Genomic DNA, 131,464 nt, shown 5'->3' on the forward strand with positions numbered 1-131,464 from the left:
TTTTTACAAGTCAGTACGTCTCTCCCTAACTCCAATTCATTTCTCCTTATATATTTATATGCAATCACACAAAAATATAAATATATATACATAGAATACATCATACATTCTAAGTTTGTTTAATGATTTATTTTTCTTTTTATCGTTTTCTTCTCCCCAACTCCTGCCCATGTCCCGCATCCACCCTCCAGACAACTTGCATTAAAAGCCGTATGTATCCTTCTGAATTTTCCTTTATGCTCATAGATCAATATATAAACTAGCGCAAACACTATTGCTTCAGTAAAGTATACTTTCCCCCACCAAAATGAGCTATAAATTTCTCATATGTTAAATTCTCATATATATTATGATCTATTTCTGAATTTTCTATTCTGTCAATTGACTTATTTGTTTTTATACTGATACTATATTGATTTGATTACAAAAGCTGTGTGGTATGTTCTTATATATAGTAAAGGACCCCTCCAATACACACACACTCTTCTTTTTCATATCTTTCTAAATTATTCTAGGACATTTATTCTTACATATAAATTTAAAAATAATAATAACTATATTTTTAAATTTCTGTTAGGGTCCTAATTGGAAATGTACTTTCTTTTATATTAATTTGAAAGAGTTACCATTTTATCATCTTTGATTTCCTACCCAAGAACATAAAATGCCTTTCCAATTGCTAAGATCTTTTTTTTTTCTCTGCTCTATCTCCCCAAACCCCCACTCCCTGTACACAGTTGTATATCTTAGTTGCCCGTCATTCTAGTTGTGGGATTGCTAAGATCTTGTTTTATGGCTTCAGTAAGATTTTACAGTTTCCTTCACATATTGCTGTGCCTTATGTCAATTTATAGATTAAAAATGGAGTGAGTTTATCATACGAGCCAGTCTGAGGACTATAGCCCAGGAGATCAATCTCCACCAGGGAAGAAAGCACGCTGGAGAAACGAGGGATATAGCATGGTTATATACCATTTTGGAACAAGGAATATACATCAAACATAATAGAAATATATTTTTTCTTCTTTTACTACAGCGACAAGATATTTTGCTGCATACACAGCTGGTCAATCTGACCCTGGTTTTTAGGAAGGAATGCTTATCTTTAAAGAAATGCTGATATGGAAGAATGCTGATATCCCTACCTTTAAAGGCAGCATTCTTTGCTTTGGGATATTGTTTAATGTTTAAAGCAGATGTACAATGCATGCTAGGCATGTTTGACAGGTCACATCAGGCCATTCTGGAAAAACAAGTTCAGGCCGAATCAGTTTTAAACCAAAAGGTCTTTCTCATATATACCTCAATATATTAACTTTCCTTATTACTTTTCATTTATCCCATCAGTTTCTTTGTAATTTTATTCCTAGTTATTTTATAGTTTTTGTCACTGTTGTGAACAAAATACTATTATTTTTCCATTTTTATTTCTAGGTCCATATTGCTAAAATACAGAAAACGTTTATTTTTAACATTTATCTTGTATCCAGCCCCCTTAACAGATCATTTTATTAATTCTATCAGTCAGAATTTAGTCAGAGAAGCAGAACAACTAGTATCATGAAATGGAGTTTAATTATAGGAACAAGACCTTATGTAATTGTGGGAGATGTCAGGAAGTAATGATCCCAAAGGGGAAGTTGAAGGATCAGAGAAAGTCACTACCCAGCTTTCTTAAATGTGTGTTCATGGAAATCTGGAAAACTAGATGCATCCAGGTGCCAGAGAAGGAAGATGAAGAGGAATTGGCAGAATAGTTTCTGGAAAGCTGGTACCTCTGCACAGCTCCAACTCGATGGTTTTCAGTCAAGCATGTGGTGGAGGGTCTGGGGCTACTTTTGTCCACAGGTCTAGCAGCCAGGAAGTAGAGTTGGATGTGGAGTAGGGAAAAACAATGACAAACTGGAATTCACTTGGTACCTCCTCATCTGTCCTTCACCATACCTGACTCAGAAGATCTTCAGAGATAATGGCTACTACTCCACTGCTACCTCCCAAGTCTGATGTGACCTTCGATTTTGGCCAACTCTTGCACAAAATCACAAGGGGAAAGACTTCCGGAAAACATAGTCCCCTTTGTAATCTCATTAACATTAGAACAATCCAGCATACCTGTCTTCCAAAGCCTATGCATATTATGTACTTTTCCTGGCTCCTCCCAGTCTCTAGAATCTCCAAGACAACGTTAAAATCATAATTACTATCAATGGACCTTCCTAAATAGTTCCTGATTTTAATTGAAATGGTTTGAGACTTTTGTTATTTAGAATAACATTTTCTGTTGGTTTCTGGAAAATCACCTTCACAGTAGTTAAGTAGATTCCTTTTACTTATTATTGAATAGGATTGACTTTTGAATTGTATTAAATGCCTTTTCAACATCTACTGATACAATAATTTTGTTTTTCCTTTTGGATTTGGTGATGTAATGAGTTATGTTGATAGGCTTCCTGATATCAATATACTCTTTTATTCCTGGAATAAACCCTTCTTGTCATACCATGATATTATTGTGATACACTGTAGGATCTCTTTTGTTACTACCTTATAAGTTTTGCTTATACATTAAAAAATGAGATTACGTTTTATAGACTCATCTGTGTGAATTGTAGAGTACTTTTCTGGGAGACTTTACAATGAAGACTCGATAATTTGAATAGGTCGTCTGAGGCATTAATAGGTGACCAGCAGGATAAGTAAAGAAGAGGAATTCAATGCTCACTGTCATGACAACTTTCCCATTGGTTGACCTCTGGGTCCTGAGATAAATTACTCACTGCACAACTGATCTGCAGTCTCATATCTTTCTTTTCAGCATGTTTATTATTTCATTACGTACTCATTAATGGGAAGGACCATCTGCTATGACGTTTTCATATAACAGATTTAATTAGTCCTTCATTTGGTGCTGAGAAGATAGAGGAAGGGATTCAATATAAAATGCTCTTCTATTTTCTCTGAATTCAGTAGAAAATAAGCACTATTTTCTAGTCATTCTCTCAACAAAATTAATATTTACACAATGTTAAAAACATAACTTTGATTCCATAAAAACCTCACTAGGAATCCAAGCTTTTTCATATATGTCAACCACAGTGATTTCAATAAGTTTGTATCAAGTTCATTCCATGAGCCTGATGTTGTCATTCAATAAAAAATCCAATCTGCTACTTCACATGTCCTCTGAATATGTAGATTTCTTACTTGAATTACTAAAAGAAAGCAGGGATCTGTGTACATTTATAATTCGTACAGTCTGTTTGCTACGAGGGAAAAAGAAAAGGTTGCCTCAGTACTTCCTACTTGCCTTCCTATAGGAGACAAGCAGATATACACTTATGGGGCTATCACCTCGCTCGTGTTGGAAGAGCTCAGAAACAGAGCAAGGACTTTTAGGGGTCAAAGAATCCATAAAGGCAAATTGGTCTGTGCCTGCCTCAAGCTGTGGCGTTAATATTAGTAGACAGGATGCTGCAGAAATGTGAGGGAGAAAACTATAAAAAGTGATATTTAAATTGCTCTGAAGCTTGAATTTGAGCCCTTTTCCATTATTCCAGAATCATTACTAATATGAGAAAAGCAGAGAGACCCAAGCTCAATGAAAAGCCGTAGGAAACTACAGAACACATGAAATTCCCAGCTGGTGAATAAAATCTATCATGTTGACAAAACAGTGTGAGTGAAAATCTTTTAAACATGCATCAGCTGCAGGGGCTGAATGTTGAGAAATACAAGATTAAGACGATGCTAGGGAGAACTGGGGGTCACTCATGCTCACCCCTCCAAGAAAAGCCTGCCTGGGCTGTATTGAGTCACACACCATTAGGGTGATAAGGCAAGCTCAGCTGCTTGAGACACATCATTCCTATAATGTACAGATCAAAAAATGTGGCAGAGATGTTATGGCTCAGCTCTCTGAATCAAGAAATCTCTAAAATGAAGATTCGATATTAAATAGTTCTATTTCTTTATCATTAGAGTTATAACAATTCTAAGTGTTAAATTTCTTTAAATATATTGTCCTTCATACCAAGCTGGCAACACCATAAAGAGAATAACTGGGGCAGATTATTTAACAAATATTTATTGATCACCTACTATGTGCAAAACTGCAAAGATAAATCAGACATGGTCCTGGACTTCCAGGAGCAAAAGTTCATGTTCTAGTGAGGGAAGTAGACATACATAAATAACTTTAACACCAAGCCAACTGTAACAAAAGTAATAATACAGGAGTAGAATTCTATCAGGGTGTGTGGAGGGAGGAGGAGGAGGAGGAAGGATGAATAAAGACAATAGTTGGGAAAAGATAGCTTATAAAACATTCCAGTGTGGTCCAAGAGTTCTCATTCTGACTGGATTACTAACAAGTTGCACGACCCTCAGCAGGTCTCTGGGCTTTCATTTTCTCATCTGTAAAATGAAGAGGTTATTTTGTAATGATCTCTCAGGTCCCCCTTCAGAACAAAGCCTCTTTAATTTTATTATCCTAGTCACATAGAATGGCAAGAGTAAAACTTTTCTCAAAAAAAGGCTTACAAAAACATTTTGCTATAAGATAGTTTTAGTAGTAGAGCATCTTACATTTACTTTGTACTGTGTGTTTCTTCCTCTCCAAGTCTGTATCAAGGCATTGGGAAGTCAAAAGGGATCCTCTCTCAAAGGAGCATATAGACTCTGTGATAAGAAATGTTAAAATATAGAAAAGTACAAAGAATAATATAACAATCACCTATAGTCCACATTAAAAAATAAAATAAAATATTAATCAAAAAGCCGAAGTCCCCATAACCACCATCCCTCTGTCCAGTTCTCTTCTTCTCACTCTTCAAAGCAACAACTATAATTTGCTTTAAATCTGTGCTCCAAATTCATTTTTCATACCTTAACATACATTTGTATGCACAAATTCATCAGCAATACATAGATTATTCGGTATGTTTAAAAATATTCTGTATATAATATACTCCATTATTTTGCTTCTTTTACTACTCAGTTTTGGTTTTGGACCTACATTTAACAGTTTATTCTTTTTCATTGCAATATAAAGTTCTATCATATAATTTTCCCTTTTTTAATGGATTTTTGGATTATTTTCAAATGTCTAACAATCAATGCTGCAGTGAACATATATACATGTCTCCTTCCGCACGTATATGAAAGTTTCTCTTGGACATATATCCTGAAATAGAATGGACTGTTATGGGGATGTACATTTCCAAATTTTATTAAGTATTGCCTTATGCATTCCAAAGTGGTTGTACCAATTTACACTCCCACCAGAGATGCATGAAGTCTCCACATTCTTACCAACATTTGATGTTGTCTGACATTTAAATTTCTGACAGTCTGGATGAAAATGGTATCACATTATTGTTTTATTAGTGAAACCATTTTTTGGAGTGTGCTTATTGGTGAAGCAGGTTTACTCTTCTGTGTGCTCCTGCTTCACTCCTTTTGCCATTCTGCTATTGGGTTTTTTCCTACTCATTAATGTATAGGAGTTATATATACATCTATATATACTCTAGTACCAAGCCTTTACTTTTTTATTTAGGGTGCAAATATCTTCTTGTCTAGATCTAGTCACAGATGTAGTAACTTTAAAATTTTTTTGTTGTATAGAAGTTTTGATTTTCAAGTGTTATGTTTGACCTTATTTAAGAAAGCCTTCCTTATATTGAAGTTACTCTAGTAGTTTGAGTTTATTTCCCTTTAGGTCTTTAGTCCATCTGGAAAATATTTTGTGTAGGCATTGAGGTAAGGAATCTATTTTTATTTTTTTCCATATGAATAGGCAGTTGTCCCAAACCATTTATTGAATAACCTATTCTTTCACTCAAAGATTTGTGAAGTTACTTCCTTCAAATACCAAGTTTTTCATGTTTGGGTCTGTCTCTGGGCTCTTTATACTGATCTGTTATTCTAGCTGACTCAATTATATTTTTTTGATTCATTAAGTAATTGATTATATTTAGTAAAAGGAAACTAGTTTAATGAATATGTTCATTTCCAATATCTCAGTCCAAGGGTTTTTCCTCCACTCTGCTCTTCTGGGTATCCAAATGGTTCCAGAGACTACCAGGGAGAGATGTCCTCACGAAGTAGGCAAATGATAGCACAGCAAAGACTGTAGCAGAGGTGGGGCATTGGGCTCACTCTCAACATGGCTAGGTGGCCAGTAGGCAAGTTCAAACTGGAGACTGGACAATTTGAGGACAAGATTTCTGATCTAAAGGAATTCTGGGCATTTCCAGTGTGCCACTGTGGGATTCTTCTTGGGCTTTTCCCTGGCAGCTCCTGGTCAGTGGACCAACCTCAAACCGCTCTCCTGGTTAGGCATCTTCGGGATGACCTCTCTTTCTACCTTCTTTTTAGTCTACACTACTTCCTTATCATATTACCCTTTTATCCTCTCTCCACAAGTCCTACTCTCTTGTTCTCGTTTGCAGTAGTCCTCGATGGACAGTTAGAAGGAAAGTCAGAAATAGAGCTTCGAATAACCAAATCTCTACAACAACAAAGCTGTTTTCCTCTTCTTTGAGGACAAGGAAGAACTTTCCAGGAACAAAACTGCCTGATCGCCACTCCCTGGGGAGGAGGCAAGTTTTCCTGGGGAAAATACGTGTGATAGAAAACATAGAGTGGCCATCTTGTTGTCTGGTGGAAATTTTTCTTTGTGATAAATGTGTTCCCGTTGTGCTAGAATTGAGGCAGTATTATAACTTTGTTTCACTCACCATTTCTTACAGCATTGTTGAATCTACCCTATCTTCTACCTTCTTTTTCTCCACATTGTCTTAATTGGCTTTGTAGAAAATTTCTTCTGATGAAGCAATTTGAGCTCAACAGCATACACAAACACATAAAAAGTCACTTCAAACAATTAAAGAAAAAGCACTTTAAGACCTCTTGATAGTTTTTTCAAAACATACTTGTTTTGTTTTGTTTTCCATGTTTGATTTCTAACCCAAATTCAAATTTGTTCATTAATTCAATAAACATTGAATTCTTGTTCAGGACAGTTTGCTAAGCACTGTGGGAGATATTAAATAAACAAGTTGCAGTCTCTACCTTTGTAGAATTTACCACTTATTGGGGAGGTAAAATTCTGGCTTCCATTATTTGTGTATTAGGGACCTAAGAGAAGCACAAACCAAGGAAGTTAAAAAAAAAAATACAAAACTTTGAATTGGAAAAATAAGTGAAAGTTTAATTTAAACTGGATGTTGGGGGATTTCAAAAAGCAGAAATGATGGAGGAAGAAATGGGATGAGCAAAGATATTGGCAGAGTAGAAGTGAAGGTGTTCAGGAAACAGAGAATATGGCAATTTGGAGGGTTGAGTTCTGAAGAGCAATAAAAGTTTAGGCCATTGGGTGGAAACCCTTGAATCCTTGTATTTAATTTGGAGCCAAGTGTAAATCCACAGAAATTGTAAGCAGGGAATGACAGGTTGGAACTGTGTTTTGGGAAGATTGATTGGAAGTGGTGCATTAAATGGTATGGAGGCAATTTGGGAAACTTCTTTTAGGGAAGTTTACAATGTTCTGTGTTTGAGATAATGAGGTTTAGCCAAATGATAACATAAGAACAGGGAAGAGAGGAGACAAGACTGAATGGGGACCTGTGCCATGGTGGCAGAAGTAATAAAGCATGATCCAATTAGCTGGTGGGCAAAAATCTTGGATTATAGTCCCAATTTAGTTATAATCTTTAGTTTATGAGTTTTCCTGGGGTCTACTCTGAACAAAGTGTGGTAGAAGACATAGTAGCCATCTTGTTGTCTGATAGAAATTTTTCTCCATGATGAGACTGAGGAGTGTTAAAGAATCTTTAATAAAAGGAAACATGTTAGAGGGATTGAGAAACTTGGAATAAGAACTGCTTTGGATCCTAATCTAAAGCAAGATACATAACTTCTCTGACTTTTGTTCTCTTGTCTGTGAAACAGGAATAATGATACCTACTTCATAAATTCTTTGCAAGGGTTCAAGGTCTAATGACATCCTGCATATGAAGTATCAACACAGTAAGAGGCATATAGTAAGTGCTGAGTAGTGTTAATCACCCTTTCCTTTCCCTGGCTGCTATTTCCAACCTTTGGCAAAACTGATTTTTATTAGAATAACTTAAAGACTTGTACATGTATTCTCTGAGGTTATGTACATAGATTGGTCTTTTCTACCTTTCTTATTTTCACTCCATACTTCATTAGTTATTTTTATAAAGCATTACTTGGATGATTTAGAAAAGATACTTCAGTTGAAAAAATTTTTTCATTCCAAATAAAAAACTTCAAGTTGATGTGAGTAAAATAAATGTAAGAATGGGCTGCCCTGGTGACACAGTGGTTAAGTTTGCATGCCCCACTTCAGCAGTCTAGGGTTTGTGGGTTCGGATCCCGGGTGTGGACCTACACACCGCTCATCAAGCTGTGCTGTGGTGGCGTCCCACATACAAAATGGAGGAGGATTGGCACAGATGTTAGCACAGGGACAATCTTCTTCAAGCAAAAAGAGAAAGATTGGCAATAGATGTTAGCTCAGGGCCAGACTTCCTTACCACAAAATAAATAAATAAATATAAGAATGATCAAATTTTGAAAATAAAGTACATACCTCACTTTATACAATAAGCAAAATTTCTAAAATTCTAGATTAACTCAAATTTTCTAAGTTTAATTCTCAATTTCATCCTCATATTGATTTAAATCATAATTTCACCTTTATTTAATCAATCTTCTGTTGACCATGTCCCCTAATATATTAATTTCAGTTTAACCTTCCTATTATATAATTAATACTCTGTGTAAACAAATTTGAATGTATTTTAAAGAAAATCTGCTGTTTTATGTGTCTTATGAAACATATTTTACAAAAAATGTAAAAATAATTACAAAAAATTATTTTGTAAATTTTATGATGAAATTTGTATGATGTATTAGGTTCACCCATAGGAATGAAAAAATTAAGATACACAAAGCAACGTGAAGGAAAATCATTTTGAAGCAATAATTGTGTAATCAAGAAAATAAAAATTAACGTGAGTGGGCAAAATAGCCATTTGTCAAAAGACAGATTTTATTACCCAAAGACTCTCTATGAAATAATTATTCAAAGGACATACAGTAGCAAAACAAAATGAATATAAGAATGAGGAAGTCATGGAATACAAGAGACTTGTGGGCAAAAAGTTATTCAGACTCAGCCGTAAGTCCAATTTATTTCCTTATTCACAAGTAATTAATAAATCTTTTATCAGAGTAGGAGATTTTTTTAACACCTCTCTCAGAAGTCTATAGATAACATAGACAAAAACAAGTAAAAATAGAGAGGTTTGAATAACTCGACCCAATAGAATTCTCAAGATGACAGCTTTGTGGCTAGCCCAGATTAGAGCAAAAAGGCCAGATTAGAGCAAAAAGGCCAGAGGGCTCCAGAAGAGATGCCCCCTCAGAATGGAGCAGATTGGTCAGTTGACATATTTGGCCCATTTCAGAGGAGAATTACAGTTCTGACCAAGTTTGAAAGAAGAATAAATTATTGAAAACTAAGCAGGTGAAAAATCATGTAATTAGTCACCCTAGGGAAAACAAAAAGTTATAGAAAGAAGGAAATATAACCAGAGTATCCTATATGACTCAACCATGGATAATATTCCCATAGTTATAATAGTGTAAGCACTGAATAATGTTTTAGCAAGAAATTGTTCCATAACCATATTGAGAGGATGAGTAAAGGGAACTCATATGTATAAGGGGGTGTGTGTGCATGCACAGCATGTAGGACAAGTATAAGAGAACTAAATCCTCGTCTTCTACTCTACAAAGTCGGGATGTCATGCCTAAAATAGAAAACAACCAAGATATTGCAAATACCAGCATGCATTATTTGGAAATACAGATACAAATACCAGAAGAAACAGCTAAAATATTTCAAAGTAATTAATTCTGAGGAGTAGAACTTGGAGGTAAGGGAAGAAGGAATAGGGAGGGTGGTGCTGTTTTCTATTATAATTTATAGAATATTTTGGCTTTCAAAAAGCACCTACTTAAAAATGCTGTTGGCGGGGCGGCCCAGTGGCACATGGTTAAGTTTGCACATTCCACTTCTGTCGGTGGCCCAGTGTTCGCCGGTTTGGATCCCGGGTGTGGACCTATGCACCGCTTGTCAAGCCAGGCTGTGGTAGGCATCCCACGTGTAAAGTAGAGGAAGATGGGCATGGGTGTTAGCTCAGGGCCAGTCTTCCTCAGCAAAAAAGACAAGGATTGGGGGCAGATGTTAGCTCAGGGCTAATCTTCCTCAAAAAAAACACAACAAACAACAAAAAACAAAACAAAACAAAAAAGTGTTGTTAGGAACAAAAATTTAATTAATTAATTAATTAATTAAATCACTTTGAATCTGAAAAAGCAATTGACTAGTGACACCTAATCATCATAGAAAATGGTGTGTGATCAAATTAACTGAAGATCAAGGATGTACAAAGGACTCAGCACACAAAAGTGTAGTGAGGAGCTAAAGATCCATAAAGCAGCAAGTTTGTCTAACTGGACATGCCCATGATGTTTTTCTGTTACACCAAATATTTTTTAAATGTCTTCTTGCTGTGAATTAAAAATTATAAATTGTCAATGAAATGCTATTGCCAGTTAATATATTCTGATTGTATGTTAACTTCTCTAAGTCTTAGTTTCTCATAAAATGAGAATAATGATTTTCCCTTTCTATAAGGTTGTTGTGAGGATTAAATCAGATGATGCATGTGCAGTCTATTACTCTGCCTAGCACTCAGAAAGGGCTTGATGAATATTAGCTATTATCATTGTTTAATTGTAATAATATTGTTTTAATATTATAAGACTGTGTTTTCAATATAAAATACATTTTTATATTTTCAACAAACAAAAGTGATTTTTTGAATTTACGTCGTTACTTTGGACAATGTCTGCAATTGTTTGTTGACTTCACTTGCAGTTACTAATATTGACTAGTATAATTCAATCATTATGGGTGATGTTGGTGCCAAAGTAGTAATTCTAGGTGTTTTGATTAGATAATTGATCTAATCATGTGAGCAACACTGATAAGTGACTTACCATTATGAGTACTGACTGGATATTCTAACCTGTACTTAATCATGGATAAATAATTTCTGCTTCCCTCTTGTATGTGAGGCCTCTTCTCTGTGCTTTCTAGGTTCTAGAAAGGATGCAAAGACTTTGAAGCTGTAGGAGACTCTCATAGACATTCACAATGGCATCTCCCTAAAGGATTTGGAGGCTCTGCATCACCCAAAGAAAAAGCATGAGTGAGACTCAGGATGCAATTCCAGACAGGTGCCTCTCCTTATTCAAAATGTGTCAAGTTCAGGTGCCTATGATATGTTCAGATCTGTGCCAGCAACCAGGAGGACAGGGAGACTGGAAGGAAGAAACACAACAGTTGAGTGAGTACAAGTGTTGTCAGATAAGCCATAACATTTAATCCTGATAGTAATTGTTAGGCAAGGTTTGTTAGGTCCAATAAATGGCAGAAATATGGGTCAAATCCGGGTGCAAAGTTGATATTCTTTCCGCCATGGGTACTGCCTCTCATAACGGGCCTACCAATAAGTACCTTCCTGGAGGGTATTGCTGCTATATACCTATTCTCCTAGGCCTGTCAAATTTTCATCTATATGCATGTTATTCCCACCAAAATAAACATAATTTACCAAAAACTGAGCCTAAGTGATTTTGCTCAGTTACTCTATTGCAAGGGTTGGCAAACTTTTTCTGTAAAGGGACAGACAGTCAATATTTTAAACTCGGGAAACAAATGGACTTACATCAAACTAAAAATCTTCTACATAGCAAAGGAAACCATTGACAAAATGAAAAGACACCCTAACAATTGGGAGAAGATATTTACAAACCATATATCTTATAAGAGGTTAATATCCAAAATATATAAAGAACTCATACATCTCAACAACAAAACTAACGGCCCAATTAAAAAATAGGCGAAAGATCTGAACAGACATTTCTCCAAAGAAGATATACAGATGGCCAACAGGCATATGAAAGGATATTCAACATCATTAACTATCAGGTAAATGCAAATCAAAACTACAATAAGATATCATCTCATTCCCATCAGAATGACTATAATTAACAAGACAGGAGACAAGTGTTGGAGAGGAAATGGAGAGAAGGGAACTCTCATACACTGCTGGTGGGAGTGCAAACTGGTGGAGGCACTACGGAAAACAGTATAGAAATTCCTCAAAAAATTAAGAATAGAATTACCATATGATCCAGCTATTCCACTGCTGGGTATTTATCCAAAGAACATGAAAACATGAATGCATAAAGATACATGCTCCCCTATGTTCATTGCAGCATTATTTACAATAGCCAAGACTTGGAAGCAACCTAGGTGCCCATCAAGGGACAAATGGATAAAGAAGATGTAGTATATATACACGATGAGATACCACTCAGCCATAAGAAATGATGACATATGGCCATTTGTGACAACATGGATGGACCTTGAGGGTCTTAGGCTAAGAGAAATAAGTCAGGAGAAAGTCAAATACCGTATGATCTCACTCGTAAGTAGAAGATAAAAACAACAACAAACAATCACAGAGATTGGATTGCTGGTTACCAGAGGGGAAGGGGGAGGGAAGAGGGTGAAAATGGTGATTAGGTGCATATGTATGGTGATGGATTGTAATTAGTCTTTGAGTGGCGAACATGATGTAATCTACACAGGAATCGAATATAATGATGTACACCTGAAACTTATATAATGTTATAAACCAATGTTACCACAATAAAAAAAAAGACTGATGTCAAAAAATAAAAAAACGAAAATAAACTTGGGGATCATACAATCTCTGTTGCAACCACTCACTGTGACAGCCATAGACAGTATGTAAATGAATGGGTGGGCATGGCTACATTCCAATAAAACTTTATTTACAAAAACTGACAGAGGCCATCCAGTGGCATAGGGGGTAAGTTTGTGTGCTCTGCTTGGGCAGCCCAGGGATTGTGGCTTCAGATACCAGGCACGAACCTACACCCTGCTCATCAAGCCATGTGTACACACCATTCATCAAGCCATGCTGTGGCAGCATCCCACTTACAAAATAGAGGAAGGTTGGCGCAGATGTTAGCTCAGCAACAATCTTCCTCACCAAAAAAACCCCAAGAAACAAAAAAACTAACAGTACACCAGATTTGGCCAACAGGCTGTAGTTTGGCCAAAGATAGTCATTGTTGACATAATTCTGCCTATATAGTTTCAGAGTATTCTATCTCCTGCAATTCTCAAAATCTCCTTAGTTCTGCCTCAATAGTGATTCTCTAGTGTCCTTCACTGTGGAAGCCCTCATGTTTTATTACGATTCAGCCTTGGAGAGAAGAGTTTGTGGCAAGGACGCAAGCCTGTGCCTATTACAGTGAAATATGTGTCCTTAGGAGAATATTTATAAAGGGCCTTAGAGAAGTCAGAGTTGGTGCCCCACTGCCTGTATCAGAGCCAGCCCCATGGTAGGAAATCTCATACAGAGGGTGGGCTCTAATTCCAGAGGATAAGAATCTGGCCTCCCATGGAGGTCTCTGTTGGAACTATTGATTACACAGTAGAACAAAATGAGATTGACAGCACTTGAGCCACCAGAATCCAAATTCTGTACAGGAAATTTTGTGCCAGTCAACTACACTGATATACCCTGCCACGCTAGCATGTTTCTTGGTTTTAAAGCCCCCACAACTCTACCAATTATTCATGTTGGCATGATTTTTCCACCATTCCTTGTTTTCTAGCATTTTTTGTTTTATGTGTATGTGTAGCTGCTTTAGTGATATTCTTCTATGTTTCTGACTTGGCTTGATCAGGGGGAGTAGACAAGTTATGGTTGGAATCTTAATGACCTGTCAAAACAGAGCATTTAAATCCTGTTCATGTTATTTTCTTTCCTTCCCATGGAACACATACAGCCAGAAAGACAAATAGGAGAAGCCCCTTGGTATTTTTCCCTTGTTTGTGTGATCCTAAGGGTTTTGATGAACTGGCCTTTGCAAGTTACGTTGAAGCTGTTCAAGCCAGCTTCAGCTGGATGTGACTTGTTTAATGATTTGGCAAGGATCCAAGCATCGGAAATCAAAACAAAACAAAAAAGAAAAAAACCTCAGATCAGATCAGCATACATCATAACAATATAATCATTCAGCTTCTTATCTGGTTACTTATTATAGGCTGTGCAGTGATAGAAATGGAAATAACTTACTCTGGCTACTCTGTGTTACTGTTAAATCATTTATGTGCTGTGAAAGGAATTGCAAGCTGTTGAGACTCAGAGATCCCCTAACTGCATTCTCCCGAGGAGTTCTCCACGACCATCCCTGGTTCTATTTCATATTCAAACATTTTCTTAGAGTGTGAGCTTCTATTATCCATGTTCAAATTCAGCAAGCCTTACTTGTCCAGATAGATCAGCCACCAAGAAATACAGTAATGTAAAATAAGGGTACTGCTGACATTTTTATGGTATATGATATATTATATAACATACTGTATTAAGCTCTTTATAATAATTTTTAATTTTTGAAATAGCTGATTCTTTGGGGACCATTTAATACATAATTCCATAGATTTTAGTGTTATCAGGTACCTTTCAAGTACCATTTTAACTGAGTTCTGATGCTTTTTGTCTCTGTCAACTGTGAATCAAACAGGAGCCTGTCAAATCCTGTTAGGTGACAAATCATAGGCCAAGGAAAAATTGTTTCACAAGTCATGCACAAAGAAATAAGATTCCATCCCTGTCTTCAGGAAGCATACGGTTTAATAGGGAAAGAGAAAGTATGCAGAAAACTGCAAACAAAGTAAAAATTTTATAATTTAGTAACAGACAAAATGTCATAGGAGTTTGAGAGAGAGAATGGGTAATGATAATTATTACAGCAGCTACGTTTACTGAGCTACATTTACTATGTGCTAAGCACTGTTGTTGTTTTTTTTTATTTCATTGAGGTCGCATTGATTTATAACAAGCACTATTTTTTATACTTATATCTAAAAAAAAAAACCTTTGAGATATAATTCATTGTAGAGATGAGGAAAAGAGGCCCAAAGAAGTTGAATAACTTAGATAAGGTTTATAGCTATTAGGTGGTAAACCTGGGTTCAATAAACAAGACAATGAAATGTTGAAAGTGCATCTCAATCTGGAAAGATTGGACTGGGAAAGATTTAAACAGGAAGTCTAGTTAATGAAATATTGAAACAATCCATGAGAAATTGAGAGAGACTGGACCAGAGTAGTGGCAGTGGGGACAGCAAGGAGTAGAGGATAGAGGAGGGTGGGATTTCTATGAGATTTTTGGAAGAAAGAATCATAAATAGGATTTGGTTACTAATTTCATAATATGGAACATAGGAAAAGTGAGTCAAAGATGACTGTAGTGTTTTAAGCTAAAATGAATAGAAGTAAAGGGGAGGGATCTCAGCACGTTGATCTTAGCACACCCAGGGCACGCTGAGCACATTTCTCTTTTCCCAGCCCTCATCATATTTTATCTGTAACTATTTCTTTATGGGTCTCTCTCCTCCGTTAATTCTGAACTACTTACACCTCATGATTTATATAGGCCCAGCACCCAGGACAGTGCCCTAGACGTAGTTAAGTCTTCCATAAACATTCCTTTTGAATAAACTTCTAACATATTATATAGAAGTCCTCACTGAACAGCCAAATACAACTGTTTAGTGGGCAATTGGAAATACACAATAAACATTTTATAATGTTGTCAGGACTGTAGAAGCAGATTTTGACTATCAGAAAGAAAGAATATTTAAAATCCTGAAAACAGGCTAATACTTTGAAGGAGAATATGAAAGAGAGCAAACTGAGTAGAACTGAAGGTTAAAGAAAACAATAGGCAGCAAGAGGAAGAAAGGAATAGAAACAGGATTCAAAACATGAGATCTTGGGGCTGGCCTGGTGGAGTAATGGTTAAGTCCATATACTCCGTTTGGAAGGCCTGGCATCTGTGGGTTTAGATCCCAGGTATGGACCTACACACCATTCATCAAGCCATGCTGTGGTGGTGTCCCACATGCAAAATAGAGGAAGACTGGCACAAATGTTAGCTCAGGGATAATCTTCCTCAAGCATAAATGAGGAAGATTGGTAGCAAATGTTAGCTCAGGGCCAATCTTCCTCACACACAAAAAAAGAAAAGACAATTTAGACTTCCAGCAATCTTCTCAATAGAAGCAATAAATGCCAGAATATAATGGTGTTGGGGAGTAACAATGATCAGTTTAGAATTTTATACTCAGCTATGCTAACATTCAAGAAGGAGAGCAAAACTACAGATGCTCACTATACACCCAGAAAACGATACAAGAATAGAAGAAACAAACTTAACCCAGAAGGAGGCATGGGATATGTAAAAGTACAGCAAGCATAAAAACTTCTATTATTAATGGCCAATTGCAGAAAAGCTTGGTAATTTTTTGGTTTTAAAAGGGTTAATCCAAAAGTATAGATGATAATAACAAGATAGTTGATGGTATTGTTTAGTGGGTAAAGTACACAAAGATCTATGTTATCTGCAAGAGGAGGAGAAACATATCTAATAACCTAATATATTAGACCTTAAGAAAATTTACTTATAAACTAATAATTTTTAGTTTCCAAACATAAAATGGAAAAAGGAGAAAAAGGAAAAAATTATCAATATTGTATGCAGATAAAAAGAAAAGAAAAGAAAAGTAAATAGAAAACACAAGATAACTATTTAGAAATGAGGCCAGATGTATCAGTAATCATAATAAATGTGTAACAGGTTTTTGAACATATTGGACTTAGTAAAATCCAATCAAGAAATATAGTTGTTTGGGGCCGGCCCAGTAGCGCAGTGGTTAAGTGCATACGTTCTGCTTTGGCAGCCTGGCATTCACCGGTTCAGATCCCGGGTGCAGACATGGCACTGCATGTCAAGCCATGCTGTGGCAGGCGTCCCACATATAAAGTGGAGGAAGATGGGCACGGATGTTAGCTCAGGGCCAGCCTTCCTCAGCAGAAAGAGGAGGATTGGCAGCAGATGTTAGCTCAGGGCTAATCTTCCTCAAAAAAAAAAAAAGAAAGAAATAGTTGTTTCCCCCCCACTAATCCCCTTCAGACTTCTTCTGTATGATCTGCTTTCTCCCAGACAGATCCCATAGCTTTTTGCCACTTTCAAGTATTAATAAACATGCTTCATTTTCAGGTAGTAAAAAGACTATTCCACTCTAAATACAAACTTCAATCTCTCACTCAGTTTAAAGCTTCTACCTTTCCCCTATCCCTCCTGCAGCCCTGGCCAGATCAAGACATGGGAGCTTACAGTGGGGAAGCAGTCTCATGGTTTGTCCTTTTGTGATTCCTCCCCACTCTTGCTCCCCTTCCCTATTATCTGGGCTACCTTAGCTCCTCCAGGGTTGCAGTGGAGAGGTGTGGGGAAAGGTAACAGGGAATTCTATTATAGCTGTCATATGCCCATTGTCATGGGAGATGTCTGAAGACTGGCTGTTTGTCATGGAGTGCAAAACAGAGAACAAATAATAAAATGGCAATAGAAAATAGTTTATCTCTCCATAATTACTTAAAATTTAAATGGATTAAACCCCCCAATCAAAAGGCATGGAGTGATTGAATGGATTAAAAAATAAGATCCAGTGATATACTCTCTACAAGAAACTCACTTTAGATATAAAGACACACATAGCCTGAGAGGGAAGGGATAGAAAAATATGTTCCATTCAAACAGTAACCAAAAGAGAGCAAGGATGGCTATACTCGTATCAGATAAAATAGACTTTAAGTGAAAAATTGTCACTAGAGAAAAAAAAGGTCATTATATAATCATAAAAGGGTCAATTTGACAGGAATATATAATAATTATAAATATATATGCACCCAACATCAGAGCACGTAAATATATAAAACAAATATTGACATATCTGAAGGGAGAAATTGACAGCAAGGCAATAATAGTAGAAGACATTAATAGCTCACTTTCAGCGGTGGATAAAACATCCAAGCAGAAAAATCAGTAAGGAAGTAGCTGATTTGAACAATATTAGAGTCCAAATGGAAGTAATGGACATATACAGAATATCCAACAGCAGCACAGTACACATTCTTCTCAAGCACATATGAAACATTCTCCAGGATAGATCACATGTTAGGTCACAAAACAAGGCTTAACAAATTTTAAAAGATTGAAATCATACCAAGTATCTTCTCAGACCACAGTGTAATGAAGATAGAAATCAGTAACAGAAAGAAAACAGGAAAATTCACAAACATGTAAACTAAACACACTCTTGAACAACCATTAAAAGAAGAAATCAGAAGGGAATTTAAAAAATAGCTTGAGACAGATGAAAATACAACTTACCAGAACTTATGGGACACAGCAAAAGCAGTCCTAAGAGGAAGTCTATAGCAATAAATGCTTGTATTTAAAAAGAAGAAAGATCTCAATTAAACAACCTAAATTTACAACTCAAGGACCTACGAAAAAATGCAAAAATTAGCAGAAGGAAGGAAATAATAGATTAGAGTAGAAATAAATTAGAATAGAAAAAAATTGAAAAAACTAAGAGTTGTATTTTTTGAAAAGACAGACAAAATTGACAAGCCCTTAGCAGACTAATGAAAAAAGAGAAAAGGCTCAAATAAATAAAATGAGAAATGAAAGAGGAGACATTACAATGAACAACAAAGAAATAAAAAGGGTCATATAAGGAGTTATTATGAACAATTACACACAAATAAATTGAGTAATCTAGAAGAAATGTATAAATTCCTAGAGACATACAACCTACCAAGACTGAATCAAGAAAAAATACAAAGCCTGGACAAGTAACAAATAAGTAGATTGACTCAGTAATCAAAAACTTCCAACAAAGAAAAGCCCAGAAGTAGATGGCTTCATAGATGGATTCTACCAAATATTCAAAGAAGAACGAATACCAACCCTTCTTAAACCCTTCCAAAAAATAGAATAAGAAGAAACACTCCCAAACTTATTTTATGAGTCCAGCATCACCCTGATTTGAAAGCCAGACAAAGACAAGAAAAGAAAACTACAGGCCCATGTCTCTGAGGAACATAGATGCAAAAATCCTCAACAAAATACTAGCAAACTGAATTTGACAGCACAGTAAAAGGATCATAAACCACCACCAAGTGGGATTTATCCATGGGATGCAAAGATGGCTCAAAATACAAAAATCAAACAATATAATGCACTGCATTGACAGAATGAAAGACAAAATCCCATATGATCATCTCAATAGATGCAGAAAAAGCATTTGACAAAATTCAACATCCTTTCATGATAAAAACTCTCAACAAAATAGTTATAGAAGGAACATACCTCAACGCAACAATGTCCATATGTGAAAAACTCACAGCTAACATCATAATTAATGGAGAAAAACTGAAAGCTTTTCCTCCAAGATCCAGAACAAGGCAAGGATGCCCACTCTTGCCACTGCTATTCAACATAGTACTGAAAGTCCTAGCCAGAGTAATTAGGCAAGAAAAAGAAATAAAGGTCATTCAAATCAGAAGAGAAAAAGTGAAATTATCTTTGTTTTCAGATGTGACATGATTGTATACACATAATACCCTAAAGACTCCACCAAAAGATTGTTATACGTGGTTAATGAATTCAGTAAAGTTGCAGCATACAAAATCAACATACAAAAATCAGTGGTGTTGTTATACACTAACAACAAACCATCCAAAAGGGAAAATAAGAACAATCCCATTCACATTAGCAACAAAAACAGTAAAATACTTAAGAATTAATTTAACCAAAGAGGTGAAAGACTTGCACTGAAAATTATAAAACATTGATGAAGAAAATTTAAAAAGACACAAACAAATGGAAAGACATCTTATGTTCATAGATTGGAAAAATTAATAATTTGCAATGTCCATCCTACCCAAGGCAATCTACAGATTCAATGCAATCCCTATCAAGATCCCAATGACATTTTTTACAGAAATGGAAAAAACAATTCTAAAATTCATATGAAACCACAAAAGACCCCAAACAACCGAAGCAATCTTGTGAAAGAAGAACAAAGCTGGAAACATCACACTACCTGACTTCAAATTATATTACAAAGCTATAGTAATCAAAACAGTATGCCACTGGTATAAAAACAGACACATAGACCAATGGCACAGAATAGAGAATCCAGAAATGAATGCATGAAGCTGATCTTTGACAATGTTGCCAAGAAAATACAATGGGGAAAGGATAGTCTCTTCAACAAATGGTGCTGGGAAAACTGAATATCTACATACAAAAGAATGAAATTAGACCCTTATATCACACCCAAACACAAAAATCAACTCAAAATGGGTTAAAGACTTAACCATAACAAACCATAAAACTCATAAAAGAAAACATAAGGAAAGGCTCCTTGATAAAGATCATGGCAAAGATTTTTTTGATATGACACCAAAAGCACAGGCAGCAAAAGCAAAAATAGACAAGTAGTACTACATCAAACTTGAAAACTTCTGCACAGCAAAGGAAACAACCAACAAAATGAAAAGGCAAGCTATGTAATGCAAAAAATATTTGCAAACCGTATATCCTATGAGGGGTTAATATCCAAAATATATAAGGAACTCATACAACTCGTTACTCAAAATACAAATAACCCAATTAAATAATGGGCAAAGGACCTTAATAGATACTTCTCAAAAGAAGAAATTCAAATGACTAACAGGTACATGAAAAGGTGCTCAACATCTCTAATTGACAGGGAAGTGCAAATCAAAATCACAATGAGATATTATCTTACACCTGTCAGAATGGCTATTCTCAAAAACACAAAGGATAACAAGTGTTAGCAAGGATGTGGAGGGAAGGCAACCTTTGTACACTGCTGGTGGGAATGTAAATTAGTACAGCCATTATGAAACACAGTATGGAGGTTCCTCAGAAAATTAAAACTAGAACTACCATATGATCCAGCAATCCCACTTCTGGGTATATATCCTAAGGAAGTGAAATCAGTACCTCGAAGAGATATGTGCACTCCCATGTTCATTGCAGCATTATTCACAATAACCAAGATATGGAAACAAACTAAATGTCCTTTGACGGATGAATGCATACAGAAAATGTAACATATACATATATAATGGTGTAAATATTACCCTTAGAAAAGAAGGAAATCCTGCCATTTGCAACCACTTGGATGGGACTAGAGGAAATTATGTTAAGTAAAATAAGCAAGACACAGAAAGAGAAGTTCTGCATGATCTCACTTGTATGTAGAATCTAAAATAGGCAAACTCATAGAAGCAGGGAATGGAATGGTCGCTGCCAGGGGCTGGAGGAAGGAGAAATGGGGTGATATTGGTGAAAGAGTACAAAGTTGCAGTTATGAAAAATGAATAAATTCTGGAGACCTAATGTACAGCGTGGTGATAATAACTAACAATACTGTATTCTAAACTTGAAATTTGCAGAGGATAGATCTTAAATCTTCTCCACGTGCACATACATACAATAGCAACTATATGGAGGTGATGGATATGTTGATTGCGGTGATCTTTTCACAATGTGTACACATATCAAAACATGAAGTTATACACCCTAAATATACATACTTTTTTGTGTCAAAGCTCTTAAAAAAAGAAACTCACAAATAAAATAAAATAGAATGAAACAGAATATCAGACCCATTGACCCAGGAAATCTACTTCTAAAATTTCTCCTTAGAAAATAGATAGGAACAAGAATATTTATTTTAGTCTTATTTCAATAGCAAATTTTAAAAGGAGAGGGAGAGAATAACCCAAATGCCCAATAGCAGGAAACTAATTAAATAAATTACAAGACATTTAATAAAAAAAAAAAAAAAAAGAACTTAACTGGGCAACTTTCAGGAACCAGTCTCTCTGGCCCTGATAACTACAGAAGCCATAGTTCAAATTCTCTAAAAACTGCCTCTTCTCTACTCCTTCTCAAGGCAGCATCAAGCCTGAGAGGGTCTTCACTCAGCAAGCGCACAGGTAAGATGCCTGTGAAATGTCAAGTTCCCCTCCAGCAAGCACCTCACCCTCATTCTTATCTTCACTGGGTTTGAGGGATGGAGTAGGGAGGACACAGTTCTTTCTCCTGCCCGGCCAATCGCTCTCTTCTAACACATTCTTCTCTCTCTCTTTTTCCCCTCACCCTCTCGCTCCCCTTCTCCTCTTCCTCACTCCTTCCCATCTCTCTTTTTCTCTCAAACTTTCTTATAAATATGCTGGAGAAAGATAATGGATAACTGCAGAATGAGTTTTTTGCCTTTCGGTTTTTGTGGGGTTTTGTGTGTGTGCAGAACTAGTTTTGCCATGTCTAAGCAAGTTTTACAGATAAGTCTAGCTTGTTTCTTTATTATGTGGGTACTCTTTACCCACTGCCCCTGGTTGCAATTCTTTTTTTTTTTTTTTTAATTTTTATTTTTTTCGGATGTACATCATATTTCAAATTCTGGATACATTACATCATGTTCACCACCCGAACACTAATTAGAGTGCATCCCCTCACATGTGACCCTAATCACCCCTTTTGCCCTCCCCCATCCCCCTTCCCCAATGGTAACCACCAGTCCAATCTCCAATGCTATGTGGTTTTTTTTTTTTTTGTCGTTTTTATCTTCTACTTATGAGTGAGATCATATGGTATTTGACTTTCTCCCTCTGACTTATTTCACTCAGCATAATACCCTCAAGTTCCATCCATGTTGTCACAAATGGCTGGATTTCGTCATTTCTTATGGCTGAGTAGTAGTCCATTGTGTATAAATACTACATCTTCTTTATCCATTCGTCCCTTGATGGGCACCTAGGTTGCTTCCAAGTCTTGGCTATTGTGTATAATGACGCAATGAACATAGGGGTGCAAGTATCTTTATGCCTTTGTGTTTTCAAGTTCTTTGGATAAATACCCAGCAGTGGAATAGCTGGATCATATGGTAGATCTATCCTTAATTTTCTGAGGATGTTCCAAACTGCTTTCCATAGTGGCTGCACCAGTTTGCACTGCCACCAGCAGTGAACAAGTGTTCCCTTCTCTCCATACCCTCTCCAACATTTGTTGTTTCCTGTCTTGTTAATTATAGCCATTCTGACCAGAGTGAGGTGATACCTCATTGTAGTTTTGATTTGCATTTCCCTGATAGCTAATGATGTTGAGCATCTTTTCATATGCCTGTTGGCCATCTGTATATCTTCTTTGGAGAAATCTCTGTTCAGATCTTTTGCCCATTTTCTAATTGGATTGTTGGGTATTTTTGTTGTTGAGCTGTATGAATTCTTTGTATATCTTGGATATTAACCCCTTATCTGATACGTGGTTTGCAAATATCAAAGTTCAAACAAGATTTTTTACAGAAATAGAACAAAGAATCCTAAAATTTATATGGAACAACAAAAGACCCCGAATAGCCAAAGGATTCCTGAGAAAAAAGAACAAAGCTGGAGGTATCACACTCCCTGATTTCAAATTATACTACAAAGCCATAGTAACCAAAACAGCATGGTACTGGCACAAAAACAGACACACAGGTCAATGGAACAAAACTGAGAGCCCAGAAGTAAACCCACACGTTTATGGACAAGTAATATTAGACAAGGGAGCCAAGAGCATACGATGGAGAAAGGAGAGTCTCTTCAATAAATGGTTTTGGGAAAATTGGACAGCCACATGCAAAAGAATGAAAGTAGACCATTCCCTTACACCATGCACAAAAATCAACTCAAAATGGATTAAAGACTTGAATGTAAGACCCGAAACCATGAGACTTCTAGAAGAAAACATAGGCAGTACGCTCTATGACGTTGGTCTGAGCAGCATATTTTCAAGTCCCATATCTGACCCGGCAAGGGAAACAAAAGAAAAAATGAACAAATGGGACTACATCAAACTAAAAAGTTTCTGCACAACAAAGGAAACCATCAACAAAACTAAAAGACAACCTGGTTGCAATTCTGAGGTGGAAAAACTTTTAGTTAATATCTTACTACAAACGTAAATGAATTTATTCACATTTTTAAGAATAGAGACAATCGGTTCAGATAAAATAGCAAAATCCTGCTATTTACTGATCACAAAGTACATATCTAAGACAAAAATGCATAGAAATATTGAGGATAAAGGAGTAATTAGGATATACTAAGTTAACGTTAAAAATTGGTTTTGAAGCATTAATAGCAAAGGAAATATAATTCTAGGTAAAGGGCCTTAAGGGGGACAAAGCACAATAATGCAAGAAACAATATTCAGAAAAATATAAAAATTATGATTTTGAAATAAGTAAAGAAAAATTGCTAAATAGCAAGGAGAATTTGACAAAACTACAATGATAGTGGGAGATTTCAACAGATCTCTGTCACAAACTAGTACTGCAGAGAGACAAAACATGGAAAAGAAATGGGAAACTTAACAAAATTAATAAGCTTGATCTAGTTGGAAAATGTAGATGCCTGTATCTCCATACAGAGAGTGTACATTCTTTTCAAGTACACATTAAAAAATTATAAAATTTGAGCCTGTATTATTAGGTCACAAAGTAAACCGCAACAAAGTCCATACAATTTTTTTTCTGTCTACATGGACATCAAGTTAGAAATCAACAATTACAAATAATAATGAAAAAGGCTCATATGTTTAGAAATCTAAGGATTTACTCCTTAATAATTTATGATTGAAAGTAAAACCATAAAGAAAATTTAAATATATTTAGAAATGAGTGAAAATTAAAGTACTATAAATTAAAATTTACATACTGTAATCAAACAGTAGTCTACATAAATATATAGCTTTAAATTCATTTGTGAATAACAAGAAAGATTAGAACTAAATGACTTGTGTTCAACTCATGAAGCTAGAAGAATAGAATAAACTGAAAGAAAGTAGAAGGAAATATATAATAGAGATAAGAGCAGAAAATAATAAAATTAAAAACAAAGAAATAATGGAGAGGATCAACAAACCAAAAACAAGTCTTTGAAAAGACTAAAATAGAAAAATCTGTAGCGAGAGTAATCAAGAAACAAATATGAAAAAGCATAGATTAGTAAAATTAGGATAAAAATAGAACAGAAGTATAGACATGTAGAGAATTTTTAAATCACATATGAATTATTTTATGTCAGTAAGTTTGAAAACTTTGAAATGGACATTTTTCTAGAAAATATAAATTATAAAAGTGATCCAAGAAGAAAAAAAATCTGAATGAAGCAATAATCATTAAGGAAATTGAATTAGTAATCAAAGAATCTACCTATAAAGACACCAGATCCTGTCAGTTTTACTAAACTTTAGGAACAGTTAATTCGTATTTTATACAAACTTGTCTAGAAAATAGTCAAAAAGTAAGGTACACCAAATTCATCTGATGAAGCTAGAATAATTTTGGTGCTACTATGAAAGGGCTATGTAAGAAAAGAAACTGTTAGACCAATTGCATTTATGAATATGGATCCAAATCCTAAATAAAACACAAATAAATCAAATTAGGACAGGCAAAGTAGGGTTTATACCAGGGATACAAGAATTGTTTAATATTTGAAAATGGTAGTGTTGTTTCTCATGTAAACAAAATAAAGGATAAAAGCCATCCAGTCATCACAATAGATGCAGACAAAGCGTTAAACAAAAGTAAAACCTACTCAAATTTTTTTAAGTTAGAAACTAGGAATTAAAGGAAATGTCTTTAACCTGATAAAGAGTATCTATCAAAACTGGCAACCAATCACCACATGAAACACATCCCCTCCCCCAAAAAAACTCATCTCAGAAACTTAGGAATAGAGGGAATCTCCTCAAACTAATAAAGGGCATCAACTAAAACCTATAGCTAACATCATACTTAGTGGTGAAAACTGAATGCTTTCCTCTTAAGATCAGTAACAAGGCAAGATTTTCCTTCAACATAGTACAGGAGGTACTAGCCAGTGCAATAAGGCAAGAACAAGAAATAACATGTATACAGATTGTAAAAGAAGAACTAAATTTGTCTTTATTCATAGATAGAATAATAATCTTTAAGGAAAATTCCAAAGAATCTTCACGAAAGCTTCTAAAACTAAGTGAATTTAGCAAGGTCTCATGATACAAGGTCACTATACAAAAATCAATTGCGTTTCCAAATAGCAGCAGTAAACAATTGGAAAATGAAACATAAAAACAATAGCATCAGAAATCATAAAATACTCAGGGGTAATTCTAAAATAATATACATATCATGTGTATGCTGAAAATTATAAAGCATTGCTGAGAGAAATTAAAGAAAATATAACTTCATAGAGAAATATATTCATGGATAAGAAGACTCAATATGATAAAAAGTCAATTCTCAAATTGGTCTATAGACATAATGCAACTCCAACCTTAATCCTAGCAGGTTTTTTACACCTAAAAATTAATAGGTTGTTTCTAAAATTTATATAGAAAAACATAAGACCAAGAGTAAACAAAATACTTTTGAAAAAAATACAATTAGAAGACTCACACTACCTGATTTTAAGACTTAATATACAGCTACAGTAATTAAGACAATACAACATTGAAAAGATGTAAAAGTCAATGGAACCGAATAGAGTCCAAAATGGATCTGCACAGTAATGTCAATTTGATTTTCAACAAAGGTGCTAAGGTCATTCAGTGGAGAAAGGATAGTCTTTTCAACGATTAGTATTGGAACAATTAGATATCATATGCATTAAAAAAAGCCCTTAGTCCTTACTTCATAGATACACAAAAATTCTTGTATTAGGGAAAGATTTTTAGATAAACATAGAAAAATGAGTCATTAAAGAAGAAATTTACACACTGACTTTATCAAAAATTTCAAAATTTTGCTCTTTGAAAGTCATTGTTGAAAAATGAAAAGACAAGCCACAGGCTGGGAGGAAATATTTGAAAAAGTGTATATCTGATAAAGGGCTTATAACCAGAACATATAAAGAACTTTCTAAATTCCGTAATTTAAAAATAAAATAAAAACAGGCAAGATTTGGACAGACACTTCTCCAAAGAAAATATACAGCTAGTGAATAAGCACAGGAAAAGATGCTGAATATCATTAGTCATTAGAGATATGCTAATTAAAACCACAATGAGATACCACTATACGCCTATGGAAATATCTAAAATAAAAAATACTGGTTATACCAAGTGTTGGTGAGGATGTGGGGCAACTGGAACTCTCACAAACTATTGGCAGAAATATCAAATGCAACAACCACTTTGGAAGACAATCTGACAGTTTGTTAAAAGTTAAGCATATACCTACCATATAACCCAAGCATTTTAGTCTTAGGTATTTATCCAAGAAAAATGGAAGCATGTATCAATATAAAGACTTGTACATGAATGTTGATAGCAGCTTTATTCATAATAGCCAAAAACTGGAAACAACTTGAGAGTCCATCAACAAATGAATGGATTAACAGACTGTGTATCTAAAAAATATTGTGTATCTACACAGTAGAATACTACTCAAAAATAAAAAGAAATGAATTATTGAAATGTGAAAACATGGATGAATCTCAAAATAATTATGCTAAATGAAAGAAGCCAGACAATAAAGAGTACACACTATATAATTCTATTTGTACAAAATTCTAAAAATTGAAACTAATCTATAGTGGTAGAAAGCAGAGCAGTGGTTGCCAGGAGTTGGGAGTAGGGAGAAGGAATTCACTACAAAAGGTCTTGAGAGAACTTTTTTGAGTCATGGAAATATTCTATACTTGATTGTAGTGGTGTTTATGCTACCGTATGCACTCGGCAAAATTTGTTGAATTGTACACTTAAAATGGTGAATTTTACTATATTAGAATTCTATCTCAGTGAATCTGATTTAGAAAAAGACTGTTGCAGGCCAGCCCTGTGGCCGAGTGAAGTTCACACGCTCCACTTCGGCAGCCCAGGGTTCGGATCCTGGGCGTGGACGTGGCACTGCTCTCTAGGCCATGTTGAGGAGGCATCCCACATGCCACAACTAGAAGGACCCATAACTAAAATATACAACTATGTACAGGGGGGATTTGGGGAGGAAAAAAAAAGCAGAAAAAAGAAAAAAACTGTTGCAGATATACTGAATGGTTAAAGTTTAGAAGCAATCCTATTGTTTCTTTTAAAGACTGGCCCTGAGCTAACATATGTTGCCAATCTTTTTTCTTCTTCTTCTTTTCCCTAAAGTCTCCAGTACATAGTTGCATATTCTAGTTGTAGATCCTTCTAGTTCTACCGTGTGGGATGCCGCCTCAGCATGGCTTGATGAGTGGTCCTAGGTCTGCACCCAGGATCCAAGCCAGTGAAACCCTGGGCTGCCGAAGTGGAGCACACAAACTTAACCACTCGGCCATGGGGCCAGCCCCAGAAGCAATCCTATTAAAATTAATTTTTCTAAAGAGATACCCACTATCACTTTTCATATTCAAAATTTACTCACACCAGGACTTATAAAGGAATAAGACTACCAATGGGAGAGAGAGAAAGAAAAGAAACAGAACAAAAAAGACAAAAAAAAAAAACCCTCTATTTGAAAATGGTATAATTATTTAAAAGATCTCAGAAAATTTACAGACAAAAATACTGAAACTAAAAATAAAATTCAAGTTGAGTGACATCAGCAACATGGCGGAGTGAGTGATTCCCTTTGTCTCTCCCCCTTTGAACTATAACTAAATGGACATTCATTGATCAATGGAGGATACCCACACAGCACCTCAGGATGCCTGAGAGAACTGTGTGGCTATACATCAGAAGGTGAATGTACTATGCCCAGGGAGGTGGTAGAGATAGGTGAGAACTCTCCAGCCCCGAGACAGCCCAGTACCTGCGAGAAACTGCTATTCTGGCTGAAGCACTCACAGCACTGCCACAGCACCAAGGGTGGCTGTGGACCTCAGCATGACTGTGAAGACAGGTGACAGCTGCCCTGAGCCCCCCGATTGCTCTTTGGTCCAGTGGGAAATCCCACAGTCCCACTACAACCCCAGGGAGTGACTTGGGCTCCTTCCCAGTGGGGAGGCCCCACCCACCAAACACAAATGCTAGTGCAACCTAGGAGCAGACTGTGGCATATCTGCAGCCCAGGTGAAAGTGCCCCCAACTCCCACAAATGTCCACAGTGTCACAGCATCCCCAAAGGGGCAGTATGACTGGCGGGACTGTTAGAGCAGGCAACAGCAGCCCTGAGCCCCTGTATGATCAATCTCTCAATGGATAGGAGAGTCTGCAATTGCACCACGGTCCCAGGGAGCAGCGCTGCCTCAGACCCAGCAGTGAGGCCCCACCCACCAAGCACAACAGCTGGTGCAACCTAGGACTAGACGATAGAGCTGCAAATCTGGGTGAACAAGCTTTCGGCTGCCTCAAAAGCCCATAACACTGCTGCGGTCCTGAAGTGGGGAGCATATCTGGGCAGATCTGTGGGAGCAGGCAGCAGCAGCAAGATCCCCTATGTGATTGTTCCCACAGTTGGTAGGAGACCCCACAGGGCTGCTGCAATCCCAAAGAGTGGTCCAGGATCAGACAGGCACAGTTGATGGGGATCCTGGTGGGCACAGATTACACAGCTCCTGCTCCGTCCCCCCAGTGGCAGCAAGTGGAAGCTGCAACCAAATTCTATCTCTATGTGGAGGCACAAATCCACACTGTCAAGCAGTAAAGAAAAAATATATTAGATCTCCAGGACAGAGGAAAATGACAAGTACCCAGAAATCAATCCTGAAGACATGGAAATCTATAACCTAAAGAACAAAGAATTCAAAATAGCTATCATTAAAAAACTCAATGGGGGCCAGCCCTGTGGCCGAATGGTTAAGTTCACACGCTCCACTTTGGCAGCCCAGGGTTTTGCCAGTTCGGATCCTTGGTGCAGACATGGCACCACTCATCAGGCCACACTGAGAAGGGATCCCACATGCCACAACTAGAAGGACCTGCAACTAAAGATATATAACTATGTACCAGGGGGCTTTGGGGAGAGAAAGGAAAAAAAAATCTTAAAACAAAAACTCAATGAGTTAAACAGAATACAGATAGACAATTCAATGAGTTCAGGAGTTACTTCACAAAAGAGCTTGAAACTATAAAGAAGAACCAATCAGAAATGTTGGAGATGGAAAACACAATGAATGAGATAAAGAAAAATATGGACTCCTCAAACAGTAGAGCTGATATTATGGAGGACAGAATTAGCAGTCTGGAAGGCAGGAATATAGAAATGCTTCAGATAGAGGAGGAGTGAGAACTAAGACTAAAAAGAAAGGAAGAAATTCTCTGAGAAATATCCGACTTAATGAGGAAATGCAACGTAAGTATTATAGGTATCCCAGAGGGAGAAAAGAAGGAAAATGGAGCAGAAAGCTTGTTCAAAGAAATAATAGTTGAGAACTTCCCAAACCCGGGGAGGAGCTGGAAAGCCATGGGACAGGAGCCAATAGAACTCCAAACTTTATCAATGTAAAAAGACCAACTCCAAAGCATATAGTAGTAAAGCTGGCAAAAGTCAATGACAAAGAAAAAAATATTAAGGGCAGGAAGACAGAAGAAAATAACTGACAAAGGAACTCCTATCAGGCTGTCAGCAGATTTCTCAGCAGAAATATTGCAGGCTAGGAGAGAGTGGAATGATATATTCAAAATTCTGACAAAAACTGTCTACCAAGAATATTCTATCCAGTTAAAATATTCTTCAGATATGATGGAGAAATAAAAACCGTATGACCCAGCTACCCCACTACTGGATATCTAGCCAAAGAACTTGAAATCAACAATTCAAAGAGACTTATGCACCCCCATGTTCATTTCAGCATTATTCACAATAGCCAAGAAGTGGAAGTAACCCAAGTGCCCATCAACTGATGATTGGATAAAGAAGATGTGGTATATATATATATACAATGGAATACTACTAAGCCATAAAAAATGACAAAATTCTCCCATTTGCAACAACATGGATGGACCTTGAGGATATTATGTTAAGCAAAACAAGCCAGACAGAGAAAGACAAACACTGTATGATCTCACTCATATGTGGAAGATAAACAAACACATGGAAAGGGAACTATTTAGTGGTTACCAGGGGGAAGGGGAGTGGGCGGTGCGCACAACAGTTCAAGGGGCACACCTATATGGTGACTGACAAATAATAATGTACAACTGAAATTTCACAATGTTGGAAACTATCGTAACCTCAATAAAAGATAAATAAATAATAAAATTCAACAAGGTTGCTGATTACATGTACACACAAAAGTTAATTACATTCTTTCTCCAATATTAGCCAGCTTAAGAAGTTAAATTGAAAATTAAAGTACTATTTTATCAAATAGAATCAAAATAGAAACCCATACTATAAGGTGCCTGTGAACAATCCTAGAAAGAAATCTCAAAACCTTTACTTACAAAAATGGCAAGACATTATTGAAGGACGTGAAAAGACCTGGATACATGAAAGATATATCATATTTATGGATGGAAATTCCCACTATTGTAAAAGTTAAATTGTTCTCCATATTAATGTTTGCATTTGATATAATTCCAAACCAATTCCCAAAAGACCTTTTCGTGAAACTTGACAAGCTGAACTTAAAATCTGTACGGAAGAATACAGAGTCAAGAATAGATAATACTGTTCTGAAGAACAAACTTGAAAGATTCTTGTCCTAACAGATATCAGAAATTATTATAAAGCCATATTAATCAACCCAGTGTAGTATTTGCACAGGATCATGGGAACAGAATAGAAAGTCTTAAAACAGATCTATCCATACATGGAGACTTGCTATACAGGAATAGGGTATTAAAAACCAGTGGGAAAATCATAGACATAAATTAATGGTGCTGGAGTAATTGGTAATTTACGTGGAAAATAAAATTTAATCCCTACCTCATATGACCAAAAAGAAAAATTCCAGAAAGATTAACGACCTACATATGGGAGGTGGAATAAGCAAAAGCATTAAACTTTTTTAAGAAAATATCGAAGAGTGTGGTAAGGAATAACTTATTAACCAAAACACAAAAAGCACAAACGAGAAAAGAAGTTAATAAACTCATTTACATTGAAACTTTTTAAAAGTCCTGTTCAACAAAAGATACCACAAATATTCAAAGAGAAGACACAGATGAGGCAAGATGTCTACAATGTATACCATTGATGTATAGTGACAATATACACAAAAGGATTCGTAACCACAACATATCCAATATGTAATGAACTCATTCTTTTAAACAAATAAGAAAAAGACAAATAACTGAACAGAAAAGTAAACAAAGCATCGGAATAGACGTTTCACAGAAGACTAAACTCAAATGGCCGCATGAAAACACGTTTAGCCCCAAAAAGCAACCCCGGAAATGCAAGTTAAGGCAATAATGAGACTATTTAATTTTTATTTGATTTGCAAAAAAAATCATAAAGTTTGATAATCATAAGTATTGACAAGGATGTGAAATTAACAAGAAATGGTTAGGTTATAAATTGGTTAAACTAAGTGGAAGAGCCATCTGGCAATATCTAACAAAGATGAGGGTTGCATACCCTCTGACACAGTTTTATCACATGTGGGGATATATTTAGAGTAGTGTTTCCAGTAATGGACTTATTTGCATTTGGGATGGAACAATTCTTTATGTGTTACCACCCAACACACTGAAGGACACTGAGCATCTCTGGTCTCCAGCACCAAAGCAGGTAATACTCCTTCCAGTAATTTGACAACCCATAAGGTTCCTACACATTTCCAAGCACTTTCTGGGATGTGAGAGGTACGGTATCCCACTGAAGCTGAGTCACTGCTCCATAGAAACTCTTTCTTACATACAGAAGGGAACATTTACAAGACCGCATTAGCACTGTTTATAATGGTAAAAACTGATGAATCAATTAATTAAATGACAAGAGAATAGATAGAAGGTGTGGTTTATTCATATAATTTAAAACTTTACAGGTATAAGTATCCATATGGATAAATATCAAAAACATCACGATGCATGAAAAAAGCAAGTTGTGAAATTGTCTATCTACTGTTATTCCATTTATTTAAAATTTATAAAATTCATAACAGCCTTGTGTGTCATTTGTGTATATGTACACATACGTGAAATACATATATGAAGTATAAAAACATACATTGAATGATGCACACCAGGGACTTTAGTGGTCACCAGTGGAGAGGGAGGAGGAGATGAATGAGATCATGGAAGGGTACACAGAAGGCTTCAACAGTATCTGTGATGTGTATTTATGTAAAAGAAAAGAAGGAATGAAATATGACAAAATGTTAAGGTTTGTTAAAGCTGACTGCGGAGTGGGCTACAATTTCCCTCCACTGCCCCGTTTCGTTCAGGAGGTCTTTTTCCATAAACACACCTCACTTTTAACCACACCCTTTGTTCTCCCTCAGAAGTGGAGAAAATTACCCGATTGGTGTGTTTGGAGAGGAACGGGGCATTCCCAACTTAGCCACACCCTCCTTTTTCTGGGATCCTCTCATCTGCAGACACCTTGTGCTCTCATCTGCTGTTGGCTACAGGGTTGAAAACATTGAAAACCAGGGAAAACTGTGTCCAGGTTGGTAGAGGTGCCTAAGCCAACTGTTGCTCCTCATCCAAGCCATGTTTTCAAACTTACCAGAAATACACTGCTATTCGAAGCCTGTCTGCCTGTCTTTGTCTCTTATTTGGGTTTTAGAACTTGAGAGGTAAGATGTGTTGTATATTGCTGCTCAGACCTAGGCCATATCCTCCAACAGAGATTTTACTGGTTACACAGCAGATTTTATTTCCATTTGCCTGACTTCTTTGTCTCTGTCAATTGAGTCAGAACTTGGTTAGGGAGGACGAAGGAAGTAATTTATGGGCCGCCTCAGACTTCAACAAAAAGTACAGATGTTTGTTATATTATTCTCTATATTTTTTCATAACGAACAATATTTTAAATATGTGTATATACATCAAAGTTCTAAATAATTGTGGAGATGTATATGTATGTGTGTACACACATGCCTACTCACTCATGCACACACACACCTCTAAATAGTTGACATTTTCCAAATAAATTTCTCAGAAGTAGTAATAGTTAATGAATTGGGAGGACCTGGCTGAACAAGTACCATATTCAAAGCAAAATCAGAAATTATATGTTGGAGAAATAAGCAACTTCTGTTTTTCTACCCACATGAATCAAAGGAAAGGAACGCTGTGGTAGCAAAGGCATCCAAGCAAACAAGGATTTGTTTTGAGCCAACAAGGAGTATCTTTGTACCATCTCTACTGGGAAAATATAAATGATACAGAAGGTGAGTTTTATAGATGATGATTTTAGAGTTTTGCATATCAGAATCACAGAGTGTAAGAAATTAGTAAAACAGGTATCAAAAGAGATGCCTGGTTAGTATAACTTATGCTGGTTAAATTCACCAAACTTGTAATTCCTTCACGTTTCCTAACTCCTTCCTTTCAATTCTCCTACTTTGTTGTTTTCCTTTTGACCACATTTCTATACTGTCAGGGCAAGGGCTTGCTCTGCAGAAAAGAAAAAGCTTAGCTGAAATTAGAAGGTTTAGTCAAAGCTTTTTCAGACGGCATGAACAATCAGCAAACATTGAACTGGGCAAAATGGAATGCCATTCAAATGGAAACAGCTAGAGCTTGCAGATTTCCCCAACAAAGAACGCGATTCCAATACTCACTCCCCTTCCACATACTTTTCTAGTGGTGGTTGTGATAAAATTTGGGTTGTGGTGGGAAGGGGGTTGTAAGGGATGGGGGCTGAGGAGGGAAGAGTGACACAACATTGCTTCCTGGTAGCTGCACAGAATGCAAGTCATTGTTTTTCAGCGGCAGTATCCAGAGACTATTTGAATTTGTACAGGTGCCGCTCTCTGTGTCTTTTTTTTGTTTTTTTTTGGCAAAGGTTTTCAGTTCCTAGAAACTGGCTCATACTTCAGCCTGTAGACACTTCCCAATGTGTCGTTTTTAACCTCTATGGGAGAGACAAAACTTCCTTCTGACTTTAGAAAGGAGGTCAGAGAAGAAAGAGCATATGTCAGAAGGACCTCTACATCTAGATAAAAAAATTAGTGCAAACTGGTTTCTTTCTCAGCAGGCTGCTGTTTTGTGTCATACTCTCAGCACTGTGGATTTATTAATTATGACTCATGGATAGGCATTTTGTCAATTACAAATGCTAACATATGATCAACTAAGCTGGCCCAATTATATTGCTTCCAGAATGGACTACTTTCAAAATAGCTCCCCAAATTTTATAGCCACCAATTGGAAATGCAACAAGAATGTAAGAGATGTCAGATTATTTCAATAGTAAATCCACTAATTCTTCTTTCAGAGCTTAATTCAGAGGAATACATCCAAATCCTTCCTCCTGGCCTATAATGTCCAAATGCTCATGAAAACAGAAAATAACCTTTATCCTAAAAAAGGTAGGAAATTGTGTTTTTGAGGTTTTTTTTTTTTTGCTTAAATGAACTCAACATATTAGCTTATTTCTCAGTCAATATCTTTCACACTTACCATCTTTATCAAGTACAGCAGGACAGGAGTTTATCTAAAAATAATGTAATGAATGGACTAGATATAGAGATGTGGGCAGGGTTAAAGGAAGCAATAAGGAGTGGTGAGGTACTCAGAGACCAGTTATAGTGGAAGCCATTACCACCCACCCCTGAACCAGAAGGGAAAAAGGGGGTGGGGGATGGAGTTTACTGGAGCCCCTTGAGAGCTAAGCATAAAAGGTGGCTGTTAGATGGGAGCTTTAGCCATGAGTGACCTAGCTCCTGCCAGAGCCAGAACAATGGCAAACAGGGATGGAATGGGAGAAATAAATACCCAGATCTCCTCCCATCTCCTGCTGGTGCCTTCACTGCACAAGGAAGTCCAGATGATGTGGTCAGTAGAGGTCAGCTTCTCAGACACAGAGGTAGAGAAGAGCAAAGGATGAATCTGGGAGTAACCAGAATAATCAGTACACCATCCTTAGGCAGTTGTGTTCCATCTATACATTCACACTTCAGTTCGTACCAGAGATCATCTCCAATATTATATAAGAACATAATAAACATACATCTCATTTCTCATTCATTCTAAACATGAGACTTCAGCCACATGGTACATCCCATCATCATACTTTCCAGCCTCAACCTACCCTTCCAATATCACCCCTGCTAACAATTTTGAACTTTATTCTCTAGGTAATAGACAATTGAAGTCTTTGAAGAGATTTAGGGTTGTTTGTTTGGGAAATAAATCTGGAAACAGTTGAAAGATGAACTTGAGTGGAAAGAGTTTGGTGGCAGAGAGAGTGTAGCTGACGCTCAGGCAGGAGAGATGATGAATTCTTAAACTCAAGTGAGGTCAGAGAGGAGGGGTGGATTCAAGAGTTGCTTTTGAAACAGTCTATAGGATTTGGTAACAAATTTGAAATGATGAAGGAGTGAGACGGAAGAATTGAGAGTGATGATGTTTCTAATTGTGGAGGCCAGGTCAATTGTTATGCCATTCAACAAGATAAAATAAATATAGAGGAGCAGATTTTGGTGACAGAAGATAATGAACTTAGTCATAGACATGCAAATTTGAGATGCCTGAAGGAAATCTCTGAAACGAAGTTCAGTGGGGAGAGTTCTTGTCAAGAAGGCTCTACAGGTTTACATTTTGAGCAACTCTCCCACCCCCACTCCACACAAAAGCAACAATTAGACATAAAAAGAAAATTTAAGAAATATGTTTGCATTCATAAATGAGGTAACTACCCCTAAGGCCAAGAAATGAAACAAAAACTCAAATTAGTGAGTGGTGAGAAGAGTTGAATCCATGGATCAACAGCTCTGGGTAAATGAGGACTGGGAGGCCAACCCCTAAGGGTAATGAGGACTACACTAGTTGCTCCTTGTGAGGAAGAGGATGAAAAGCAGGAGCCAACCTGGATTTCTGAAGTCAGGGACTAAGCCACAGCCCACAGGGTGGCTGAAGGAAGAGCTGCGGCCACTTCTTGCCAGGGGCTTCAGGAGAGAGCAATCTCACTCCCAGAAAGGAAAACACCTTCTCACTGGCTCAGCGACTGACATGGTGATGTTCCCTACATCACTGTGGTACAAGGGTCCTCAAATCCAAATTTAAGTCTTGATTTTGGACTTGGGTCCCTGAGGAGTTGCCTGAAGTCAACTGTAAACCTTTAGACAGGAAGGAAGGTGGAGAGAGAGAAGAAAAGAAACAATTAGAAACTCTCACCCTCGGAAGACCTGGCAAACAAAAATTCAAAAACACAAATCTATGCTAAGAGAAATGGAAATAAAAACTTAATCAGGACACAAATTAATTCTAAATAATATTGATTTAAAATAGCCTGGTTGGTTAAAGATTTTAAAATCTCCCTACATGTACTTATGTAGATTTTCCCCTGTGGGAAAATGTCCTTTATTGCATGATATGAAACGTTCAGTCTTTCTCTGCTTAGGAATAAAAGGGTCTCCCTTTCTCAGGGGTCTGAAGTCTGTTCAGCCTAGTGACCTGAGAAGGGGAGAGAGGCACGTCTTGGTGGAAGGGCCCCTTGGAAGGGTATAAGGGGGGTCCTGGACTGTCTTATATGTGTCATAGTCATTGAGCCCCTCAGGAAGAGGAGGCTGCTTGTTCATCTGTTGGTCTTTCCACCTCTGTTTCTGGCAAAGGAGCTCTTGGGTCTCCAGCATCACCCTAGCATTGAAACAATGCTCACCCAGGTAGCCATTGCTGGAAGCTTGGTAGCTAGAGAAACTGGGATTCTCTTTGGCACTCTGGGAAGCCTTCTCCAGGAGAGTAGTTCTGCTCCCCAGAATCTTGGGAGACAGAGCTGGCATTTTTCCTGCATTGCTGAGCAGGAAAATAGGTAAATGGATAAATCCTCTTAGCCATTTATGGACTGTGTGGCCTTGGACAAGTTACTTAATCTCTCTGATAAGCCAGTTTTCTTAACTCTAAAATGAGAATACTACTGCTTAACCATGGCTACTGCCCACTGGCACATGGTAGGTTTTTCATTAGAGCCTGCATCACATTTTTAAATTTCATCAATGTTGAGTTTTTCTTCTTTGAGGGAGAATGTGGTTTTTTTTTTTTTGGTTTTTGGGGGGTTTTTTTGGTAAAATCCATTCATAGAGAAGTCATAGTCTTATAGCATGGTGAATGATTAAAGTGAGTAATACTGTCTAGGATTTTTAAAAATGAGGTGTCAAGAGGCTTGTTTTCTCATATATCTTGTGTACTGACACTGAGAGCAATTCTGTAAGAGAAATTTCAAAAATACTTGAGCAGCGATTAGTGCTGGTGGAGTTAGTGTATAATCTCCCAAGGTGACAACTTCGCCATGTGGTGTGTAAATTCTGACTTCTTGTTCTACATCCTGTATTTCACCGCATTTGTATATACCCTATAAGCTTATGCATACCCGCTTCTTTCTTTCTCTAACCAAATACTTTCCCTAATGGATTTTCATTTGAGGTTGTACCTTTTTTTTCCAGCCTAGAAAAGCCTCTATACCACTAAACCCAGGAGACGGGGATAGAGCAGCTGTGTGCTCCAAGACTCAGATTCGAAAAGTGTGGGTGGAGGAAGGGAAGGTCAGAAAATAGGTTGTTATTTCCATTGCTGGCAATTTAGATTCAGAGGCATTTCATCTGCAGTCCCCTCAAGTGTTGAATTGAATAAAAGTAGTAGCAGAAACAGTGGAAAGCGCGGTTGGGGGAGGGGCTGTGAACACTTCCAGCTAAACGCAAAGAGACAGGCAGCTTGTAAGCATGCATACTCAGCTTGGAATAAAAGCCACAAGAAGCCTGAGAGCCAGCCTTTATTGAAACAAGATGCTGCCAGAATGAAACAAAACACAGACTGAAATCCATCTACACTGGCAGACTAGTGTGATATTGAATATGTGCTCCTGCAACCAGGAGGGGCTGTGTAGACAACTGTGTGAATGAGAAGAAGAATAAAGCACTGCAGCATTTACATCTTGCCTAACATGTGACTGATTTAGGAACAGACACATTTCACATGCACCTTTACTAAGAATGAATGTATCTATAAAGATTTACTCCTTATTTTACGTTTGATTCAAACAGCACTCACATTTGCATTGGGCTAGACACTATGAAATACAGGTTATGTGCAGGAAGCTTGCTGTTTACAAAGATGTGATAGCTCAAATTCCATTTTTAAGCCATTTTTCCTTAGAAATATTGTTACAGATAGTGGGAAGCAATATAAGATAACCCTCAAAGGTGTTTTAAAGAAATAATATACCTACAGTGTAAGAATAATACAAGGAAAATGAATAAAAAATAATGCTGAAAAAAACTAGACATTTAAATAGGAAAAAATAATTGGATATTGATTTATTTTTATTGTTTGTTTGTAATCCTGAAAAAATGCCTTAATTAGGAAAACGAAGAAAAAGATGAAGACTTGTAAGTTTATAAAGTACATTTTGATGTGCTTCAAGGATTGTAGAATTTCATAACTGACCCTTTATTATACTTAATTTATCTCAAAAATATGACTTTCCTTTTCCTTAATATAGATTCCAGAGTTATATAATAGATATTTATTAAGCTTATTCTATGCAAAAGGACTGCATTATATGCTGCAAGAGATACAAGAATCGTTCAAGACAGAGAACACTTTATCAAGGTGCTGACAATTTAGTTGGGGAGATAAAACATACAGGGTAAAAAAATGTGTATATAATCAAGTCTATGTACAGAAATACAGGCTAACATGGAGCTGTAACATGGAGAAGTGGGAGAATCATGAACTTCAAAGTCATACAGCCTTGGTTTTTAATAGAGTCCACTGCCTCCAGCTAAATAATCATGAGCAAAGTTCTTAATTTCTTAGAGCCTTGATTTTCTTACCTACAAAACGGGGGTAATAATATCTACCTTATGAAATGATTGTGAAAATTAAATGAGATAATACAAGTTACATGCCTAATAAAGGCACAAGGTAGGTGTTTAACTGGTGTCAGTTCTCATCCTTTCCTATAGTTAACAGGAGGGGTGAAGAGAATCGCTCTACCTCTGCCTGGCAGGTTAGCTAGGAGTAAATATTTGAACAGGATTTTAAAAACGTGGTAGAAGTACAGTTTATTTTATATTTACTTTATTTTTTAACTGCCCAGCACCTAAACTCCCTTCTGATTAACTGGACCATTCCCTTCCTTATGAGTATTGTAGAAAAAAACACACACTCATTTTCCAATCTTCTTCCCAGACTTGGTCAATCAGCCATTGTAATGATCAACAATATTCTTGTACTTCTGTCTTGATGTTTCAACCCTAGGTGATACTGAACAGATTCCATGCAACCCTAGGTGAGACCTAATAGATTCCAGGCTGAGATTCTTTTTCCACTCCCACCACTTTCCACCTATACACCTCCTTCCCCACCCACAATTTCTTTAGATATATATCTTAACTTTTTCTGGGAGTTGTCTTTATCATTTTAAATGATATATTTTTAAAAACACATTCCTTGATTTATTATCCTATGAAAATGTTTTAAAAAGATTATGAAAATACTGCATCTACCCCTCCTTCCATTGCTTCTGCCCATTGTCCTACCAAATTTTTGGTAGTTGTATTATTTTATTTTGTCAATGTTTATAACATTGTTTATAACATTTATAATCTTTTCTATAACTATTATTAAGTTTTACGTGCATGGTAAATAGGGTGATTCTAAAGACTCAATTTAAAATGCATTTTTTACGCTATGATTGTATGGTCACAGCAGAACCATGTAGAAGATAGAACCAATAGAGAAGGAAGTATAATCCTAGATCATTGAAAGGTTGCCATTTGAAGGAGAATGTTCCAAGCACCAAGATCTCTACTCAGCTCTCTTTAAATATCTTTTTAGCTTCCTTGACTTTTTCAGTGTCATACTTGGTTACCACTGGTTTTGGGGTTTTTATTCTATATAATCCTCTTCTTTGGGTTCCTTTGTCATTTACTCAAAATAATCCACCTCAGTAATTTTAAAATATAGGATACATGGGTGGTAAACTTTCTGAGTGCTTGTATGTCCGAAAATTTAATTCCACACTCATTTAATTCATAATTTGATTTTTTTTCCTCCTAAGAACTTTGAAGGAACTGCTTCAAGGTCTACTAACATTCAGTGTTCCTAATAAGAAGTTTGATATCAGTCTGCTCTTCATTCTGTTATAGATAAACTTCCCCCTCCACTGAAAGCTATTAGAATTTTCTCTTAACTCTTGAAGTTCTGAAATTTTACAAGCATATGTCTAGGTGTGAATTATTATTCCCTTGATCTCTTTGGTATTCAGTAGTCCCTTCCAACCCAAAGATTTACGTCTTTTTCAGCACAGGGAAAATTTTATTATAGTCCATAATTTTTATGATTGTTTACTCTTCTCCATTATATTTATTTTCTCCTTCTGGAATTTCTGTTAAACATATGGTGGAGCTCCTTGTTCTGTCCTTTATGTATTTTAACTTTCATTTCACATTTTCTCTCTTTTTGTCTTTTTGTTCTATATTCTGGGAGTTTTCCTTGACTTTAAGTTTCAGTTCGCCAATGTAATATTCAGCTATGTAGGTCTATTTCATTAGTCCACTACAAAGTTCTTTATTTTTGAAATTATGTTTTCAATTTTGAAGAATTCTTTTTTCTTTTATTTTTCCTTTCTTATGGTATCTTGTCCTATTTAATAAATACAATAGCTTCTCAGATCTATCTGAGGATATGAATTAGGATTTGTATAAAGTTCTTTTCTGATTTTTCAAATAGCTCTGTTTCCTCCAGAAAAAGTTGTTCTGTTTCTATATTTGGGAATTTCTCCTTCATTTTGTTGATTTCTTCAAATAACTATGGTCTCTTTATTTCATCATTGTGAATCAGGATCATAGTTTCCTCTGTGGTTGGCATTCTCTTTGCCCAGTAGCTCTCACCAATGAAAAGAAGGGCCAATTTCCAGTTCCATGTAAATGACTGAGTAGGTTTTGACCAACAGGCAGTGGGCAGGAAGGCTGGTTAGAGACTCTAGTGATCGTAAAAGGCAGGGTGCCCTTCCTCTGGAGGTAAGGCATTTAAGGGCTGTACCATTCTCGGGTGAAACTGTCTTTCCTTTTTGTTTCTCTCCTCCAGGTCTTGCTTGATGGTATAGTGGGGCTCAGTCTCTGCTCTGCTTCTCTCTTAGACCCCGGTGCCCTCCGAGGAACTGTCCCTGAGCAGATCAATTACTTTCTTCAGAGAGCAGATCTCAAGCTTTGACCAGAGACCAAATGCTTCCGCTAAAAAATGCTCAATTTACACAGAGAAAAGAGAAAGGGCCACACCAGGCTCAGAATGCTGTTTTTTAGTAAATTATCCAACTCCTGCTATTTTACCTGTTCAAAAGAACCCCACTTATCTCTGGGGCTGTGGTACTTTTTTTTAATCTACCTACATATCTATTTATTTTCTATCTACCTACCTACCTACCTATGTATGTGTATATATATATGTATATATATTCTATAACTATTAGCTTTTAGTATCTTTTTATTGTGAAATAAAGCACAGATACAGAAAACTATGTGGAACAAATGTATAGCTTAGTGAATTATTATAAGGAAAACACCCTTATAACCACCACTTGTATCAAGAAATAGTGCTTTTCCCTTCACACTCCCCATCACAGTTGTAGCCTCCTTCCTCTCTCCTGATTGCGATATTAGACATTTGCATTTCTTTATGTTTTTATCATCCAAGTATACAGCTCTAGACACTATAGTTTAGTCTCCTCCATTTTTTTTTTTTACATTGATATGCCATTGAAGTCTCTATAGTTTCCCCCTCCATTCATCTCCTTTCCTTACCTTCCTTAGCCTGTCAAAGAATCCAGGCTATTTGACCCATAAAATTTCCTCTTAGCCTGGATTTTGCTAATTGCAGACTTACTGTGTGGACCAACATGTTCCTCTGTCCTCTTTATTTTCTGCAACTTGGCACTGAATCCAGAGGCTGACCTCTGGAGGTTCAAACCTTTTGACAAGAATTGTGTTCTTACGACAGTAGACATGTAATGGCTATTTTTTTTGTTTTCATTTTTAAATGTTAACAGCTGTTAATGCTGAATGCCTAGATTCGTTAATCCATTGAATATTTCCAAATGGTGATATGCTCTATCTATTTTGTTTTCATATATTAATTAGAACAATTTTATAAAGAGGTGTTTCCCTCATCTATTATTTGGCTACCTAGTCGAACAATTCATAGGAAAAGGGCAAAATAAATGCTTGATACTTTTAATCATACATCATGATCAGGTGGGATTCATACCAGGGACACAGGGATGGTTCAACATCCACAAATCAATCAACGTGATACACCACATCAACAAACTGAGGAATAAAAACCACATGACCATCTCAATAGATGCAGAGAGGGGATTTGACAAGATCCAACAGCCATTTATGATAAAAACTCTGAACAAAATGGGCATAGAAGGAAACTACCTCACCATAATAAAGGCCATATACGACAAACCCATAGCCAACATCATACTCAATGGGCAAAAACTGAACGCCATCCCCCTGAAAACAGGAACGAGACAAGGATGCCCTCTATCACCACTCTTATTTAACATAGTACTGGAGGTCCTGGCCAGAGAAATCAGGCAAGAAAAAGGAATAAAAGGAATCCAAATAGGGAGGGAAGAAGTGAAACTCTCGCTGTTTGCAGATGACATGATCTTATATATAGAAAACCCCAAAGAATCCATTGGAAAACTGTTAGAAGTAATCAGTAACTACAGCAAAGTTGCAGGGTATAAAATCAACATGCATAAATCAGTAGCATTTCTATACTCCAGTAATGAACCAACAGAAAAAGAACTCAAAAATACAATACCATTCACAATCGCAACGAAAAGAATAAAATACCTTGGGGTAAATTTAACTAAGGAAGTGAAGGACCTACACAATGAAAATTACAAGGCCTTTCTGAGAGAATTGGATGACGACATAAGGAGATGGAAAGACATTCCATTTACATGGATTGGAAGAATAAACATAGTTAAAATGTCCGTTCTACCTAAAGCAATCTACAGATTCAACGCCATCCCAATCAGAATCCCAATGACATTCTTTACAGAATTAGAACAAAGAATCCTAAAATTCATATGGGGCAACAAAAGACCCCGAATTTCTAAAGCAATCCTGAGAAAAAAGAACAAAACGGGAGGCATCACAATCCCTGACTTCAAAACATACTACAAAGCTACAGTAATCAAAACAGCATGGTACTGGTACAAAAACGGGTGCACAGATCAGTGGAACAGAATTGAAAGCCCAGAAATAAAACCACACATCTATGGACAGCTTATCTTTGACAAAGGAGCTGAGGGCATACAATGGGGAAAAGAAAGTCTTTTCAACAAATGGTGCTGGGAAAACTGGAAAGCCACAGGTAAAAGAATGAAAATTGACCATTCTTTTTCACCATTCACCAAAATAAACTCCAAATGGATCAAAGACCTAAAGGTGAGACCTGAAACGATAAGGCTTCTGGAAGAAAACGTAGGCAGTACACTCTTGGACATCAGTATTAAAAGGATCTTTTCGGACACCATGCCTTCTCAGAGAAGGGAAACAATAGAAAGAATAAACAAATGGGACTTCATCAGATTAAAGAGCTTCTTCAAGGCAAATGAAAACAGGATTGAAACAAAAAAACAACCCACTAACTGGGAAAAAATATTTGCAAGTCATATATCTGACAAAGGCTTAATATCCATAATATATAAAGAACTCTTGCAACTCAACAACAAAACATCAAACAACCCAATCAAAAAATGGGCTGGAGACATGAACAGACATTTCTCCAAAGAAGATATACTGATGGCCAATAGGCACATGAAAAGATGCTCATCATCACTGATCATCAGGGAAATGCAAATCAAAACTACACTAAGATATCACCTTACACCCGTTAGAATGACAAAAATATCTAAAACTAATAGCAACAAATGTTGGAGAGGTTGCGGAGAAAAAGGAACCCTCATACACTGCTGGTGGGAATGCAAACTGGTGCAGCCACTATGGAAAACAGTATGGAGATTCCTCAAAAAATTAAAAATAGAACTACCATACGATCCAGCCATCCCACTACTGGATATTTATCCAAAGAGCTTGAAGTCAGCAATCCCAAAAGTCCTATGCACCCCAATGTTTATTGCACTGTTTACAATAGCCAAGATGTGGAAGCAACCTAAGTGTCCAGCAACAGACGAATGGATAAAGAAGATGTGGTACATATATACAATGGAATACTACTCAGCTGCAAAACAGAACAAAATCATTCCATTTGCAATAACATGGATGGACCTTGAGAGAATTATGTTAAGTGAAATAAGCCAGCGAGAGAAGGATAATCTGTGTATGACTCCACTCATATGAGGAATTTAAAATTATGGACTAAGAACAGTTTAGTGGATACCAGGGGAAAGGTGGGGTGGGGGGTGGGCACAAAGGGTGAAGTGGTGCACCTACAACATGACTGACAAACATTAATGTACAACTGAAATTTCACAAGATTGTAACCTATCAACAACTCAATAAAAAAAATAAATAAAAAAATTAAAAAATGCTTGATACTTTTTGTTATCTACTTTGTTGTCAAGAAAATGAATTCGTTCCCTGTTATCCTCAAAATGACCTATTGTTTTTTTAAAAAATATAATTATTAATTCATGGATTTAGATATATTTCACAGATTTTAATTCACTGCAATTCTTACTATTATTGAAGCTGAAAATACTCCCTCTTTGCCTATGAGACAGTCTCTTCAAGTTAGTTTCTAAGTGTTTTGACATGACCCTAGTAGTCTTTGATAGCTTCTGTGCTACTAGTATGTTAAGATATTCCAGCTCATCTTGCATATTTCCTGCCACACACCCGAAATCAACTATTTCTCTAAGAGACTCTGGATTCTTTTTTTTTTTAATGTAACATGGTATTTTAAGATCACGATCTGGGCCCTAACGATTATTAATGCTACTGGGTTGGTCCTTGTTTCTAGGTCTTTTCAATGGATTGAGCTAGGAAATATATATGTATGTATATAGTATGTATGCATATAAATATAGGAAATATAGCATATATTTCCTATCTTTGTATGTATGTATATTTCACTACATATATTTATATTATTTGATTATATTATACATATATAGAGCCTATATTTATTTATATATAGGGAAAAAATACCTGATGAGTTCTTATCAGTATCTCCAATTCAAATTCAGGAGTATAGGGTTAATTTATATCTTCTGTATCACACCTACATCTTTTTTCTTCCACACCAAAAATTCTGGTTCTGAAGGACATATGGGAGGACAGAATTAGAATATCCCATAATTACTCATTTCTCTTATCCCATATTTCATATATGAGTTTCAAAATTATCCTTATACTACCACCATCATTTTTGATTACTCAGAATAGTTAAACATTTTTTGCATATGTTATCCTCATTTCTCTTCGTCCCCACACCTATCTTTTAATAGTTGTACTATATTTACTTTTCAGATTATATAGCTATTGTATACTATGAGCTCTCTTTTTAACCCCCCACTTAGTCTTGGTTCTACAAGTAACTGTATGTTTAATGCTCAGTGTCTCTCTAGTCATTTTAGTGATCTAAAATGTTTATTTTCATAGATTCCTTGGGAAGGGCTCATGGCAACAATTTTTTTGAGATCTTACATGCTTATAACAATTTGTCTCTGCTCCTCTATACTTGAAGGTCAATTTTGCTGGATATAAAATCTTTAGTTCACATTTTCTTTCCTTGAATATATTACATGTGTTGCTCTCTTTTCTTGTGGCATAAAACACTGCTGTGAGAAGTCTGATGGTAGATAATCTTGAGTCCTTTTTGTCTCTCATTTTTTTTTCTTTTTTAAAGATTGGCACCTGGGCTAACAACTGTTGCCAATCTTTTTTTTTTTTTTTTTCTGCTTTATCTCCCCAAATACCCCCTGTACACAGTTGTATATCTTAGTTGCCAGTCCTTCTAGTTGTGGGATGTGGGACGCCACCTCAACGTGGCCTGACGAGTGGTGCCATGTCCGAGCCCAGGATCCAAACCCTGGGTGGCTGCAGCGGAGCATGAACTTAACCACTCGGCCACGGAGCCGGCCCCTCTCATTTTTCTTTTTTAATTTACCTCCTTTTAACTTTCTATTTCTCTCAAGACATTATTTGTTGTGTTTATTTGTGTAAATATTGTATTAATTTAACAAATGTCTTATTGAGTCTCCCCTATGAGTCAGAAACCAGGAGTACAATGATAGACACCCTCGCCTCCAAAGTCCCTGCAGTAATAGAACTGATATAACATAGAGGATCAGTCTTCAATCAGAGCATATGTCTCAGCAGTGGCACAACTGACATTTTGGACTGTATCATTCTTTGTTGTGGGGGGCTACCTTACACATTGTAACATGTTTAATAGCATCCCTGACCTCTACCTACTAGATGCCAGAACACTTGTTATGGGCTGATTGTTTGTGTCCCCTCCAAAATTCATATGTTCAAGTCCTACCCCACAATGTGATCATGTTTGGAGGTGAAGCCATTGGGAGATAATTAGGTTTATATTAAGTCACGAAGGTGGGACCCTCATGACGGAATTAATACCCTTATAGGAGGAAGAAGAAAGAAATCTCTCTATCTCCATGAGCGCTCATCAAGGACAAGTCAAGTGAGCACACAACAAGAAGGTGGCTATTTACAAGCCAGGAAACAGGTCCTCATCAGACACCAAATCTGCTGGCACCTTGATCTTGGGCTTCCCAACCTCCAGAACTGTGAGACATAAATTTATGTTGTTTAAGCTACCCAGTCTACAGTATTTTATTATAGCAGACTGAGCAGACTAAGAAAGCACTGCTTTCCCAATTGTGACAACCAAAAATGACTCCAGACATTGTCAAATGTCCCTTGGGGCAAAAAATCACCCCCAGTTGAGAAACACTGAATCAAAGTATCACACAAATTGTTGTCAAATTATAAGTGTAATAAGTACTCCCTACCTTAGTAAATGGCACTACCCAATGGCTGGGACGAAAAATCGTGGAGTCATCCTTGACTCCTTTCATTCATACCCTCAACTAATTTATCAGCAAGTCCTGATTCACCAAGAAAATGTATCCTGATCCTGATTCTTCCTACCACCTCCACTGCTACCATCCTAGTTCAAGCTAGTTCATTTCTCACCTGAATACTGTAATACCTTCCTAACTGGCATCTCAGTTTCTACTTTTTCCTCCCTTATGCTCTTTTCCCCACACAGAAGCTAGAATTGGCCTTTTATAATGTAGATTAGATAATGTAATTCTTGTTCAAAATCCTCCAATGATTCCCCATCACTCTTGGAATAAAATATAAGTCCTTACATGGCCCACATGGCTCTACATGGCCCAACATGATATCGCCCCTGGCTACCTCTCTGAACTCATTTTCTACTGCTCTTCTCCTTACTCACTGCACTTCAGCTGTACCAAATTCCTTGCTGTTTCTTAAACATGCCAAGCACACCCCCATCTTTGGGCTTTGTGTGTGCTGTTCTTTTAGCCAAGAATTTTTCCTGCGAGCTGTCTGGTCATGCACTTCGCCTATTTTTCTATTGGTTTGAATGGTATTTTTCTTCTGAGTTATTCTATTTTGATGGAAACTGTTATTTCTAAAAAAATTGTGAGAGGTATGCTGATAACCCATACTCTGGTGTGTTTCACTTCTAACACTGGTAGAGCAAGGAGACAGTGGAAGGACAGGTACTCAAAGGAGATGAAGGGTTAGTGGAGGAATAGAAGAGATCTCTGATTGTGATATCTTCTGGGATTTTTTTTTTCTTTTTTTGGCATCACTTTGTTTTTCCTCATCCTGATCATTCTTTCAAAACATTTTTCCTCCCAATTCTAAAATGCTTTGAATTTGTTCAACAACCATTATGTAAATACCACTAGGACTTGATGCTTCTCTGACCTCATCTTGTACCATCTCTCTCTTGCTCTCCCACTTCAGTCACCTGCCCTCCTTCTGCTCCATGAACAGAATGGTCCTACCACAAAATATTATGCATTTGCTGTTTCCTTTGCCTGGAATGCTTGTCTCCTGACTATCCACATGGCTCTTCTCCATTTAGTCATCTTCTCAGTGACATCTTCCCTGACCACTCTACCTAAAATTTCAATAATTCCCCGGCAAAGTTTTCTATTCTTTCTTGATTTATTTGTTTTTTCCTTAGCCCTTATCATTATCTAACATTCTAAAATTTTTGGTTGCTTATCTTTATATCATTTGTCACCTGCTTTAAAGTGTAAACTCCAAGAGTATAGGAATTTTTGTCTATTGTACTCACTGCTCTATTCCTGAAGCCAAGAACAGTGCCTGGTGCATTGTTAGTAAAAACAAAACAAAACAAAACAAAACAAAAAAACCCTCTTTATTGAATTAATTAATAAATCTAGAAGTGAAAGATGGAATCTCTTTGAGCTTATAGTCTCACTAGACAGAACAAATGCAAATATCCATACATAAAGCAACTAAAGATACAGGTGTCTAGTGATGATAGAATCGAGGGCGTAGAGTATCATATAAAGAGATTGGTAATTTTGCTTTGAAATTAGATAATGAGAAGGAGGTGACTCCTGAGTTGGATCATAAGATTTTAATAAACCTGAATTGGAAGAGAGAAATATGAAGACTTTCTAGAAAGAAAGAGTAATATGAGTTGGGTAAGATACACAACCAATCAGGCTGTTCTGATTGAAACAGAGGGGCCAGGTAGAAAATAGTAAGAATTAAGTTTAGATAAGTACCTGAGTATATCAGTTAGGGTCCCAGCAAGAAAGGACTGTCACACTCAGAGTAAGAATTCAAGGAGAGAATACTAAGCAACCACTGATAAAGGTTTAGTCAGGGAAATAGCAAGAGTGGTGCAGTCTCCAGGGGCTAGTAACAGGATGGGGAGCTGTTACTACCCCTAGGCTTGCAGGTGAGAAAGGAGAGAGTTGTGCAGAGAGGACATCTCGGGAGGAGCTGTGACTTTTAATCAAAGAAAACAACTGACCTCAAGGGACCTGGAGAGAGGGAGCAGACCTTCCCACAGTCGCTGATCCTCCTTAGCTAAACCAGCTGGAAGCCAGAGGCAAGAGGGAGAGTGGATACGATCAATAGAGGCCAGCTTCCTTAACAGAGCAAGATGGCAGAGTGGAAGGACGCAGAGTAGATCTAGAGGGGCAAATGGAAAATATCCTGCACACTGAGGTTAAGACAACTTGAAAACGGTTGCCAGAAAGCCTTGAGTAGCGCTCATGGAGGCCATCATCTACATGGTTGAGAAATGTTGCATAGAAGCTTTTTTTCCTGACTCTATACAAAATCATTTTTATGAGACTGTTTTAACCACATCATCATAATGAAAACATTGCTCAATCTGGCATTTGATTAGTGCAACACATAACACAAAATTACAAAGTTTCAAAGCAGCTAAAGAAATGTTTTTAAAAAAAGGAATCAAAGCACCAGCCAGAAAATAGGTGACTCAATGACCAGGGAAAATCAATGAGGCATAGCCATTATTTAAAAAATGAGTAATAGCCTCAGTAAAAATGAACTATATTATCTTTTTGAGTCCTGTTGTCCACATTCTACCACTTTCTTTTAACACTCTCTATTCCAGTAGTCAACTCTGCCTTTTCTTGCTTTACTTTTATTTCCTCATATCATCGCCTATGTTAGGAATTAATATTTATCTATTTCTACCTGTATATCTATAGTGACATAAAATAAGTATTGATTATGTGGTGTGAAGGAGATATAGACTTTAGCTTTACCAAAAGAGAGAGACCAGACACCTGTAGTTCCTTCCAGCCTTTGCCTAGAGTGGAATTCTATGCGAGTTCTTAGTGACCCTTGAGAAAACATTTTGTCACAACCTCACTGTCAGGGGACAGAGAGAAGAAAACTAGACACACGCACAACCACTGTCTAACTATAGACCTTGAGCACTTGGCACAGGGTCTGTTTTCCAGTTGCATCTCTATTCTGACTTACGCAGTTGTACAAAATTTATCTGTATTGAAAACTTAATTAAGTTGTTTACAGTAGCAGCTGTAAGCCATCTCAATATTTAGTGATTCTGAAATTGGCTTAATTTTTGTTTTTAGCTTTTTAACTTCTGCAGTATTATTTTATTCCTACAATAGTGCAGATTAGCCTCAAATAACTCAGGGCCATGATTCACACCATACAGTTATATAATATTCCAAATTCTTTCCAAATTCTGGCTCTATCCAGGACAGTACTCTGAACTTTCTCGTAGATACAGATAATTCAAGTGACCTTCAGCTCCTTTTTGAGTTAAGCCATTTGCTATAATTATTTAATTCAAATTAATTCAAAGATATTTACTGATGTCTCCTTATGCAAGCAATAGAATGGATCCATTTATGAGCTGTACCCACTCCTTACCCTTAAGGAGCTTAGAGTCTAATAGCCAGAAAAATATCTTTAATACAAATAGTAAATTAGTCTAGTCAGAGCTGAAAAACAATGAGGTGGAATTTCAAAAGTGGAAGCGATCATGTGATTCAGGATTAGATATGAAAGCTGGGTAGGATTTTAACAGGTAGAGACCAGCTATTGGGCAAGAAAATGTAACTGCTTTAAGCTCCTGTTTGTTCATCCATAAAACGAAAATAATATTATTTACCTCATTGTGTTTGTGTGAGGATTATATAAAAAAAATGAATATAAAGCACTTTGCAAAGCTGGTGAAAAGAGGACAGTAAATGTTAGCTTTGAAAATACCCCTGGTAAAGTTCTAGCAGCAGGAATGGGCTGGTGACATTGGGGAGTTGACAGTAGACTGGAGCGTAGGGTTGGTGAAGTGGAGAAGGAGAAATAAGGCACCAGGAAAAGGTTGGGTGAGAGCTCTCGTTCAGCAAACTTTTATTAAATACATTTCACTTCCTGGAAAAACAGGAGGAAATGGTGTTAGAAACTAATGCTGACTCTGGCGGGGAAGGACTCTGTTTCCCACTGTGTCCCCAGTGCCTATAAAACAGCCAGGCACACAGTTGATGTGTAATAACTATTTGTGGAATGACCCTACCTTGGTGGAGAGGTGATGAGGAGAGATTCCATAATCCTTGGCATGAGGAAATCCATCTCTGCAGTGACAAGTAGAGGAAAAAGAAAGAAATTAGTAAAATTTCAAAGCCCCTGCTAGGTGTTCGTGTGTGTGCGTGTATATGTGCATACATAAGTACATTTCTAAAGGACACTGGATATGCACATTGGGTATGCAGAGGCAGGCTTTAGTAGTGGAGCAGGTAGAGAACTCTACTTCTTTCTATAATGAAATGAGCACAGCTGAGTTGCTGAGGGAAGAGTCTGAGAGAAGGGGCTGCAGAAAAGAAAGGCAGAGAGCTGGAAAACTGAGAAAGGACCAAGAATATAGTGATATAAAATCTCTATGCCCCCCAAATTTGAGGTGTTCACACAAACCTCCTGTGGGTGTGGGTGGTTAATACAAACTAAGTGCCAAGTACTTATGTAGTACCAAGTACCACACCAGGATTGGTACAGACTAGAGGGAAGGGACAGGCCAGAGGAAGTTCAATGCCAATGACATCAAATGTACAGTAGAAGCTGGCCTTTAAGCCACTTGAATCCAGGAATTTACAAAAGTCTGGAGAAAGGCATCGGACTTCCCACTGAATAAGGGTTAGGAAGATCAAATCACTTGAAAAAGTAATTTCAAATGTAAGGTGACTTTGGCTGCTTTGGGCACTGTAACTGATATCCTGTTGGCAAATTCTGGCCTAGGAATCATCTCCTCCAGAACAGGATCCTATGTCACTTCCTCCCCTCTCAGATAGGTTTTGTGCCCCTCTTGGATATTCTCCTACCACCTTTATCATGGCCTTTATCCTGTATTATAATTATCTGTTTATGTTTCTGCCTCCCTAGTTAGACTGAACATTCAAGGCTGAGCAGAGTCCAAACTCATCAGTATCCGTACAGCAGGGAGGCTGCAGCTGGAGATACAGATGTTTGTAAAGAGGCACTGAGAGCCATTAGAGAAGGGAGTCAGAAATACTAAATCCAAACCCAGAGTCTGGTTAAATACCAGAACAAGCAAAACAAACGAAAAACATGAGAGTCATCATTAGGGGTTCAGTTGTAATGTTTTGGCATTTTTGCGAGGCCTTCCATATAGCCACATTTATCTCCAAACCTCTAAAATAAGGTGCTTTGGAATCTTTTTTGGTTTGTTCTTGGTTGTCTACCACCACCATTTTCTGAAATTTTCAGAATTTTTTTTTTTAATTTCAACAATCACAACAGTGCAAAAGCTATCTAAATTCCTTTTTCTGAAAAGCTCTGTTTATTCTTAACTGTCCTAGAAAGGATAGACATGTGCTTCACACACACAGTCTTAACTACTTAATCCACAAAAAGAAAAAGGAAAATTTCTAGTGGTTGTAGCACAAAGCCAGGTGTCTGCAGTGTGTCTTTGTTGTGATGACGGTTTGTGAGGGTATTTTTACCCTGTCTTTACTCTCTTGCCTTCAAAGGGGGAACCAATTAGGCCAAATAATAATATTTAAAATCTGACAGCCCTCGGGATCCTGAAATGAAAGCCTAAATCTGCCACGTGGATGCTCTAGAGCCTGGGTGCTACGCGTGACCAGGGACTCGCCCCAGCCCGAAGCTGCACACACTCTGATGTCTCCACAAAGGGAGCTAAACAGAGAGAAAGCTCGAATTCTCTACCTCTGAATGTCGCTCCTTATATTTGTTGATGCAAGTTAGAATCCCTCTTCATGTCGTATGAGAACAAAAGCAGCATAGCCTAGAACACAGTGAATAGCGTCGAATACTCAGCTTGTCCTTGTAACTGCCTATACAAAGCAAAACGGAGCTAAGAGGGATTCTAACGTGTGAAGTGTTTGTGCAGAGACCTAACGCTTCTGTGACTGTGTGTACTGAAGAATTAAGTGAAGAAAAACAATTTGAAGAATTAGTAGATTTTGTTGCTTTGACTTCTCCCTGTCCTTTTTTTTTAAATTTAATTTTAGCTATCTCTTATGGTAAGGAGATAAAAACTGTTGTCTTTTACAAAGGAAGACAAAAACAGAGTTTTTAATATAGGTCACACACTATGCATTGCTTTTATTGAGTTAAACAGAGAATGCAGTGTTTTTCTTTGTGTCACAGGCAGCTCTGTGTACATGCACATGCATCAGGACTAACGGACCTGTGAATGTTTTCCTGCATTGCCATTATGTGTGTTTGTGTCCTAGCACAGCCATGTGTGAAAGTTTGTGTGTGTCTAAGTGTGGCTGTGTGCAAAGGAAAGGGACTCCTGCTCCATTATTCCAGGCAATTAAACTCCGACAGCACTAGGATGAAGGGGAGATTCTGATTTTCTTTTCCTTTGCAGTAATTGCCTCAGCAATCATCTTTGATCAGGGAAGAGCAGAGGAGGATAATCCTGAAAGTTGACATCCTTGGTATAAATATATACATTTACATACACAGGGGCAGCGCAGTTCTGCGGCTTTTTACTGACATCTCTGACCTGAAACCATTGTAGCTCCATTGACACTTCATTTAATTGAATCCTTCCCTAGCAATGCAGGAGCCAGAGGACTTGCAAGGGGGAGGGGAGTGGAAGGATGGGTAATCAAGGCAGACTCTTCTGCCTGAATGTCTAGAAATGACAGGGAAGTAATTGCTTTTGAAAAGCAAAAAAACAGAAATAGCAAAATTTGTTCTATTTAGCAAATGCTAAAAGGGGATAAAGATTATGGTGATTTTGCCCCAAACGTACCAAAATCCCTACCCCGAGAATAAAACTGATTTGGATTTCTGTGTAAATAGGAATAATGTTTTTTTTTTTTTTTTTTAAAAAAAAAAAGAAGAAGAAGAAGAAAGAAAATACAATCCTAAGAAAGAAAAATCCAGAGACTTTCTTGGTTCAAAATGGCCAGAGACAACAGTAAGATCATTCTGAGCCCAGAGCCATGGCACAGCCCCTTTTGTCAGCTTCAAATCAGCCAGCCGCAGGGTCGAATCAGTTTAACCTGCCTCTGTGACACATCACCCACCCGCCTGACCCTGGAGTGGCCTCATTTTTATGGATGCAGAAGCTCACGGTGTAATTCATTCCCCGGCACACCCCGCTCGTTCAGTCGCATGCTTTTGCCACAAAGGTACACTGCATATTCTCTGCCGGCTGAACCGATGAGATATCAGTCTGCTTCCAGCTTAATGCAGGAGTTACCCTGCCTTACAGCTGAAGAGTAATGTGCCCCCTTACCTAGCATCATTCTTGGGACCTAGATCAGCCATGCAAATTAGCACATGTCCACAAATTCAGGGTCTTAAAGAAATCAATCTGGACCCGGAGGAATCAGGCAGCAGGTTTAGGAAAAATAAAATCTAAAGGATGTTTAATAACCTGTGCCTCCTTTGTCATCAGCTCTCCGTATTTGCTTTTTTGTTTACATGTTAATGAGAGCATGTGCACATCAGGCAGATGCTTTGCCCTTTGATTCGTACATGGTACAATGGAAAATGAACAAATAAACAAAAAAACCCTGGCATAATAACAATGCATTACTAGTATATAGCACCTTTGCAAAGCACACTCACATACCTTGTTGAATTTATTTAGACCTTTCAACAATCATGTGTAATAGCAGTAGCATCAGCTTTAGACCCCTTATTCAGATCAGGAAACTGAGGCTCATATAGTTTAAAGAATTTGCACAAGTTTTCACTGCTGACAAGCAGCAGAGGAAGGAATCAAGAGGTGCAGCAACTTAAAGGGCTCTGTTCTGGCCCCACTGTGGCTGTGTCTCATCCCTTTCCATTGCTTGAGGAGTCCATGAGATCAAGGGAGGGTATCCACTCACCACTTACCAGCCTTCCCCACCACTAGACCACACTCTACTACTCAGGACTCTGGAATTTCAAGTACGCTTCCAAGAACTGTACAAGACCCTTCCCTAAGGCATCCATTTTGGTCAGCACCGCTAGGCCCAAGGGGTGTCCCAAAGGTGACTGCCTACAGGAGCGGGGAATGCATGTTGGACGTGCAAGCAGAACGTTCACAGATTTCTGCATGGACTTATTCATAGTCAGAGACAAAGCCAAGGTGGAAAGAGAAGGGAAATGGGTTGGAGTCTTGGGGCTGTAAGCTAACTCCCCACCCAGCCATGGTCTAAAGTCCAAGCACTTCTCACTAGACATTGGCCTTCTAGGGTGTTATGAAGCTATTCATTTGTCAAAGTAGGAAGATAGAGCATGTTTTATGCAACCATTTAGTATGTAACTTTAAAATATTTAGACATATGGTATGTAGACCTCCATTTAAGCTCTCACTCCAGGTTCTGCAAATGTTAGAGCTGACTGGTTGAAGTGTACGTGGTAGAGATGAATGAAAGTTTGGAAGAGATTATATAATCTATATTGGCATAAATTTTCATTAGCTCTATTTAGGGGCCAGATGATTTATTGGCCTTCATAATTCCAGCAGTTTTCCCAACAGTTCATTAAAGGCTGAAGTGTCAATGTCTCCAATAGTTAAGGGTGCTAATGATGGATCTTATGACAATTAAATAGGATTTTATGTTTTATAAGTATTTTAACACAAGCTGTGGGTTAATTACTTTGCCAAGTTCCTAAATAATATTATATTGGCCCAAAAATGTTAATACCCTGGATAAAAGTGAAATATTTCCTCCAGGCAATTTTAACTCCTCTTCATCAGCAAGAGCAGGGTTAAAACTTTGCCCAAGTTCATGACTAAGTTGATCAGCTGTCCGTTTTCAGCAGGAGAATCTGTTCTGAGAGAAGGCAGCCCAAAGCAGATAAGAAAATGCACTTATTTGTCTCCCTTTGGAAGTTCACATCTGGTTTCTATAGAGATCCTCCTGCTAACCTAAGGGACATGTCAAATCTCACCTCTTCCGTGAAGTTCTCTCTCCCAACACTGAACTTCTGTAGCACTTTGTATTTCTAGAGGGTGAGGATTATACTTTTTCTTCATTAGTCATTTATATATCTCTTATCTCTCCTTATAGATTGTACAAGTCTGGAACACTGAAACTTCCACTTTAAATCCTCAAAATGTGCAGCACACATAATAGGCATTCAATGAATATTTAGTGAATGCGCAGACAAATGATTCCTGTTTTGGGGGTTTGGGGGTACACTTTGTATTTTTGCCACATTTTTATGTGCTGTGCAATCTCTGTGGTAATTCCATGATTTTTGCCAAACCCTGAAAAATGCCATTAAAAACATAAACAATGCTTTTCTTTTACCTTGAGCATATTCATAGACTAAAGATATTTCTATATATGAACAGAGGAATTTTCTATTTTCTATCTGTGGTATATGGACTGAATATTTGTGTCCCTTCCCCTAAATTCATAAATTGAAATCCTAACCCCCAAAGTGATGGTATTTGGAGATGGGACCTTTGGGAGGTAATTGGGGTTAGATGAGGTCATGAGGATGGCATCCTCATGATGAGATTTGTGCCCTTATAAGGAGAGACAGAAGAGAACTTGTTCTCTCTGGCTCCACACACACAGAGGAAAGACCATGTGAGGATACAGTGAGAAGGCAGCCATCTGAAAGCCGGGAAGAGAGTCCTCACCAGAAACAGGCCCTGCTGGACTTTGATCTGGGACTTCTACCCCCTAGAACTGTGAGAAAATAAATTTCTGTTGTTCAAAGTTACCAGTCTACGATTTTGTTATGGCCCCCAAGTGCATGAAGACAGTGGGGAATGCATTTGGAGCAAATAACAGAAAACTCAACTTCTATTAGTTGAGTATGTAATGAAGACATTTAATCTCATATACTAAGACGATGTCAGGAGGTAGATAGTTCCAAAGATGCAACAATATTAGTACAAACTCAAACCTTTTTGTCATTCTGTTCTGCATCGTCAGTATGTTGGCTTTTGCCCCTGTCTTGTTACTTTATGCCAGTGACTGATAAAGTATCCAGTCAGGAAAGGAAATGAGAATAGGTGGCACATATGAGCCAAATTTCTTTTTTAGAAAGCCATCTATTTCCCAGCAGCCCCTTAGTAGACTTACCTATAAATATCATTGGCTGTGACTCTGTCTTATGGCCACCTTAGCTTCAGAGGCTGGGAAGGTAAGTCCCAAACAAAAGAGAATGGGATTGCCAAATAGGCTTAGGCCAATCATGATCCATCCCCTGAGGATGGGCACATTGCCACTGAACAGAATCTGGACTTTGTTAGCAAGGAAGAAGAGCTGTAATGGTCGTTGAATGGCCAACGAATGGTGTCTGCCATCACTTCTCTGTTGTTTCGTATTATCAATGGATTATCTGGCCCTGTTTTTCCCAAACACCCCATATTGAGATTATTCTAAATGGAAAGTTCCCATTTCAGTTGTACTCCTGCTGTACCGTGTAAGCCATATAGTGATGACAAAACACCTAAATTTGTCATATATAAAACCCATGAATTCAAGAAAAAATAAAAGCATCAGCGAAAATATATAATTAGGAATTTATAAAACATGATAGATTCTGAAAGTCTTGCCTAGTGGTTCTATACATTGGAATTTCATATGGAATTTTTACACAACACTGATGCTCCAAACCAGACCAGCTAAGTCAGAATCTCTAACTAGTGGAGCCCTGGCATTGGTAAAGTTTCCCATGTGATGCTAATGTGCAGCCAGAGTTGAGAACTATTCCAAGAAAGATGTATAGGAAGCAAAGATACAAATCATCTCTACTTTTAGCTTCTCTGGAAATGTGTTCCTAGCCCATGAGGAATTTTTTCATTGTTTCTCAGTATCCATATTTATTTATTCATTAAGATAGTACTTATGTGTCTACTATGTGCATATAGCTCTGTGTGCAAGGCTGTGGATATTATTTAAAAATTTTTAAAGAGCCTACACTTCAAGAATTTTCTGTTCTTTTGGAATAAATCAGTGAAAGATTTCCATTTAAACAAGATCATATTTGTTAAGTACCAAAATGAGGGGTACAGATATTATGGGCTTCAGGAGGTCAGGTGAGGGACAAATTAATGTGGACTGGAATGGCCAATAAAGCCCTCATACAGGTATTAGGAAAATTTGGATAGGCAATGGTGAGAGAGAGGCCATATTTGTTGGGGATCACAATATGCTAACTCTGATATATTTGGAATCCAGCAAAATCAATTGGTTCTCTTAGGGAGTGGAAGACTAGAAGCATTGAAGAACTGATGTTTTGATGGGTTGGATGTCACAGATGATGAGGACAGAGCAGTCAAAATCCTAAATATGCAGAAAAAAATTCAGAAAGGGGCTCAGTTGGGGCTGGGGAATAAGTTGGAAATGTCCAGTAGGTAGTTGGAAATAAAGGAGTATGCATGGGACACAGGTGTATTTGAAGCATAGAGATGTTTGTGGAAGTTGTGAAGGTGGACACAGAGGTAGAAAACTAGAAACCAGGCACTCAAACATGTCAAGTTATTCAAACAGAACCCCTCCTGGATCTCTCCCTCCTTGGAGCCAACATTGTGCCTTGTGTATACCATAATTTCAGCATTTGACACAACTCTAATGCAATTATTCATCAGTCAGCAAATATTTATCAGTCACCTAGGATGACCCAGGTGATATAGCAGCAAATGATATAAACAGGAGCTAAAGTTTAGGAGAGAATTTAAGAAAATAAGCACATAAACAAGATAATTTCAGGAAAGGATAAGTTCAAAGAAGAAAATAAATTGGAATAATGTGAAAGCGACTGGGGTTCCGTGGGTCTCTGTTAGCTAGAGTGGTCAGGAGGACCTGAACGATGAGAAGGAGGCAGCCATGCAAAGATATGGAGGATGAACATCCCAAGTAGAAAAACCAGCAAGCGCAAAGGCCTGAGAAAGGATTGAGTTGGCATATTCCAGGTGCAGAACAAAGGCTGGAACATGGAGGCCAACAAGAGAACAGAGTGATATTCACACATTTCTTTCTTTCTTTATTTCACGAGTGTTTAGTAAGGGCCTACTCTGCTGGAGTGAAGCAGAAAACAGGCAGAATTTTTCCCACACAAGATTACGTGAGGTCATATGTTTATGCAGAGTCTTGAAGCCTCTGGAAAGGAATTTGGATTTCCTTCTGGTTGCAATGGTGAGTTCCTGGGGGCGATTTTCATTATTGGAAAGATGTTATCCAGTTTACATTTTATTTATTTCCCCATCTACCTTTTTTTGCCAAACCATGAGACCCTTCAAGGGAGAAATTGTCTTATTCACCTTCAAACCTTTCAGAGTCTGAGTGAAGGGCCTGTCCCTTAGTAGGCATTTAATAAATGTTTGTTGAATGAATGAGCCTGTAATAAATGTCTGCATCCTGAGCCTAAGCAAACTGTTTAAAAAAGAGACACAAAAAGTTCTTCAAAAAAGTAGACATAGAATTACCATCTGACCCACCAATCCCACTCCTAGGAGTATATACAAAAGAACTGAAAAGAGATTTTCACACAAATACGTGTACACAAATGTTCCTAGCAGAATTATTCACAGTAGCCAGAAGGTGGAGACAACCCAAATGTCCAAGAATGAATGAACGGATAAACAAAACGTGGTATATCCGCACAACGGACTGTTAATTCAGCCGTAAAAAGAAATGAATCACTTGTATGTGCTACAACATGGACGAACCTCAAAAAAATTGTGCTAAGTAAAAGAAGCCAGATACCAAAGGTTACATAGGTCACATTCCATTTATATGAAATATCCAGGGTAGTTAAATCCATAGAGACATAAAGATAGAAAATGGTTGCTAGGCACTGAGGGGAGGAGGCAATGGGGAGCGACTGCTTAATGGGTAGGGGGTCTGCTTTGAAGGAGATGAAAGTATGCTAAAACTAGATAGAGGTGATAGTTGGACAATATTATGAATGCAGTAAATGCCACTAAATTGTACACTTTAAATGGTGAATTTTATGTAATGTGAATTTCACCTGAATAAGATAGACAGAGAGACAGACAGAAGTGTCAGGCACTTTAAATCATGGGAGAAGTAGGTATAAACCCCACATTTAAGAAATTTGACAGGTAAAGGGAAGAGAGAAATAGGAGGATGGCTAGTTGAACTGTTGGCTCAAGAGAAGATTTTCTGGATAACAGGAAGACTTTTGTGTATTTTAAGGCAAAGAGGAAAAGGGTCAGACTGAGATGCGGGAGAACTCTCTGGAGTCTTCCCAGGTCTGGGAAGCTGGAGACTTAGACATAACCCCATAGTAAAGAGCTTGATCATACACTCTGGTAAAGAATGTTGCAATTATGGTACTTCAAGAAGAACTGCAACTGGAAGGAGCGTTAGAAATGATATAGTCCATGTTCCCTATTTACTAATGCGGCCACCACCTCTCCCAGTTTACATGACTTTACCAAGCTCACAGCCGGGTAGTGAAACCAAGTCTCCAGACTTACTGGATATAACAACCATGTTTATTTTTACTTTATTAATAGTTGGGATTATCCACAAAGGCCATTTGCTGTTTAACCTTTAGTTTATCCTTCCTTTTTTTATTTTTTCCTTCAAAAATGTGCATAGTAAGTGCTAGGAATTCAGAAGACAGACATTTTTGGCTCATGAGTTCCACTTACCATAATTATAACAACGTGTATCGTTAACTCTCAAGGCCCAGTAGTTTCGTGGTGTTGTCAAGAACCCAGCATGCTAGGGATTTACTTATATTTCTAGGTCTAAGTTTTGGTAGCAAATGAAATTTGATTTGTGTGTGGTTATGGGTTTGTCTATCTGTGAGACATATTTTGAATTAATTAATTATCTTATTAAATAGGGAATACATTCTTAGACTTCAAAAGGTACAAAAGGTACACAGTGAAAATTCTTTCTCTGTCTCTCCCACCTATCCAGTCCCTTGCCCAATGGCCATCCACATTTTCCAGTTTTTACGTGTCCTTTTAGAGATATTTTATGCATATACAAGCAAATACATATATCCATACAATCCCCTCCCCATTTTTACACAAATAGCATGCTGTACATCCTGCTCTGTGCTTTTAAAAAAATAATATATCATTTTTATAGATATTTATGGTTTTTCTGGACCTCTCCTGTCATCTATTTCATTTTCCTGCAACAGTTACGGAGAAGGAATTTCTGTGTAGGAGAGTTCTCAGTCATTTCTACAGCTTCATGATATCTCACTGTTGGATAACCATTATTTATTTAACCAGTCTCCTACTGATAGACATTTAAGTGGCTTCTAATCTTTCACTATTACAAAACTACAATGCATAGCATTTAACATGTGCGATTTCACATGTGTGTGGGTATATCTGTAGGATAAATTCACAGAACTGGACTTGCTAGGTCAAAGGGTATGTGAATGGAATTTTAAGGGATTTGGGAAAATTGCATCCCATAGAAATTATGCCCATTTCCACTCCCACCAGCAACGTGTGAAAAAACTTGTTTTGCCACATATTCACCAGTACATAGTATAATCAATGATTTTGGAGTTTTGCCAATATATTAAGTATAAAATGGTATCTCAGTGAGGATTTAATTTGCATTTCTCTTACTTTGAGTGAGATTGCTTGTTTTCATATATTTAAAAGTCATTTTATTTCTTTTCCTTTGAAGTATTTGCTGTTTTCCATTAGGTTATTGGACGTTTATACGTTGATTTATGGGAGCTTTTTATATATTATAGAAATTAGCAATTTGTGATATGAATTATACAATTTTCTAGTCTGTCATCTCTCTTTTTACTTTCATTATAATGATTTTTGCCATACATAAATTTGTTTTATTTTTATTATGATGAAGTTATGAATCCTTGTCTTATGACGTCCAGACTTTGTGTCATGTTTAGAAAGGACTGCTCTCACTTCAATATTATTTTTAATAATTCTCTCATTGTATCTTCCAGAAATTTTGTGGTTTTATTTGTACATTTTTAGTTCATCTGGCATTCATTTTGGTGCATTTGGTGCATTGTCAGGTGTTGTCTCAAGACCATTTTTCCCTCACTGAGTGAATGTCATTTGTATTTATTTCTCCAGTACAACTTGAATCAAAATTTTGCTTTGAATTTCCAAGTGAAATCAATGTTGATTGAATTCCTACTATGTACAAGGCATAATTTCATAGTGTTTTCTTTCTAATTTTCCCTTCAAGAAGAAATCAAGACAGGATTTTAAGGCCTGAGATCCAGAAACCTTCCTTTAGTAGGTAAAAGAAAAACCTGTAACAATAGAGTCTCTTGCTATCAGTAGGAACTAACTTTAACCGTATTCAGTGAAACAGTGAGTTAGTTCAAGCTGCAAGCAAAGAAAACATAAATGGTCCATGTAGGTATGAGTCCTCCTTGATAACCAGGGCAGGAAAATGAAATAGATGGCAGGAGAGATCTTTAAATACCACAATATCTATGAACATGAGATGCTACTATATAAAGACAGTGGTGATAGACACTATGCAAACATTCACTTGAAATAGGGCTTATGGGCTCAAAATGGACAAGTACTAAGAGAAGCTAAAATACGATGTTGTCTTTTAAGCTTACTTTCCTTTAGTATGAGAAAGAACACCATAAATACTGTAAACCTCAAATCCTGTATTGAAACAATCCTAGTTATATAACTGTTGATAGTAACTCTACGATTTGTTACAGTTATTAATGAACTGTTCCTCCAGCCTTCCTTTACTACAGTCTGGAAGCACTGGCTATTTACTCTTTGATCTAATAGCCATTGTGCTCCTAGTCTGAATCTGCTAATTATCTGACTTTGGGAACCTCATTAAGATCCATAACCTAGAAAAGGTTCTAATAGAAACCAAGTAGTATTGTACATGGCACGGATTCATAATGTGCACTTTTGTGTGTGATTTATCTGCAGAAGAATGTTAAGGAAAGATTCCTGATGGAGGAAGAGACAAGAATAAGAGTCAGTGGGTGTGACTCACAGGCATGGAAGAGAACAAAATGCAAGGAGCAAATATCGGAATCCCCACTCCTCTAAGTAACGTACAGAAACTGAAGGTGAACAGGATAAAGAGGCATTTACAGCTTAATACAGCGCATCTATAGCGGGTTGCAGAGTGACCTTCCAAAATTCATGTCAACCCAGAATCTCAGAATGTGACCTTATTTGGAAATAGAGTCTTTGCAGATGTGATTAGTTAGGTTAAGATGAGGTCATATTCTATTAGCCTGGGCCCTACACCCAATGACTGATGTCGTTATAAGGAGAGGAGAGGGCACACACACTGAGAGGGAAGAAGGTCATCTGAAGACAGGCAGATATTTGAGCAATGCTGCTACAAGCCAAGGAATGCCAAGGACCGCCAGGAGCCACCAGAAGCTAAGAAGCAGCAAGGAAGGATCTTCCCTTAGAGCCTTCAGAGAGAGTGTGGCCTTGCCAACACCTTGAATTTAGACTTCTAGCCTCCCGAATTGCGAAAGAACAGATTTCTGTTGTTTGAACAGTTTGTGGTAATTTGTCACAATAGCGCTAGGGAACAAACACACCACTCTATAGGAACTTAACACACCACCTAAACAAAGGTTTTTCCTCTGTGTAGCCTGCTTGTCCTTTTGGCAAGTATGCTATAAATGAAAATATTCTCTTAAGGTGGATCTTTGGGTTTTCAGGCTTGTCAAACCACGTTGTCATCTGATATTCACTAGTTATAACGCCTTTAGCAATTTTCTTGTCTGTAAAATGCAGAGAATAATACCTGTCTCCTTCATAAAGTTGTTATAAAAAAAGATGAGTTACTATGTGCAAAAGTGCTGTTTATACTAGAAAATACCATATCAATGTATACTTAGTTATTATTACCACAACTTTGTAAATAGTAAGTCCAAATAGTTGCTAGCCCAGAAATCTATTTTTATCAGGCTAATTTTGCTCTCGGCAAAAGTACTACTAATTTTTAAAAAATATTTCTTCTCATTTCCCAACATAAGTTGTCTACCTTGAAAAAATTGGCAAAAGACTTTCTTTCCAAGGCTGATGTTAATAATAACTTTTCTTAGTCATCCAGTATCTCATTTCCTCATCTTAGAAGGTCATGGGTGTCAATGAAGATAGGAAACTCATTTACTCATTCTTGTAAATATTACTGAAAGTCCATGTGCCAGGCATTGTGCTTGGTAATTGCGATTCAGTGTTTAAAAACCAGATAATCAAGCAGGGTAAGGTGATGGGGAGGAGCCTCTGAGGTGGGCGGTGTCTGAGAAGATGCTGTTTGAGCCAACACCTAAAGGATTGGAGGAGCGACCATGTGAACATCTGGGGACAGAGCATTCTAGGCGAAGAGAGTACTGAGTGCCCAACACACAGGTGTGGTTGCAGAGTTTCTGGATCACAAAAGTGGCCCAGTGCCTCCAGTAGAGAAAACCAAGGGGAGAAGTGTGAAAGGCCGGATCCTGTAGAGTGGGACAGATTTGGCAAAGAGGTGGGGGTTTTGTCAACATGTAATTAGAAGCCCTTGGAGGGCTTTAAGAGAGGGAGTAGCACTACCTGATTTAATTTGTGAAAGACTGTCCTGGCTGCTGTGGGGAGAACTGATCCGAAGGTGGAAGAGTGGGGGCAGGCAAGACCATTAGAAGGTTTCTGGGGATAATATGATAGTAGCTTGGACCAGGATGGTCTTGGGACAGTGGTGTAGGCATGCAAGGACACATCTGAAGGGACAACAAGCAAGCCTTGTGGATAGATGGGATGTTAGAGCAAGGAAGAAAGAAAAGGCTCAGATAACCTGACTCTTTTCAGCATAAACAGCCCTGATTGAAAGCAGCCCCACTAGTACACCAAATTCTATAAATGATTGTTGTTCAGATATCTCTCTCCTACTGCGGCAAATCTCCACTCACTACTGGAAGAGAGACAAATGAGTTGAACTCAGTTGTCTCATTTTGGCTGCTCAGAACACAACCTTCTTTGAAGGCACACAAAGAAAGAAGTGATCAGCCCTTGTTCCTCTCAGGGCTATGAATGGCTTTGCCTCTAGCTAAACCTGGTAAGCAAGGTTAAGGGCATTTATCCCACGCCCGGTTCTAACATAAGATGAGACAATGAAATGATTCATTCATTCTCATTTCATTTTTCTGTATCTGTCATCCGAGAAATGGGGATATTAATGCCCACTCTGCAGGGGTTTTCTGATGATAAAATGAAACGACAAGTGGTCTGGCAGACAGCTGAACTTCAATAAAAGGTGATGGTGATCAGTGTCTCACAAGACATAGGGCTATGAAATTGACCTAATTCCATCAGCTTGGAGTCTCTAGTTCCAGCTAAGTGTTTCCACTACCAAAACCCCTTACTCTAACTGGAGCCTGGGTCAATAAAGTAATATCTTGCGATTTGTGAAGCAATATTGGTTAGTCCAGAGCACCAGTTCAGTCTAACCATGCAACCTCTTGATGTTACTATGTTACTTATTCCTAGTTCTTTTGTGGAGTTTCAGAATAATTTTTGAAACAGTAGCAAGAAAAAAAAGCTTCTGATAAAATAATGAGCCTTTCTTATTTTGAGATTTCCTTTGATGCTTGCTACCTCCCGCCCATCATGGCTCCTTGTCCACCACTGAAAAGGCCAGTGTCCTCAATTTGTGCCCAGCTGGAAAGAGGACACTGAGCTGAACAGTGCAAAGAAGCAAAGAAATCACACTGAGATGATATTTTTCCTTATGAGACGTTTCAACAATCATAACAGAGAGAATGTCTTATGAGCTGACCATCAGCTTTAAATATGGAAAGTGTTTCCTGGCTTTGGGACAGTCATTATGCCCTTATATATTAGATGTCACCAACAAAGCGAGTGGGAGGTTTGTCCTAGATAAATAACATATTTAACATGAGGAGAGAAAAGAAAAAGATAAAAATGACTGCTTCCTAAATCTTAATAGGTACCAAGAGTCCTGCACATTTGGTAAGAGAGATGCATTCTTGGTCCTGATGTATTACGCTTATCCCTCCCCAGTTCATTCTCTTCTTTTCATCATACCTTGCTGTTTTGTATGATGTTGATACCTTCTTTTATGCCTTTAATCACGTTAAGCATACTTATTTTGCAGTCTTACTGGACTGTTCTAGCACCTGAAGTTCTCAGAGATCTAAATTTGCTGTTTTCTTGGTCTACTTCTCTCACTCATGGTTTTTAGTTTTGTAATGTGTGGGTACATCTTCAGCAGGATTTTATCTGCAGGAATCCTGGGTCACCTATATGAAGCTGTGGCCCTCCAGAGCATTTTTTTTTAAGATTTTTTTTCCTTTTTCTCCCCAAAGTCCCCCGGTACATAGTTGTATATGCTTAGTTGTGAGTCCTTCTAGCTGTGGCATGTGGGACGCTGCCTCAGCGTGGTTTGATGAGCAGTGCCATGGCCGCGCCCAGGATTTGAACCAATGAAACACTGGGCCGTCTGCAGCGGAGTGCGCGAACTTAACCACTCGGCCACGGGGCCAGCCCCTCCTCCAGAGTATTTTTGAGTTTGCTTCTGCCAAATGCCACATGGATATTACTAGCCTGAGACCAAGTTTGACTTTAATTTTTTAGCTTAGAGGTTTCTGAACTTGTGGGTAGTAAATATAAATCCCCAAACCTGTAAGGCATAGTCACAAATTATCAGGGAAGACCTTTTTCCCACCATGGGCCAGGAAAAGACAAGCATCCTTGTGACCGCGGATGGAAGTTTTTCCCTAGGCCATCCTTTTAAGAGTCCTAGTTTCGCTTGAGGAAATCAGCTCCAACGTCCTGACTTTCAAGGGCCCTTGTTTCCATATGAGTGTTAAACCCAAACCCTGCAGTCGCTGAGACTGGCAGTGCTCCTCAAGGCAAATACACGTTCCATGACTCGCTGCTGTTATTTCAGTTCCATCTTTGTACCTGGCACTTGGGGAGTTCTGTATTTGCAAGCTTAGCCATTTATTTAAAAGAATGTGTGTTCTATTTTATTCGAAATATCTTTAAAGTTTTCGGTGGAACGGTTTTAGGTTATGTGGTCCATCATATGGCTGGAAATGGAACTATCAATTCATTCTTCATACTGCAGCCAGAAAGAACTTTTCAAAATACAAATAAGATTTCGTTATCCGTCTTGCTTAAAACAGTGGAGTGATTTCTCAATGATCTTAGTATGGAAACTAAAATCCATAACCTACAAGGCCCTGGATGAACCTTACCTACTTCCCCATTTTCATGTTGCACTATATCCCTTCTCATTCTCTGCATCCTACTCACAGTGGAGTTCTTTTGATTTCTAGAATGTACTTCTCTCCTTCTTACCACAACAAATTTGCATGTTCTGTTCCCTCTTTCTGGAATACCCTCATGCTCCCCCGGTTGGCTTGTCTTCCAGATCTCAGCGTAATTGTGCAACCACAGTGTCTAGCGAGTTTCCTCTGATATATGTGTGTATTGGCTCAGATACGCTCTCTTTTAATATACTTATCATGGTTGCGCTTTTACGTTTATTTTTGTAATTATTTCTTTAATATATCTCTCACCCACTGGACTGCAAGCTCTATGGAGGCAGGTGCCATGTCTATCCTTGTTCACTATTTTTATTAGTCAATACAAGTAAAACTAGCTGCTACATTTTCATTAACATAAAAAACCCTAAAATCTCAGTAATTTAACACCATAAAAATTTATTCCTCATGCCATCATCCAATGCAGGTCAAGCAACTCTTCTCCAACTGGATCCCAGAGACCCAGATTGCACCACCGTCTTCAATATGTTGCTATCAAGGTCTCAGTGGAAGGTAAAGAGGACAAAGTATCACGCGGGAGGTTTTTATGAGCCAGGCCAGGCATGCATCACCTCCATGCACATTCCACTGGCCAGAACCTATTGCAAAAAAGCTGGAAAACATAGATTACCTGTGTGCCTGGGTAGAAGAGGAGAAAAATGGTTATTAGCGAGCACTCAAGTCTGTGCCAAACAACTGTATTTTTAGCAAAGAGCAGTTACTGGTAATAGGAAGTTCTCAATAGGCAAGGACTGAATGAATCAACAAATGGATGGATGGATGAACGGGGGATGGATGGAGGATGGAAGATGGATGGATGGTTTTGTTGTGAATGGGTGCTCACTGATTCAGCTAGTCTGTAAGTTCTTTGAGGATAGAGACCCTATCTTTATTGTTCATCATGATAAAGAAGTTTGGGAACATAGTAGAAGCTCACACAAGAATAAATTATCACCACTAGATGAAGCTTCCATGGAGGGGATGGACTGCTGGTGAATCTTTAAAGAAGGGTATGGTAAGAAATTGGAAAAGCAATTTAAGAGTGAATTTGTGAAGGCAAGGAACGGGTAGGGGGAAAAGTAGAAGAAAAGATGAAGAAAGGTTAGTATGTGTATGGTTGAGAGTAACAAGGGAAGCAATCAGTGGAGAATGGAGAACTTTACAGGGCTCATGCATCACCTGGCTAGTGTCATCTAAACACTATGTCTGCCAAGTCTTAGACTCCATCATTTTCTCTGCTGAGGTAATAGAGCCTTACACCTAGGCAGGAGGGTGCCTCTTTAGTGAAATAGAACATTTCCCCCTCCCATTTTGACCTTTAGTGTTTATAATGAGTAAAATGTGCCCAAGAAGCATGTATTTGGATTGGCCAGAAGTTGGTACTACAGAAGGCATTTTGCCGCTGACCATGCAGAATGGTAAACCACACTAGTTCCAGCCCCAGCTGTCAGGCCAGGATTTCGTCCTAACCCTTCTCCAATCAATACAGAGAACTGCCTAGTGCCATCGGGAAGGAGCTGCATTTAAAAAATTGAATGAAGTAGGACAGCCAAAATCTTTCCATTCTTTATGCACTTCTCTGCAGCTTTCTGCCCACAGATGGAGACCATCCTAAGAGCTGCAGATGAGCAGTATAAGGGTGCCCACCCTCCCCTGCTCCAAGAAGGGGGTCAGGGCTACAAAAGTAGCCAGCCCTACATTACAGGCTTCTGAAACGCACTGTCTGAGTTAGTGACAGGGGAGCCGCTCTACCTCTGGGGCTACAGCAGTGCAGTGAGCTTTAGTGGATCAATACTTTAGTCTTGTCATGCTAATTGCTCATTGGTTGACATTCATGATCCTTCCTTGCTCCCTCCCTATGTAAACTCTTTACAGCTGGAACAGCGAGATGCAAAAATCCTGAGCATTCAAAGCCAGCTCCTGCAGAAGAGAAAGGGCCTGGCAGCTGAGGTATGGTGCTCCCCCATTTTCTTGCCCCCCCTTAATAAAGCTTCATGTGTGTCTGCGTGTGGTGGTGTGATAGAGAGATGCAGGAAGAAATGCCTGGGATGACTCTCCTGCAACATGTAAATGGTATCACCTTTTCAGAACAGAACAATATCTCCTCCCCTTGCACTCCTCCCCCAACCCCCCCCCCCAAAAAAACCGGGAAATAGTAAAATACCCACCCCTTCTATGAGTTTGGTTGCAGCCTTTCTTCTGTTTTGGTGAATGTGTTGCCCTCCACCAGCTCACAGTGAACATGGACCTGCACTCTCCTATTTGCTCCCAGACTAGGGCATGTCAGACTGAGCTGGCGCGCGCGCGTGTGTTTGTGTGTGTGTGTGTGTGTGTATGTATGTGATCACGCCTACCATATTGGCTTCCTGTCCCTGGCACATCAGCTTTTCTAGCTGGCTAAGCCTGTCCCCACAACCACTGTTGCCACTGAGACCACCCCAACTCCTTCCCTGTAAGCTTCAGGCCTGTGCTATGCGGGGTTTTGTTAAGCTGTTTAGTATTAATTGATTTTTTTTTTTCCATTTTTTTCTTTCTTTCCCTGGGCGGGTCAATAGCTGGATGCTTCAGGAGCAGAGGATCTATCAACTGCAGACCAAGCATAGGGAGACGCAGGCAGACCTGGAACGGAAACCCCAGCCAGCTCCAGCCGCTCCGACAGTACTTGGTGGCTGGACGTTCAGCAGCAGGAAGCATGCCACGGGCCAGGAAATGACCCAAACCTTGAGGTCTGGTAAGTTTCCTCACTTTTGGAAAGTGAGGCAAATGATAACCAAGTCTTTCTTTCCTTACTCAAAAGAGTCAGCAGCATTTCTGCTGATTTCAGTTAATGAACTACAGATCAAAATCGGATGCCCCCAGCAGAACTGGGAGGATAGAGGGGTTGTGAGGAGGATTGGGAGTTTGCGGGATAGATGAGAGCTAACCAAACTCTGATTCTAAGGTGAGCCACTGCAGCCAAGCAGATGTCCTGGGTATCGATCTCTGCATCCTGTTATTGATTGCCTCTTGGGGCCAAGAATGGGGTGGACCTACAGAGGAAGAGGAGAACCAACACCCTCCCAGAGGGCCATACAGCCCTAATCGGTGATAACAGTGTTAAGTGGTCAGCCTGGAGATGAGGTTTGCTCAGATCTATTGATCTGTGCTCCCTTGGGATATAAATCCTTCTGAATTTGCTTCCGTGGATATAAATATTTATAGTTAAAATAGCCTAGGAGCCTCTTACAGGCACAGGGAGAGTGGCCCATCCCAGAGTAACATTTGATATCACTCTCTTCCATCTCCCTACTCTGTATGCTCTTCTCACTCTCTTGCATCTGTTTATCCATCTCTGTTCTCTCTTTTGAACCCCATTTTGCTCACCCTCTGAGTGACAGGCACAATGTCTCAGACTATCAGAAGCTGAGAAAAATCCATTCTTTCTGAATGCAGCCTCCAGCTGAGGAGGGAGTGCCGCTCCCTCCAATCAAGGCTACACAGTTTCATGTGCATTCAGGAGCCTGGACTCCGAAAGGAACGGGCTATTTTGGGAGGAGTGAGGGGAAGACCCCTTTAGTTGTTGCTTTGTTCTTGCTTTCAGTGGAGCATCAGATTGGATCCTGTAACAAACAGCCTTGTAGCACTAATGTGTTAACTTACGCCAAGACCCTGTGTTGGCTGCTTGCCATGTTAAATCTAGGAGAACAATTTGTTCCCAAAACTCCTGTTTCTCAGATCTCATAAATCTAAGCTCATATGAAGTGAACAGAGCATCCTTTACCCAAGAGAATGGAAAAATAAAGGATGCTGAGGACTTTTTTGAGGGTAGAGCCCTTGAAGCCAGCAGCAAGACCAAGACCGTTGACCAAAGCTTTCTCCACTGCAAGGACAACTTTATAAAGGATTGGAACCACTCAACTTTAATTTTTAGAATTGGAGCGGTAGGGAGAATGGCCTTTGAAATAATCTGCTGTGCTTTCTAAACATATCATCTTCTTTGGTGTCTAGGCTACAAATCTGTTCACCCTGAATCCATCATCTGCTCTGGTGTCCAGGATACAATCTTTTCAGTTTTGGAGATTCTGACTAGTTTTATCAGGTGTCTGCCTTACTTCAATGCTTATATCTTGAACTGTGTGTCTTTGTGTGTCTGTCCTCAGAAGGTTTCATTAATTTGTAATTGATGCCTACAAAATTGCTTAAGGACTCCTGGGTCTTGCGCGTGTCAAGGGTGTGTGTTAGTGGATGTGTATGCACTGTCTAGGATGTGGGAAAAATTCATTGGGTTTTGCTTTTCCTCATTTTAGAATGTTTAGCCACTCCAGTCCATTTGGGTGAGTTAATAAATGTATGTTTGTGTTTCTCTGTGCAGGTGTCTGTACTTGGAGGCAATGAACACAAGCAGGTTAGAGCAGTGCCCCAAGTTTCTCTACCATTTGCATTAACTGTGTCTTTCCCAGATGCATATTAAGCTTTGCTTTCTTCCCCTTTTTACTCAGAAGTGGTAGTTTCAGAACTCAAAGCTAGCTCATTTATCTCTTTCAGTAAATGATTGGGGGTTAGGGACTCTTCCAATTGGCAGTCAAGGGTCAGTATTTTGTACTCCATTTGGCTTAGATAATTTATATAGAATAAAAGTCTAACATATAATCACATTAGCCTTGGCTTAAGAATGTTTCTAAGCATACTTGAGGTTGAAAAACACTTCAAGCTAAAAATGGGAGAAGGTTCTGGTTAGTAACTTGTATGTGTCTGTGGTAATGGAAGGAATTGGAATGCAGTTCTCTTTGTTTGGTTTATATGGCAACACCCAGAATGTGAAAGGTGTGTTTTACAGTAGAAATAAACTTTCAACATTGACAAAGAGAATAGAAGACCCAGGTTGGTACTTAAATCCTTCTCTGCTAGGTTATCATAAAAAGCATAATTAGTAAGAATAAATTTTGTTTAGAAACAAAAATCTTGAGATTGGTGTCTTTCACCCAGTGTTTGCAATATTTGTCAACATGTACTTGCATGATTCCTCTGAAGAACAAGCTTATTTGGAGAAAGTGATCTGAATTTTAGAACTGATTGCAGTCCACTAATTAAATGTGTTTTCTTGCCATCTTAGTGCCACTAAATCTAAATAGTACATACATAAATTCATTGCTGTCTTGTGCTACTGTTCCTACAGGTCATATTTGAAAGCTTGTTGCCAGCCATAGGGAAATGATTTTATTATGGAATCATCTAGTGGCTTAGGATAACAAGCTTCAATTTCTTCAGTCATATAAGAATTTAACTCCTATATTATGTACATATTCATATGCTACATTTGCCTTTTATATTTAATACATATAAATACATTTTTCAATCTCAGTTGTCTGAAAGTTTTTACATTCAATATATTTTATAATGCAAGGATAGAAGTAATTTACTGTTATTTCTATATTCATAGCATAAAATATAATGATATTGATATTTCACTATTTCTATATTAATTATATGTGCTATGTTTCAAGCCTTTCTGAGAATCTTGATGTATTCATTTGATCCTTAGAGCAAACTTATGAGATAAGTTAGAGCAAGAGTCATTTTCTCCATTTAACCAGTAATAAACATGTACAAGGTGACACAGATGTTAGTGTCAGACTTAGACCTATTATCTTAGGCTGTGGACTCCTGGTCAAGTGCTCTTTCCTAAGCTACAGCTGCCTCTGTTAATGTTTGATAAAATTTTAGCATATCCTGTATTTCTAGCACCTATTGCAACTACTGAAATACACAAAAGGCAAATGTTAGCTGATCTTAAATAATCACTAGCATTCTACTCAGGCAAGAAAGTAGCAATTAAGTATATCAGGCACCTTTCTTTGGCCTTTTTCACACCACAACTGGCTGCAGAATCTGATGTCATGACAGAAGTTTTTTGTTAGGCTCAGAAATTCTGTGAGTTATCAATATGCCTAATCAATAGACATGCTCTCCAGGAACATGTCCGCGTGAAAACATAGTGAGCGAATGTTGCCATATTTTACAGAATTGTTGTGCATGGATTTAGTCTTCATATCTACCAACATTTGCTTTGAAAGAAACATTATGTACAGTTTGAAGCATCAAGGTGAAGTGCTTAAAGTTGAGCATAAACTTCCTGAAACCACTACTTCCCCTTCCCATAACCTTCTCACCAGTTTAGGGATTTTAACCTTGTCTGTGCCATGAACTCCATTGCCAGACTACCATAGATCTGAAGCCTATGGGCCTCTTCTCAGAATAATGCTTTTAAATGTATGAAATAAAATATATAAAATTACAAAGGGAACCAGTTTATATTGAAATTCAGTTATCAAAAGATTAAAATCAATTAAATATTAAAACCAATGTCTGATATGATAATATGTGTACTTTTTATTAACGTGTTGATAAGATCCAGTGGTGGATCTACTACTGTGGTAGTAATGGGCATAAAGAATATTTTGAGATTACCTACAACATGTGGTATGGATGTGATGTGAAAAAGGCTGTCATTTCTATCAATGACATCGTCACTGGTACTGTTAATATCACTGTGGTTCGTTTCCTACAGTCATAAATGAGGAAAATTCTAAGTTGTACTTCAATATAAGTGAAAATAAAGGGGTGATTTTTTTCCCATCCAAGTTCACAGAACCACTGTACTCTTCCCATGGATTCCTTAGGAATCAGTGAATGCCAGGTTAAGAACCTCTACTCTAGCTAGTTCCCACTCATTTTTCAAAACTCAACTGAAGCGTCATCTGTTCTAAAGAACTTCACTAATCTTCCCCCAGGTGGAATAAACTGAACTCTTCTGTGCCCTAAGAGGAGCCACAACTTCTCTAACCTAACACCTAGCACACCACAGGGTTGGCATCAATTTACTCGTCTGTCCCTACTAAAGAGGACACATTCCTGAAGGGCATGGATCAGGGCTTATAGTACCACCACCTAACACAATGCCTGGCACATAGGAGAGGTTCACTAGATATTGAAAAGGAGAAGGTAGGAAAAGACAAAGGAGCCATATATCATGGAAAATTGAAATTAACAGGAAATTAAAGTCAGTAGATTGAATGTTTGCTTGAGTCAGATTTTCTATCAATGGCACCTTCATATCCCAGGCAGTAAAGAGGTCATGTGGACCCTATTCTACTTCTCTTTTAGAGTAACTCAATTTGTAGCCTCCTGAAAGATATTAAGGACTTAACAATAATAACATCCCAATTTCAGACCTATTCCTTCTTTTTTTTTTGTAGGTTCTCATTAGCACAGACAAGGGAAAGAATGAGCAGGTGCATGGAGATAGAGGGCTTTCTTCACATCTTGAGCTTTTAGGGCTTTATCAGTCAAATAAAAAAATCCAGGGAAAATGTTTTTGATTTTAAGGCACGTACGCAAATGTGTAAATTCTCTCTAAAACTCTGTGCACTTGAAAATGATTATTAATATTTCCTTGAAAAATAGAACTAATAATAAAAGCCTCTTAAATCCTCATCACAAATGCTTTGTGTAAAATAAGCATTGATGCCTATACACAGGAAGGTACACTTTCAGACATGCCCTCAACTTCTTAATATTAATGTCCCATAAAAATCAGCATTTGTTCATGCATATTGACTTAATTTTGTATGTACCTCTTCTTTCCCAGTAATAAATACTTGCCGTTCCAACCCAAATGAATGAGTATTCACATATCAATGTGAGGCTGCATATTTCTTGAGTACAGGTTGATTTTGATCTACGATGGACTTGTCTATTACAGGAGAAAGAGGATAGAGATCAAAATGGAGATAAAATTGGGAAAAAATTTATAGCCATTTTTATTGTCTAGTAGCTGTTTTCCATTCTCTGTTCTTGTGCACGAGCACATGTTGAACCTGAGTCTTTGATTAGCTGTTCAATGGCTTTTGATACACCTCTATAGAATATCTTATTGAAACAGACTAGTCAACCACAAATTTAGATTACAAAATTGAATCTGGTTTAATATAAAGTCCTAAGATCTTGACTTAGATAAAGCTCATTTCACCCCATCATTCGATAAGACACTGACCCACGTGCACTGCCTGTATCTGACAAGCGGTATCTTGTCAGGGTCATTGGTGAACGTCCACGGAGCAGATGCCTAAATATCCGTGTGGACTTGAGCCTTATTTCAGTATTCACTTTTACCCACTGAAGCAGAAAGTTGAAAAAGCAGTATTCTGAGTCTTCCATTCCTAAATGGAGTGTTGGTGGAGCAAAGAAGAAAGATTGGACAATGATTATGATAGATAGGGAGAAGTAGCTTGCATTGGTACTACAGGTCAAAGAATTGATCTCAAAGCATCAATCCATATTTGAACCTCTTCACCTTTTGGAAGGAAGTCCCATAGACTTAACTGATATTCTTGTCTCTAAGTTTCTAAAGGTCCATTGCTTAGTGCACGCTCTTTTACCTGTTATGTACCTGCTTCTCCCTGATTTTATTCTTCTTCTCTTTCGTTATTATTCCTCTCATTCCTGCTCTCCTTACTCTTTTGAAACATCTTATTTTGAATTAACTGTTACCCTAAATTTACTGATTTGGCATGTAACCTTTGAGTGCTTCCGGAGAAAATTCTACCTAAATCTAAAAGGCGAGAAATGTTTTCAGTGGGCAGGTAAATTGATCTAGATACACATAGAGAAACATTTGCTAAGACTTGATTTGCAAATAAATATAGGCATTCATAGTTGATATGATTACATTAGAGTTACAGCAAGAATTTGATATTTATAATCACCCTTAATTTATGCAATACAATACATATCTTTTCCAGGCAGAAAGGAAAATATGGCTCTGGAAACACAATTCAAATAAGCAGAACAAAAAAGACAGCTTAAATAATATACCATACTTTATAACAAAAGCTTATTTTAAAAGAAACCAAGAAAGACCTGGGCAAATAGATTATGTACAGAATCATAGCTTAAAATAAAGAGATTGCATAAAGAAATTTGCTTATGAATTTAACAGTAAATAGAAATTATTATCAATAATCCACATTTTAAAGATTATTTGAAAATTGTAAATATTTTCAAAACAGAAAAAACATTTTCCAAACAGAAAATTGGAATATTTTTAAAACTGTTCTCAGTAATTATCATCTATTAAAATGTAACCTCTGTGCCTAATAATACAATGAATCACATGTGGAGAGAGAAAAACTGAGAGAATGTAGAGGATAGTGGAGCCAAGAGCAAGAGGCAGCTTTGGGGATGGATAAAGGACAAATCATTCCAGACAAATGTGATCACTCTTTTAAATCGCATTATGAGATTAATGGATGAAGGGAATGCACTAGAGGTAATATATATGGATTTTACTAAAGCGTTTGATACACTGCTCCATGAATTTCCACTTGCAAAATTAATTCAAATTGGGTAGAATATGTGCATGGTCACATAGATTGAAAATTGGCTGAAGGACCATAAACAAAGAGTAATGACAAATGGTGGTCCCTCACATTTAGGTGGGAGACAGTGTCCAGCACATCCCTGAGGACAAGTGCCCACTTTGGTATCATATAATCTTCTCACTAATGATCTGGGGAAGGGGTAGGAAATTACAGAATTCACAGAGTTTGACATAGGGGGTGTCACAAATCAAGATACAATTAGAGCACAAAAAAGAGTTAAAATAAAAGTAGGGAGTAAAATTAAACATAAGTGATACTTAACCTCTTTTCACAACTAAAGAAAGAACAAAAGATTACTAGGAACATCGTTATATACAACTTTCATTTTAATTGTTAAAATGCTGATTGGGGAAAGTGCATTTAAAACCATGTTGTCATTAAATAGGGTGGTTCTTTATTCAGTTAGAATCTGAAATGTTATGCTCCTGTGTGCTCCAAACTTGAATTCTTATAGAGAATTCACAGACATGCTGAAGGGGCAAACAAGATTGATTTATAAAGAAAGAATTTAATTATGTCCACTTAAGGGCATAACTGCTGGAATATCAGTAATTTCCCCAAATACGTGATAAGTTCAGGGCAAGTAATTACCTTGAATGGACTTTGGCTTATTATAAAAATCTTTCTGATACAGATGTCCCCAAATCTCAATAACTGCCAGGACAACCTCACTATTGTTTCTGATATTGTTGTTGGAATTGTTGAAACCATATAAAATTTCATTCTTTAGAAGCAAAATAAATTCTTAAAAAGTGGACTGGATAAAATTTGATTTTCCTTTTACAGAGAGCAGGATCTAATTTATAGTCAAGCCCTTTCACATTCACCATCTCATCAAATCCTTTAGGTCAACCTAGGAAGGTGATATTATCATCCCCAAATTACAGATGAGGAAACTGAAGCTCAGAGAGGATAAATGACTTGCCCAAGACTACACCATTAATAAATGACAGAGTACTAAAGCCCAAACTTTATGGACACATAATCTTGGGATCTTTCCACCAAACAACACTATTTCCCATGTGTATACCATGAAAGAGAGAGTCTCAGAAGCCAAATACTAGGGCCTTACCTTGACTTTGACTGTTCATCCTGTACTGAGTTAGATAACATAATGGAAAGCACCTAGCATGGAATCTGGGACCTGGAACACACTTAATAATATTTAGTTCCTTTTCTTTCTTTTTCACACTATTTACAATTTCTTCATTCAGCAAACAGTTCTCAAACATCTAATGGGTGCTGGGCACTGTCCAGCTGTGCATATCTTAGTTTTTCTTCTTGGTCATCTTAGTTCTTCCTCCTAAGCTCAGGTCTCCCAAGCTCACCGGAAGCTCCATGAAAGAAAACCTTGTGTCTGCTTGTTCACTGCAGTGTCCCCAACACCTAGTACATACTCAGATAGACTTCCTGAGTAAGAGAGACAACATCCGGCCTCGCTCCTCTAAGGATCCCCTGAGCTTTGGCCAGGCCCATGTGCCTGCTTAATTCCTTCACACAGTGGCAAATAAAAAGGCCTACAATCCCCTGCACACAGTGAGAAAGTGGAAGAAAAGTCCTGAACAGGGGCCTGAGGAAGCCAGATAATGAATGTACTTGTCAAGTTGTTTTTACTTCTCTTCCACTAAATCACCCCAAGGGCCTGTGTAGCCATGACTGACAGCAAGGAAACAACCATGCTAAAGGACTTGGCTACCAGGAGAAGCAGAAATTATGCTTCTCCTGTGCCCATCGCCCAGCCTCTCCACAGAAAGCCCCGTAGAGGAGTAGCAAGAGCCCACTGCTTTGCAGCATCTAGACAATGTGCTTTCCTGCAAATCTGGGAAGAAATAGAATATGGAAAGCCCAGATTATCAAAAAAGGGTGCCATTTAAACTTGGCATTCCTTTGGTGGATAGGCCAAGCCTAAGGACATGTCAAGGGGCATGTAGCTCAGGTAGTGATGCATAACGTGGACACCTCCAGGCATAAGACTGTGGCCAGGGTAAGGACCTGACCAGGGCCACCCTCTCCTGCCATGTCCACAGCTAGTTCACATCCCCACTAAACAAAGGCAAAGCATGCACATCCGCTCAATTCCTGCCCTTAACCCAACCCTGCCTGGGAATGTATTATATCACAGATATTTCCACCCACAATCAAATTAGTTATATTATTTTCAGAAAGAATACCTTTGTCATTTCCAACCCTCTTCTGCATTAGGCTTATTGCAGTTGGGTGAGTGCACCTGAAGTCTTCAGTGAAGTGTCAGGTGTAATTTAGCACTGGGAGATGAATTATGGGATTGCCCTTTAGGAAAAGGCTGGGAGCTCAGCCCTGCCTGTCAAATAGGTCCCTGCCTTATAGCGAACTCTGCAGGTGAATGAATCAGTATTTGGCATATCAGCATTTCATAGAGCCTCCATGCTAATGTCTTTTTGAAATGAAACCGAGAAAGCTGTTAACCTCAGTTAGCCGAGTGTCCCCTCTGTGACCGGGATAAATCATCAATGTAGAGGCAGAGAACTCTGTTCTGACTGCTTTGGGGAGTGAGAGCCAGGGCTGTGGAGAAGATGATGGAAGGGGCCTCCAAATCTCAGAAAACTAAATAAGGATTTTTATCTCCTTAAAAGGATAAATAAACATTACTTCTCCTTACCTCCTGATTTAGCTGTTCTAAAAGGATTTTGAATAATTTAATTCAATTACATAGCATATCCTTACTTATCCTTTGTTCCCAGTCTTTGATCTCTTCTGCAGTGAGCCTTTCAAAATATTTATAAGTATAATTACATTATAGTATATATGTATACAGTATACATATATGTATATAAATGAATAGTATAATATGTATTATTTTATATCAATGTATAATAATATATGTTCTCTATTTCCTACTACTTCTTGAATATTTTTCCATGGTTCAGATTCAAACAACATCCATGCAAAATCCTCTCATCAACCTCGTGAGGCAGGAGTCATTTCTGTTTTTACATTTGAAGAAACTAGGATACAGAGATGTTAAGGGAGTGGCAAAGCTTAGGATCAAACCCAGAACTTTTGCCATCTGTTCCTCAGTCAGTAGCTGCTGTGCAACCATCAGTGGCCAGATGCGGTCCCAGAATTATTTCCCCTAACCAACCAGGACAAATAAAAGTTCTATGACCGAGCCTTGCAGGCTCCTTTTGGCCCTGAAGGCTCTTGACTGTTGCTTCCTCCAGTTGTCCCGAAGGAAAGCTATTTGATTACCACATACGTCTTCAGCCCTTGATATTTACAATCGACTGTACAATTGCTTTATTAGTTCCAGTGTGCATGTTATTCCCCTTTTCACTCCACCTGTCTGAGCTATCTGAACTAGAAGAGGGTGGGATGACTGAAGTTAAGACCCATGATATTGAGTGTTCAAGAGGAGCATGGAGCCAGATGCTAGAAGGATTCTCAATCAGCAGGAAAATAAAATAGGTTAAGTGAGCTGCAAGGTTTTTAGAACACTTATGGATTCATGATAAAATTTACTCCCCAAAATTTCTTACAACCCAGAAAAAAATTTTAAAATATAAGTTATACAAATGGCAATAGAATGCCCATAAGAATTTAAGTGTTATGCTTGAAAAAGAGGCTTTCTTGCTTGCTCCTACCAGTCTTTGGTTGGAGGCAGGAGGGATCAGAGTGGGAAGGAAACTGGCTTATCTCGAAGAGTTCAATCAGTAATGGGATACAAGATAAAAAGTTTGAGGACCACCATAGGGTACAACTACATCATTTTCTGTAAGTGAAAACTGAGGCTCTGAAGGGTTAACCAATTTGCCCATGTAACAAAGCTTGTTAAGTTGAAGAATTAGGACTTGAACACAGGTCTTCTGGTGGGAAGTCAGCATTCTTTATGACATCTGAGATGGTCTAGTGGAGTATCCCTTTCCTGTTGAAAGTATCATGTGACAGTCCCAAAGGAAAGACAAGACAATGACCACCCAGTGTTACTCTTTCTTGAAAGAAGGCAGCCTTTATTTCCAGGCCTGTTTTCGACTTTTGTTTATCCTGCCCAAGCCCCACCCACCCACAACCGTGAAATCATACCCTCCCTTAGCCTTCCCCGACCTTCCCAGATAAACTTAACCATGCCTTTCCCCCCGCTATGTCTGTAACTTTGAATGTACCTCTGTAGTTGCATAGATCTCTCAGATTATAATTTATTTGTTCACGGGTCTCTTTACCCTACAGGCTGTGAATTTCATGAAAATCCATTCACCTCAGCATTTCCCCACACCTATCGTTGTAGATAGAAAATGACAGGGAACTCATAAATGTTAGTTAAATTGAATATCATTTGCTGTCAAGCAAACCGAAGTAATCAGGTAATTTCTGTCTTAGTTTCACATAACCTGGCAACGACAAAGATCGATTTTCTTGGGTCTCATGTTGAAATTTGAAGGTTCATAAGAGCTTCTTCTCATCCCCTTGGCCTCTGTTTAAAGATTCACCATGATAGAAAATAATTTACATGTCTGTTTTTGTACTTATGACTAACTAAATAGTATTTCCAGTGTTTTAGAGACCCCCCCAAGTGTGTTTTATCCTCATGAATTCACTAGAATTGGGATTACATTAGTCTTATTTCTTATCCTTAAATACAGCGAATCAGAGCTTCACAGCACCTGTGCACACTTTTTGCATTTCCAGGAGCAGAAATATACAGAACCAGAAATCACTCTCCAAATGGCAGAAACAGAGATGTAAGGAATGAAGCTGTTTGATTTCACCCTTAAAGGAGTTACATTGATTGTGGGAGATGGTTTGCTTTTGAACCAACCCAAAGGAAAATTCTGGGTTTTTTCAACTTGAACATCAGAATTAAATTCAGGAGAAAGTAAGCAATGTTTTCCATGCCCAAATGTTAAGTTGACTCTCAGTATGTTAGTGAGAGGGGCTCCGCGGCTCAGAAGTGTCTGTCAATTGAACATTATAAAAATGCATTCACGATACGTGAAAATTTTTGAAATTGCCACTGTCTTCCTCTGTTCCATATCAGAGAAAGAAACTTGGACTACAGTTGATTCATGATTTCACCTCCAACAGGGAACTAATGAAGCATTCCATGGAAAGAGGAAATAGGGTAACATAATAACTTAAATCCATGAATAATCCTCAAATTCAATTTCAGCTGATAATTCCAACTCCTACTTGGCTTCCCCTTGTCAGAAATGCCTTAACAAAGAGTGGAGTTGAGAGATTGAGCTGTATCTCCTTGAGTTTCCTTGGCATCACTTGAAGATGAAAGGACCAGGGGAAAGAGGGAAAATAAGAGAAAATTCACAATTTATGTAGAATCTGAATTGCTGGGAGTTGATTATATTCACAAGATTAGTAACTATCAAGGATCTCTCACCATCACCACTGATGGAGAGAAGTGGAAGTTTTCCTACCCTGCATCCTTTATCTTATGAGAAAACCTATGGGGAGGGGAAATTCTCAAGCCATTCTCTTCACTCTCCACACAATGTCTGCTGGGGAAACATTTCTCCCAAAGGAACTCTACATTCTTTTTAGCAGAGGGACTGCTCTCAGTCTTTTCTAAGGATCCCTCAGGTGAAAAGGGCACAAAGGAAAAGAAAATTGAATAACCCTGTTGGAGTTAGATGGAGGCTGGGAACCTGCAGGAAGTTGGAACTGTCTTCACTTTCTCGGTTGGGCTTTACTAACATCAGAGATCAGCAAACTATGGCACGTGGGCCAACCACCTTTTTTGTAAATAAAGTTTTATTGAAGCCCAGCCATACTCATTCATTTACATATTGTCTGTGGCCTCTTTCACTATACAATGGCAGAGTCGAATAGTTGTGACAGAGACTATCTGGCCTGTAAAGTCTAAAATATTTACTATTTTATCCTTTACCAAAAAATTCTGTTGGCCCCTGCTAAGATTGTCAACCCTGAGCAGAGAAAAGAGATGAGAAATTTAAATGAAAGCACAATCTGAATGAAGAGTTGGTTATAAATTGCATCTAAAGCCAGTAATTATAATAGAGTTAAACGACCAGTCGAGACTGTTCAGTTGCAAATAATAGAAACAATAGTGGCCTAAAGAAATAGAAATTTCCCTCACATAAGAAGTCTAGGTGGTTGCTGGCATTGATTCAGCACTCAAAGGTATCATCAAAGAATCAGGCCTTTTCTAGCTGTGACATCAGAACCAAAGATGCTAAGATTCTTGGCTGTTCTTCATATTGGTTACAAGATGAATGCTATGGCATCAACAATCATGTCCATCTTCAAAGAGGAAAGAAGAGGGAAGACGGAAGATGGATCATGCCCTCTGCCTATTCCTTTCTACCTAGACACAAGAGGCTTTTCCAGAAGCCCCCCTTCTACTCCTTCAATAGATATCTGCTTCCTTCTCACAGCCAGACAAATCACACAGCCACCCCTACTGCCTGGGAGGCTGGGGAAGCAAGTATTTACCACTCCAGCCTCTATGTGAAGATGTTGCAAGAGACAAGAGGGTTGAGAATGGCTTCAGGGTAGTCAATCAATGGTGTCTTCCACAGACAATTTTTCTCATTTTAGGTCTCTAGGCACAGAGGGGATGAGCAATGAATATTTATTAAGTGACCAAATATACAGAGAGTTAAATTGATTATTTCCTTTCCTCCATATCAAAGGAGTTATATCCAGACAGAAACTGCAAAGCCTTATCTAAAGCTACTTCCAAGGATCTCTCAAGATAACATGATTGAGAAAAGAGCTAAGGACAGGGCAGGTGGATGCTATGGGTAAATGACTGAGCAAGGATGCTTCAAACACAAATGACACCAGTCTTGTTCGCTCACCACATGGTTCCAACTGGGCAAATTTATGGCTCATCTTAGGGACAGACTTTACCTTGGAATTTGTGTTGAGGTTAAAAGTGTTTGCCCCATTTCTTATAGTAGTGTGAACACACTTGCTTGTTGATAAACATTAAACTAGTCCCTTTAAGTAGACCAATAAAATAATGAGATAGAGTCATAATCTTTAGGTTGAGTTAGTTTGATCTTCCATGAAATTATAAAGAAATCTTCCTTCTTTTTTACCTTGCTGCTTACAAAACTATGTATTTTTTGTGCATATTCGAATTTTATTTATAACAGAGAACTTCAAGGGTAGAAGAGTTGTGAATTTGAAACACATGTGTCAGTACTATCTTAGAGGCTTAATACCATTGTTACATCAACATGATCTTCCCTTCTTCATCTGTAAACTTACTGGGTGTGGCCAGATCTCACCTCCTACTCAAACAACCAGAAGACAGAAAATAATCATAGCTCTATAGGGATTGAGTTTTACCAAGAGAGTTTTCCCATGATTCTATTAGGACAATAATAAAAAGACAAAACAGGGGCCAGCCCTGATGGCCTAGTGGTCAAGTTCAGCACACTTCACTTTGGTGGCCCATGTTCGGTTCCTGGGTGCAGACCGACACTGCTCTGTTAGCCGCCATGCTGTGCTGGTGGCCCACATACTAAAAAATAGAGGAGATTGGCATGGATGTTAGCTCAGGGTGAATCTTCCTCAGCAAAAAAAAAAAAAAAAAAAGACAAAACAGGTTGCCTGCCCTTTCAGGGTCTAACCAGGAAAAATGAAGTGCTTCAAGTATTTACAACAGAAGGAATCTAGTGCAGGGAATTACATGGGGGAGCTGAGAAGCCAGTGGGGTGGTGAAGTTAACCATAGTAGGAAGCCACTCCCTCCTTATGCCACAGAAACAAAAGGAGGATGTGGTGTTACCAGTCTAGGGAGCAGGGTCACCTCGTGGAAACTGGAATCATGGCAGGCCTGTGGGGGTGGAGCTGGCGCTGCAGAGGAGACACAGCTGCTGTTGGAGTCCGATCCCAAAGCAGAGGATGAGGGAGAGATATGCCTGGTTTCTCCCTCCTACGCTCCATTCTCCTTCCAGCTCCTCCCGTTGGCCAACCTACCTGGAAGCCAGTTGACTTTAGAGCCTAGACATGCAGCTGGCAGAGGTGCAGCTCCCAGCCATACAGAGCAGAACAGGGGAAGAGTGAGGAATGGACTTGAAAGCAAACAGGCCCAGAAACAGCAGAGAAGTCTCCCCATAGTTGAAGAGCTACGCTTTGGTCTCTAGTAATTATTAAATTATGCCTCTCAGCAATCTAGCTTGCGTTCTTTCCAGTGTTGGCTATGATGGTTATGTCAGTACCTTAACAATCTTTATTGCATACCAATGGATGATAAACATTGCTACACTGTGTAGAAAATGTAAATAAATAGAAGATAGCATCCCTGACTATACGTAATTTATCCTTACATTTATAGTTAGTCAGAGAAGACTTCCTAAAAGAGGTAAATCTTAGAAGAGGAGGGAAAAGGTTTCCCAGAGAGGAGGTAGGAAGAGTGTTTTAGATAGAGGGACTAGCCTAAGAAGTTGGCCTCGCTGGCAGAGAAGTAAGTGGAAAACTTTGGAGAACTAACAGAGCATTTTAAATTTGACCAGTAGAGAGCACAGTAAACCTTGTGAAAAATGGTGTTGTGTTCAGCTGATGCCAGAGAGAGTACTAGGAAGCTGTTGGCAGAATCTAGTCACAAGGCAGAGAACCAAGTGGTTGGCTGTGAAGAGGCATCAGTGTGGGGGCTAGAAGCGCAGGGGCTGGAGCAAGACTCCCTGGGTCCAAATCTCAGTTTGACCACTTACTAACTCCTTCTCTGCAAGACAAAGATAGTAATAGCACTTCCTCGTAGGATTCCAAGCATCAGTTTTGTGCCTGACACATGATAAATGTTGGCTATTATTGAAATCATATTAGAGGGTGAGCTTACCAAGGAAGGAAGGGAGAAAGAAAAATGCCCTTCAGGCAGCTCCAACGTATATTTGGAACCGTTTGTAATCTAAATTGTAGTTGAAATCACTATGAATGCATAAACTCACTGCACAAATGAGCTCAGAGGAAGGAAAAACAGAGGGTCCAGGACAGACAGAGGAGACAATAGAAAAAGCAGTCAGAGAAATAATAAGAGAATTCTGTGGGCCAACATATTAAAACCTCTGAGAATAATAAAGCCTTACAAAACCATGGTCGTGCAGCAGGATATTGGAAACCCTGGATGGATGTCTTCTATCCAGTTTGCTGAGTTGGTTCTCTGCTTGTTTTGGCCTAGGTACTACAATCATTTTTGCACATTGCAGCATTTTAAATGGCATTACTGGAGTAAGAACCAATCACAATGTTGTATAAGTGCCTGTCATCAATGAGCATTAGAAAACTAAGTGATACATTTTTCATCCACAGGAAGCTGAGTGTACATCTCTAAATCTTCTAAGGGGGATAATTTGGCAATGATAAGATCATATTTTTTCCATAGGGTACCAGATCCACGTTGGCTGGTACCAATTTCCTTTCTTCCCTATGGAGGCTGAAGACGATAAGGAGAGGAAGCTCAGGAGGTAAAGCCATTACCAACAGCCACAAAACAGCCAGCATTGCTGCAGATGGTCTGGCATCAGCCTGATACTAGCTCAGGTTGAGGCTGCACATCTATATGACACGTGGTTATTATGGCCAAGGTTTGGAGTAAATGGTGGTGTGCTGGCCTTCAGGTGGAGATAGGGAAAGGAGATAAGGAGGAGAGAGATGGGAGGACAAATTCTCTCTAGGGTTTTTTGTGTTGAGTTTCCATTACTGCTTAAAGAACGGATGTGCAGAACTCCATTTGGTGGCAGCTTGGAAAATGCACCTTTCTGTGTTTCTCCTTTAACTGGAAGCAGTAGGGTTAAAGTGCTCAGAGGGACAGAGGCTGCTAGGGATGGGGAAGGGGCTGTGATCTTACCAAGGGGATTGAAGAAACTGGCCTTGCAGGTCTTGAGGCTGTGTATCCCAGCAAGGGGGAGCCATTTCATTTATTCTGTGTAAACAGCTTACAGTTCTTTGTCTCTAGTCATCACGTGAGCCAACAATTAATTGTTTGAAGAAGGGCCTGGCAATTGTTTAGTCTCATAATTAGGGTGACCATGTAATTTATCCTCCAAACCTTCTATTGAAAGTAGATACAGTGAATACTTTCACTGGGACAAGAGGCATAAAGTGGGTCTGTCCCAGACTGATTGGAATACGTAACCATCCTACTTACAACCCGTTTCAAAATCTTTTTGTTCATATGCAGAGTGGTTAAGGGCAGAGACTCTAGAGCCAGACTCACTAAGTTCAAATCTCAGCTCTTCTGGCAGCCAGCTGTGTGACCTTAACGAGTCACTTAACTTCTCTGCAGCTCAATATCCTCATTGGTGAAATGAGGCATAATTATTGTTCCTACATCCAAGGATTAAAGTACTAAGTGAGTTACTATGTAGACAGGCACTTAGGGTAGTTCCTGGTAGACAATGTACACTAAGTGTTTACTGTTCTTGATATTTCAGACTCTCAAAGATAAAGAACCTTATCTTACAGACCTGACACCTGCCTTTTTGCCCCATGCCTTGACATGGAGAGGCATTCAGCAAGGGTTTGTTGAATGAATAAATTAGAAGAAAGAAAGAATGAATAAAGGAAGAAAGGAACACAATTTTTATCCTTTATCTTCTTTTTTTTTTTTAATTCTTTATTCCTTCACTATTTTTAGGTTACTTGGAAGAACAAGGACAGTGATACCCACTCAAAAAGTCTTTCATATGCCAGTTCTAACCTAGCCTTTACTATCCCCTGGGATCCCTAGGTTTTCAGCTTTCTTGTCCTTACCTGGCCTGTAACCAACACCAGCCTCTCCTCACCATCTGCTTTTCTACCTGCCTGCCTCTTCCAAGCTGTTAGAGCTTGCTGGAGAAAGTTACATCTTGTCAATTAAAATTAATTTTGTCAATTAACACTGTTGCTACCACCTCAACTAGGCCTGTTAGCAATCTTTTAATTCACTTTATCATATTCCCCAAAGATATCATCTTTCCCTTCCCTTAAGCTCACAACCCACTCAGCCACACCTCTCTCTCAGGAGTTGACCTGCTTTCTGCTTTATTGAGATGAGACTCTCTATCATGAACTCCTTCAACTTCCTCCTTCCACATCCAAGTGATTTATTACCCCTCCTGTTATCTTTTTGCCCTTCTCTGAGGGAAAAGTGCCCCATCTCCTTTCCAATGCTAATTCTCTCTGTGTCTTGATCCAAATTCATCTCTCTTCCTTCCAGAGGTCTATTCCATCAGTTATCCCACTCTGTTTTGGCTTTTACAATTCTCTCAAATCCTTGATTCCTTCCCTTTTACATATTAATATGCTCTTGTATTTTTCTACCTTAAAACAGCAAGAACAACACAAATCTTCTCGTCTCTCTCCTTCCATTCATTACCAAACTTGTCAAAAGAATAATCCAAATATATTAGCCTCTTTCACCACTTAGTCATTCCTAAACCCTTCACAATGACCTCTAATTTGAAATTGTCCTCTCTTAAGTTACGACTGATTTTTTTTTTTTTTTTTTTTTGCTTGAGGAAGATTATCCCTGAGCTAACATCCATGCCAATCCTCCTCTATTTTGTATGTGAATCACCACCACAGCATGGCAACTGACAGATGGTGTAGCTTCACACCTGGGAACTGAACTCAGGCCACTGAAGCAGAGTGTGTGGAATTTAACCACTAGGCCATGGGGTCAGCCCGCTACTGACATTTTAATCTCTATATCCAATGACTTCTTCTTAGTCCCTGTCTTCCTCAGTCTCCCTGCAGTATTTTATGTCATTGATCAATCTCTTTTTCATGAAACACATCCCTTGGCTTCTTTGACTCGGGTTGAGCTTGGTTACCCCCTTGCCCTTCTCCTTGGTCTTTGCCTCTTCCCTCTCCCACCCCTTAATCAGAGGCACTCCCCCAATGTTCAACTCTTCCCTTTATGCTCACTCAACTTCTTTGGTGATCTCAACCATTTCCAGGCCCTTGACTATCTCCTCAGCACAGATGGCCCCAGATCTACATTCCTCGCCCAAAAAATCTCCCATGCTACAAGTCTACATTTCCAGCCTTCTGCTCCATTTACTAAAAGTTAGACTCTTCTCAACACATTTTCCCAAACCAATTCTACCTCCTGGGTTTCCTGTCTCTAAAAAGCATGTCCATCCTCCCATTCCATCCCTCAGACTTCTAAGTTCAAATTATTTTTATGCCTCCTTCACCTAATTAGTCTCCAAATTCCATCAATTCTACCTCTACCTCTTTCAAATCCATCACTTCCTTTCCATAACCACTGCTCCTATACAGGATGTCACTTCTCATCTCAAATATCACAGCAGCCACTAACTACTCCCATTTTTTCCAGTCTATTCTACCAACTTATCCTGAATCTTTCATCATTCTCTTTCCTAATAATACTTTATAGACTTTAGATAAAGGCCCAAACTCAACAATCTGAGCCCTCTTATTTTTCCAGATGTAATTTCTACTGTTGATCTTTACACACACTGCTCTCCAGCCAATCCAAACTTTATCTTTCAGAACAAGTCCCACACTTCCCACCTCTAAGCCATGTCTTCTTTCTTCTTGTATTAGTTTTCTAGAGCTGCCATAACAAAGCACCACAAGTGCATGGTTTAAAACAATAGGCATTTATTGTCTCACAGTTCTGGAGGCTAGATGTCTGAAATTAAGATGTCGGCAGGGCTGTGTTCTCTGTGAAAGCTGTAAGAGAAGAATCCTTTGTTGCCTCTTCTAACGTCTGAGCGTTGCTGGCAAGCTTGGTGTTCCTTTAGTTTGTAACTGCATCATTCCAGTCTCTGCCTCCATCTTCACATGGCCTTCTGCCCTACCCAGGAGAGGGTCCAAATTTCCCTACCCAATCTGTGTCCAAATTTCCTCCTTTTTATAAGGACATCAGTCATTGAATTAAGGCCAGCCCTACTCCAGTTTAACCTCATCTTAATTACATCTGGAAACCCTATTTCCAAATGAGGTCATGCTCACGGCTTCTGGTCATTCGAACTTCAACATATCTCTTTGAGGGACTCGATTCAACCCATAGCACTTCTCTGCAGAGATAGGTTTCTCCCTCCATCCAACTCCACCTGTCAAAATCCTTCTGCTGCTTCAGAATCTGCTTGGTTTTCACCTCTGTCATGAAGTTTCTCGTAATTCCCCCTCACACCCTACCTCAAAGTAACATAGTATTTTGTCTTTTTTATAACATAGCTATTTCTTCACATCTTCTCTTTGCGGCTAAATTCTCAACGTTTCAAGGCATAGGACACATACATTGTTCATCTTTGTGTCCCTCTAAAGGCCTAGCAGAGTGCCTTTGCTGATGAACTCACCTAGTTAAATCAAATTAAGAATAATTTTCCTGGTAGATATGAAATTTTGACCATTCTATATGTTTGCCGCTTAAAGCAATTTTTCACTTTCTTCATTAAATCTAAATGTTGGCCAGCTCCAAAGAATTTCAATCTAGACTTACTTTTGCATTGAAATGCTTCAACATTAATAGCATCTCTCTCTTTTTTTAATTCCATAAATTGCTTTCTATAGGTCATTTTTCTATGCATTGATTTCTTCCTTGGATTATTTTGAAGTTAATACTGCAGGTGCCCTGAATTCTGTTGGAATCTAATTATCTGGCATTCAGAAGACATATCAGAGAGTGACCCGGGGAGCCTGATTTGAAACTTCAACCTTATAGGCAGTACATTGAGAAGTGAATCATCATAGTCGAACACAGGTCCTTCTGGCCAAGTTTTCGTGTTTTAAGTATGTAAATAATTCATTATTGTAAGGTTGTTATAGCTAATATGGTATTCCCATTCCCGCATTAATTTATTTTTGACTCCTGTAGATTTTAACTTGGAAAAAGATGCAATAACTCATGAGGATTCTTATATCTTAATTATAGTAGGCACCTATTCTAATTTTTCATCTAGAGTTGCTGCATATATATATATTCATGTATGTGTGTATATATTCATGGCATGGCTGAAATCTGATTAATCTCCTAAATAGATTGAGCACATGTACAGCAAGAGCATTCAGACTCTGGGCTTTTAGTCCAGGATATGGTTCTCTTTTTAATGCATATTTGGGACTGACAGACAGAATTACTAAGGATCAGCAGTCACAGAGAGAAAAGAAAAAACAAGTGAAATGGTATATTGAAATGGTGTTTAAGGGCCAGTTTCTCTGTATGCGCTTGCTCTACAAAAAGAGTCCTAGGAGCTGTGGGGGAATAGGCGGCCTCCGGGCTGTGAGCTAATGTGGCACCGCTGCTGTTTGCATAGCTGCACAGCCCTAGGAGAGACCTGGGAAATCTAGCTTGAATTCCAATGAATATTTACAATTACACTGCTCCGGAGCCGAATGCAATCACAGCGCTCCAGTCTACAGGTTTTATGCATCAAAAGAAAATGAGAGGAGAGCAGCAAAAAATGGAGTCGCCTTTGGAGAGACTTATAAACACAGATCTCACCGCTTGTGGCAGAAATAAAATGCTTTATTTCTGATAGGAGCAAATTATTCTTCGGGCACCTTCCTTGATAGCAAAAAGCACCTGACTCGGTTTTGAAGTGAGAAAGTCTTCAGTAGATGATTTTTAATTCCAAGCAAGAGAAAAGCATGGAATGAATTGTATTGCATAACTTTGATTTTGTTTTCTAACAGAAGACCCTAGAGAAGGGTAAGAAAATCCCTAAACCAGTCACAAACTCCCTCTTCTTTCAGCTTGTGTTGTTATCCTGTTCTCATAGATTGTCCCTTCTTCATAGGGCAGCCCTGGGAAAAGCTGCCACCATTTTGTGTCCCCAGTTTAAAGTCTTTGGGTAATTGATTGCCAATAATACATGCAACTCCCTCGTTCATTTCTTCTCATGAGTTGTTGATCCACACCAAAGATCTGGAGAGAACTGGATGGGAAAAATTAGTCAGAGCCACTTGGACCCAGGGAGGCAATTTTTAACTTTCAGAGGTGCCAGAGTGGATGAAATTGAATGTTTTAAAAGGACTCCATCAGAACCTGGTTTTGTGGTTCAGCTGACTAATCTCTTGGACTATTAAGATTTATATTGGAGTACTATTTGCAGCCTGGGTTGCTGCACTAAGCAGAAGTCCTGTCTACACCCCATCCATATTTTACCCACTCATCTGTCCATTTTCTCCCACAAAGATGCTACTGTCTCCCATCCATTTACATGCTTGCTTACTTCTCCTACTACTAATCCACACATCCTTTCACATATCTATCCATCCACTTGCTTATATGTACCCAAGTTTGGAGTAAATGGGTGGAAGAGTCATGTGCCTATATTTGTGTGACTGGCCATTGGTAAATCTGAGAAAGCATGTTTCCTTCGCAGATTATAGTTCCTCAGATTCTCAGTTGGTTATAGACACAGTGGAAGTGCCAAACCACTGGGAAAAAGGAGAAGCTTCAGGTCCCCATGACCTCCATCAGCCTTCCCCTATTGTTTGCTGTAGATGAATCATACTTTGTCAATCATGTGTAGGTGCTATATAAACACAGCTTCAGGGCACTCCTCCTTCCAACTAGATTGCTGCCTCTAAACTCTTCCTTCAAGGAAATTCTGTAGCCATTATAACTTAAGTATAATTATTTAGGAAGTCCCTAATGTATACAAAGCAGCATATGGTCTATGAATGTGTAATACATGTGTAAATATTTGTTGTAAAAACCCATGGATGTAGTATCGCTAAGTGTAAGACAAAGAATCACTTTGAATTAATGTGACTGAGTCTTTACTCTTAGGGTCAAAAAAGCATTATACTTCCGCTTAGCGACCCCAGGAAGGCATGCGTTTGTTCCAACAGTGCTACTATTGCTCAAACCATTCGAGTCTCCTCTTCTGGAAGTGCCCATTACAAATTTTAAAGTAGGCAGATAACTTGAATAGATGTTTTTCTAAGGATATACAAATGGCCGACAAGCACATGAAAGTCTTTAGGGAAATGCAAATCAAAACAACAATGAGATACTACCTCATGCCCACTAGGATGGCCACAATTTTTCAAAAAGTGGAAAATAATAAGTATTGGCAAAGATATGGAGAAATTAAAACTCTCATACATCGCTGGTGGGAATTTAAAATAGTGTAGATGCTGTGGAAAACAGTTTGGTGGTTCCTCAAAAAGTTAAACATAGAATTATCATAAGGCCCAGCAATTCTACTTTTAAGTATATGCACAAAAGAATTGAAAACAGGTGTTTGAACAAAAACTTGTATATAAATGTTCATATAAACACTATTCACAACAGCCAAAAAGTAGAAACAACCCGAATATCCATCAACAGATGAATGAATAACAAAATGTGGTATATCTATACAATGGAATATTACTCATCTGTAAAAAGGAATGATACATGCTACAACATAGATGAACCTTGAAAATATTATGTTAAGAAGCCAGTCACGAAGACCACATGTTATATTATTCCATTTATATGAAGTGTCCAGAATAGGCAAGTCTATGATGAGGTTGTACATATCTGTGCATGTACCAAAAATCATTGAATTGTACATTTTAAAGGAGTAAATTTTATGGTATGTGAATTATTTCCCAATAAAGCTATTTAATAAAAAAAGAAAAGCCATGTATAAGCCATACTAAAAAAAGTATTAACCCATTATTTTATGGTCCTACTCAACATTTTTAGATAAAAAATAGTGTTATCCAGCTTGTTGACTTACTTAATTCAGAAGTTTGGTTCTAACTGACTTTTAACTATTTTTAGAAATGCAATCTACTGTCAAGGGGTGAATATTTGCTGACAACGATAATACCCAAAATAATGACCAAAGTTCACGAGAGAACTTCCCAAAGGAGAATTCCCAAAATTTTTACTTGCATCTGTGAAATAAATGGATTTTCTCATTAGATGACTTCAGAAAGGGCAACTCTCATTTGGAGCTATAAATTCTGGAGTGTATGTGTTTAAAAAACAATCATATGTCTCATATAAATGTATATATTGGTATATACGTATAATTTAGAATAGGTACATATATAATGTGTGTGTGTGTGTGTGTGTGTGTGTGCTTGTGTTCAATCTTTGATTTGTAATAGGACAGGTAGAAGGAAACAGAAGTGATTTTTTTCTACTCATTCATTCAACAGACATTTATTGGGCTTCTAATATATGGTACAAAAATTATAACGTAAATTTTTCAGGAAAATCCCTTGTCTGATTAAGTGTGGATAATCCAAATTTTTTGTAAACTCCAGAATCCACATCAGAGGATAGAAACCAAATAATACATTAGTACTTAAGAGAGAACTTCGTAGGATAGTCAAAAGTGACTAGTGTTCTCCTGGAGAAGTTCTTTGGCAAATATTTCTTGAAACTCCTAAAAGTGCCTTTGACCAGCATAATATCAAGGCGGTATAATTAATTGTCTTGGCAAAAACTTACATACAGTTGCTATTTACCTCTAAAGAGGAATCCATCCTCAGTTCTTCCCATAGTTTCAGGTCCTCCAACATTAAGCACTCTGTAACTTTTATAAAATGGTTCCTTTTGGCCCTATTAATGATGAGAGCTGTGTAATAATGCAACAGGAGAGGATGTTATAAGTGTGAGTGGCTTCTTTGAAATTCTGTCCACTGTGCTAATGATCTATGGGTAAAAGAAGTCACTTGTATATTTCTATAGAATTATTTTAGGGTTTTGTCATTTTTCCTTCTGCTAAAAACGTACTAAGTAAGTAAAGTCATAATAACTAGCTAACTAATTGCCTCCCCCACTGATGTTCAACTTCAATAGCAACTGGGTTCGAGTGGAAACTTAGCCAGAAAATGATTTCTGTGAACTCAAGTGAAACTCTAATGATACCACCACATAAGAGAAAAGCTGCCACCATCATATAAAAGTTAACGCAAAGCAGATTGATATCTAAGAGAGTCCCTTTCAACCCTGCAGGCAATGGTGTTTTCAAAAGTTGGCAAGCCGACTATTTTATCTGGTATTGTTTGAATGTTCAGATGTCCCCCAGAAGGACCGATAGCATTTTTTTTTAACTTTGAAATAGACACTCGATGGAAATGGGAAATAATGAGATTTGCCTGTACATTTCTGCTAATATATCAGTCCTCACTAATGGCTGAGACATCCGAGATTTAGTTCCTTGGTCAACTCAAATCCCCAACACACCTTTCAAAACTATCAGTTTGTGTTGGTGGTAGTGCAGCTTTCATTGTTTTGGGAAAATTTTATTTACAAAGTTAAAGTGTACTCGGATTCCTACCTCTAAGTAACTATTGGTCAATTACATCACCCTTTTATGTTTTTGTGTGCATTTATAAAAAAGATATAAAATATACCAAACGATACCCAGAAGAATGAAAGAATCAACATTTGTTGCAAACATACCACATGCCAGATATTTTGCTTGATATTTGATTTTAATCCTCAAAATAACTGTGTACAGTCAATGAGATTCCTATTTTGTAGAAAAGGAAATGGAAGTTCAGAGTCACTCAACCTTTGATGAATGTTGGTTCAAGGACTTAAACCAAAGTGGAAGACCAAAATCCTTATAATGTTCTAGGTCCTGCATGTACACCCCCTCCTCACCCCTTACATCTCAGATCTCATTTTCTATCTCTCTCCCTCACTCTCCTCCAACCCTGCAAGGCTGCTCCCACCTCAGGGCCTTTGCACTGGCTGTTCCTTCAGCCTGAAATCCCCTCCCACCATATCTAAATGCTTCCTTTCCTCACCTTCTCACATCTTGACTCAAATGTCACCTTCTCAGTTAGGCTTCTCCTGATCACAAGCCACTCCCTGTTCCCCACTCCCAGTCTTTCTTACCCTGCTGTTTTCTTTTCCTGGAGCATTTTCACCCTCTAATGTTGTCTTTATTGTGTTCTCCCCTTGTTAGAGTGTATGCTCCACTAAACTATGCCTAGCACATATTAGGGGCTCATTAAGTATTTGTTGACTGAATAAATGAAAGACTTGATGACCCAAAATCTAGTGCTCTTTCTTCAATGGCCCCAGTAATGAACATCTGGAGAATTTTAAAATATTATTAGTCTAAATCTCTCTTTCTGCTCCCCAGTTTCCCTTATTTCACCAAACATTGTGGAGTAAACACTTCCCTCAACTATCTGGCGTCCGTCTATGTGGTTGGGGGTGGGAGGAGCAGGACATTATTTGCTGCAAACCCTTGGGCATTTCTGTTGTGTGTGGGGCTGTGGGAAGATGACTGGGGCTCTGTGTGTGTGTGTAAAGGGCTAGAACTGCCATCCTTCTAATTTCCCAGGAAGAGGAGTGATATCTCTCACTGCTAGCCACCCCGCAAGCTTGGTGAGTGAGCCATGGTGCTGGGTGAGCCTAGACACTGAAGACTCAGGGGGAAGGAAAGGAGCTCTGTCCTCCTCTGCCCGCTTGTAGCCTCCTAGGCCCAAAGAAGACGTCCATGCTCTAGTTAGCATTTGCCGTCTTGAGGGATGAAAACTAAATCTGAGCTTGGATTACATTTCTAGATGGTTAAAATTCAGAATTTCATAATGAACAGTCACAAGGCTTAATGGATTTTGTGCTTTGCTCTCACAGTTGGATATTTGTTGAAATTCAGCGTGGAACTAATTCATCTTTGAAAACCATCTTAAACTTTCTAATAACCCATAAGCCTGTTGGAAGAAAGGCAATGACAGAAAACAGGTTCTTATCATTTCATTGGTTTAGTTCTCTGTAGGTCTGAAATGAATTTACATTTTTCACTTTATTAAAAAAATATTTTTGGCTGACAGTATATAATAAGAGAAATTAGCTTATAAAAACTCTGTAAATAGTGAAAGAAAGAAAGAGAAAGAGAGAGAAAGCAAGAAAGATAGACAGAAAAGGAAGAAAGAAAGAAAGAAAGAAAGAAAGAGCGAGCTAGCTATCTCCCTCCAGACTTTTTTCACAAAAATGTGTTTTGTGTGTATGTACTTGTGTGTGTGTGTATGCATAAATACTAGAAAGAGATTAGGTAAGTTGTTATTTCTGAATTGTAAGATTCAGGGTGATTTTTATTTTACTTGATATGTCTTCATATTTTTCAAAATTTCTACCATAAAGACGTATTATTTTTATAGCCGTAAGAGCAATTAATTTTATCAGTAATGTTTAGAAATTTTACCGTATTTTCTTTGAAGATCTATAGAATACATTCCCTCTGTATATTCATTATGTTGCTTTGGATCTATTTGCTTTTTCTTAAGCCCTGCCATGATATTAAAAGCAATAAAAGTGTTTTACTAACTAAAAGACACTAAGATTTTTCCATGCTAGAAAATAAATATATTTTTAAAACCACAAAACCATTTATTCAGTGATTTTTCTTTTCTCCAAGAGCTAATGAAAACACACACTCACATATACAAAATGCATTTTTTTTTAACTTTGGAGAATGGATCCATAACAAATACTCCTTACTTCCCATCTCCCACCTCCCCATACATTGATCTACTTCATAATTTTTTATGTCTTAATGTATGTACCAAAGGTCTGAAAGTGACATCTAAACTACTTGTCTCCTGGACTTACAGATGGAGAAAACAAAGACTCAGCTGGGAGAGGCACCTGCTTTCTGAAATGGAATCACCTACTTTCAAGCCCAGGCTTTCAGAGAGGTAAACCAAATACCTAATCCTTGCTGGTAGATTCCAGAAAGAACATGGATGAATATTCTCTTCATCTTTTTTTTTTCCTTACACAAATTTAACACTTTGATCACTTATAACCAAAAAGCAGTATTTAAAGAAACAACACAGGTCACTTTTATTATATACAGTGCAGTTAGCAAGGCACTACGTTGAGTAGCTATTTAAAGGAATCACACTTCAAAAGGTAATTGACCTAAATTCTCCTTCCTGCTCTGTACTCTAGTGAGCCTTGCCCATGTGCAGCCCTCCCATGCATCTCACGCATGGAAGAAATACAGTAGGGTCCTGCAGAGGATGAGAATCTAGGCCACAGTGATTAAAACTAATTCAAACAGTATTTTAATGCCTGTGTGTAGTTTGCTAAAAATTCGCAACTTCGCTGGGCACCTAAGGGCTGACAGCTCCTCTCTGGAGTGAATCAGAAGTTGACTTATAGAGAAGAACACTTTAAAGTGATTACACCTGCTCTGGTCCCATCTGGTTGGAGTATGATGAAATGGAGTTCTATGCTTTCAAAGCATTTGTTATGGTTTGAATCATGAACAAAATTACAAATAACACACATATCTAAAAGAAGAAACTACCATGAGCAGCCTAATGTTACCTAACTTTTTTTTTTGTTAATCTCATAAAGAACACCAGTGTAAGAAACTTTTTTGGCAGATGTTCACTATTTCAGTCACATTATCTGGCAATGTTCACGTTCCAGGTCCATTTCATTGCTTTGCCCCAGTGATGTATTTTAACTTGTAAATTTAAATGATATCTGCTGGTAATATTCTTAGGATAATTGTGCAATTGATTAAAGTTCTTTAGAACCTACGGGAACACCAATTTGAAGTTTTAAATATCCAACACATTTACTGGTTGTAGAAATCCTGTCAGCGTCAACTAATCATTGTTCCAAACATCTTTGGAACAAAATGGAATCAACAAATATCTTTGGTATATGATCTTCCTGGAGTGCTTTTGTGCCTTTCTCCCATTATTTTGGAAAATAATATTGATGCTATCATTTTAGAACACTTCCAGAAGCAGAGTTGACATTGAAGTTCTGACTCATTTATAAAGCCATATGTTGCAAATCGCAGCTTTCTGTTCCATACACGATGGAGCAAGGCAGATGTTAAGTTGGGAGATTTTTGTGTTACCTGAGGTTGTGTGCTAGCACAGAAAGGCATCGGAACCAAATTTCTAACTTATATTTCTGATGTGTGTCACTGTGTTAGCAAGTGTTCTCATCGTGTGTTCCTCAAACAAAACCGTAGCTATTGCTCTTTAAAGTATAAAATTAAACAGAATAAAAAATAAAAAGAGATATACACTAAACCTCTAACACATAAAAAGTGGAGAAGGCAAAAACAAGATGAAATAGGCAAATGGCTGCGTGAAGGAAACAAAATCAAGCTCCTTGGAGCCTAAGATTATATGAATATGAGCAAAAACTCACATGAAGTCACTTAGTAATGAGGTCAAGAATGCCGAATAATTTAGCATACCCTTGGATCTTGATGTGTGATTGTCCAAAACTATCTTTCACAAGCCACATTGCACCTTGTCACAGAGTCCTATTTCTCCCTCAAGATAATGCCCAAATATTAACTGACCCAATTTGGTGGAAATTACCTAATTGGCTGCAGTCACTTCAACTTGAACGTGACATTTTAGACTGTTCTGTAGTCACAGGGATAAGATAGAAGCTTGAGCAGCAGACTTGCTCTTTGTGATAATTGTAGCTGAAGCTTGTGTTATCACCGAAGCTTATTATTTTGCAAATTGTACACTCAGTTTTTTGTAAAAATTGTACTGTAAGGAAAAACCCCTGAGGAAGCTTCTTTTCTCTGCTGGTTCTTCTAACACCCCCAGATGCGGATGACCGAACAAAACGCCATGTGATTGTGCCAAAGTGCACTTAACTACAATGTCACTGAAAAAATATCTTAGTGCCATGAATTAAACAGTGCCTTAAGTCTCTGTAATCTTTAGGTGTTGTGCTTATTCAGCTAACCAAATTACCCCTAGTGAATGACATCAGTTAAGGGCACCCTTTCTGTCTTGGGAAAATTGTTTGCCTGCCTCTTCGTCAGGCAGGTAAAAGAGGAATAAGAAGTCTGCTCCCTGCTAGCATTGTCCTTGGCTTCCATTTTGTGCCTGAGCGTGAAAACAGTAAACTCCTTCCTGCACAGTATGAGGGCATCAAACAGTGGACCTCTTTTGCTTGTTAGCAATTCTTCGCATTTCCAGGAGGATATCTTCCCTCCCTCCCTCTCTTCCTTCCTACCTTCTATATTCACTGAGTAAATAAAATGATTCAGTCCTGTGCTGGGCACTGAAGATACGAAGATAAATGAAATATAGTCTCTGCCCTCAAGGAGCTCCCTGGTTAAGAAGGGGAGAAAGAGGAATAACTACTTAATTATAGCCCCGTGCAATGAGTACTCTGTGTGTACTACCGAAAACGCCGAGACATCAGGAGGCTTCACAGAGAAAGTAACTTTGGGGCCAGATCTTGAAAGATGAACAGGTGTTTACAACTGGAGAAGAGAGAGTGATTAGAGGGAATTGGGGAAGTGATTGCCTCAAGCGGAAGAGATGGCGGATGTGAGGATGTCAAGGTGTGAAATATGTGGCTCAAATGGCAGGAGAGGCCAGATCAGAAAGGACCATATGTGCCTTTGTAAAAAAATAAAAAATATGTATATTGGTCTCTGCCCCTGGTTTCTGCCACAGAGCTCCAAAATCCCTTGGAATTTTATGGGTGATAAGAATGTGTTTTATTCTAATGAGATGACTCTTGGTGGGCTCTTGGATAGCTTCAGGATGGGGGCTTCCTCTGGGAAGGGGAGAGGGGCTGGAGATTGAGTTAATGATCACTCGATCATGCTTATGTGATGAAGCCTCCAAAAAAATCACAGAAGTATGGAGTTCAAAGAGCTTCTTGTTGGGTGAACCTATCTATGTGCTGGGAGGGTGGTGCACCCCAACTCAATGGGAGCAGAAACTCCTGTGCTCATCACCTTTCCAGACCTCACTGTATGTATCTCTTCAACTGACTATTCATCTGTATCCTTATCATATCCCTTATTATATAATAAACCAGTAAACGTAAGTGTTTCCCTGAGTTCTGTGATTTGTTCTAGCAAACGATTAAACCTGAGGAGGGGGTCGTGGGAATATTCAATTTGTAGTCAAGTCACACAGAAGTTGCGGGTAACCTGGGGACCCCCTACTTGTGATTGGTGTGTGAAGTGGGGAGCAGTCTTATGGGAATGAACTTTTAACCTGTGTGGTCTGTGCTGACTCTAGTTACTGTCAGAATTGAATTGAATTGTAGGACACCCAGCTGGTGTTGGAGAATTGTTTGGTGTGGAAAGCCCACACATCTCGTGTCAGAAGTGTTTGAGAAGTGTTGTGAGTGTGAGTAAAGGAAAACACAGGAGAGTTTTCCTAGGCAGCCTTGTCCAGGTGTCTGGACAAGTCACCAAGCTTCTTTGAGCTTAGGATATGCATAGCCTATTTAACACTTCTCCATGCAGCAATAATTTGATATTAATGCTATTGTTCTTTCATCAACAGTCCATTACCATATACCGTTAATTTTTTTTTTTCAGGCAGTAGGTGCTATTGGCCAACAAAAGCTAATGTCTCCTCTCTCAACCAATGAGCATCAGTGTACCACGCTGCAACCAGTCTTAGCCAATAAGTGCTCTACCGTGCTAAGTATCTTTTGCAGTGGTAGTGTTTATTCTGCCACGATCCCTCTTTCTGCAATTTATTTTTGCCCTGAGAAGGGGCTTTGATCTGTATAAGTAACAAAAGGTGTTCTGGAGCAAAGAATAAAGAGTATGATGCTGGATGTTCAAATATGAGTGTAATAGAAGCTCAAGTGATTTCAAGGAAATGGTGGAAGAGAGTGAGAGAGTAACATTAGCAGACAATTAGAGACCAGTGGCAGTCTGACTTTGGGAAGGGCACCATATAGAGCAGGGCATCTTGGAAGGACTGCACACCACCTGCGCAAAACTTGGCTGGAGGGACCTGCTGATCTCAGGGAACCTGGAGGGAAAACGGGGTCAGTGTCAACCATCGCCATGATACTGGGAACATGTCTCTGTAGGATCTATGCTTTCAGGACCATGTGCAGCACTAATTCGGGTAGAACATCCCTTTCCTGAGTAGACACCCTGTGCAAAAGAGAGTGAATGGGGAGTTCATGGCTTATAAGAGTACACCTCTGGAGCCATCTGAATTTGAAGTCCAGCTCCACCATTTACCAGCTATATCACCTTGGATATTGACCTCACCACACCTCAGTTTCCCTATCTGTAAAATGGGAGCAACAATCTTACCTACCAAATGAGGTTGTTGTGAAAATAGAATGGTACTTGTAAAGAGCTTAGAATAGTGCCTGGCATATATTAAATGCTTGAAGATATTAGCTATTATTATTATGACCACTGTTATTGCTATTTAGTTTTCTGTCTGTAAAATGAGGAAAATTGACTAAATGATCCCTGAAGTTGCTCGCAGTTCTAACATTACCTGAATTCGCTAATCCTTTCTATCCTGGGAGAAAACTGTAACTTGAGGGTTTGATTGCCCCCATCTAGTTTACATGGGGAGTAAGAAGTAAGATGCAAAACCAGAAATGGAACCTAGGTCTGCCAGCAGGTGCCCTTTGTGCCCTTTCTTGTGCCAAAAACTGACCAAAGCAACACCCAGCTGGGCCCCCTGCTCCTTAACCTCCTGCATCTTTGCAGTCACAGAGCGTCAGGCCACTCATTTGTTTTTGATTTTGTTGCTGATGAAGATTCACCCTGAGCTAACATCCATGCCAATCTTCCTCTGCTTTGTATGTGTGTCACCTGCCACAGCATGGTCACCAAACAGTGGTGTAGGTCCACGCCCAGGAATTGAATCTAGGCTGCCAAAGCAGAGTGCCTCAAACTTAACCACTAGGCCATGGGGTTGACCTCTTTGTTTTTGATTTATTAACCCCATCCATTCTTTTGCAAATGAGGAAGGGAAGTGGCAAGCCTGGTAAGCAAAAGGGGATTTTTTGCATTGAAGGAAATAAAACTTATCATAACACTAAATAACCTAAAGAATATGCCTCCCAGCATTTACAGCTCAGGCACCTGCGTTGGTCCTGATGCCATTAGGAGATTGATCATCTTTGCAGGGCAAGTGGCCTGCTTTCCTCCAACACTACAATCAGTTTGCAGAAAAGCCAAATCTTTGGATGTAGCCCTTTGTCTTAACTACCCTTTGCTCGTGTTTTATGTAGCTGGAATCCTAGGCATACTTGTTCCCCTTCTGGAGCAGTGATGGCAATTCTGCAAGGGCTCAGTAAACACAGAAGGGAGCAGGCAGAGGGAAGGAGGGGAAGGTGGAAGGGGAGGTGGAGAGGGGACATATTCTCAGCAAACTGACCCATCTTCTAGAGTTAATTTTGATAAATTTTGCTCCTGTATTCTTTCCTACACATTTATGTGTAGCAGGAACTCTGGTCTGGTCTCTGACTCCTGGGAATGAAGCTTTCTCCTTTTGTTTATTATCTCTTTTTTTCTTGTCTCTGTCCATTTAAATATTAGGATAATCATTACCCTTTTAACAGCTAAAATATCCGTGAAGGTTTTTTTTTAAATAAGTATTTTGCATTTGACTGACCTGATTTCATCAGAGGAGGTTAATGTGATCATCTGAATTTGCAAAATTTCTTCCTCTTTCTATTTCTTCCCCATTCGATTTTGAACACATATTTAATAATTTCTGATGGTTTGCGTTTCAGCATCAGCTGGACATGCAGAATAGGCTCTCGACAGTCTCGGAATTTGATTATGACCAAGGAACCACTATTCTATAAACACTGAAAATTGGAAATTATCTCTGGAGCTGTTTGTTAACGAAGCCGAAGGCTAACCTTTAGGGCTCATTAAAATTCCACTGATGAAAACTCTCGCGCTGGTCTCTTTTTTCCTGGATCCATCCCTGTGTTACCGAGAGCTGGTGTGTGGAAATTGGTCTGGGCCCTCCCCTTTCGCCCTCCCCTTTAATCTCTTGGTCAGGTTTAGGCAGAGATTTTTAAAGCTTATAGATTTCTCTTTCTCCCTCTCAGAGTATGTGTTGTGAATCCAGACAAACACGAATGGGTCTCTGAATGTGTAACTGTTACTGAGCCACTCTGACCCAGCAGTCCTGCTGAATCTGTCTTCCTCCGTCAATAAAGGAATGAAGTCATTTAGGGAGAATTAAAAGGGGCAGAAAGAGGGATGTGCTTTCTGTACCTGACGGTAGAAATAAATATGGAGACAAGGGAGAGAAATGACAAACCTCCAAGTATAAGGCAAAATTGGTGGAATGCAATGAGTTGTTTTAATGAATCTATTTGCTAAATAACAATCAGTTAAAATACAGCCATTTTTATCCAGAGATCCCTGCATGGTGACAGCAGCCACTCTCCTGTCCTGCTGGTGGATAAGACCTTCCAAATCCTCCCAAAGAGCTGCAGCATTCAGGTGCCGAAGAGCATCTGAATTCATTTGGTCTATCTTTGTAAAAGGATGCCATTGATGGCACATAGCTTCATTATTACTATTGCTAAACAGATGGAAAATAATTGTTTATGGAATTTGTGTTTTAATCGCATTAATGTATTTGGCAGGGAGATCTATCTAAGTACACAATTGAAAGCCTGCTTTTGATCTGGGCCCCTTCAGGGCATTTTCCGTGACTGATAAACTGCTCCTCTGAGTTCATAGGCAAATGATGAAAATGATAAAAAGAAAAGAAGAAGAAGAAGAAAGCCAGGCACCAACCTCCCATTTGGGTATTTTGTTCCCTTGGAGAATCAGACAAGTTAGCCAGGCTTGCAGTCCTGCTGACGACTCAGCATACATCTCACCCAGTTATACACCCACACAGGGCTCCCTGCGAATGCCCTCATCTCTCGCCTCCCTCCTTCTCCAGTTCCCTCCTCCCCTTTGCACACAAACACACACACATGCTCGATGCAAGAATTCATATGCTCTATCTTTTCAAAGATTCCTATTGCCTTTTCATATGGGCCAGTTTAGATGATTTTAAAGTATTTATCAATAATAGCCCTCACATATTTTCCCCCTTTCACCCATCACACATTTCTTGGTTAGCATTAAAATGTGACATGATAGAAATCAGAAGCTCTGCTTTTAATGAAAATGAATGTTCTAATTGTGAAATATCTTGTCCTCTAAATATTCTGCTGTAAATCAGGCTGAGTGCAGCCAGAGGCAAGAGCAAGCCCTGTTAACTTGCCAATTTCCCTCTTACTGAGACCCAAAGAACGGAATCTGTAGGAAATTTGATAGCCACTGAAAGAAAGGGTCCTATAGATTCCCATTTCTGAAGCACAGTCCCCATCTTTCCTCCTCTTGAGATGGTTGATCGGACATTTCCCTCCCTTCTTAGAAGAACAAGATTTGAGGAGATTTTAAATTCTTGGATGGATTTGTTTGTTTGTTTGTTTGGTGGATTTCTCCTTCTCATTCTTTCTCCTCTGCAGAACACAACTAGCAAATGATTGGATCTTTGACAGAACAAAGGTATTTTTGATGGCCTCTGTAATCTAGTGCGCTAATGCGCCCAGTCCCCTCATTGTCTTGCTGTCTGATCCCATCCCTTCTGCCAGACAGTCACTGCGGGATGAGTCACTTTTAATGTCTGATAATCAAGGTGAATTTTCAAAAAGCTGCCATTTTGGAATTATGCACTATATCACAGTGTCAGGGACGAGTGGAGGAGGAACGAGGAAGGAAAGGCTAAGATAGACACCTACTGCACATTTGGAGAACTGCAGGACACAGCAACACCGTGCCAGCTGAGATGTGTCTGGAGGGTCTAAGTCGATCGAGGCGTCCATAATGAGAAGAAGACTATGTTAATTATAAATTAAAAATAACTTCTATGATAATGAAGATTATATGCACAGGAGGAAACGTCTTAGTTAAAACAGACTGGAGGGATGGAATTAAGCACCAGCCATTTGGGGGTATGGATTCTGTACCTACTGAATATATTGTGATTCATTAAATAACCTAATACAAACTTACATGAGAGAAAGAATAGAAGTGAATTATGGCTGTCTCCGTGGATGCTGCATTGTCTGCCATCCTTATTGAAGCAACATCACCTACGGGAGGTTACCTAGCAGAGGAATACAACCTCCCTTCAGCCAGGGAGACTGGATATTTTTGGAACCATTTAAAGGACTGAAACCTTTTTCCCCCGTGAAATAGCGAGGGAGATATTTAGAAACCCCAGGTAAACAAAGGCCAATCAAATATTCTTGCAAGACTGCAACTATTCAAATATACATTGGTCAGTGTCTTCTCCAAGGTAATTAACTAAACCAACTGTTAAGTATGGTGGCTCTGGAATTTTTTAAAAAATCGTTAGCATTGTATTAAATAGTAGAGTTGTTGAAGAAAAATGATATAAGAATAGCCTGCTACTTCTGTTTAATGTTCAGATAAGTGAATGCCTATAAATAGAACCAGGATGTTTTGACTAGGGAAATGCTGTCCTCATTACAGCTGGGAGATGCTGGGGTGGTTTAAAGCTGAAGCTTCAAAGCCTTGTCCTGCTGTATAAAAGCGCGAGGGTTTTCATGGCTGTTCAGTGGCTGGTCGGAGTCTGCAGGTGCTTTATCTGTCCTGGGGTAGGGAGGCAATGACATTTCTGATAACACTATTTTGTAACCATAATTAATACTTATATATTTCCTCTAAGAGAGGGCTTTAAACACCTGCATATCTTCTTCAACACAAGTTATGTTTACAGATTATTACACCTTGTTATTGTCTAGAGGTTAACTAGTCCCTTCTCTCCCCATTCTCTACCCCTGTCTTCACCACTATCACACGCACACACACACGCGCGCGCACTATGCTTAACAGATGGTTGCAAAATAAGCAGAGAAAGAAGGAAATATTTAGCTACCATGCTACTGTTCTCATGTATACAAAAGATTAGAAAATATTCTCTCATACAGAGAATATTTGAGATGAAAGTGACCCCTTAGAGATCTTTTGCTACAACCTAATTGTACTAAAACAACTAGAGAAGTGACTTGTCCTAGGACACTCAGTCAGAGAATGGCAGATGCCAGGCTAGCCTCCAGGCGTCTAACTGCAACCTGACATGCTTTCCACGCAGTGTGCTCTCTTCCCATTAAAAGAAGCAGGTCTCTGCTGCTGGGCTAAATAGTGATTAATGCACAGATGTCACAACGAAAGAAAGAAAAACCTGAGGAAGAGAGAAGAATCATGTATATTTGCAACCATGATACAAAGGAATCAAATGGAAAATAGTATGAAATAAAGAAGAGCAAAATGTCAATAGAACATCTATCTAACTAAACGATCTGCCTAGTCAGGAATACTGTTAGAAGGCAGAATTGTCCTTTCTTAAGGAAAGTGGGGGAGACGTTTGGAACTAGACAAGAAAGCAAACACTGCTTGCAAAAGTCACACTGCTTTATTTCTCTCTGTGTATTTTCAACTGAAATATTAGAATAATGCAGTCATTTTCAAACATAGATTCTTTCTGTAGTTCTTGAGATCCTGCCTAGGCTCTGTAAATTAGTGACACAGCTGACTAGGACTGAACCAGCATTTCTTTTTCTTCTTCTAGAATCTAGATCCTTAGAAGGTACAGCCTGCCTTGCTCTCTGAGGAAAGGTCTACGTGATATGACCTGGCAGGTGCTTCCGCATCTATGATTTCCCTTTCACTGTGTTCTGCCTCGTGTTGGACTAATCTCTCTCTGAAGTGTTTTACACATTTTTATTAAAATATCTCTCTATGCTTTGAGGACTCTGAGATCCTCAACATGAAACTCCTGCACCCTCAAGTATTTCCCCTGTTTTAGTGTGAAACCTGATGGATTTTCTTCACAAACACCTAATGACAATAGGAACATTCTTGAAGGCACTAGATGATAATAATGATTAACCAGACATTATTACAAGCCAGAGCAGGACCTGCCAGTAGCTCTGCTTTTCCTTCTAAGAGAACCTAAAGAAACGCCTGCACTAAGAATTAAAAAGAAGAAATAAAATCCATATCAATAGAGAATGTGTTTTAGTATGATAGAGAATCTTTGGCAGATAAAGGAAGGGATCAGAAGATTATGTATTATGTAAGAAATTCTAACAAGTAAGATGAAGGATGGAGATGTGGTAGTCGATAGACACTGAAGGGGTTAAAAAAAACAAATTGTGATTCCTTCAAGTATCAAAACAAATAGGCTTTCATATTCTCTCTGATCCAACTTTTTGCTTCTGGGGAGGAAAAAAATTGAAGAACGTACATCTGGCTGGTGGGGTAAACACAGAGATAGGTTATCTGGTTTTGCTCTGGAGAGCTATCAAGAGACTTAATGGGACTTCCGTTTCAATGGTACTGTTAGGAATAGAATTTCTCAACCTCAGCACTGTTAACGTTTTCCAATAGACAATTCTTTGTTGGAGAGAAGGAGAAAAGCCAGGAAGGTGGGTGTCCTGTGCATTTTAGAACGTTCAGCACCATCCCTGGCCTCTACCCAGTATACCAGTAATACCCCCAAGTTGTGACAACTAAAATGTCTTCACACATTGCCAAACCTCCCGTCCCCTGAGGAGCAAAGTCACCTTTGGTTGTAAACCACTGGACTAGAGGGAACGGTTCTCATTTGGGAAAATAGGCTCAGTTGTCCTATGTTTTGGAGACGATTATTCTTTATACAATAAGGCCTATGTTTCTGACAATGCGTTCAAAACACAGCAGGCACTTCATGGTGCCTGATGTTGCCCATGGATTGACTAATGACTGGTTCTCCCACAGAACTCAGAGTTCAAAATACCTGTAATCAAGTCTAGAGGGAGGCATGTCTCAAAAAGAATTAAGCAATTAGTTATTGACATATGGGGTTGACCAGGATCAAATAGATGCAAAGCGAACTACATTTTTGAAAGATATATGATATCAACAAAACATTTTGAAAGAAATTAAAGACCTAAATAAATGGAAAGACATCCATGGTCAAGAATTGGAAAATTTAACATTGTTAGGATTGCAGCACTTCCCAAAGAGACACCACCCTAGGTTGTTTTCTTTTTTTAATATGACTATTTGAGACAAAAATGAACTTGAAGCCCCCAATCTTCTATAGCAAGCAGGTTGAGCAGCAATGGAGAGCATATTTTTCAATATCCCTTTCAAATGTGGCCAAGGAGGATAATGGAGGGGAAGGGACCTCCCAAGGCCATGGAGAACAATGACCTGGGAAGCTCCCCCAGGGAGCAGAACAAGAGCCCAATCAAAGAACAGTCCCTACCCCTAGAGGAGCTTTACCGTGTCATCCCACAGAGATTTCAGAATTGCTGTGAATCAGTGACTGCTGTATGATTGCCATAATTTCCCTTTCTAAATGGAAGTATTTATTATAGTTACCCTGTCTCTCTTCCACCACTATATGTGGGGCATGTGGGGGCAAGTAACTTGGCTTGTAAGTTCATAAGTATCTGGATCAAGAGGAGCCATATGAGATCCAGTGCTTTGAGTTTGAAATGTGATTGGATAAGAGTTTGGGGTGTCTTCTTTAAAGAAGAGGTGGCAATATTTTGCATGTAAAAGTGGGGAGAAAGGGGCCAGCCCCGTGGCCGAGTGGTTAAGTTTGCACGCTCTGCTTCAGCAGCCCAGGGTTTCGCCGGTTCGGATCCTGGGTGCAGACATGGCACCGCTCATCAGACCATGCTGAGGCGGCGTCCCACATAGGACAACCAGAGGCACTCACAACTAGAATATACAACTATACTGGGGAGCTTTGGGGAGAAGAAGAAAAAAAAAAAGTTTGGCAACCGATATTAGCTCAGGTACCAATCTTTAAAAAAGAAAAAAAAGGGTCGGGAGGGGATATTTGTTACCAAAAAAACAGACTGTGGCAGGTTTTATCACTCTTTTCAATTATTTGCTGCCGTTCCCTGTGAAATGATTATCCATACCACTCATTTTCATTTGATTCACACTTATCCATATGGGCGACTGTCTCTTTGATGTTAGGCTTGGTCATACAGCTTTGTTTTGCCAATGAATGTGGGTAGAAGTGATATATACAGCTTCCCAGCAGACACTTAGCATGTTATGGTTTAATCATCAGTTCTTTCCCTCTGTTGCTGTCTCCAGCTGAAAGCATTTAATGGGCACCACCAAATCAATTCAGAGATTTCAGCAGAAGGTATGATGGACATGATCTTGATTTAGTCTCGGGTGTGAAGCTTTTTAAAAATCAGCCTTATTACTCAAAGCATTTCTCAGTTTTATCTTTTGTTGGTTGGAAGTGAAAAATAGTTGCATTTTTCAATCCCATTTTCAAACCAGCAAGCTCTTTCTCGAGCTCTCTCTTCTTGTATTACATTGTTAAATGTAGCCAATAGAAACTAAAGCACACCAGGAGCTTTCTGTTTCTTATCCACCTCCCTACATCCACAAGCTATTTAGGCACATGATCTGCCTTCCTGGAAAAGCCAGATTTAAGCAATGCAATTTTTTTATTCAAAAACAGAAGAAAATCAGAAAAAGCATTTGACAAAATCTATCACCCTTTCATGACTTAAAAAAATTGCTCAATACTAGGACTAAAAGGAAAATTCCTCAGTCTGAAAAAGGGCGTCTACAAAACCCCAAAGCTAAGATCATACTTAGGGTAAAAGACTAAATGCCTTCCCACTAAGTTCAGGAACTAGACAAGATATCCACACTCACCACTTCTACTCAACATTGTACTGGAGGTTTTGCTAGTGCAATCAGGGAAGAAAAAGAAATAAAAGGATCTAGGTTGGAAAGGAAAAAGTAAAACTATCTCTGTTTTCAGATGATATGATCTTGGTATATAGAAAATCTTAAGCCATCCACAAAAAAAGCAATGATTACAACTAATAAACAAGTTCAACAGTGTTTGCAGGATACAAGATCAATATACAAAAGTCAATTGTATTGCTATACACTAGCAATGAAAAATCCATACATGAAATTAAGAAAAAAATTCCATTTATAATAGTATTAAAAAGAATAAAATACTTGAGAACAAACTTCTGAAGTTTCAAGCCAAGTAGCGGTCATTCTTTTCATCCTTTGTCATTTGCCTTTTTGTGGCTCCCTCCAGGGCTCACTCAAAGTGGTTCTATTTGAATAAGAGTTCTGCTGGGTGGTTTGGTTCAGGGACAGGAGTGTTGGTATGTGTATGTGTAATTTTTGGTGGAGGGCAATTATCCTAGTGAAGAATTTTTAACTTATATCTTTACAAGTCGGGGGTTATGTGCATACTTGACTTAAGGTGAATTAGACCTTAGATTTCCCTGTAGAATCTTGTAGAAATGATTTACCTTAACATTTTGGGAGTCATTTTACCAATATAAATTGCCTTGTAACTTTATATATTTTCTTACGTCAATTCTGCCTGATAATCACTCTGTCTTCTGTACATCTGTACCTTGTACAAATTCCTATTTCTGCACGTTTCCCACCATTTTGTAATTATTTGTGTTCATGTCTGCCTCTGACACCAGACCATGAAAACAAAGAGAGCATTTTATTAACTTTGCATCCCCAATGCTTAGAACATGTTCAATGCATGTTTGCCATCCTGAATTCGTTTCCATGGGACTTCTGTTTTCCACCTGCTTGAGGGCTATCTTCCTAAAGTCTTCTCGCCTCCAAAGTTTGCATGTCAGTCCCCTCAAATTATAGGTTGATATATAAATTAATACGTCTCCTCTCCATGCATTACATCAATTTCCTTATTTCTAAAGTTACCACTAACTGTCATTTCACCATTGGCCATAGTGAGAAACAGCCCATGAGAGTCATGTTAAATGTGCCTTGTAATGGGGTTTCAAGGCACAGTATGAGAACAGCTTATCTGTGAACAAGGTTTTAAACATAAGAAAAAAAATCTCTGTCCATTCTTTCTTTTCTCTATCTCTTCTTCATCGATATTTCTTAGCCCTTTTAACCTAAAACAATAGTGGATCTGAGAAGCTGAGATCCTCTGTCTGCCATTTAAGCACAGACTATGCATGTCTTTTCAGAGACAGACAGCTGCCCTTGTATTTAGAATAAGGACAGCAAGAAGCCCACATATAGTTCATGCTTGATGGATATTTATTGTTCAATACAGGCCAAAGGAACCTGCCCTATCACTAGTGTTTCTATCACTGTGACTATCAGCCTATCAAATCAGACATCATGATAATTGATTGAGATCTGGGTGGAATGGAGGGACATTCTTAATGGTTGATTGACTGAAAAATCCATCACTAAACAATACAGTCAACATTATAGTCACAGATTATATATTCTGTTCTGAGAGTTTTTAATCCACATAGCCATTGTTTTTGCAGAAGTTGACTTGAGGCTCACTGGTTTAATAGGTATTTTCTCATAGAGATGGTCTCAACTTGACCTGACCAGAGACGGAAGTTTACCAAGACCCAAACAACCAAAATGTTTCAGTCTTTGAAAGAAAGATACATGAACATTAACTAACAGATTAGTGTCTTCCCAAGAGTCTATCTTTGTGAGAAAAGTCTTTGCCATTTATCTTGAATAAATGGTGCTATTCAAACCGTGGTCTGTGGACCAGTGCTGGTCTGTGAACTGTTCGTTTCTGGTTCATGATGAGACAAATACAAAGATTAAAAATGAGCATTTAGAAAATTTTACAGCAGCTTGACAGTACTTTTATGTCTCGGTAATCTAGTCATAAAAAAATAGGTCTGGTATTTTGTATTTCTTTTACATTGCATTTTTCCAGTATTAATTTTTTCATGTTTTATAAAAATATTTGTTTATTGGTATGGTTTTTTTTTAAAACTGGTCTTTACCACAGATTATTTGGAAAACATAATTAAAGTACCATGTCTCATCTCTACTTGTTTGCTAGTTTTATTTGCTTTACTCCAATCTCCAGACTTCGTTCCATTTTATACTCACCACCATTTTCTCTGAACATGCTGAACTTAGATCATTTTCCTCTCCTTAACCTGCAGGCAGTAGATGTGTTAAAGGCTTGAGGCACTGGTAGCGGCTTCGTGGAAAGCCCCTGGTGTTTAGGGGTTCATTGTGGTCATGAAGCTGATAAAGTCCCCTTCTGGGCACTTCAACAATGTATTTATCATTTTGGGGGTAGAAAAGTTTGTTCCTGTTGGTTGTGACTTTGACTTCTAGAATTATCAAGCTCTAATAGGCTTCAGTAAACGATCCTTTCCCTGCCACTTTCAAAAAGCCCATGTGGCCCTTACAATGCTGGAGAAGTTCATCTTAATCCACCATGCCCTTCCAGCCTTACTAACCTCCACATCATCTCCGCACAACCCAATAAATGTCGGTTCTCCACGAGTACTATTTCAAGTGAACTGATATATCGTTCATTGTTATATTTCATTTGATTCTTGTGCTGAGCAGTCAACCTGTCTCCAGGAGAACTATATTTAACTGATTATGTCTTAACCTATGACATCATATTTTTTAAAGAAGGTGATTTGAAGACATTGATATCTATTGCCGTTTACAGCTCCTTTTCATCCAGATTGATTATATGCTCATGACGGGGATGTGAGTGATGGAATGGAGAGAGCTAGACCAGAGTCGGGGAGACCAGTTGAGAGGTTACTGCAGTAATCCAGGCAAGAAATAATGTGAGACCGATCCAGGATAGTGACAGTGGTGTTGGAGAAGAAAGGATGAGCATGAGAAATATTTAGGCTTTAGAGCAACAGGATTTGGTGCCTAATTAGATGTGGAGGTTGAGAATGAGGAAAAGTTGAAAATGACCCAAATTTTTGGTTTGATGTAACTAAGTGGATGGTGATAAGACAGGCAGATAGGAGGAATAACAAGTTTGCAGAAATATGGGGAGAGAGGAGGTGATGGATTCAGCTTTGAACATACCAAGTTCACCAGCATGACATCCTGGCAGTTGGATATATGAGTCTGAAACTCAGGAGAAAAGTCTGGGCGACAGATTTGGATTTTCTTAAGTCATGGGTATATAAGGCATTAAAATCATAGAATTGAATGAGAACATGGAGATGTGTAATATTTTAAAATGTCTTAGAACCATTTCAATTTATTCAACTTCCCCTTAAAATTTAAGGTTTTTGATAGTTATGGTTTCTTTATCTTCCATGTGATAAAATAGGATAATCTAGTTGTATCCTAATAGTTTACACATAGGCACTATGGGATTCTATGAAAAGTGAAGCTGATCAGAGAGATTGGCTGTAATGTTTCCTAAACTTGGAACTCTGTCTTCTAGTGTAGCCCAGATTATCCAACTCCCCCTCATCCAGCTCTCCTCATTAACAGTTACTAAAAACATGCAAATGTATATATTAGGATTGTATGTGTGTCAGCCCATTTCATTCAGTTCAATCATCACATGACCCTCTAAGAGATATTAATAAACTCATTTACAGTTGAGAAAATGAACTCAGAGCTATTACATGGATGGAAAGTGGCTAAAGTCACCATCCATTAGCATTGTGAATCTCCAGCCATCTGGTAACATGTGCTATTGGACAGCAACATATTTAGGGCCCCACTCTGTACTGGTCATCCCAAGTGCTCATACCTCTGTCTGCCTTAACCAAATCAGACACCAACAAATAGCCAATTTTTGTGGTTCAAAAATGTTTTATGATAAGTCTTATCAAGAATGCACCAAGAGGCATGGAAATGTTCATCCTTTTTCACCCAGCAATCTTGCTTCTATGAAACTACCCTAAGGAAATATTCAAAGGGGCACCCCAAAATTTATTCATAAGTTGATTTATTTAACAAATATTTTTAGTGAGCATCTACCAGTCTCAGGCACTATGCTGGGAACTGGGAATACAATTGTCAATTAGACACAGTCTCTGCCCTCTAAGAACTCCCAGTCCAGAGTATCAAGGGGATGTGGTACCCACAATGACAGAGCACTTGACTGGGTATCCTGGAATACGAAAGAGGAGGCTCTCACCAGTCTGGGCAGGGAGTCTTCCTGGAGGAAATGATGCACAGACTGAATTGGTTGTAGGTGTTAGTCTTGGGAAGATGGGAAGTAAGAACATTCCAGACAGAAGCAACAACATAAGCAAAATGAAAGGAAAAGAAACTACATTAGGGTCTTTCAAGAATGGACAGTTTGGAGACGTACACCATGTTCTGGAGCCTCACTTTTACTCTGTAGGTCAGAGGTACTCCCAGTGTACTCAGAGCAGCTCTACTGTTTCTCAGACAAGCTTTAGGGGCCTTTGTCAACAGGGAGGTGGGGTGGGGCTGGGAATTGGTCCAGGATCTGAACCCCACCCCTGCCATAAACCAAGTTCTCTGGGAAATTTTACTTAAGATATTTAAAAGAAGGGTTCCACTGCTGAAGAGAAAGTTTAAATATCTTTCATGGGGAGCAATGGGAGATCTTTAAGCTAGCGAGTGACTAGAACAGGCATACATTTCAAGTAGATTACACTGGTGGCTATGGGGAGGATACTGCACACAGTATTTAATTATAACTAGAAACAATGCAAATGTCCAATAATAAGTGTGATAAAATAATAATAATAATAATAATATAATAATAGCTACCATTTATCAAATGCTTACTGTATACAAGCACAGTGCTAAGTACATATATACTCCACATCATTTAACCTTGATGGAAACCACATAAGTATTATCAAGATTTTGCAAATTTGAGAACTGAGGCTTAATGAGGATCAGTAGCTGGTTTTGCATCATCCAGCTATCAAGAGGTGGGCTGGAATTCCATCCCAAATCTGTCTGGCTGCCATTCTGACATGCCATTCTGACTCCTGAGCTATGATAAATCCACACAGAGGAATGTTATTCAACCTTTTGAAATTGTGTTGTCAAAGACTATTTAATGATATGGGAGAAATGTCTATAGAAAGTCAAATGAAAAAAATTTACAAAAAACATATAGAATCATTCCAACTTTATTAAATATATTAAAATGTTAAAAATATTTATCACTGAGTGGTAGGACTGTGGGTAATTTTAACTTTTGTTCTTGTGTTTTTCTTCCAAATTTTCTAGAATGAGCATATGTTCCTTCAATCATTGGAAGCATAACAAAAAGTTATATATAAAAAAAATATTCAAGGTGAAATGTTTTCATCAGTCATTCTCACTCTAGACCCAAGAGGAAGGATTAGTTCTTCAACAAGTCTTTCAGAACAACAGTGCAAACTAGCACGTGTGCAGGATGTAAGGGAAATTGCTCTGTGCTAACTACTAATCTTATAACCTTAAAGTTAAATTCTCTGGATCTCAGTTTCTTTGCCTGGGAAATGAGGAAGTTAAGATAAATAGTCTTTACAATTCCTAAAAACACTAAATTTTATAGGTTTGATTTTTTTTTTTTAGTTCAAATGAAATCAAGCAGGGGACATAAAAGAAATATTAGGGGCTGGCCCGGTGGCGCAGCGGTTAAGTTCATACATTCCACTTCGGCGGCCCAGGGTTCACCAGTTCGGATACTGGGTGTGGACCTATGCACTGCTTGACAAGCCATGCTGTGGCAGGTGTTCCACATATAAAGTAGAGGAAGATGGGCATGGGTGTTAGCTCAGGACCAGTCTTCCTCAGCAAAAAATAGGATTGGCAGCAGATGTTAACTCAGGGCTAATCTTCCTCCAAAAAAAGAAAGAAAGGAAGAAATATATTAAACTCTTCTTGCTTTAGTTACATTTTCATAGGCATTTAGCGAGGGTTCTTTGATGAGGTTTTGGCTATCTGGTAATACGATATATGCTCAGCCACATTCAACATCTGAGCACCACTCAATCCTTTCACAAAAATTTTTCTCATTTCGTCTTCACTAAAACCTTTTGAGGTGAGCATTATTATCCCTGTTTTTGCTGACGTAGATCAAGGAGTTAAGGAATTCACTAGGGGTCTCTCATGATATGCTATAGCCAGGTTTCAGCCCAAATGCTTCTTTGTGAATTCCTGGAATACTGTTAGTTCTGATGTGGAAGTGTTTGCTTATTTGTTTTATCATTTCAATTACCTCCTATATTGGTTGTAAAAAACACAGTTCCTATCCTCAAATATTTTGTATTGTAAAAGAAAGACAATGTTCTTTTAAAGAAACAATTCTGAAATTAAAATTAAGAATGATATGTAACGGGGACAAATGGAGGCTTTCTGTGATGTCTCTGTATCCTTTAGTGAGAGACGAACAAAAGGACATTATTATAAAATTGCAAATGGGGGCAGAAACAGTCACTTGTCATTAGTGTCAGAGTCATTTTAATGAAAATTAACCCCAGAAATGCTTGACTAAGCAGTGGAAACCTAGGCATCATTTGGACCCCGACAGAACCAGGGCAGTTAAATCTTTCCTACCTGCATATGAGCTTAAGAGAATCAATCAGTCCAAAGCCACTGGCCATCCTAATTGCTCTAATTATTGTCTCAGGAAACACTAGATAATACCTATGAGGTACACAAGATAGCCACAGCCCAGAATAATCTTGTAACCAAAGAATTCCCGGAGGAATATGCAGACAGCGCTCACAAAGCCTGGACCAGCCCAGTTGGATAATCAAGCATTAAAATATGTAGTTTGACAGAGAGGATGGATTCCATAGCAGAGGGTGTAGTCTCCCGCTGGGGATGACCCTGTTCTGTGGAAGCACAGCACTGAAGAAATCAGGCAGGTCATCTCCGAGAGTCATATTGGTAGCTTAGAGACACTTCAGCCCCTGAAGATTGCTACCCAGTGTGTGTGTGTACCCATGTGCACGCGTGCACATGCGGCCTTCAGGTAGAAGAACCAAATGTGATGATTTGTTCACTGTGCCCAGACTTATTTCTTGAATGTAACTACTCACCTAGCATTTATGGGCTCTGTGAAGAGGATTATGTCTAAGTAGGAGCTTCTAGGATTTTGTGAGTGACTGTCGACTTCTTAAATTCCCTGCTGTCCTGAGATGAAAGAGTGACCCAAGGGGTAAGCTTGATCTCAGAGAATAAGTGTAAACAAGGTGTTTTGTGCATGATTAGCACTGATTTACCACGTGTACATCATTTGGGACATGGCGGAGGGTGCATGGTTTATCTTGCTCAGACATTGCTTCTCCAGTAGGTTATCTTCTTCAAGGTAGTTACGGAAGTAACTGTTTTGAAGTGCTCTGGTTCTCTGAGGAATGTTGATGTGTGGATAAAGGATGATGCATCAAACAGCCCTGGACCAGAAGTTGGGGACGCGGTCTCAGCTCTGCCACTGCGTCTCACAAGTAAAGTAACTTACAGGTGCCATTAATTCTTCATCATCAAGAGCAGAACTATATGTTTACTTATATAAGTAACCCAGAACAAATGAAATAATACGTCAAAGCACTTAAATCTCACTATATGTAAAGTATAACAAAAGTTAAGGGCCCCTTACTGCATTGCAAGGTACAGGTTCTGTAGGACATACAAATAAGATACGTTTCATATCTTTAGGGAGCTTGGAATGTAGTGAGGTGACAGACCAATGCGTGTTTGCAACCACTTGAGGTGTAACAGACATTGCAATAATTGCTATGAGAAAATTTATTCAGTCATTCAACAAGTACTGGCAGACACTGTGCAAACTCTAAAAGCAATTACTTTGAGGTGTGGGGAGGCAAAGTCATGAAGCTTTATAGAAATGAGCATTTGGACAGGGCTTTGAGGAAGAGGTAAAATTTGTTAGGCAGAGATAAATTGAGGCAGGTGTGACAAAGGTAATGGAAGAGTAAAAGGCATGGGAATCTTACAGGGTGTGCTTGGGAAAGAGTGAGCAGTCTGGTTGGGCAAAAGTCAAAAACGTTAATTAGAAAAGGAGGAGGTAGTAAGAGAGATGCCTGAAAAGATCTCTTGTGGCCAGATTCAAGGTGGCCAAGTTGAGAAGTTTGAACTTTATTCTATAGATATCAAAGACTTGGGGCAGAGGAGTGACATGATTACATCTGTGCTATAGGACAGTAAGTCTGTCGATGGAGTAAAGGAGGGGAGGAAACTCAGTAGAAGTTTTTTTCAAGAGTCCAGCCAAGAGACGACCAAACTCGGGCAGAGAGGGATAGAAAAGAGAAGTGGATGCAGAAGATATGGGGGATGTAGAATCCAGAGAACATGACATCTATTTGGACACGGGCCAAGGAGAGGATGGAGTTGAAGATGATGCTTCTCAAGTGTAACTATCAGCAACCCAGCCTTTGGCAAATTCTTGAAATGAGTAGGCTTTATTTTTGCAGCTTCGGACAGCTCAGCGCAGTACCCCTTCTTCTGCTGTCAGAACCATGTGCACTCCCTTCCTTTCCACTGTCAAAGTCTGTCATCTGGAAAGGGTGTGAAATTCATCCCGTCTGGAAAGAGCTTACAATGTTACCCTTTCCAGGTATTTGCCCTTCAACAGATTTCTGAGCTTTGAGGTAGAGATCGAAACCTTTAAAAAGGAAACTTCTAATGTTAGCTAATAATTTTCCAATGTGTTTCTCTTTATGTATCCTTTCAGGATGAGCCTTGAAGTGTTAGAAGGTACCTCTGTCGCCCCATCCTCCGAGGGTTTCCTATAGGCTCTGATCACCAGGCAGGCCTCCCTTGGCATGTATGTAGTAGGTCTACTATTTTCAGTTCTTTTTTTTGTCCAGGGCACTCACCAGGTCCTGTTTCTTGGCCCTCACTTGTGATTTGGGCAGGTGAGCTACTAACTAGGAAGTATTTTATTCTCAAGTTTCATATATTTCAAACTTTGCTTTGGTCCAGTCTTATTTATTGGCAGGGGTGATATTCAAAATACTAAATAACTCCTTACAGCACAGTCACTGAGTTGTCCTAAGGAACACCAACTGCAAACAACCAATGGGGCCGTATCAGAACATCCAGCTGAGTATCAGCTTGGATATTGGCATCTCTCAATTATTACAGCTGTATAAGTAAAGGTGAATCAACAGATCCATAGTCAAGAATTACATTCAGTCTTTTGAAAATTAGATTAAAACAGAATGAAAAGTAAACTATAATCCACTGCACTGTCACTGAATTTCCAAAGGCTCCTGATGCTGGTCCATTAACTACTGATCCATAGCTGTTTTCTAGGCAAGGTAGGAATGAGTTGTGAAAATTCTGTGATGTGATACACCTCCTCAACCTTAATCTTTCTCCCTTGTGCACAGGGTTTTCTCCCCAGTGCCTTTGAGATGCTCTGGAGGAGAGGAAGCGAAGCTGCCACCTGCTCCTTGCCTTGCTGCATTCTCCTCTCATTCACAGCCCCTAGTAGCAGATCCCTGGCCCAGGCTGTGTGTCACAACAGGCTGGCCTGCCTCTTATTATCCACTCAAGATTATTCACTCCTCCTTTTGTTCAAAAGACCCAAATAATTTTAGATACCACCCATAAGGCAGCAGCTGCCTCCAGAAGTGGCGTTCTGATTAAATTCCTCCTGCCCCTTTAACAGCCAACTTAAATGTCACCTCTAAATAATAACTGCTGACATTTACTCAGTGTTTACTCTGAGCCAGGCACCTGGCGAAGGGCTTCTAATAGATTTTCTCATTTCATCCACAAAATAAACCTCTGAGGTAAGTATCAGTATTATCCCCATTCTACAGATGTGGAAACTGAGAGGTTAAATAACTTACCCAAGGCCTCATAGCTAGTAAGTAGGAGAGCCAGCAGTCCAACGTCCGGGTCCTCAGTGCTGGTACATAGTAGGCACTCAATAAATTACCCGAATGATGAACAGTCCCTGCTTCCCTTTGCACTGCGTTCTTGGCATGTCCTTTACAGCAGCCCTCCCATCTGCAGTGGCTTATTCAGTGCCTGTCTTTTCAAACTCAACAAGGCCACTATTATATGCCCCCGGACCTGGTACCATGCCTGACATACTGTGGTTGTGCAATAAATATTTGTGGAAGGAGAAGACAGAAGGAGGAAGGAAGGGAAAAACAAAAAGACTTTCTAGTTTGAGGTTTGAAAACCACAACGACCCAATATGTACTTTTGAATGAAAAGAAGCTGCGTCACCGAAGACTGCGCTGGTCTTAGATTTGAAACACCAGAGTTGCAATCCCAGCTCTGTCATTTCCTGGCCGAGTAACTCCCATATCAGTTTACTTTGAGCCTCAGTTTCCACATCTCATAAAATGATTTTCTTCTTTAGAGAGATGACAATTAAATGATATCACGTACATGAATGAGGCCAGCCAAGTGCCTGCTACTGAATAATCGTTGGTTGTGTTGTTGAGTAAGAGATACATGGAAGGGGTGACGTATTTCACATCACATAGAGGAGCACGTAGTCATCACTGATACATAACACATTGCAAGAGACCAATAACTGTTTTGAGCGATTAGGCCAAATGGCTGTATGTCTAAACATTAAAATATGAAACATGCAAGTATCATCAGGAATAGCTATTTTACATCTCAATGCCATCTTTACTGAGATGTGGAGCTGTTTGCATTTATAACACAAGTGCATTGTGCTTTTCCTGGTCAGAATAGTTCAAACGTCTGTTCTTTCCTCTCCCCCACCCTTCCTGCCTCCGGAGTGAGCGAGCAAGTGAGTGAGCTTGTATTCCTTCCCCACGCTTTTCCTCCAACACCCTTCATCTGCCTGTCACTTTTCAAAGACAAGCTCCTCAGAATGAAATCCCTGCTTTCTTTGTTTTCCTGGTTTCCATTTTGTATCCTAAAATATTCACTTCAAGTTCCGCTTGACAGACGTCCCTAATCTAATCTCCACGTCTGCTTTCTAATTTTCACAGTCAGGATAAAACAAATAGGTTGGAGTTAATTGCCGGAGCAGCGGCCGGAGCTCTGAGCTGTGATTTATGAGCTGAGTGCAGGCGCTCTGCAACACATTTTTCTTAATTTATTTTTAATGAGTCTCTCAATTAATTTTCTTGGAAACATCTTAATGATGTTGGAGGCGGGTGTTAATGAGGTCTGCACCAGCTCCTAATTTTGCATATTTTAAAGTGCTTAATGTCATCTTGCACCCTTTCTTCCCATTTTAAGAAGAGTTGATGGAGGGGGGAGATTATTGTTGAATGGAGGATTTTCACTCTTCATGCCTCAGTCTTTGCTTAACCTTTCAGACTTTATGGGCTTATGGTGCGTCTCAGAGCGATCGTGTGCTTCCTGCTCCCTCCCGCACCTGCTCTGAGCTCCTGAGTCTGCTGAGCTGCTACAGGAAAAGGAGAAAAGACACAATCCCCAGGAAACTGTGAGTCCTGGGGAACAGTCAGTAGCCCTGAGTGAAGAAGATGTCCAGAGGGTACTTTTGCTAGGTGATTTAACCTTTCCCAAAGCAGACAGTGAAGAGGGGAAAATACCAGCGGAAGAAACAACCCAAGGGGTGTCTTACAAGCATCTGGCCATTTGTTCAGGGACCCTGGTCCCCCAAATGCCTTCACAGAGCTTGGGGCACCTGATCGACCTCTGCATCCTGCAAGGCCCAGAGCAAAGGGTGCTGGTACTGTATCTGAGCCCTCTCTGATACCTTTCAACTCTGAAGACAGTCTCCACTAAATCCTCGACAGTCTTCATTCTATATTTTCTAGTTAGAGCTTATTTTTCTAAATAAATAGTCATTAAAGTCTTATGATAGAAAATTTGGGAAATGTGAAGAATGGATCACACAAGGGAAAATCAAGTTTTAGTGTGTAGAAAAACAGCCACTATTAAAATTACGGTGTTTCCTTCTAGACATTGTTCTTTTCCTATTCATGGGTTTTGGTTTTATTTTATGCAATTGTGAAGATACCAAATATCATTTTTTCCCACTTAACATTATAACATAAGTAACAAACTTCTTTCAAATGTTGTTTTTAATGGCTGTTTAAATTCTATCTAGCAGATTTGTCAAAATTTACTAAACCATTCCACTGTAACTGGGCATCTAAGCTAATTCTCAAACTATTATCACAAACATTATGGTGAAGAACGTCTTTGTACAGAAAGCCTTTTTTTTTTTAAATTAGGGATTGTTTCCTTTGGAATAGCCTGAGGAACTACTGATTTAAAGAGTATCATCCTTTTTAAGTTTCTTGATATACATTTCCAAATTACTTTCCAAAGGGGTATGTCAGTTTACTTCCAACAGTAATACACGTGTGTCTATTTCTTCAATTTTGCAATAGCATGGAGTATTACAATTGTAAAACATCTTAACTCATCTGGCAGATTTAAATACATTTCTTTAATTTCTCCACTAAGTCTTCTGTTTGGGTAATGTTTCAGTTAAACTGAAGGCTGCTTTTGCTGGAGAACTTCCTGGATGGTGAACTCCCATGTGGCCAAGACCCACATTCTTCTCTTAGCATGTAGCAGAAACTCAACAAATGTGTATTAAATTGACTCATCCACAAAATGGAAAGTTGAGGATGTGTCTCTGATTGCCCTCTGTCATCTGAATCTGTCCAGTGGCCTCTCGAGCTCAGTGTTTCCAAAACTGAATGCCTGTCTCCTCGCTCACCTTTTCATCTTGCATAAAGGTGCCCCCATTAAGCAGCTCCCAGACTAAGTAGGTTCCAGAGATGGGAGTCTTCAGTCATGCAGCCCTGTTCTGACAGCCCCCCCAACACATGCACATTCAGTCAGTCAGCAAGTCCTGTGGATATACCTCCCCATATCTTCAGGCTGCCTCTTCCTTTCCATTCCCACATCCTGCTCAGACCCCTGTGGCTCACCTGGAGCAGTGCAAAAGCTTCCCAACAGCCTTCTGCCCACGGTCCTCCCCCGTACGTTCTAGCCCTTTACAGGGCCAGAGTGCTGTCTCTCTAACACAAGGGAAACCCTCTCGTGATTCCCTCCTGGTATGCAGAACATAGTCCAAAGTCCTCAGTATGTCAGTAGGGGCTTTCCCACAATTCAACCCCTAGTACATTACCCATTTCTCAGATATGCCATGTACTTTGTTCAGCCCATTTGCTAAGCCTGGGATGCCCTTTTTCCCACTCCCCATATAGCAATTCCATGTCACCTCCTCCATGAAGGCTTATTCACCACTATAGCTTCTGCCTGGTGCATACCGTGCACACGGTAGATGCGTATGAATGTCTGGAGAATGAATGTAGGAATAAGGCATCTGTAGAAATGTGTTTCCTTCACAGCTGTTACACTGGACTTTCTGGACTGCTTTACACTCTAGCTTTAGATGTTTACATTTGAAATTTTAAAGAACCCTTCGACCTGGGGGCTAGATGTTTATATTTAAAATGTTAAGAACCCTTCAGCCTGGGAAAAAGTAGTTTCTCAAGTCTTTTCCATTTTCTGGTAGTCTCCACTGATTTATGGCTGGACTTTCTTAATTTCCATTAAAGTATCTTTTGAGTGCTTTTCCCACTGATTCCTCGTGCTTAGTGTAAGTATTGTCAGAATATTCCGAGAAAAGACCACAGATTCTAGCTTTTGGGGATAATTGGTGCAGATAAGATTCTGTACCCAGATGTAGACCTTAATATCTAGTGGTCTTTCTGTTAAAACAGGATCTTTCAAGCATTATCCTAAAGATGAAGGATTTTTTTTAAGCCTTCTGACCAACAGCAACAATTTACTTACAACTGTAAGATTCTGATCTTTCACCCCAAATATCTGTTAAATAAATTAACAAACTATAAGTAAAGCTCTGACATCAGAGGCATTGTTTGTGAGATACTTTTAAGCCCTGGATTTACACAGGGAAAGAACAGCTGAGCAGGCAAGGGTAATATCAGTGGTTTTAGACATGATCTTGAAGATGGCTGGCATTGAATATGTTACATAGCATTACTATTGTTTCTAATATTGACCACTGTATTTTAAAGATATTTTAACACTATAATTACATAAATCCCTCATTTTATTTTTAATATACATAGGCAGTACACTCTCTGACATCGGTCTTAAAATTTTTTAACAAAGTATATTAGTCATGATAGGTTTTGCTATAACAAACAACCTTAAATTTCAAAGACTTGCCACAAAAAACATTTATATTTTGCTCACATGAAGCTTAAGATAGATATTTTTAGTAGGATGGCACTTCTGGGCATCTCCCTAGTGACTTTTGGGTCCAGGCTCTGTTGTCTCTTAGGGCATTCTTGGAGTCTTCCACTGGGTCCTCTGCATTGGGCTGGCCAGTGAGTGAAGAGATGGTATGTGAAGGGTTATGCTGCACATTTTAGAGGTCAGATGTGTAAGTGGCATACCTCATCTCAGCAGTGTGCTGGAGCCAGCTCACTACAGCTCGCAAGAACCACCTATTAAATTTTCAGGCATTTTGCAAACTGATTGTTAAACACAGACATTATTAAAAATTAAATTATATAAACATACAATTAAGTTTAAAAAACAAATTAAACAGGGGCTAGCCCAGTGGCATAGTGGTTAAGTTTGCACATTCTGCTTTGGCAGCTTGGGGTTCACGGGTTCAGATCCTGGGCAAGCACCTACATGCTGCTCATCAAGCCATGCTGTGACAGCATCCCACATACAAAATAGAGGAAGATTGGCACAGATGTTAGCTCAGAGGCAATGTTTCTCAAGCAAAAAACAGGAGGGTTGGCAACAGATGTTAGCTCAGGGCCAATCTCCCTCACCAAAAATAAATAAATAAATAAATTAAAAACAAAAGTAATAATTATTGAAACTTCCTATTTTACTACATTTTACTATTATCTCTGCTTGAGATTATTTATGTCTCTTGTTTCTATAGTGGGAAATACTGTAGAATGATGGCTACTGTGCCTCTCTTCCTGACTCTATTCGGTGACATCCTGTTGGTTGTTTAAAATAGGCGATGGCAAGGGTATTTACACCATGGAAATTGGCAAACACTATAAATAAGGGTTTGATATATTGTTTTGTTGATTGTCTAGAGACTTTCAAAAGTTTTAGAGAAAATATTAAAAATCTAGATTAATTAAAATTATGTTGTAGCTGTAGCCATTACATTGTGAATAGCACAAAATACTGAGGAAATATCCTTCTGGCATTTGATAACTGTTAACTGATTCAGCAAAGAAGTTGCCCACATTACCGATGAACGAGTAAATTCTGACATATGTCTTCATTATTTCACTTACTCAATAATGTAAAAGAAACTATCAACCAATATTCATGCTGGAACTATACTCATTCATCAGTTGTAACAATAGGTTGACTATAATACAAGAGTTCAGTAAACATCAACAAGCGCATTCTGAGAGAATCAGTTGGTTATAAGGAAATTACAACAGAGAGTATTGCATACTTTTAAGTGAGATTGTTGTATTATTAATTGTAAATATGTGCTACACCTCCTTTATATCAGTAAATTTATAATAAACTTAAGTACATATGTATATATTGTTTTCTGGAGAGCCCATTGCTAAACGTTTACCAGCACACCACTGCCTCTACCTGTGCTCTATTGGCCAGAACTCAATCCCATGGTTTCACATAGGTGCAAGAATTGCAGAGTAATTAGTGTAGCCATATGTCCAAGAAGGAGAGAACTGGATAGTCATGAGCACTGGCAGTCTCTTCCACAGTCTATCCTTCTGCTCACCAAGTATAAGTTTCTTTCTTCTTCCTACACGTAGAACACACTCACCTCTCCCCAGGTGGAAAGGTTCCACCCAGTAACTCATTCTAGCTCAAAGCCCAGGATCTCTGGATGATGAGCAGGTTTCTCTATCAGGTGAGATGTAACTCTTCTTGGCATGGCAACCAATGAACTAAAAGAAGAAATTATCTTCTCTCCCCACACCACCTATATACTATAGTGAACAGGGGCAAGAACTACAATTAAAAATTCCCTATCAGAAAAGCAATGAAAGGGAGCTACACTGCAGTCACTCATTCTTAGCGAAGCCTGGAATCCAATGGGGCTGGCATTGTGAAGGCCTCCTACGCTGACAAGGACCTAATTCTGCTCTCTAGGAAGACATCCCATTGCCTATAGCTCATGTCAGAAATGGGTGTTGAGAAATTTACTCTCCTTGGGGAGCCATAAAGATTTAACAGCCTGGGGTCTGCTTAAGCTGGGGAGCCTAAAGGTGTTTTCTGTCTCAAGCAGTCAAAGGCTTCTTTAATCCAGACTCACGGTTTCTTCAGCAATGCAGTTCTCTCAAAAACTAGTATAGGCTTCTGGTCTATTTGCTTCCCAGTCAGTTCCATGAGCCGATATTACAACCAACATTATTTCCTAGATATGATTTTCAACCCTGCCTAGTTTCTCTGCTTCCTTGCCCTCATGCCAATCTCTTTCAATTTAATGGTGGCTGGCTTGAGGCCATCTGGAACCATCGATGAGAAGGTCATACCTTCAGTCTGCTCTTGGCCACAGGCTGGGTTGCACTGTTCCCCTGAGAGGTTTCATCTGGCCTCTGTCATGTATCCTCTACTGTTTGGGGTCTAGAAGCTGTGAGCTTTTTCAACCCTTTGACTTTGCAAATGTCTGGACTCTTTCTATTCCCATTTCTTTCTGCTTACAGACCTGCTAATTCTCTCTGAGTCATCTCCATCTTCTAGTAATAGCTCAGCAAAGGCAGCCAATGATAATCAACATACATTACAAATAGTCTGTTATCTAGACTCTTCTTCTAAGAAGCTGCCAGCTTAAGAGGACAACTTATGATGACTAATTACCACAGGTGACAGTGTTATCCTGTTTTACCACTGCGTACCATGAGTTTAATCTTTCTAGTCACCAGTAATAGTGTCCTTGCCACTCACTGCCTGACCACTAAGACGGTGCCACATATTTTAGGTTTTTATTAGGGCAGCACCTCACTTCAAGGTACCAATTTCTGTATTAGTCAAAATAGGATAGGCTAAGCCATAGTGATAAAGAAATCCTAGCAGCTTAACACAATAAAGTCGTTTCTGCCTAATGGAAAGGTCATGCAGATTTTTGTGAGAGGGCAACTCTCCTCCAGGTACTGCCTCTGGGGTACTGATTCTTCAACCTGGTGGCTCCACATCCCCTGGCGTTTCTGGGGTTCCCCAGCACTGGATCCTCTGCATTTAGCTGACAGAGAAGCAAAGAAAGTATGGAGGACCATATGGGGTATTTTAGGGGCCAGGCCTGCAAGGGGTGTGTATCACTTCCACCCTCCTCCATACCAGTGGCCAGGACTCAGTCACATGGTCCCACCTAGATGCAAGGGAACTTGTGTGCTTTAGTTGTATACCCAGCAAGAAGAGAAAAAACAGATACTGGTGAAAATCGCATCTATATCACACAAAGAGGATAAAGTTCATTATTATTTTTATCCCCTTCCTGACCAAAACAATGATCTTAAGATGCCTTAACTTCCCTCCTAATTTCTTCCAACCATCTCCCCTGTTAGGATTTTCTAGTATTTTAGTTTCACCACCTTTTTTAAAAAGCCAAATGAGATTTTCATTGGTTTGTTGGTTTTTATTCATTTGTTTGTTTTTACACTTAGTACTTATTTAGTTTACCAACATATTTCATCTATTTTTGCTCACTGTTGCTTCCTACGGCCTCTTCTGGCTTAATTTAGTTTCTTGAATTCCTCTATTTGTTCTTCCAGCGAAGGTTTAAAACAAATAAACTTTTAATCTTTATCTGTCTGGAAATACCTTTATATCCCTTCACTTTTTGAATGATAATTAGTTGGGTAGAAAATTCAAAATTGTCCATTATTTTCCCTAAGCATTTTGAAGGTTGTTCTATTATCTTCAATTTTTTGGCTGTTTCTTCTGATAGTTACCCCCATACTTATAAATAAAGTATTTAACTGCTATTTTTTATTTCCAATGTTAAAAATTATCCACTGACTTCATATTATGATAAACAAAAATTTAGTTCTTTTATTTCACCTTGTATCACTCCCATTTTGAATTATATATTCAATATTTACAACAGTATGATTATGTTCACACTGTTCACTGTTGAGCCAAGTAGTGATCTATGATTGTATTTAAACTGAACTATGATTCAAGTTCCAGTGCAACTTTAGGATCTTCTGGAGATTTCTTTTTGCTCTTTATTTATGTGCAAAGTTTGCTACCCACTTATCCTTGATCTTTTCCCTCAAATGCTCCATCACATTAGGTTTTCATTCAACTTCCTTGTATTAGTTACCTATGGCTGTGTAACAAATCACCCTAAAATTTTGTAGCTTAAAACAACAAGCATTTATTATCTCAAAATTTCTGTCAGAAAGGAGACAGACTTGAATTAATTGGGTCCTCTGGCTCAGGATCTCTCGCAAGGCTGCCATTATGGTGTCAGCCAGGGCTGTAGTCATCTCAAGGTTCAACCAGGAGAGGATCTGTTTCCGAGCTCATTCAAGTGGCTATTAGCTGGATTCAGTCCCTCCTGGGCTTTGGCCAGAGCCATCCCTCAGTTTCTTGCCAGATGGGCCTCTCCACAGGGCAGCTCACAACTTGGCAGCTAGCTGTCATCAGAGCAAGAGATGGCAGATAAGACGGAAGCCAGAATCTTTTCATACCCTCAACATGAAGTAAAAGCACATCACTTTTCCATATTCCATGGATTAGAAGCAGGTCCCTAGGTCCAGTCCATACTCAACAGGAGGGGTTATACAAGGGCATGACTACCAGGAGTCTGAGATCATTAGAAATCATTTTAGAAGCTACCTTCCACACACTTTTATTTTTTCTTGGAGTTCTCTTTCCCTCTGTTGCTCTCATCTGGACCAGTTAATCTCTAGTCCTGCTCTCAGCTGACATCCTGAGAGTTCCTATTGCCATTTTCCTGCACTGGAGTCTCTGTTTCCTGGATCCCATGATCTCCTTTCTTGCTTTACTCTCTTATTTTAGGACAGCATATTGGCAACTATTGCTCCCTAACAAAGGTACTGGGGAGGTAAATTTTCTAAATCTGTTCATGTCTGAAATGTCTGTGTATTAATTACTCCTAATATTTGGCCTGGTATAGAATTCAAGGTTAAAATTTCTTTCAGAATTCTTAAGGCCTTACTCCGTTTTCCTCCAGCATCACGTAGAGCTGTGAAGTCTGGTCTCTCATTCCTTTGTAAGTGACCTGTTTTCCCACCCTCTTGGGAAACTCTCAGGATCTTTTCTTTACCCTAGATGTTCTGAAATTTCACAGTGATATTCCGTGGTATAGGCTTGTCTTTGCTTATTGTTCTGGATACTCCATGCACCTTTTCAGCCTGAGACTCACGTCCTTAAGTTTTGGGAGTTGTCCTTGTATAATTTCTTTGATGATTCCCTCTTTCCATGTTATCTCTTCTCTTTCCGGAATTCCTATTGTTGGATGTTGGGCCTTCTAGATCAGGGGTCAGCAAATGTTTTTTGTAAATGATCACATAGTAAACATTTTAGGCTTTGGGGGCCATATATGGCCTCTGTTACATATTCTTTTTTTTATGTACAACACTTTACAAATTTAAAAAGCATTCTTAGCTTAAGGGACATAGAAAAACAGGTCGTTACTTGGGCCATTAATTGCCAACCTCTTCTAGATAGATATATCCTATATCTCTTATCTGTTCTCTCATATTTTCTATTGCATCTTGTAAATTTCTGGGATTTTTTTTTACATTATATTTCAACTCTTCCACCACATTTTTTTATTTCAGGAATTCTATTTTGAAATTCTGAGAACTCTTTCTTATTTTCCAAATGCTCCCTTGTATAACATCTTCTCAAATATCTCTAAAGATATGAACTAGAGGTTGCTTCTTTTTAAAAAAAATTTTTTCTCTTCCCTACATTATCTTTATTTCCTTTATGTTCATTCTTTCTGTTTGTATATTCTTGTTTCTTTCTCTCACTTTAGGAGTTTTCCTCAAAAATCCTTGCTTCTCACTCCTATTTAAATCTGAGATTCTAAACAGGGTGGGAGTAGGGCTTTCCAACTAATGGGCTTGCTTTAGGGTTACTGAGTAGAGAATGCTAGTGTGAGGAAGTCTAGTCCCTAAAGCCATTTAGTTTATCCAGAGAATAAATTT

General features: G+C 38.6%; 1 long non-coding RNA gene across 1 annotated transcript; it reads right to left on the minus strand.

The window, feature by feature from the left end:
* Positions 1–687: 687 nt before the first annotated feature.
* LOC138923584 (uncharacterized) lies at positions 688–121,327 on the minus strand. Its single transcript, XR_011437370.1, has 4 exons — positions 121,166–121,327; positions 52,267–52,324; positions 4,585–4,677; positions 688–4,413 (listed from the first exon to the last, which is right to left on the minus strand). It is a non-coding gene; the product is annotated as an uncharacterized lncRNA (long non-coding RNA).
* Between the last annotated feature and the right edge of the window lie 10,137 nt (positions 121,328–131,464).

This window comes from Equus caballus, chromosome 3, assembly GCF_041296265.1.
Source record: "Equus caballus isolate H_3958 breed thoroughbred chromosome 3, TB-T2T, whole genome shotgun sequence".
Lineage (NCBI taxonomy): Eukaryota > Metazoa > Chordata > Mammalia > Perissodactyla > Equidae > Equus > Equus caballus.